The 144,179-nt window shown below is 43.3% G+C and overlaps 1 protein-coding gene across 3 annotated transcripts; it reads right to left on the bottom strand.

Moving 5' to 3' along the window:
• Nucleotides 1-29,431: 29,431 nt before the first annotated feature.
• Nucleotides 29,432-97,865, bottom strand: KCNK12 (potassium two pore domain channel subfamily K member 12). Of its 3 annotated transcripts, XM_048519412.1 has the most exons (4): nucleotides 97,651-97,865; nucleotides 95,800-97,034; nucleotides 51,395-51,789; nucleotides 29,432-31,281 (listed from the first exon to the last, which is right to left on the bottom strand). In XM_048519412.1, exons 2-4 carry the CDS (start codon nucleotides 96,140-96,142, stop codon nucleotides 31,117-31,119), a joined length of 903 nt encoding a protein of 300 aa, XP_048375369.1. In that variant the 5' UTR covers nucleotides 96,143-97,034; nucleotides 97,651-97,865; the 3' UTR covers nucleotides 29,432-31,116. The 3 variants fall into 3 exon arrangements, with proteins under 3 accessions (XP_048375369.1, XP_048375352.1, XP_048375361.1); XM_048519395.1 differs by lacking the exon at nucleotides 29,432-31,281 and having other exon boundaries at nucleotides 49,396-51,789; XM_048519404.1 differs by lacking the exons at nucleotides 29,432-31,281; nucleotides 97,651-97,865 and adding an exon at nucleotides 97,474-97,529 and having other exon boundaries at nucleotides 49,396-51,789.
• Between the last annotated feature and the right edge of the window lie 46,314 nt (nucleotides 97,866-144,179).

The following is a 144,179-nucleotide window of genomic DNA, read 5'->3' as shown; positions in this document are numbered from 1 at the left end:
AAATGACTGCAAAGGCTATCGTTGTTCTTCTGATTATCTCAGGGTGAAGACAGGTACAATTTTTAACTAAGTCACAGCAGGTTTTTTACAATGCAAATCCAGCTTTACAGCTGGGTTACAAGGGTTCCCTTCCCTCCAGCCAGTGATGAGGGGAGGGGGAACTATGCCCGGGGCATAAGCTGCCCTTGCGCTCCCTCCTACCCCTGCTCCACCCCGCCCCCGAAACACCCTGGCTCCGACACATGACGGCAATGGCAGCACCCGGGACAAGCCGCCCTGGATGTCCCCATTGCCAGTACGCATCTGCCCCCAGCTGAATGGTAAATTAGTCAGTTGCTTCCATTGTCAAAGAGACATGATGGCTTTCAGTCTTGGTCATTCTAAATGCATTAGAAGAAGCAGAGTTTGGCTTTATATCCTGCTTTTCTCTTCTGCAAGGAGTCTCAAAGTGACTTACAAATTCCTTCCCTTCCTCTCCCCACAACAGGCCCCTTGTGAGGTAGGTGTGACTGAGAAAGTTCTGAGAAAACCGTGACTAGCCCAAAGTCACCTAGCAGGTTTCACATATAGGAGTGGGGAAACAAATCCAGTTCACCAGATAAGAGTCCACTGCTCATGTGGAGGAGTGGGGAATCAAACTTGGCTCTCCAGGTTAGAGTCCATCCCTCTTAATCACTACATCATGCAGGCTATCCAGGCTTTTAAGAAAAGAGGCAAGTATATATTTAAGCATGCATGTGCAGATATATTTATTCTTCCCTTACCTCCATTTCCAAAATCAAAAACATTAAAAACCCTATTGCAAAACTGCTCTGGACATTGTAAGAGTGTATGAAACCTTGTTGATAGTAGCTTGGATCCCACCTAAAATTTCTAGAGATGGAGGGGATGGGAGACTTTTTTGTTATTGTTGTTGATTTCTGCTCCTGCATCAGACCTCTTACTCCATCCAAGAGTCCTGAGGTTGCCCCATTCCCCAGGAGCAGCATTTTACACAATATTCTGAGTTGCTGTAAAAAGGGCAGGGAGGAAGCAGGAAATGGATGGAAGACCCTCAATCCATTTAAATTTTACGCAGGATTTAAAGTAATGTTATAGCCACTCACCAGCTGCTGTCATTCTCTGCAGCCAACTCTTCCCCAGTTCAACATGAACAATTAAGAAAATCACACTTTACAGACATATGAGAACAGAACAAAATGTACATATCTTTTAGGGCAGCAATAGCACTATCAAGCCCATCTCTACCTCTCATCAATTTTCCATTGGGTATTCACTGATCAAGAATGAATGACATGAAGTGTTCTTTCTCCAGGATTTAATTTTTTTTCATCAGGCCCTGTTGGCTTATCATTCTAACAGAAACCACTTAGGGCTTTCAGTGGCTTTTCATCACAAGCTCGTTTGTCACCAAGAATGAGAACCCCAGGTCCAGGGACTCTAAGGTAAGTGTGAATCTCTTAGCTCTCATCCTAAGCTCAAGAGCTTGTTCTGTATTCTAACATCTGACAGGGCAAGTATAGAGAGACAAAGGAATTGCATTGCTCTTAATTCTTTTGGATCATTTGTTCTTGCTGGTGCTGTGCTAAAAGTATGTGGTAAATATTTTCTTTTTAATAAAACCTTTTTAACTTTATATGCTGGCAGCAGTTTTCTGTACCATATAGACCTCCACTGCCTCGGACACACTATTTTAAAAAGAAAGCACAACAGGCAGTAAATTGTTCCTGTGGTGCCCAGGAATGGGAAAGCCAGAGATACCCAGGCAAGTTTAGAAGGGAAGCTGGGGAGTCCTGACCCTCCTCAATGGTGAATTCCTACAATGGTCAGGTGGTGACAACAGTTACCTGAGAGTGTGACAGAAAGAGACAAACCCATCCAGGAAGAACTGGGAACCCCTGGACGATAGTAGGGATGGACTAAGGCCTGCAGGTCAGAGCAGCCCCATTCTACCACAGTGTTCATTCTTTGGGCAGGGGTGTGGAGATAGGAGTGGATGTGCGTTGTCAAGGCAACAGAGCAGTGCTCCTTCCACTCTGCAAGGGCAGTTTCATTGCTGGCTCAGGAAGACAGAGAACATATGATATACCCTGTCTTCCTGTGATGTCAAGGTGATTCATATCCTTCTGTCACATTGAAATACATCCAGACAGGAAACTGCAGAGGCAAAAGGGTGTAGCTTCTTATTTTGCTGTAGTGGGAGAACAGACACTGAAACAGCATGATGTTGAAACAGAGTGTGTGGATCCCTGGTTGCCTGGCTTATCATTGCAGGCTTATCTCCACCGCCTTCTTTGCACAAGGGTAATGTTGCCCTCAGCAATGACACTATTTAGCCACATCTGATTGACTACTTAGAGCTATGATATCGTTTCATTCCATGAATCCCGACTGGAGAAAATCATGCCATGAAAGAAAACATGGTGTCAGAGGAGCAGAACAGAAGGAGAAGCGAGTGGCCATTGATAGCTCCAATGCAAGCAAAAAAAGCATGTTTGCCTTTTAAGGAGCACTTCAAACCTACCAGGACCCTTCAGACCCTTCTTTTTGGTTCCCCTCCAATTTACATAGGCAGGGTAGAACTACCTGAAGCAGTTGCTGAGAATCTGCTGCACCACTGTTTCTATCTTTCTTGCTGTTCACCGCCCTGGGCCCTGTGGGGGAAGAGGACTAGTTATAAATTTAAATAAATAAATAAGTAAAATTGTGTTGGCCTGCTTTACCCCATCACGGGTTTTGCAGTTTCCTCTTCCTGCTGAGCTATAATAGTTTGTACATAGTCATCATTTTTAAAAATCGAAGTGTTGATGTGATTTCCAGTCAATACCTTGCTTTAAAAAAGCATTCAGCCGCCGCACCTGCTTCTCTTATTTCGTAATGTCTGTTTATACCTATTGGCTATCTATGCTACCAGTGTTGGCTTTCGTCTTTTCTGCTTGCCTGTTATCACTTTCCCGTGTTCCATGCTGTTGCTGGGTGCCCTGTTTGCAGAGCTTAATGTTCAGTCAAATAAAATAGCAGTAGCAGCTGCTGCTTGAAGCTATTGTATTGTATAATGCAGTGCACAGGATATATCCCTCTGAAGAACAAATCCACTCTGACTCTTTCATAGGTACACAATAAAGCCATCTGCTTTTATGGAAAGCAATGGGCACAAATTTCTAGCATGAAAAATTCATTCTGGCTTAAATCTTACATTAGTGTGCTTCACTGGAACCCAGACTTTGCCCCTCTTGGCTGCTGAAACACTCATTAAGTGAATCTCAGGGTGTGGCACTGGGGACCTGGAAGGAACAAGGTGCCTTTAAATGGTGCACGAGGAAGCCCAGCTGAAAACAGGACACCTGTGGCCTGGGTATGACTGAAGGTCACCAGTTGGGAAGAAGGTGGATGCTAGGGGCTGGAGGCACTAAGACTGGAGAGGACATACTCCTAGACTGGAGAGGCCAAAGGGATCAATGCACTCCAGGGCTCCTCCCAAGGTACCCAGGTGCAAGGCCAATGCTAGGAAAAAAATTAAGGATGGCAACATTGAGGAGGTGGGTGACAGAAGATGTGCAAGGAGCCCACAGCTGAGAACAAGACATGTGCATTGGTGCAGGACAAGTGGGGAACTGAAGGCTGCTAGGTCAAGAAAGTCCTGTAGCTGCCCTGAGAAACCCCTGTTGAGTATTAAGACACCACATACAGTTTGTTGCTGCAAACCTGCTCCATATTGACAGGGCCTGTCTGCAAGGGATGCAGGGTCATCCCCACCTGAGCTTGCTGAAGCCATCTATACTAGCTGAGCAAACTGGGCGAGGGAAACTGGATGAGACCCACAGAGAATGAAAGAGTTGAAAGCATCTAGTTAAGCACAGAAAGTTAAATGGATTAGAGCTGGCTCCTACTGAGGTGAAGATGATGGAGAAGGGGACAGGATGAAAGGTTAATGTGCATAAATGCAAACCTTTTTTTCTTGGGTTTGTAGACAAAGGAGAGAACAGAATAATTTACTACAGTCGAAGACCAGCAGATTGGGTTTGCAGACAGATTTGTCCTGCTGGTCATGGTTCCAGTCTCCAGATTTAAGTAACCACAGATATTCTTTGTCAATAAGTCCCTCCTTAACTTTCTACGAAGCCTTTCATACAAGCTTTCAGAATGACATTGCTGTTGCCTCACTGCTGAATAATACATCACACTGAACACTAAGCTCTTTGGAGAAGATGCATCTGTGAGTTTGTGCAACCGTGGTCATATTAAGTTAAGAAGATGTTGCTGTTGTTTCAGACAAAGCAAAATACACAGCCATATAAATGTCCTGGCATGCATAAAGGCACAGTAAGCCAAAAGGTTCTTTTATTAAAACATAAATTTCATTAGAATGACCTTATCTGAAACATTTTTGTGAACAGAATCTTATTCTGATGTAGGGCTGCTAGGCTCAGCCTGCCGACCAGCAGGAGGTCAAGAAGACAATTGGAGAGGGGGCATTGGTTACAGGGTGATGTCACTTGAGGGAAAAATGGAAGTGATGTCACTCTGTAGGAACAGCTGAAAACTCTATGGTTTTACCACAGAATGTCCAGCAATTCTCGAGCAGTGTGACATCACTTCCAGGGTTTTTCTAGTCTAGTCAAGTCAAGAACCTCTAATGGCATACATCCAAATAAAAGAGAACACACACACTAAAGTAAAAGGTAAAGTTTCCCCTTCAGTTGTGTTCGACCCTGGGGTACCACCACAAGCAGTGATTTCACAGGCAAGCCGTTTTTGTGGGGTAGTCTGCCATTGCTTTCCCCGGCTATTCTTTACCCCCTAGCTATGTGCTAGGTACTCATTTACCGACCAAGGAAAGGATGGATGGCTGAGTTGACCATGAACCAGCTGCCAGGATATCTACCCACAGGGGGCTCGAACTCCTGACCATGTGAGTGGCAGTGCAAGCACTTAACCACTATGCCACATGGCTCCTAACACACACACTACAGTAACCAAACATGAACTTACAGTGACCAGGCAAAAATAAATCAATCTAAAAGTGATATAATGCCATCAAACCAAAATCCATTACTCAGACTGGATCCTTGTGTCGGATTAGGCTTTTATGTGGTTAATTTGAAAAGGTGCAGTTCAGCCAGAGCAGGAGCACCAAGTGTTAACCAGAGCACCACCTGATTGGCTGGCTGAGAAGCAGTAGCCAGGAGCCACAGATAGGGTGTGCTCGCTGATATAACAGCAGGAAAAGTCTGTCAGAAAGAATAAATACCGAAAACAAGTTTAATGAGAAATGGAAATTATATTTCTCACATTGTACTGATATGTCTAAATAAAATGTTTTAGAGAAGAAGGACAACTAAAATGTATTAATATTCAAAAATATATCCAGTATACTATTATTTACAGATGTTTTTGTGAAGTAAGAAGGGCAACTGTTTAATTTGTAGTTAATATAATTAATGGGTAGCAGATATTTCATCTATTGTGACCTTTGAAAGAAGACTAATCCTTATATTACTTGAATAATATATTATATTACTTGAATAATGATAGATAAGAATGTCTTTATATAACTTAGAATATGATAAAAGTCAAGATAAGCTATAATTATATTCCGTTATATTCCGCACGCACGCACGCACGCACGCACGCACGCACACACACACACACACACACACACACACATACACAAGTAGAGCTGAAAAATTCCCATCAGGGAGGAGTGCTATGTCTGACTCTGTCCCATGGTTACAGTGTATCAGACCCAAGCTGGTTGGTACTTCTCTGACTTTTATGCCATTGCATGGGGATGTGTGGAGACTCGTTCCATCAAAGATACTGACACATACTTGTTGGAAAAGAAATCAAGAAGCCCCTGGCCAAATTTATTAACATATAACAAAACTTTGAAGCTGGGCGAGCATAACAGAGCACATCCTGGCCCCCAGGCAGCAAACCGCTGACCTGGTTATAGGGCAGCCCCAGCTGACCCCTTAGGCCCTTCGGACAGAACCCCTGTCTGGCACATCCCCCGAGGGAACCGGAACAGGAAGTTACTAGATGCCACATGGACGCAAACCCAATTTGTGACACCCCTCCCTGCCGGGCAGCGAGCTCTTGGCACGGCCCCAAGGCTTGTCTTCAAGAGCTCTATCGCCACCATGGACCTCATATGGAGGCCCCCATGGGAAGGTCCGGCATGCAAGCTACTGCCTTCCCAAAATAGGATGTGCTCTTATGCCCAAACCGCCCAGTGAACTGCGACAATATACAACACAATAAAGAACCCCAATAATCCTTCAAATTGGGAGTGGAGGGAGGGCCTTTGAAAGCAGCCGGCCTCGAAGAGGCTGGTCCCCGCCGACGCAGCCCTTTATAGGCTGCTCAAGGCCCCTGTCACGTGCCGGCACCCGGCCACGTGACAGCCTCAGTCGGCCGGCGGGGAAGGAGGCTTCCACTCGTTCCTCCCCCCTTGCAATGGCACCTCCAGGCTGAAGCCTGGGCGCGATTGCATGGGATGTGTGGAAACTCGTTCCATCAAAGATACTGACACATACTTGTTGGAAAAGAAATCGGCTGCAGCCCAAATTTATTAACATATAACAAAACTTTGAAGCTGGGCGAGCATAACAGAGCACATCCTGGCCCCCAGGCAGCAAACCGCTGACCTGGTTATAGGGCAGCCCCAACTGACCTATAGGCCCTCCGGACAGAACCCCTGTCCGGCACATCCCCCGAGGGAACCAGAACAGGAAGTTACTAGATGCCACATGGACGCAAACCCAATTTGTGACACCCCTCCCTGCCGGGCAGCGAGCTCTTGGCACGGCCCCAAGGCTTGTATTCAATAGCTCTATCGCCACCACGGACCTCATATGGAGGCCCCCATGGGAAGGTCCGGCATGCAAGCTACTGCCTTTCCAAAATAGGATGTGCTCTTATGCCCAAACCGCCACTGAGTTGTTAAACCAACAGCTCCCGCCCCAGCTTCAGCAGCCCAGAGTCACACAGCTCAGTGCGTGCCGCAAAGCCACTGCAACAGAGCACATCAGACGTCATTTTGCTCAGTGCGTGCCGTGAAGTCACTGCAACAGAGCAGCTCAGTTTCCCTCAGTGCATGCCGCAAAGCCACTGCAACAGAGCAGCTCAGTGCATGCCGTGAAGCCACTGCAACAGAGCATATCAGAGCATAACCGACATCATTTCACCAGATGTCCTGACGTCAATCTGATAAGTGTACTCTATCGGGCAAAGACAGCGCACCGAGCGCATAGGATATATCACTATGGGGAATAACATCCCCCCTATATCCTGTACAACCTGGGCTGCGGCCGACAAGCCTTAACCTTGGCTTTGTTTTCCCTGGTGGGAGCAACTACATCCCTCCAATTCCTCTGTTCCAATAAGCACGACTCGACAGCTTGGTCTGTGACGTCTTACGATGCAGCCAGCTCAGGTCAGGCTCAGGGGATCCCTCCAAGTCCTCCGTTCTAGTAGCGCGACCAAACAGCTTGGTTTTGGCATCGTTACAGCGCATGGCAACCTCAAGTCAGTCTCCATGAGGATCTGCAAGGCCAGGAATGCCATTCTCTCCCACTTGTAGCACAACTCCATCAGGGAAGCCAAATTGAAGGGCGGCATCCCGCCAACCAGGGGAGCAGGGACCACCTCATGGACCTCGCCGCGTAACAACCCGCCCAGGACACAATGCTGTGGCCCACCAGCCAAACTCAGTAACGATCGCCACGGAACTATAAAGAGAACAGAGTTACAACAAAAGGTGAGGCCAGATGTACACACGGAAAGCCAAAGACTGCCAGCAGCCTCCAGCCTGAGTGGTCTGTAGCCTGAGTCTAGTCTGCGTGGTGGGAACCCACTGTTCAGCAAGGAGACCCAGAAATCACAAGCAACACCGCAGAACAGCTGTGAATTGATATCTGAACACTGGTAATGCAGTCATGTGAGCCATCAGGTTGGCGCCAAATGCTGCCTGCATGGATGAATGCAAATGCAAAACAGGAAAGCGGGACTGCAACCCGCTACACACTTGTAGTGTGGCAAGTGAATAACAGATCTTCTTCCTGCTCTGCCCAACAAATTAAAATTTAATAAAGCAACAATTTAAATGTTTCCAAAGGCTTGGAGAAAGGTAATATACTCTTTGTTCTCACCCAGCATGTTAATGCCTCCCCATCAACCATGCACATGTCGACCCTTTGAAGGCTAAAGGGGGCTGATGCTTTGGTGAGCGGGCAACAAGTTCACTGCACTGGAAAAAAGCCATAACAGGCCAAAGCAGCATTCTTAGGGGCCCTTTTAATGGGCTGCCTATGGTCCTGTGGCCTAGGGGAATACCGCTGCCAACCGACCATGGCCCTTCGGACTTCGAGAGTGGGAATGGTCAGTGATTTCCAGGGGCTGACAAGTGTTGACAGAATTGAACCTCATCCCTGGCCCAGTTTTACGGCTATCGACTGAAAACTAGGGCCTTACCATAGCGCAGATACCTAGCGGATCAAGATGGAGTGCACTTTTGTGCTAGGCTCTACTGTACTAGGGCTGAAAGCATTCCACCATGCCCACTTATATGATAGGCATAACCATATTTTTTGGGCAGTGGAGCTGCAGATGCAGCTCTCCGAGCTGTGAACAACTAGCCTGACAATCAATGGGCGGGATGATGATTCCATTAGCTGTGGATCCCTGACCAGCGTTGGACCACATTGAGTGGCGGCGGCAGCGCATCCCGTCGCAAACCATGCTGCCCGAATCAGCTAGCTTGACGATGGAATCCCGCCGAGGTTCCACTGCCTCTGGATCGATGAGGCAAACCAACCAGCCTGAGCTGTGTCCACAGATCCACACTCCAGTTGGCTGGCTCAATGAGACTAGGTAAAGAAAATAGAGAGAATTGAGGCTGACCATTCACCTTGTCAACTAACGATACCCCTGGCTGACCACACAAATTTGCTCTGGGGCGACTGTCCTCTGCCACTGCCCCAGCAGCCCTTATGCTGGAGGAACCCAGTCGAAAAAAGGCCCCGGTGATAAAATTCCAAGCCATCACTAAGAGTAATAGCCTAGAACCAGGACCAAGATCGAACTTAAGTATAAGCAGGATCAATACTTATCCCAAAGTCTGCTTTAAGCAGCCCATGCTGTTGGAGTGAAGAGAGCTGCTGGAATCATATTCTGTATTCAAATTGATTAATTTGGCACTTTCTCATTTGAATAAGACGTGCGATGTAATAAAATAAAACAAAATCTACCATCTAAACAGGGGAGACCCATCCCCGGTGAAAGTGCCTGAAATAGCTGGCCACTGAGCTGAGCCACAGCTGCCTCATTGTCTGGCCATGAAGACCCTGCCGTTCGCGTCCACCTCTCTTCGCAGATGTGGTTTGCCCCTGCCAGCCATCATGTCAGCCTGGTACTCTTAAGCAGAGCCATAGTGTGTGACACGCCCAGGGCCACCAAGCAAGCTTCCCTGGTGCCAGTGGGGGTTTCCATGTGGCAATCCCAGGTCTTTGCCCCATACCTGAACCCCTGAACCATGCTGACTCCGTGTGGATAAATTCATCCCCTTGTCATGCTGGGCAGTGTGGAACCAACCGGCCAGATCACCAGATTGTTGTCACCAATCACATATCGGCAAATAAATGGCCTGTGGCACTTCATTATTTTTATTATTTTTATTTATTTATTTAATTATTTCATTTTTTATTTTTTATTTTATTTTTAAAGGCGCTACCTCCCCGCATGATGGAACAGGGCGAGGAAGACTGAACCCACTACATCCAGTGATCAAGTACTAAAGGGGGGGAGACCTGACGGAGTCCCCTACTGCCACAAGAAAGGCTCCTGGCCCAGCAAGATCAAGAGCCCTCCGGGGATGGGGCAGTATATCAAGCTGAAAATAAGTAAATAAATAAAATAAATCGCCCACCAATACACGGCTGATCTGGAAATGCCTCTGACTGGCCTTGGGGGCCAGGGAGCGGGAACAATCCATCTGGTGACGAATTAACTGTTGGCAATATCCGTGTTGATACCTGGAAAAAACCAGCCTTAAGAAATGCCAATTAGTTCACATGACAACACCACTCCTGGGCTAAGTGCCCAACCCTTACTAAAGTGGCTGGATTGTCTGACAACCGTCCATGCCAAGGTAGGCTCTGATGGTATTGTTTTGTGGTGCCATAGTGAACACTGATGGTCGAAAGCCGTATGGTCACCCATGGATTTTGCAAACTGGGCCTAAAGGCCCTTTAAAGTGCTACAGCCCTGCTGACCAATTTGGGTGCTCTTAACGGGAAAGCGCATCCATGACCGCTTGAATTCAATCCCATAAACAACTCTTGTCCTATACAGAAGGATGATGACTTCCGATGGATTTCTGCATAGTATAAATGTCTACATTGAACCATATATAATAGGCTTAATCAGCAAGGAATCTGCCCAACCAGAGTCAGCCCCAGTTAGTCTCCGAGCTCTGATAAGCCAGCTTCGGCGTAAAGAATGATCTATTTTAATAAATTTTGAATCCCCAATACCACATCAAAGGCACATGTTTGTGCTCACCACCATTTATAAAAAAACTGCTAAATACAGTCCCTTTATCAACTTCTTTGTGCTTGGCATAGTAGCAGTTTGCTCTTTGCATATATTCAAAGGAAGAGAACTTTCACATTACTGACTTCCTTCCCTCCAAGGGTTGGTGGTGATAGGGTTACCATCTCCAGGTTGGAAAATTCCTGTAAACTGAATTGGGGAAAGGGAGGAACAATTGGGTTCTAATGAACATAGCATCCACCCTCCAAAGCAGCTGCTTACTCTATAGATTAGAGATCAGCTGTAATTCCAGAAAAGCTTCAGGCCATAGCTTGAGACCGGCTTTTGGTAGGGAGAGTGGAGGCCTGATTTCCAGTATGAAAGCATTGTTTAAGCCTCCCCAGCGCAAGCAGAGCAGGAATAAAAACCCGGTTCTCATAATTATGGTGCACTTTTACACTACACCACGCTGGACCTCTCCATCTGTAATTTGAATCTGGGTCATCCAGAAAATTACAGTGCACCTGCTCTTAACCACTACACCATGCTGCATCTCTCTATCTGATATTTTGAATCCGGGTCATCCAGAAACTTACAGTGCACCTGCTCTTAACCACTACACCATGCTGGATCTCTCCCTCTGTTATTTTGAATCCGGGTCATCCAGAAAATTAAGTCTGCCTGAAGAGCCTTCTTTGAGAGTGGCTGCCGCCCCGACTCGGCCACCACCTTGCCTGACACCGGCTCTGGGACACAACCCTGCTTCCTAGAACGATCCCCGCTAACGGGGGGGGGGGGATCTCTGCCACGAGCATTTTTGAATTGCCGGAGCAAGGCCTCTCCGGCGTCGCACCGGACACTGGCAGGCCCTGCTGGAAACTTCCGGGGGGTAGTGGCAAGCAAATGCCTACATGAACACCCCCCATGAGCGCCCAACTGCCGGCTGGGACAATCCCCCGAGCAACAACCTCTTTCTCCGGGAGGCTTGGCCGGTAAGCCGCTGCACCCTTCACACGGGGAGGGGGGGAAAGGCCGCTGTAATGGGCCTTCAGACCCCAATTGCCGCTGAAGCCCAAAAGCCCTCCAATCAACCCGGCAGCAAAGAGCCGCCGCATCGAGCTCCCCGGGAGGCTCCTGGAGCAATACCCTTCAACAAGGGGGGGGGTGCGCCGAGGCACCATAGAGGCCGCTGCAACGGCCTTTGGCTCAATCGCCGCGGTAAACAAGAGCCCGCCAACCAACAGGGCCGCAAAGAGCCGTTGCATCGTGCGCCTCCCGGGAGGTTCCCGCTGCAAAAAACCCCTCACCAAAAAGGGGGGGGATGTAGATGCTGCCCAAGCCGGACGAACGCTCTTTCAAACGTCCTCCCCAGCCGCAATAACTGCAGCCGTTTCCCAGGGCTCTTGGCCAAGGCGAACGAACCTTCTCTAAACGAGGCCGCAAGGGAGAGCAAGGACTACAGTCTCTCCCTTTTGAAGCAGCCGGCCTCGAAAGAGCTGACAGTTCCCGAGGAGCCCTTGAGTGTCTCAGTGAAGGCCGAGTCACCCCGCTCTGGTCGAGGCCGGCAGGGAGAGCCGCGCCCAAAAGGTGTCTTCCCTTTTAAAGCAGCAGGATGCTCAGCTGTCAACGCTCTGTTTTGGGAATGGCCGAGCGATCGCACGTCCGTCCAGCCTAAGCAATATTAGGGCGGGAGAGGGAGGGAACCAAGAGTCCCAGCAAAGGCCCCGTCAGCCTGCTCTGTTCGAGGCCGCAAGGGAGAGCTCAATAAAGGCAGACTCCTTTGAAAGCAGCCAGCCTCGAAGAGGCCGGTCCCCGCCGACGCAGCCCTTTATAGGCTGCTCAAGGCCCCTGTCACGTGCCGGCACCCGGCCACGTGACAGCCTCAGTCGGCCGGCGGGGAAGGAGGCTTCCACTCGTTCCTCCCCCCTTGCAATGGCGCCTCCAGGCTGAAGCCTGGGGCGCGATTTCCAATAATGTTTAAACGAGGACATTCTGTTATACCACAACTACTTCCATGAAAAAAGCAATTGTGAAGAAACAGGTTAGTTTTTGGATTATTGTCCTGCATCTTTTAGAGGTTTGGTAATTTGGCCAATGATGCAGTTGGTTATGGATTTGCAGTGAATATAATAAGCTGCTTTTAGACTCCTTAAAAGGTGATGACAGTCCCCTGTGCAAGCACTGGGTCGTTATTGGCCCATGGGATAATGTCACATCCTAATGTTTACTAGGCAGACTAAGTTTATGGTGTGGTTTGCCATTGCCTTTCCCAGTTGCCTACACTTCCCCAGCAAGCTGGGTCCTTATTTTACTGACCTCAGAAGAATGGAAGGCTGAGTCAATTTTGAGCCAGCTACCAGAAACTGACTTCTGTTGGGATCAAACTGAGGTCATGAGCAGAGCTCTTGACTTCAGTACTGCACCTTACCACTCTGTGCCACAGGGCTCTTTGAGATTCCTTAAAGGTACAGAAAAAGTGGAGTATAAAAAAAGCTCTTCTTCGGTTGATTCCCCAAGGTCAACTAATCACATGATACATGAAATATCAAGGTTTCAGCAAGAACTCCTCACTGCTTAACTGCTGAACATGGATTCGTCCTGGTTCTGGCACTCCCTCTCCCCCTTATCATGTGTTTTTTAAGAACCTGCATGGAAATGCACCTTTTAAAAACAGACATGCTGAAGCTGGATCGGTGGGGAGGATCAGGGGTCAGAATCTAGGTTTATTTTCCCATCGTAGGGAGTGATGTGGAGCCCTCCAGCCAATCAGAGTGCAGTGGGCTTTTTTGGTTTTGTGCCAGTGGCGGCTGCATTGAAACGTGGCTGCATGGAACGTGATTTCTATGCCAACTGTAAACTAAAATTAGACTTTCGTGCCAGTGCAGCTGCATGGGTAAAGAGTGCTGAAAAAGTAAAAGCTGTGCATAAACGTAGCTTAGCACGAAAAACAGCTACCGTTCCCGCTCCAATACAATAGCCAATCAGAAGAAAGCTGCTCCCCACATACGCGGGGAAATTCTATCTATGCATGTGTGTGGTGACGTAGCTGTGCAAAAAAAAGTTTTTTAAAAATTCCCGCCTCAACACAGTTGAGCAACAGCCAATCAGGACGAGGAAGAACAGAGTCGCTGAACAGAACGCGCGATCAAGGGGAGTGTTGCATTGCGATCAAGGGGAGTGTTGCATTGCTTGAAACTGCAATGGACGTCAAGGTCTTCACTAGACACATGGTGCAGTGGGGAGGGAGAAACCGCAATGTAAAGGTGCTGTTCCTTTTGAAACCTGGTTGTCTCCGGCTTTAAGTTCTCAGTAGGGAAATCACCACCACCACCTCCTCCTCCTCCTCCTCCTCTTCCTCTTCCTCCTTCTTGTTGGCAGCTTGGGAATTGTAGTTCTGTGCATTGTGCAGAGAGAGGGAACATGGGGACTTGTAAATGAATTCTGAGTATCTTTATCAAAGTAAATTTTCCTGAACTCTCTCGAGGAGGCCATATAAGTTAAACTTATATGAGAATCAGTTTGTAATGTAGATGTGTTCTTCAGGTCAAACTAAATCTTATTACCATTGCTGTAATTTAGGCTGTCTAAAGTACCTCCAGGCTCTGAAGAGTCGCCTGAAAAACAAATAGAGTTGTAATTCAATAATACCCTTCAGAATTGTCCTGGCAATTAACTAAGTGCTCTGAATCCTTCTCCAGGCAAACTCCACAGTGAGTGAGGGGCATGAAAGTAAAGGGGAAGAGCAGAGGTCAGCAGGTTTCTGAAAACTCTGTTTCTTGATAAAGCTCCTTCTGAGAGCATCTGAGAGCCCCCGCTGTGTTTTTCTGGTACACTGAACCATATTTTATGGAAGGCTAATTTTATGGCAGGGTTAAAGAGCCACAGGTTTCATCTTTCCCCTGTGCTGAAAACAAAAGCATTTCTGCAGGGTTTTGCTCTAGATCTGAAGGAAGCCCCAACACTTGTTAGGTTGAACTTTGCTTTCAGGTGCTTCAAGGTGGGTCATCAACCCTCTCTAATACTCTGGGGTAAAGTGAGAGAACAAAAAATGGAAAAGAACTAGGGCTCATATTTTGGAAAATATTTTAGAATGGGATTCCCTGAAACACAGCTACATTGGCATCAGTTGGTCAACAGCAAACATATTCGTTATAAGAAGGGAATGGCAGGGACCAAGCAACCACGTTTACTCATGCATCCTCCAAATAAAGGCTCCACACAAGATTAATGTTTACTAGGGATGTTATTTATTAACTGTATCTGAACCTTATCAAACCCACCTTTCAGTGAAGGCACCCTATCTAATGGATTATATTTGGCAAATATTCCTTGCCAAAAGGAAGTCAGAGTTAAGGTGACCCCATCCTGGCTCCAAACATGAGGCAGTGTAAAACCACCTCTAGAGCAGGGAAGAAACTGCAGTCATAGCTTCCTCCTGGGTACCTGCCTTCCCTAACAAAGTTTTAGAAGGCAGAGCTTCAGACTTGTCTGGGGCATGGGTTGCTTCCCATGGGTTGCTTCCCATGGCTCACCCTGTCTCAGCCCTGCTTGCATCCTCTCCCTTTTGCAGTCTAATGAGTGGTCAAGCCCTTATTTCCTGGCCCACCTTTGGGAGGGACATCCCTAGCTTCTCCTCTCCCTCCAGCCAGGAGCCAGGGCCAATGGGTCTGGCCACCCTCTGCCCCACCCCCGGCCTCCTCTAAAGGAGCTTGCTTCCAGCCTTCAGAGGTCTCCATCTCATTCCTCTGGATCTGGCCTCCCTGTCTGGGCCTTGCGTGTATTTGGCTTGACATGTTTGCTGTCACCACACTCCCAGGATCCTTCAGGCTTGGCTGGGGCTTTGGAACATTGCTGGGCTGTTCTCTTGGGTGTTTGTGAGGGGGGAATGGAAAACAGTTTGTAAGCCCCTTTGAGTCTCCTATAGGAGAGAAAGAGGGAATATAAATCCAACTCCAACTCCTCCTCCTCCTCCTTCTTAACCCTAACCCTAACTTTATTTTATTTTAATTCATTTTTTGTTACAATTGTGGGAACAATTTATGACTGAATAAAATCAATAAAAATAATAAGTTAGGGTTAGGGTTAACGCAAGGGCAGGGGCTCAGGCTTGCCTTAGTGTTACGTTGAGTTCTAGGGTGCAATCCGAGAAAAGGGCTGTGGTCAGTTTTAGGTTTCGTGATTTTGTTACAAATCTGGGAACAATTTAGGACTGAATAAATTAAATAAAAATAAAAAGTTAGGGTTGAGGGTCAAGCAAGGGCAAGGTTAAGGCAAAACCCCATTGCCTTAGTGTTACGTTGAGTTGTAGGGCGCAGTCCGTGTAGGGCTATGGTCAGTTTCAGGTTTTGGGTTTTTATGATAATTCTGGGAACAATTGATGACTGAAATAGTTAAATAAAAATAATAAGTTAGGGTTAGGGTTCAGGCAAGTGCAGGGGCTCAGGCTTGCCTTAGTGTTACATTGAGTTCTAGGGCGCAGTCCGTGAATTGGGCCATGGTCAGTTTCAGGTTTCGGGGTTTTGCTTTAACCCTTGACCTTGCTTGAACCCCAACCCTAACTCTTTATTTTTATTCAATTTATTCAGTCTTAAATTGTTCCCAAATTCGTAACAAAAACCCAAAACCTAAAACTGATAATCGCGCTATTATTGGACTTGGGTGCTGTGTGGTTTCCGGGCTGTATGGCCGTGTGCTAGCAGCATTCTCTCCTGACGTTTCGCTTGCATCTGTGGCTGGCATCTTCAGAGGATCATTGGACTGTGTCCTAGAACTGCATCCTATTATTGGACTGCGTCCTAGAACTCAATGTAATATTAAGGCAACCCTTGCCTTAGCCCTAACCCTAACTTATTATTTTAATTTAATTTAATTTTTTTTACAATTTTGGGAACAATTTTTAATGGAATAAATTCAATAAAAATAATAAGTTATTCCCAAAATTGTTCCCAAAATTGTAACAAAATCTCGAAACCTAAAACTGACCATAGCCCTATTCTCTGACTGCGCCCTAGAACTCAATATAACATTAAGGCAAGCCTGAGCCCCTACTCTTGCCTTAGCCTTAGCCTTAGCCTTAGCCCTAACCCTAACTTATTATTTTTATTGAATTTATTTTTTGTTACAATTTTGGGAAAAAATTATGATGGAATAAATTTAATAAAAATAATAAGCTGTCGGAGAATAGGGTTATGGTGAGTTTCATGTTTTTGAGTTTTACCTTAACCTTTCTCCTTGCCTGAACCCTAATCTTAATTTTTTAAATTTAATTTCTTCAGTCATAAATTGTTCCCAAAGTTGTTATAAAAACCTAAAACCTGAAATTGACTATAGCCCTATACTTGGACTGCGCCCAAGAATTGAACATAACACTAAGGCAAGCATTAGCTTCTACCCTTGCCTTAACCCTAACCCTATCTTATTATTACCAAGCTAAAATATTGACACAACTTCTATACGGTGTCTATTTTGGGATTGCACAATCGAGTATGATACAGCTAGAAAGGCTACAGTCCAAATTTTTAAGAGCAATCCTTCAGCTTCCTCCAGGAGTCCCAAATACATTTATTAGGCTTGAAACAGGAGTAATGAGCCTGAAGGATAAGATAATAATAACAACGGCATATAAATGGATAAAGTTACACACTGATTCAAATGGTCTCTGGCCCTTTCTAGCAAAAGATCCTTATAAACCTAGGTGGGCTCAAGAGATGGAGAAGTGCCTTAATAAATGTGGCCTTCCATATAACATCCATATGATCAAAAATTGGGATCATTTTAAAAGTGAACTTACCCAAAGAATCAAAGATGTATCACGACAGTCTGATCTGGCAAGATATTCAGATTTTCCTCTATGCTATACACAGAAATATATCACTGCCCCTGCTCCTTATTTAACTTATCTGGATAACAAAGATCTAAGGAGAGCTTTTACTCTTGCAAGAAGTGCACATTTACCTTCTGCTGTCTTAGAAGGGAAATATCAAAAGATACCTTACGCCGCAAGGTTATGTTCTTGCTCTCTGAAGTCTGTAGAAACTATAGAGCATATGTTATTAAAGTGTCCCCTTTATGAGGAGGCAAGAAAAAAATGCCTGCCACATCTACTACACAAAATGACATATTGTTCTGATAAAGTTTGTTGTGAAAAACTATTACAAGATAAGAAGGAGAATATTACTAAATGGGTGGCAAAATTCTGTCTATTCATTATGAAAAAGAAAAAATGATCTGAATATGGTATCCCCCTTAGATATTTTTATTTTGTTTAGTATTTTTATGCTGTTTGGTGTGTTTACAAAGTATAATGATATATAGATGGATAGTGCTGGAATACGGGAGAGAGATCTGCATTCTTGTTTTGTTGTAGATATTTTGGAGTTTTGTAATGTATCTTGTCATTGACTGTAAATAAAGTCTTCTTCTTCTTCTTCTTCTTCTTCTTCTTCTTCTTCTTCTTCTTCTTCTATCTTATTATGTTTATTTAATATATTTTTGTTACAATTTTGGGAACAATTTATGACTGAATAAATGAAATAAAAATAATAAGTTAGGGTTAGGGTTCTGGCAGGTGCAGGGGCTCACACTTGCCATAGTGTTACGTTGAGTTCTAGGGCACAGACTGTGAATAGGGCTATGGTCAGTTTCAGGTTTTGGGGTTTTGCCTTATCCCTTGCCCTTGCCTGAACCCCAACCCTAACTTTTAATTTTTATTCAATTTATTCAGTCTTAAATTGTTCCCAAGATTGTAACAAAATCTCGAAACCTAAAACTGACCATAGCCCTATTCTCTGACTGCGCTCTAGAACTCAATGTAACATTAAGGCAAGCCTGAGCCCCTACCCTACCCTACCCTACCCTACCCTACCCTACCCTACCCTACCCTTGCCTCAGCCCTAACCCTAACTTATTATTTTATTGATTTTATTTTTTGTTACAATTTTGGGAAAAATTTATGATGGAATACCCTTGCTGAAGCCTCTGCCATTTCAATCTGGATAACAAAAGTCACAGTCCTGGAAAAGCCACACCTGTCCTCATCCTAACGAAGGGTATGTAAGCACTATTCAACCCCAACACAATCAGCTTCCCCATCTCCTTTTTCCCCTAGCTGATCTAATCATAACTTTTCCTGCCCCACTATGGGAGAACATTCAAGCCTTACTTTGAATTGGAATGCCCTGAATTGTAAATTAATCAACTCTGTTTGAAACTTAATCAAGAACTAGACTCTCCGCGCTTAATCAAGAACTGACTCATTCAAACCATTTCCACAGTATTGTTCTCTCCTGAGAATGGAACCTTGCTTTGTTCAGGAAGATTGCCTCTCTTAGCATCACCTGAGGATGAAAATTTCCTATATCTAGTCCTCCACCCTTTGGACCCTGAACTGCCTTTGATTTGGTTCCACTGTTCCCAATGTCATTCCTTTCTCTGCATCTAATGCTGGCATTGGACTCTGCTTCCTCCGACCTTCTTCTCAGAGACTGTTAAATATGACCCATCTTGCAATGATCTCTATTATTCCAACCTATCTTTTCACCTCTGTCTAAATCCTAGGCTCCTTCAAACTCTGTGTGTTTTGCCAACCTACGTATATACCTTTTATTATTTTTATTCTTTAATAAAATTGTCAAACTTCATTTAAACTCTGGTTTTCTGTGGATTTCTGAAGGGAAAGACCCCTGTATAAATTGGTGAGGATCCCAAAGCCCACCCCCTCACATTGCTAGGCCTGTTCCTGCTAATTCCCCTACCAAAAGAGAACAGATCCCAACAATTCAGATAACAGATATGGCTTGGGACCATCATAGCTGGACCATCATATTTCCATATGAACCTACCTGAGCACTTTTGGCATTTTCAGTGGCCCTTCTTTGGGTGCTCCCCAAAGGGTGAGATTGTGACAACCCAAGAAAGGGCCTTCTCAGTTGTAGCACAAAAACATTGGAACTCTATATTCAGGAAGCTTCCTCTGTTGTTGTCTTCAACCAGTGGATGAAGGCTTTTGTTTTGTTTGCTATTCCCTCATTTACTAGCCTTCCCTATTTGTGTATTTTTATGTGTTTTGAATATTTTCCACACAAACACACACACACACAATTTTAAAAGCTTTTTAGTGTTTGAAATGTTTAATGCTTGTTGCCTTGGGAACTGTGAATTGTGGGAAAAGCATAGATAATACATAAAACAGTAAATAAATCAAACAAAAGGTAGGAGAATTCATACTGGCTGGTGCATCTTTCTAATCAAAATCACAGAACTGCTTGTAATTCTGAGCCAATTTGGAGCAGGTGACATGTTTCATGAGATAAGAACATAAGAATAGTCCCACTAGATCAGACCAGTGGTCCATGTAGTCCAGCATCGTATCTCACACAGAGGTCAACTAGTTTCTCTGGAGGACCAACAACAGGACATTGAAGCCAAGATCTTCCCCAGAGTTGTTTACTAGCACTGGTTGTTGTGAAGTTTACTGCCTACCAATACCTTGTCTAATCCCATTTTAAAGCAATCTATGCCTGTGGTCATCACCAAGGGTATCCATGGGGGGTGGGAGAAGGCAGGGCATTTGAACACTCCATTCTAATCTTGGTATTTCTTTAATTTACATGTAAACACATGCACACACTCCCACTACACAGAAAGAAAGATAGAGTGATCTGTTGGTGAAAGAGGAATAGGTTCCAGCTTTAAGGCCAGGACAGTCTGCACTTTTCTTAAAAGCTGAGAGGGCCAGCAGGCAGCTTAATCCTGATTGAATGACATTGTGGTCTTCAGATTTAACAAGATATAGTCATTCTATATGTAGAATGAATAATGTAAACTGGGTTATACATATTTATATAAACATAGCCTTCAACCTTTTAGTTGTAGTATCTCTTGCTTACTTTAGGGCCTGAGTAAGACTGGGTAACCACAGGTTAGCCTGATCTCATCAGATCTCAGAATCTAAGCAGGACTGACCCTGGTTAGAATTTGGTGATGTTCCCCTACTGAACTATATATTGTTTTAGGGGCAGAGTAATTCTTTAAAAATTTCATTTTTTTCTTCTGCTTTTCAGTTGTGCCAAACAGAAATGACTGCTTCAGTTCAAGGATTATTCCAGTGTGCAGTTACATACATTCTATGACGTGTCAAAAAATGTATAGTATGGAATAGGGATTTGTGCATCAGGATATATGGTATTTAATAAAAGATTAGGTTGTTTATTTTTTTAAAAAAAAGTGAGAAAAAGGCATACAATGGAACATGAGGTACGTTGGCTAGCGCAGCCACTGCAAGGTGGCAGGTGTTGCTGTCCTTCATAGTAAATAACAATTGGAAGTGTCTCCATCTCCCCCTCTTCCCCTAGGATCCAAGTGTTAATGTCTTGAGGGCCAAACAGGGATGATTCTACTAACCAGCTTCGTAGGAAGTTTAGTTCAGCAAAAACATACTCATACTGATTTTATTTTGCATTCTGGTACAAAGTGGTACAGCAATACTCTTGAAAGAAGGAAATTTTTAGTAAAAAGATATACAAAGAACTAGCAGCAAAGCCCAATGAAAGGGAGATGCAATGGGCCCTAGCAAAGGGTGGAAGAGAAAGCATTGCCCCTGCAGTGGGCTTTACTGGGACTGTAGCACCCCCTCCCCTGCTCCCAGCACAACACTTGCCACCTACCTGGTTCTGTGGCTCTGGAGTGGTAGATTGGAGAGCTGTGGCTTGAGGTAGGAGAGACGGTAAAATAGGGGGAGGGTGCAGAGGAGTGGCTTGAGATGGGGGAAGATGGAACCAAGTTGCTTTGGGTGGTGGGAGGGTTGAAAGGTGAGACATGGGGTTGCAGATTGGGGGAGGGTGGAATGGAATGTCTTTGGGTGGGGGAGGTCAAAAAGGTGAGGGTTCTGGTGTGAAAGGGTGGCAAGATGATGCTTGCGGTGGGGGAGGATTGAAAGGTAAGGCTTGGGGTGAGGGAGGGTTGGAAGGTATGGCTTGGGGTCGGGGAGGGTGACGAGGTGAGGCTTGGAGTGGTGAGATGGTTTAAAGGTGAGGCTTGGAGGGGGCGGGTAGCAAGGTGAGGATTGGGGTGAGGGAGAGTTAGAAGGTGAAGCTTGCTGTGGAGGGAGTGTTGGAAGGTATGGCTTAGGGTGGGGGAGGGTGGAATTGGGATGGTTGGGGTGGAGGGAGGGAGGAGCTTTGCCAGGCCTGCAGAGCACCTGGCCTGGGTGATAGGGGTGTGGGGGAGATGGGAGGGATTTGTCGGCCCAGCCTGACTGGTGGGGATCTCTTGACGGGGGGGGGGGGGGGGGGGGGGGGGGAGGAGGGCTTCTGTGGCCCCTGGAGCAGTGGTGCCAAGGGCCTACTGCTCTGAGGAAGGAATGGAATGTTGGCCCCAATGGGGGGAAAGGAGTCATTTTGTGAGTCCTGCTCCCCCATTAGTGAGGGTTTGCCCTTGGGACATTCCATCCCTTAGCCTTTTATTATGGTTAAAATGGACTGGACCTTTAGTTAGTTAGTTAGTTAGTTAGTTAGTTAGTTAGTTAGTTAGTTAGTTAGTTAGTTAGTTAGTTAGTTAGATCCTTCCATGCTAAGTAGCATATTTGTCAGGGGGATGAGTAGCTGAGTAAACAAGATTCATTCTTGAAATCATGTAACTGCCAGATATAACCAGTGGCCCACCACCATTCAGAAGGTTTGCACCACTTTGGCAGAACCGGTTGTTAAAACGTTGCTTGTAAACAATCAGTTGTTAAATTATTTCAATTCCCACCACTGGAACCGGTTGTTAAATTATTAAAATCGTGCCACTGGATATAACCAATCAATGTCTCTTTTGATATATGTTACTACTGCCACCTGTGCATTCTTTCCTTGGCCTATGCTTTATGACTTTGCATGCTTTGTAGTAAACTAGGCATCCCTTGTATCTCTTGTCCCATGAGAAAAGAGTTACAACTGTTATCTTGCTGTGGGCAGAAGACCAGGTGGCTCCTTCGCTATCTGTTGCTGACCTTGGGACAGTCTCGGTTCCAGAGGCTGCCTCTGAGAAGTTGGGAGGGGGATTTGTTAGGGGATATATGGGTCTGTAAATGCCAGTTTCTTTAGAACTGGCTTAGCCAAATATCGTGCTTGAATACCTCATTAATAAATGCTGCTGATTTATACTTCAGAGTCCATTTGTTGGTTTAAGGTTCCAAGATCTAACAATATTGGGCAACAAGTGCTCTCCAGCAGTTCCAGTCTTGGGCGAGTGTTTCAGCCTCTTCACATGCAATATTCAGTGCCTTCATGTCTTGCTCGAATGTTCTCCTCCACGTGTTTTGGGGGCATCCTCGCTGTCATTTGGCATCAGGAGGTATCCACCTCATTGCCGTCTTTGGGATTTGACCATTCTGCATGTGAAGGATGTGGTCAGCCAGTTGAAGTTTTCTGTGTGCAACGATAGTATGGATTTTGCACATGCCGCTCCTTTGAAGCACCTCTTAGTGATGTGGAACTGAGCCAACCAGTTAAAATTAATCAGAATAACTACACCTCCCCCCCCCCCGGTGTCCTTACCTAAACAACAGTGGTATAGAGGTAAATTTAGAAGTACAGGTTCTTCCCCTGTTTTATGATGGCCACACCATCAATCAGTGCTATGTAAAATACTTTCCCCCCTCTATTCTGCTGAGAAGATAAAGCAATAAAGCATCAATACAAAGAAAGGGTTTCCCCCAACTGCCCAAACCTGAATAATCCCACTCACCTTACCTCCTGCTGGGTCCTGTCTCCACTGATTAAACCCAATCAGTTGGGAAAGAACCTGTTGATGGTGTCACCATCCTGGCTAAGGAAAATAATTGGTTCTGTGAACCACTTCCACTTCACCCCTGCTAAACAGTACACCCTACAAACACAGACCTTTTGTTTATCCAAGCCAGCAAGGAATTCTTTCTAAAGGCAAAGTGGCACAGTAGTTTCATGCAGACAAAATTGTCTCTTGAAGGTAGCAGTGGTTTCTTCCTGTTCAGCTCTTCAGCAGATCTTAGTCCTGGTGGAACAGTGCTCCAGTATGATAAGAACATGATTTCACTGCATGTAATTTGAAGTGAAGTGTTTCCTTACTTTCCCCATTTTACTGAAAATTGATTGTCTGCATTGTATCTGCTGACTGTCCATAGAGAACAACTAAAGACCTATTCCAAAGAGAGATACAGGAGAAGTGATCAACTGTTATGGCCAAGGTCCTCAAAGACACCACTCTTCTTTTTGTTCTAAGAATGATCTCCCTTTTATTACGTTTTCAATTAAAGTAAGATATTAACAAAGAATTCTGATTATCTTTTGATTTGCCTTGCTTCCAACAGCAAAAGCAGTTTCTATGTAAAAGCTATGAAATTCAATATTTAGAGCATGGCTTTAACTTCGGCCCTTTCCGCACAGCGGAAAGGGCGCCTCTCCACTGGCAGAAATTATACCGGTGCCGAGGAGGGAGGGCCAACCCTTCCCTTGCCGGGGAGTGTCGCGGCGGCCCCCACTTGAAAGTGTCAACTTTACAGAAGAGGCGGCTCCGCATGGAATCGCCTCTTATGCGTTCCCCCTCACCTTGTCCTCCTGCGTCGGTCTGGAGGGCTGCAGGGACCTGCCCATGCTGCCCTCCAACCTCCAGGGTCAGAGAGGGCAACATGGTGGTCTCAGCAGCCCTCCAGATTTGACGCTTCGGAGGGACAAGGTGAGATGGAGAGACAGGAAAGTTAAACCTTCAGGCGCTGGATGCGGTTATAACTTTCTTGATGGGAAGGCGGCGCTTTCCAAAAACCTCCCTCGGGAAGGGAGGTGGAAAGCGGCGCTTTCACGCCGCTCGGGGCTGCACAGGACAAACAGCTGCCCAGGGACGGCGTTTTTGCCATCCCTGGGCCGCTGTAAATGGCCCATGCGGAAAAGGCCTTCATTTAGAATCCTACAACCTCATCATTCACTGGAAAAATCAAAGCTGTATATCTTTAGTGACTTGCCCTGTTATTGTTACATGGAAAAATAAAAGCACTGTTTCAGGATAGTTCTGAAATGTGTAATCTCATACTATGCAGTAAATCACTCTCAGCAAGACCTCACTATTATTGCTTCTCTTCAGCACCATATTATGCCACCTGATGGGTAGGTTGTGTTGCCAGGAGCATAAAGACTACAGTTACTCAGGTCAATAACCCATAGGTATCATTAAAAGACTTTGGGCACTTTTGCACGTGCAGAATAATGTACTTTCAATCCACTTTCGCAACTGTTTGCAAGTGAATTTTGTTCTTTCACACAGTAAAATCCAGCTGCAAAGTGAATTGGAAGTAGATTGAAAGTGTATTATTCTTCATGTATGAAAATCTCTTTGTCTCATAAGAACATAAGAACAAGCCAGCTGGATCAGACCAAAGTCCATCTAGTCCAGCTCTCTGCTACTCGCAGTGGCCCACCAGGTGCCTTTGGGAGCTCACATGTAGGATGTGAAAGCAATGGCCTTCTGCGGCTGTTGCTCCCGAGCACCTGGACTGTTAAAGGCGACTTTGCAATCTCAGATCAAAGAGGATCAAGATTGGTAGCCATAATCGACTTCTCCTCCATAAATCTGTCCAAGCCCCTTTTAAAGCTATCCAGGTTAGTGGCCATCACCACCTCCAGTGGCAGCATATTCCAAACACCAATCACACGTTGCGTGAAGAAGTGTTTCCTTTTATTAGTTCTAATTCTTCCCCCCAGCATTTTCAATGTATGCCCCCTGGTTCTAGTATTGTGAGAGAAAAATTTCTCTCTGTCAACATTTTCTACCCCATGCATAATTTTGTAGACTTCAATCATATCCCCCCTCAGACATCTCCTCTCCAAACTAAAGAGTCCCAAACGCTGCAGCCTCTCCACATAGGGAAGGTGCTCCAGTCCCTCAATCATGCTTGTTGCGCCCTTCTCTGCACTTTTCTATCCTCCTCAATATCGCTTTTTTGAGATCGTGACCAGAGACTGGACACGGATACTCCAAGTCGCTTAGGGTAGCACCACTGCTTCTATACAAGGGCATGCTGACGAAATACTTTGCAGTTTTATTATCAATTTCTTTTCTAATGATCCCCAGCATAGAGTTTGCCTGTTTTACAGCTGCCATGCATTGAGTTGACATTCCCATGGAACTATCAACTAAGACGCCCAAATCCCTTTCCTGGTCTGTGACTGATAGCACTGACCCCTGTAGCGTGTATGTGAAGTTTGGATTTTTTGCCCCTATGTCAGGGGTAGGGAACCTTTAACACTCAAAGAGCCATTTGGACCCGTTTTCTATGGGAAAAGAAAACACTTGGAGCCACAAATAATTTTTGACATTTAAAATAAAGATAACACTGTATATATTGGGCTTTTTTACCTTTTACTCCACTCATTCTGAGAAGCGCATGGATGCGCCCGCCCTGCTGCCTGCAGGGTGTAGACGCCGGAGGATAGAGACCAGCTTGGACTCGGCCATTTTCGCCGAAGCCACCGGGAAAGCGCCCGCCCGGCATCCAACAGAGGCTGGCGAGAGGGGGGGGGAAGCCACGCAGCCAGCGTGCAGTCGGCAGCTCGGCTCATGGAGCCGCAGTGCAAGGGCAGAAGAGCCGCATGCGGCTCTCGAGCCGCAGGTTCCCTACCCCTGCCCTATGTGCATCCACTTTTTGTTTGCTACATTGAACTGCATTTGCCATTTCTTAGCCCACTCACCTAATTTATCAAGGTCCGCTTGGAGCTCTTCGCAATCCTTTGTGGTTCTCACCACCCCTACGCCAATTTGGTATCATCTGCAAACTTGGCCACCACGCTACCCACCCCTACTTCCAGGTCATTTATGAATAGGTTAAAGAGCACTGGTCCCAAATCGGATCCTTGGGGGACACCACTCCCAACATCTCTCCATTGTGAGAACTTCCCATTTACACCCACTCTTTGTTTCCTGTTTCTCAACCAGTTTTTATCCATAGGAGGATTTCCCCTCTTATTCCTTCATTGCTGAGTTTTCTCAATAGTCTCTGGTGAGGAACTTTGTCAAAAGCCTTTTGGAAATCCAAGTAGACAATGTCCACCGGTTCACCCCTGTCCACATGCCTGTTTACACCCTCAAAGAACTCTAGTAAGTTTGTAAGACAGGATTTGCCTCTGCAAAAGCCATGCTGACTCTTCCTCAGCAGGAACAAACAAAAAGCACAGATTTCCAGGTAGACAAAGTAGAAACCTGGCTGAGGCACAAAAAGTTACACTGGTTATGACTTCAGAAAGTAGTTAAGCATAAGCATAAGCATAAGCATTTTATTGTCATTGTGCACGCACAATGAAATTTACAGCAGCATTCCTCGATGCACACAATTTCAGACTCATACCCCATCCTCACTTTCCCCTTCCTCCACCCATCCCTACACAGCCCCAAACACATCAACACGAAGCCGCGGAGTTTAGCATAGCCACAGCTCTAGAGTAGAAGCTGCCTCTAAGCCTCTTTGTCCTAGTTTTGATAGACCTGTATTGTCTGCCGGATGGTAACAGTTCAAAAAGAGAGTGTGCTGGATGAGACGGATCTCTCAGAATATTTTGGGCTTTTTTTAGTCTTCAGGAATTAGAGAGTTCTTCCAAGGAGGGGAGAGGGCAGCCGATAATCCTCTGTGCAGTAGTGATCACCCTTTGGAGCGCCTTCCTATCTGCCACTGTGCAACTGGAGAACCATACACAGATGCAGTAGGTTAAGACACTCTCTATAGCACTTTGAAGTTAGACTTTTCTATAATGCTTTCAGGCACAAACAGACTTTTACTGACTAGCCACTAGGTTGGATCCTCTCTCTCTCACAAGTTTCCAGTGATACTACCCTGCCCTTTCCCCCAAGTTCAACTGAAGTGTACAAAGTCTGGTCATTGCCCAAGACAGGACTAATAATCAAGCACTCTCTTCTCTCCCAAAGATAGAATTTAACCGCTCTGCTACACTACCAGGCAGAGCTATCCTTCACTCTGGTCTTCTTCCAGCATGGACATAGGTAAGGGGGGGGGTTTCTCGGGTTTGAACCCCCCCATTCATGTCTGAAGCTCTGCCCCTCCGTTTGTGGGTTTTAAAAACATTTTAGTGCTTTTTTGGTTTTTGGCCTGCATGGGGCGCATTGTTTGGGCTAGCAGCACCAAACTTTCAGGGATTGTTTGGAGGACTCTCCTGATGATACTACCTGGGTTTGGTGAGGTTTGGTTCAGGGGGTCCAAAGTTATGGACTCCCAAAGGGGGATGCCCATCCTCCATTGACTTTCCAATGGGGGCTAATAGAAGATGGGGGGCTACACCTTTGAGGGTCCATAACTTTGGACTCCTAGACCTGAAAACTTCATAAACCTAGGTATTAATCATTAGGAGAGACTCCTAAAGACTCTCCCCTGAAAGTTTGGTGCTTCTTTCTCACTAAATGCACCCCTGACAGCAGGCACCCCCCAAATTTCTCCAGATTCTCCTTTTAAATCCACCCCCTTCGGCATGGATTTAAAGGGAGAATCTGAGGTCCTCAGTTGAGAAGAAGAAGATAAGTTTGGATTTATATCCCCCCTTTCTCTCCTGTAGGAGACTCAAAGGGGCTTACAATCTCCTTGCCCTTGCTCCCTCACAAAAAACACCCTGTGAGGTGGGTGGGGCTGAGAGAGCTCCGAAAAGCTGTGACTAGCCCAAGATCACCCAACTGGCGTGTGTGGGAGTGCACAGGCTAATCTGAATTCCCCAGATAAGCCTCCACAGCTCAAGTGGCAGAGCTGGGAATCAAACCTGATTCCTTCAGATTAGAATGGGCTAGCAGCACCAAACTTTCTTAACCACTATGCCACATTGAAAGTGATGCTGTTTCAGGGTGGGGGATAATCCACCCCAAAACAGCATCACTTTCAGTGTTGTTTAACTGGAGACCCCAGATTCTCCCTTTAAGGTGGATTTAAAAGGAGAATTTGGGCTCTCTAGTTTAAACACCATTGAAAGTGATGATGTTTGGGGGTGGATTCCAGCATCACAGCAGCCTTTCTGCCAGGAGGCATAAAACTCCGAGATTTTGCACCAGGCTCCATTTTCCCTCTATGCCTCTGCCCAGAGGGGAGGGGCAGGGCAGGGCAGGGGAGTCTGCCATCCCTGACCTTGGAGAGATGCTTTTATAAGCGTTAGGCCAGGGGCGTGGCTTGGGGAGGCGTGGCCATGCCCTAGGGGCGGGTGGGGATGTGGCCACACCCCTGAACCCCCCCCATTAAAAATCTGTACCAACATCCCTGTCTTCCAGAACCAGACATGAACTGTCCCTGCTCTCTCACTGAGGCAGAACTCAGCTCCCTCTTTCTTTTGTGTTCTTTCCAACATATCATCCTCCTTCTCAAAGGTGATTGAAGGCTGGAGCTGCACTCTTGTGGGCTTAACTGAGCGGCTGATTTTCCCTTCAGGGGGAAGACAGCTTCTTGTCTGTCACAACAGAACTTTTTGTGATGGATGGCAGGACAACCCTTGTGGTTTAAATAAGTGTATTAACAGGTAACAACAGGAAAAATTAACAGCTACTTTCTGGGTTTGAACTCTCCCAATTCCAGCTTTAACTGTTTTCTTGGTTCTTTAACTCCTCCCTTCAGTTCAAACTCTTAAAGGCACATCTCATCACAGAACTCAGAAGGACATGTGAACTACTTGAGTTTAATTGGATGCATGAAGTTTTTAGGATTTGAAAGGAGTCCTGGGAATTGCTGGGAACACTGAGACAGTACTTACTGCATAGGAGGTGAAGTGGAGAGACATCCCAGCTTGCTTGCTCAGAATCAGCAGCAGATTACAATTGCTCCTGAGTAACAATACTTTGTAGCCCAGAAATGCATGTTAAAAAAGGCAGGACACTGTCATTATTTTAAAGTTTATTAGTTAAAATATTTCCAGTTAGTTCAATATGCTTATCTAAATATCTAAAACAATAGTTGCCTCAATGTATTTCGTCTAACCATCAAACAAAAGAGCATGTTTCAATGGGTATTTGTTGCTGTGATGGTTTTCAAAAGTTCTTTCCAGTTAGTTTTTAGCACACATACAAACAAATGCAACCTTTCCTCAGAAAATATTGGCTTGCATTTCTCCTAAGTAGTATTTCCATTCCAGGGAAATCACATTTTCTTAGCTCTCAAAATTGTGATTTTGTTGTTGTTTCAAACAGAAAACGGTAAACTGTCTTTTTATTTGTGAAGCTTGCTAAACATTGTGAAACTTGTGATGTTAACAATAGAGAGCCCTCCCTCCATTCTCTGTTTCTGAAAATCCTAACTCTTTCAAACTCTGGCTTTCAAAGGCAGAAAATCTTATTGTGGAACTTAGGCTACTTTGTTCAGATTTTTTCTGCACCAAGTATATACAGTTGTAATTCTGTTATTGATGACAGAAATTACAAAAGGAACACAGGAACAATAACAGCAGTGACACATACACATTAAGTCAGTTATGTTTTTGTCTGTGCAAAAATCAATGAAAGCTGTTGATAGAAGAAAAATCTGTTGTTTGCCTTCCTTTATTAAGACTTCCTTTGTTAGGACTTAAATAATAAACAAAAAAGGAAAAACATGGTGTAATATAGACAAAAACAAGACCTCCTGCGATACGATTTGTTTTGTAGAAAAATATATGCACTGATGAAGGCTATTGAAACAGGACTGAACTGGCAGCCTGTTTGCTGTTGTGTTACTTGGAATTGTTTTGGAGGAGACTGCCAAGCTGCTGTGTTTGGAATAAAGCCACATGGGACTGCAGTACAAATGGTTTAAAGACTTTATTGATAACAACTCAGCAAAGAAAGATTTTTACGACCACAGTGCTATCATATGCGAACTTATTAGCAGCCTTTGTTACACAGGAGTTCTTGTTTTGTCTGTCTTCCTTAACTCAGATGACATTAGTTTTCTTAGGGTCCATTGCACAACACAACCACATTTTATTAAACCATTGTTTAAGTGGCATCCCCCACAAACCCATCCCTTCCAGTACATTGCAGAAATCAGTACAATTTGTTTTAGGCTCAAAATCAGCAGCAGTTTCCAATGTCTTCATGTTTCAGGAGAAAAAGTGTGTTTTTGGTGCCATTTTCTCATTTTAGCGTGTTGCAATTTTTTCCTGACTAACCACTGCAATTTTTTTCTGAATAACCTCAAGAGGGGGGGCACAGTCAGTGGGGGGAATATACTATATGTCCCAGTGACAAATCCATAAATTGCATAACCCAGTATATAAAATGAAACCTTAGATTGCTTATTTTTATATTGCAATTTTCTTTGATAGCAAAATAATTCTAACAACTAGTTTTAGCTGTCTATCAGTTCTTCATAAGTGAACTGTTCCACTTGCACTTGTACATTTTTTAAAAGTAATATTGACATTTGATTGATCCAGATAGCACTATTTGTTGGTCATAATTGTTTTTTTTTTCAAAAATGATGTACACGAATAATTAATCTAGCTAACATTATGTTATAGCCCATAGGACTGGTTGAAGAAAAAAGGGAGCCCCATTCTTGGCTTTTGTCCGGGGCCCCAAAATCACTATGACCATCCCTGTGAAAAAGGAACCAGAAGTTTACTTTGCCCACCAAGAAGAGACTGTGCTGGGGATCATGGGATCTGCATGGATAAAAGTCATGTGGGTTCTATAGCTGAGAGAGGTAACTTGAATGAGAAAGTTGGTTGGATCCAATTCAGTGTCTCTTGCTTCCACTGTCAAGTCTACCCTCCTTTCCACCTGCTGAGAGGCAAAAAAGGTATGATTTATTTTTAAACATTTATTCTGCCTTTTGCCTCAACAAAAGAGCACTTCTGAATCAGAGTGGTGTTTGGCACAATGGGTGGAGATGAGAATGGGGAAGTGTAATAATGGAGAACCAGGACGGGAGAAGACCCCTTGTCTGTTTTCATGCAACTTCAAACCTTTTAGCCACCCCCCACCCCCTGCCATGTGACTGGCAACCAGATGGCTGATGCTCCTAGGTCAATGACATAAAAAAGTGATCAGAGTGGAGAAGAGCCACAAGGCAAGGTTCCTCCATTTTGCATCTATCATTGTTGTGCATGCAAAGGCATGTTTATTGGCAATTGTTGTGCATGCAAAGGCATGTTCATTGGCAATTGTTGTGCATGCAAAGGCATGTTCATTGGCAATAAAGCATCCATAAAGTATATTGTTGAAGACTTTCATGACTGGAATCAACTGGCTGTTGTGGGTTATCTGGATTATGTGGTTGTGGTCTCCATGTGGAGATTGGGAGCTGGTTTGCCCTACTCCTAACTCCATGTTGAGTTGGGGAGGGGGCCAGCCAGGACCCCAATCTCCATATGGGGGTTGGGGGTGTTTGAGCTTGGCTGAGGCCAGGCTTGGATTGAGCTCTAAGCTGCAGGCTTCCAGGTCAGGTGGGGCTTGGGGGACAGAGCCAATAGTATAAAATCTGAGGCCAGGCTCAAACAGGCCTCCAACCTCCATGTGATGATTTGGGTGGGGTCACCTGGCTGACTCCATCCAATTTCCACATGGAAATCCACCTCACAGAGCGATGAGGCATATTTGCATGTGTCTGGAGTTGCATTTGTTGTTGCATTTGCAATCACAGTCACAACTACATTTACATTCACATTTGCAATTGCATTTGCAAAGTTTAGGAGCAAAAATTACTTTGTGAATATAAAAGAATCTTTTTGTTTCTGAGCTTAGCATAACAGCTGATAACAAGAGGAGATGCCTAGAGGTACTCATTGGCAATTCTTTGTTGTCACTAAAAAATCTAGTGAATGTGAATTAGCCCCTAAGGATCAAATGAGATTTTTAAAATGAATCTGATCTGTGTTTCCTAGATCCAGTTTGCTTTCCTGGCAACCACAGGCATAGAAACTGTGGGGAACTGCATTAGAAAGCACCACAGGAGCTAGATTTGGGACTGGAAGGAGTGGCCTTTGCCTCTCCTAAAACCTTTTCCTGAGCCTAAATGGCCTGTCCCATTTTGGAGCTGCAGAGTGGTTTTGGAAAAGCAGCTACCTGCAGCTAGCTGCTGCAGAGAAAGTGAGTGGGTCCAGAGAACCTAGTCCTAGCTGGTTAAAAATCCAATTGCGTTTTCTGGCCCTTTTAAGATTAGAGGCAGGGAGGTGTATTAATTATTTATAGATATATTTTTATATTCTTTTGTCTTCTACCTAAGCATTTATATTCTTCTTCTAACAATTAAAAAAATCATTCTGCATGCATCTTTATTGTTTAATTTTAAACCTTTCTATTCTGCTTTTTCATGCAAAGAGGGTACCCAAGGTGGCAAACATCAATACATTAAAACATTTCAACATTAAAATAAATTTTTAAATAAACTATATAAAATAGTTCAATAAAAACACACACACACAGAATACCAAAACCAGTTATTGGACGTATGCCAAGTAAAACAAAAGTCTTTACCCAACAACTGAGGCAAAGATGACTCTCTTTGAGGCAAAGATGACTCTCTGGGGAAAGAGTTCCGCAGTTTTGATCCCACAGCTGAGGAGGCCTTTCCTAAGATTGCTGCCCATCTTGCCTCAGATGAAGATGATTGGAATGGGTGGGCAGGTTCACACAGGGGAAGGCAGTCCTTAAGGTATGTTGGCTCCAAACCATATACGATTTTAATGGTCAACATCTGCACTTTGAATTGGGCCAGGAAGCAAACTGGGATCCAGTGTAGATGGAATTTAGATGCAGTTTGTAAACAGTTTTCAAGGGCAACTCCATGTAGACAGCATTGCAATAATCCAAACTTAGCACTACTAGAGTATGCATCGCAATGGTAAGAATTTTCCTGCTGAGGAAGGGCCACATCTAAGTAAGAATCACAGCAAGATAATATACATGGAGCATTCTGAATACTTTAAAAGCATGATATAAGGGCCAGTTATTAATAAAAGTGCTAATTATTATTAGTTTGTAAAGGCCAAACTGCATGTGGTGTTGAAGAACTCTTGTTGAGTCCCCAGTGTAGAGGTTAGTCTTAAAAAGCTGCTCTGGGGCGTCCCCACACGGATTGGGGCATGCATTCTGAGGAAAGTTGGATCATTACTCTTTGCCCTTGGGCTGTTTCCTTGATCAAAGTCAGCCTCTCTGGGCTGCTTTTAGCTAAAGTAGGATAGAAGGTAGGTACTCACACTGGGCTTGTCTTTTTTCCTTGTCAGGGCTTAAAGTAACCCAAGAACTCCAGTTTCAATAACAGGTTACATGTAGAACTGAAGAGTTAACCCCCCTCCCAATTTTACAACTTAGGGTTGCCAGCTCTGGGTTGGGAAATACCTGGAGATTTTGGGGTAGAGTCTAGGGAGGGAGGGGCTTGGAAAGAAGAGGTATCTCTGAAGAGTACAATGTCCCAGAGTCCACCCTCCAAAGCAGTGTCTAAAGACTTCTATAATAAAGCTAATATTTGAATCTCAAATGTTTTCCACAACCTTTTATTATAACTGCATCCAGTACTTTAAACTCAAATGTAAATTTCTTGAATATGATTCAAATAGGTCTCATAACAGTACAAAAGTAAACATCCTTAAATAATACACAAAGGTACAGATTCTCTGTGTCAAATACAACATATAAGGCTCTTCAAAAGAAACATTCAGATTCTCTGTTTCCAATAAAATTAAAGAGAAATAGCTCAACTAACAAACAAAAACAGTCTCACACTCTTTTGGGCTGATCAGACACTGGTATGGTTTGATCTTGTTTACTCTTCTTATTGGCCCGGGTAATACAAATGTCACTTTCCTGAGCCATTCCAATCGATACTTCATATGTAATTTTGCTCTTCGGGACAGCATTTAGGCAGCACTTCTCCTTTGCCCTGCTTGTGTCCTCAAAGGCTTGCATCCTCAAACCATACCTGTGTTTGATCAGTCCGTATTTGAAACAAAGAATCTGTACCATGTGTATTATTTAGGGCTGTTTGCTTATGTACTGTTATGAGACATATTTAAATTATATTCAAGTAATTTACTTCTGAGTTTAAAGCATTGGATTCAGTTATAAAAAAAAGTTGTTGAGGACATTTGTGATTTAAATATTAGCTTTGTTATAGTAGAACTTAGATACTCAAAGCCACTGGTGCAGAGTGGTTCTTTAATTAGCTTCAGATTTACCTACCCCTACTCATTATTAGGATGGTGGATTCATTACCTGGAGCTTAGCAACCCTGCTACAAGTGTAGTCTCTGACTGTTCCATTATGGCTGCTTTTTTTAGATGAAATTGTGGAACTTCAACATCATATCAAGTTTGAATATAAGTCACTATTGTGTTCTTTAATATGACTAGATTGCCTTTCCTTCTTTTAAAATAAAATGCTTGTGCTAAGTTCTGTCTTCAGTTTCAAGATACTATTCCCCACTGTTATGTGGCTTGGCACAGGCAAAGAAAAAACACAAAACAGGATTTTTAATAAAACAAAGTTTTATTATTCTATTATTCTTACACCCCTGCTGGTACTACACAGGGTATGAAGATGATGGCTTATTTTTTGCCCTCAGCTTATTTTTGCCCTCAGCATCTGGTATTCAGAGGCCAAATGGGGATCCTTTGGAAGAGGATCAGTTAGATCTTCTGGCTTCTTGTCCCCAACGAAAGGGTTATATTCAGTGGTGGGATTCAAATAATTTAACAACTGGTTGTTTACAAGCACCATTTTAACAACCGGTTCTGCCGAAGTGGTGCGAACCTGCTGAATCCCACTACTGGTTATATTCCCAACATCAGATATTTACATTGGTTGCTCTATCCTGCTTTTCCTTTGGAAAATTCAGACGCGTTTATATGGAAATCTCACTGATGTCTCATCCAAGTATAGTCACTGCCTCCAGGTGGGAGCTGGAATTATCCCAAAATTACAGTTAATCTTCAGACTACAGAGATCAGTTCCCCTGGAAAAAAATGCTGGTATGGACTTGATGATAATCTGGACATAGGGTTGCCCAGAGAGATTCCTTGAGAGATTCCTTGGGAGATTCCTTGAGATTTGTTGGTGGGAGGGAGCTCAACAGGGACGTGGTGCCATAGAATCCATCCTCCAAAGCTGCTACTTTCTCCAGGGGAACTGATTTTGGATAAATAACCAGCTAATCAATGATGAATGGAGCAGTTAAGACCAACAAAGATGGACGGGATTTAAAGTCACTTTCATTTTGGTTTTCCTTGTTTTACTTTTATCAATTTGGAGGCTTCATCACAAGGAAGAAGGGCTCAAATTAGTGTGCTTTTTCCTTGAAACAGGGACATGAAATTTTGTAGACATAATTTTATTCACCGGCAATCTGATGACTCTCCAACAGTCTTCTTCTTTTTTTAAAGTACCCTGTAAAAATGAATGCATAATAGAAAAATGTCTGGAGGGTGGCTCTGCGTGCTTTGGGTTTGTTATGTTTACACAGAATCAGCTGAAAAGTTAAATAAAGAGATAGAAAGATGTACCATTCAGTTGTTTGAATACATTATTTTTAACTAAGTAGTTGGCATTCACATACTGGGCAAAGGCAAAGCAGCATGAATTGGTAAAAAATGAGGATCATTGCTCTGAATGAACATCACTGAGTATCCCAAAGGGTATCTGTTCAACTTCTGCTTTTTAAATATATGGACATTTATTTTAATTTGGATTTAAATGCTCCTCCGCTTTAGTTATAATTGTTTAACACTGCAGCTGTTTTATACAGTATACACATCAGTTAAGATAATACTTCAGTGCCAGGACTTAGCCCTAGGTGGTTGTGGTGGTGGAAAGTGCTGACATGGTCATCCCATACGGTTTCCAAGGCAAGAGACAAACAGAGATGGTTTGCCATGGTCTGCTTCTGTGTAGCAACTCCGGACTTCCTTGGATGGTCTTCCATCCAAGTTCTATCCAGGGCCCACTCTGGGCTCATGCCCAGCATAATTATTGCGGGTAGTTAGGTTCCTTAGGTCCCTCTCAGAGGGGTCTTAAAATGTTAATGATTTGGCAATCAGCTATGAGGCATTTGTGAGCTAGTTCACGGTCAAAGTCTTGTTCTGCCATCAAGATCTTCCCTCCAATATTGATACGATGAGCAAACTGGAGACCCCTTTGGCCATTTTCAGGTCCCATCTTGGACCGTTTCAACTGACTCTCCTGGCCCAATGCTTGACAAAAATCTTGCTGCTGTGATGCCACCATTTGATTCTTAGACCTGTGCCCATCATGGCTGGTTAGGGTTAGTAGTGATAGAGTACAGGGCCCCTGGTGGACATTATTAGTCTATCTCTGAGCTCAGGTCTTTCCTGGGAGGCTGAAGGAGGAAGTGGTGAGACTGCTCTTGAAAAAACCCCCACTAATCCTTATGATCTGTCCAACTGCTGCTCAGTATTGAATCTTTTGTTCTTGAGTAAGAAAGTGGAGAGTGGTGGTGGAGCAGCTCCAGGTCTTTCTGGAGGATGCCTCAACCCTGGACCCATTTTAATCTGGTTTCTGCTCTGGCCATGGGATGGAGACATGACTTGCCACCCTCACAAACAATCTTCGTAGGCAACTAGATTGGAGCGGTTTGGTATTGCTGTTATTACTCAGACTGATAGCAGTATTTGACATGGTTGATCACAGTTTTTTGACCAGGTCTGGGTTGCATGGAATAGTCTTGCAGTGACTGATCACATTCCTCCAAGACCAGGGACAGAGGGTAGCGTTAGGGGAGAGGACTTTGGTGTGTGGAGTCCCTCAGGGACCAATCCTCTCTCCAGTGTTATTTAACCTCCTGACTAGACTACTGTAAATTTCTGTTTGCAGGGCAGCCCTTGAGATTGCTCCAGAAGCTTCAGCTGGTCCACAATACAGCAGTGAGTGTTCTTATGGGTATGTTGTTAAGCTATCATATCCAGCTGCACTGGCTCCCAGTTAAACACTTGATCAGGTTTAAGGTTTTTGAATTAATCTTTAAACCCATAAACAGTCTGGGACTGCCATACCTGTGGGATGAACATACTCCCCAAAGGGCATACACTTGACTGGGAGAACTTGCTGGTGTTCCCTGGCTATAGAAGCATCTAGCTGTCCTTAGCCAGGGCCAGAGCTTTCTTGGTTCTGCCCTGGTGGAATGCTCTGCCAACTGCAATCTAGGCCCTGAGGCGTTTGGCTCAATTCTTCAGGGTCTGCAAGATGGAGATCTGTACCAGGCTTGTATTTGTATATGGTTACATCTTTGCTGGTCTTTATTTATTTGCCTTTATTCTTATTTATCTTATTTGTCTTATTTCTTAAGTAACTAGATCTAATTTTTGGTTTTGATTCTCTCCTTTATGTTCCTCCTTACTTGCTTGATCACCCAGGAGGTATGATGAAATTGGAGTGCCAATTGGTATTTTAATTGTTGTGGTTTTAATTCTATATAAAACATTTGATTGTTTTAAATGACTTACGCTGATAGCTACAATGCGCCTGACCTGGGTGGGGAAAGGGTAGGATACAAACCTAATAATTTTTTTAAAAAAGTCTTGGCCCTGTAGAAGGGTGGAATAAGGGTGTGGTATGACGTTTCAAGAAAATGCAAGGAAAACTTGAGAATATACCTGTGCTAGCATCACTACCTGAAGAGCTCCAAAATAAGGAACACCTTGGGAGACCGTAAGAAAACTATGTACAATGTATATCAGCCTATTACCAGTACTTTATTAGAATATAGTCTGGTGTTACTTTTAGTAGTTAAGTAGTGTTGCATTGTATGAAATGCAGCGCCATTGCAATATAATAGTAAACATAGAGCAGTTTGGTTCTGGTGGGTTTTCCGGGCTGTGTGGCCATGGTCTGGCCGTGAAAGCCTTCGGCAATACACAGAACAGTTTCTTGAAATAAGGTACAGGCACCAATCTAGCCTGTGTAGTGGGCATGTGTTTTACTTTCTCAGGGGGACTGTGGACCAGCCTGGCTGGAGTTATGCCACTATACATCTCTATTTGCCTGGGAAGTAAGATTTCCTTCATGCATCCAAGGAGATGACTGCAAAAATTGTCCTCTCTAATTTTTTTTCTTATCCTGAAACAGACTAATACAGATATGTATTAGAAAGCCTAAGCAGGTCTACTTAGAAGTAAGTCTCATATTATTCAGTGGGGCCAGGAAGCAGGATTGTTGCCTGTGAGCGCTAGGATGCTGCCAGGAAGCAGCATGAACACTAGCATTGTGCAAAAATGTTTTGCTAAAATTTGGATTTGGGTCTCATGACCTGAAAATATTCACTAAACCCAGATATTCTCAAACCCTCATACTGGGAATATCTGAATCCCTCCAACATTCAGGTCTATTACACCCAAATCCCAATTTTACCGCCTCCCATTTCCCCCTCTCCATCTCCTTCCACTTACTTTGACTCCAGGCCTGCAGTGTCTGTCTCGGAGCCCTTTGTGGAGCTCAGGAGCCATGGCTGTGGTAGGTGCAGAGCTGCCTCAGAGCCCCACATGGAGGCTGGAGGCAGCAGCAGTCCAGATGAGTCCACTTTGCAACTCTGTGCCACCCTGCACCTCTGAGCGCCATGTAGAACCCAGAGGAAGCTGCAGGTGAATTTTGCACTGCCCTGGCAGGCTACCAGGTAAGTAAGGGAGAGGGGATGGGGAGTGGGGATTCCCTCTCCAGACGTTAAAAACAAAATTGGTGGGCCAAACTGGCCAAATCATGCTGAAAAATTCAGCATCACTCAGGATCGGCTTTTTGGGTCCCTTTAAAATTGCCACCATTTTTCAGAAGGACCCCCCCCCCCCCCCCGAAAAATACCGCTAAGGTATTTTTCAGGGGTTTTTTGGTTTGGCTTTACTGAAGCCACACCCCTAGTGATCACTAAGGTTTTTTTTGTCTGGGAGAAATGCCAGAGGCAAACAATGGGTGCAGACAGTTCTATTATTATCATAAGTTGCTTCTGGACCACAATATCCATGTGTTGCAAGAAAGGGAAGGGACAAAACCATCTGGTAGTGTCTCTTGAAACATTCATGAGTCAGTCTTCTGTACTCCCCCCCCCAATGCTTTCAGTGTGCTGTTTACTCGTTTAATTTTAAAGTGCAGCAGATTTATTTCTTCAATTGAATGTACAGTCATTTCCCTTCCCCTAAAATAAAAGAAAGAATAATTTTTAAGGCACTGGAAACCTGCTTTGGAGGCAAGATGAGTTTGTGACATCACTGGTCAACTGGTACAGTGCACAGCTGGCTCCTTTTACAGACATACAAAATAGGTTTCCTCTAAAGATAGTCCAGGTGAGAAGATTAGATATTTGATCAAACACAGTGATAGCATTGGGCCTGCCACTAAAATGGTATACATCTGCGCAGTTAACTAACTTCATGAGCACTATGTTAGGACTTGCATCTATCAGGCAGAGCTAATGGGAAACAAGCCTTTGCACAAACCATGGAATTGCACCCATGCAGAAGACATCTCAGGATGCCCTAGTAGCTTCAGTTGGGAATGCTACATGTGCCCTCGTGCAGCTGCATAGTGCAAAGCTGTGCATGAGTAAAATGTGGAGGTGTTGGGGAAGTTGGAGAGAGTAAGCAACAAAATAAAATCCAATCAGTGATGTAGGTAAAAATTTTGTATGGGGTGGGTTGGGGGCCCCCCAACCCTGGGGGCATGGCCACACCTCCCCAAGGCCTGCCCCCTCAGCTCCACCCCCGCCAGCCCCTGCCTGGAGACAGTGCTCTGCCAGCCCCTGCCTGGAGATGGAGGCTCTGCCCCGTCTGGCTCCGCCCCCTGCTGAGCCGGCAGCTGGCAGTCCCTTCTGCTCTCCTCTCCGGGGAGGCCACAAGAGACTGCCGTCTCTGGCCTCAGAGAGCTGCCATGCATGGCATGCATGCCATGGCAGCTCTCTGAGGCCAGAGACGGCAGTCTCTTGAGCCCCACCCCCCATCCTCACTACTCTTGAGCCTCACCCCCCATCCTCACTACTCTTGAGCCTCACCCCCCATCCTCACCCCCCATCCTCACAAAGCCCCTTGAGCCCCACCCCGCATCCTCACTACTTATAAAAGCAGCTCTCTGAGACCAGGGACTGCAGCCTCTTCTCCCCGGAGGGGAGAGCAGAAGGGACTGCTGGCTGGGAGCCCAGCCGGTTGGAGGGGGAGCTTTGGACATGTAATGGGGGAAGTTGAGCCCAGGAAACCCTCCCTTACCTACGTCCTTGAATCCAATTCTTCTTATGTCAAGGGGATCAGGAATCTATCTTTTACATCAGTAAAAAGCACTTTTGATTGAGGAATATATAGATTCTGAAATGATTTGAGCAATTTTTCTACAGAGAGTTGAACAGAACACACAACTTATGTCTAGCAGACTGTAAGTCTCCAATGGCAACAGCATAATTGTCTCTTAGGATCTCCTTTCAGTCATGAACATATAATAATAAAATGCCCACAGCTAACTTGTTTATCTTTCCTCCCACCAGTAGGAACTAGCAATGGCCCTTTCCGCATGGGCCAAAAACGACGGCCTGGGGGCGGTAAAAACGCCGCCTTCGATGCGCCGTTCGCCGATATGGCGAGCGACTTGCTGCACGTAGCGGAGCTTGGCGCCGCACCTGGCTGCCCTCCCCACTCCCCAGGGGCCGGTGTCAAAGGCCGCCTAAAAACAACAACCCTTTACTAAGGGTTGTTGTTGGGAAAGCGTCTTCAGCCCGGCGGTCGCCGACCTCGCAGAACCGCCATCGCCCGGGGAGCAATGCTGTCTCCCTGCCTCTTCCCCCTGCCCCGTCCCACTCACCTTGTCCCTGTCATAAAGCCATGCCTGTAGCCGGTACAAAGCCCCGCCCACACTGTCCTCCAACCCCTGGAGGCCTGGAGGGCAAGCGTGGGCGAGGGCTTCGACGACCAGCTTGAGGCGACGGCGAAGAACAAGGGTAATGGAGCAGAGCTAGAAGGCAAGTTCGTCGCCGAGCCGCCCTCGCCGCTTTGCCGAGCCTCTGCTGAGGCCGATCCGCGTCGATGCATGCGAGATGGCGCGCCAGCCTCCACGCTGGCGGAATTCTGTTGCATAAGCGCGGATGGGGCCAGGGAGGAAAACCCAGTCGCGAGGGAAGCAGCAGCCAATGAGGAGGGGCGAGAGAATCTGTCTATTAATGTATATATAAAGGGTGAAAATATTCTAACTGGTAACCTAGGTAGCAATGAGATATGCTAGACCACTCCACTAAGAAAGGGCTTTGCTCTGTGGCAAGATCCAGAGTTATCAAGAGTATCTTGTTCAAACAAGAATGACACTGACTGCCAGTTCACTTCACGGTTCCATTCAAAGTACTAGTTATTATTTTAAACTACTAAACAGCATGGGGACAATAAAGGAAGCCTGTTCCCATGTGAACCTGACAGCTTTGATAAAGATTTTGCTTCACGTGTCTGTACTTTCAGAAGTAACAGGGTGGCTAGAAGAGACAGAGTCTTTGTGTTGTGGAACCTTGGCTCAAGAATTCCCTCCTTACAACCACTTTCCCAGTGTTTGAACTGGGAACAGATATTTCTTTTATCTCAGGTCCCTTTTTCTGATTAGATTCTATTGGTACAGCAATCCCCAGTGTGGTACTCATAATTGTCCAGGCACCCACATTTGCCATGGCACCCACCAATATATCTCCTAATGCCTACTTCCCCAACGCATACTTTTTTGTGTTTCTTTCACCTTATTGAAGCAGGATGTTCTTCAGAAGAGTCTGGGAGACATTTGGGTCTTCAGGAAAATGCTTGGCTTAGAGCCTTCTAAACTTTTGTACCCCATGGCACACTTTCTTTGGTTATACCCATTTCCTGTTCTCAACATTCCCTAGGTGCTCACAGGTTCAATAAAATTGGAGACCCCTGTAAACTGGGTTTTTAGCAGATGTTTGCTGTTGTTAACCTTATAACTTTTTAATGTTGCCACTTACAGTCTTATCTTTTAAAAATTTTTTCCTGCAAGTCTTTTAAATAATTGAGCGATATGTGTTAGGGTATTTTTGTAGAAACAAGAAGCTGCTCTGAAGGCAAGTTGGATGGAAGAAATGTTTCCAACAAATAATTAAATAAACCAGGGTCCCCAGCTATTCGGGAAGCAATTTAGTACTTCGAGGCTATACAAAAAGAAAATGCAGTTTAATGCAATTAATTTTACTTCTTGATTCTATCGCTGCCTACTTGCACTTTTAATGTGCCCTGTTCTTTAAACTAAGTGCAAATTGTTCCGCAGGCACTGCGCTTTCCATGGCTGTCAAAGCAAAAACCATCACAATCAATAACGCCAGTAGGGCCACTTAATGGAGCTGACAAGGGATTGATTTGACATTTTCACTAGCAATTCAAAATCCACAGGACCAAACCATATCAAGGGAGGAAAGGTCCTTCCAAGTTAATCTTCAAGTCATTTTGGAAACGCTCATTATTTTATGAAAAGGCAGCATAAGAAGGCTAAGCAAGATGAATGGAAGCAAAATTAAAGGTGCATTGAGATCATGTCAACAGTGGCTCTCCTCCTATGTCCAGTTTGACCATTTAGACTGAGACTGCAAGTCTCCAGGGCCATTTTGGATGTGGGGGGTGGGGGACAGGAATCACACCAACAATGATTCAAAGGCTTGTTTCTGAATATATTTGAGATTCAATTGTGAAAAAGCAGAGCATTTCATGAGCATTTGTTGTGAGTTTTTTTTAAAGTATTTCATGGTAACTATAAAAATGTTACAAACAAACAATCACCTTTTTCATTCTCTTGAAGCAAAGGAGTTTCTCTCTTTGGCATGCATGCCTGGTACATAGGCCCATTGGTTTGTTTTGTAACTGCTTGTAAAAACAGCCATTCAGTATATGGAGCTACTGAGTTAACTAGAAAAACAGGCATTCTACCCTGAACCGTCATCACATGTGGTTTGAAATCTGGGTAAGGGTTTGTTTCTTAGTCTTACTTACAAGTAAATATGCATAGTTGGTTTCTTTGAAGCCAATGGGGCTGAAATTCTATTTTATTATTATTGTCGGCTAACTATTACATTTGTATCTCCCCATTTTGCCAAGGAACTTGAGACAGCATACAGGGGTTTGTCTATTTCATCCTTACAACAACCCCAGTGAGGTAGGCTAGGTTGACAGAGAGAGAGCAACTGGCCCAAATTCATGGCTGAGTGGATGAACATGCACGAAGCTGCTTTATACCAAATCGGTCCATCAGTCCATCAAGGGCATTATTGTCTAACCAGACTGGCAGCAGCTTTCCAAGTCAGAGGTCTTTCACACAGTGGTGGGATCCAAAAATTTTAATAACTGGTTCCAATGGTGGTGGGATTCAAACAGTGGCGCCGCCGGACAAACGCACCTCCAGTCCCTATTGGGCAGGGAGGTTGCTTTAGTAACCCCTTCTCGGCACTCAGAAAAAATTAGTAACCACTTCTAGAGAAGTGGTGAGAACTGGTTGGATCCCACCTCTGCTTTCACATCACCTAATGTCAAGTCTTTTTTAAACAGGAGTGCCAGGGATTAAAGCTGGAACTTTATGCATGCAAAGCTAATGCTCTTCCATTAGACACGACCCATCTTTAAAACATTACGCTTTTTTGAACATTATGAAGCTACCTTATACTGAGCCAGACCGTTGGTCCTCCACCTTAATATTGTCTTAGTATTGACAGTCACCAGCTCTCCACTGTTTCAGACAAAGGACTTTCACGTTACCTACTGGCAAGTGCTTTTTAGCTGAAATGACTAGAGACTAAACCTTCTGCATGCCAAACACTGAGCACAACCCTCCTTTTAAGTGCTCAAAATCACATCCTAATCTGACAGTTCACCTTGGCTCCATGTTGACTAAAGAATTAGAAAAAGCTCAGCCTACAATTTTACAATTTAACTCAAGGAAATGTATTTACTAATAGTTCAGGCCCTATTGGTAACAACTGAATGCTGGCTGATAACCACCTGATCATGACACCAAGATTAAATAAGGGCTGTCCTGTGAGAATGGGTCATCACTCACCAGAGGAAGTACTTTTGTATTTCACACAGGGCTGGTATGAAGGACAGGCATCACTGGGTAGTTCCCCATGAAGGCCTGCCATTGTGTGGCACAGAAATCGCAGCCTGATCTCTTTCTCTGAATGGTGGCAATGATGCCCTTTGGCCCATACCTTCTCTTGCCTTTGACATGTGCATCACCACTCCAGTGTCAGTGCCCATGTTGCTGCCTCAGAGAGCAATTAGATGTAGCAGCAGCCATTGGGTATATGGACAGGGTAGGAAGCTAAAAGTGGTAGCTATTTGTTCAACTAGGGAGATGAGCCAAAAGCAACATGAAGTAGGAGCTTCAGCTGCCATTCACTTGCCAGCCTTATCTTCTCTGTTTCTGTGAAGGCTGCAGCATTTGTGGAGCAATGTACTATATTCTGTCTCAGAAAAAGATGTTAGTGTGGTCAGTTGAGGTGCAGTGATCGAGAAAATTGTATGCTTCGGCATTAAAATATAGTTCTGAACAAATATGAGAATTATCATTCATGTTTACGTTCTGCCTTTGTCAAAAACATTAGTTTGTACATTATTAAACATGGTACTTTGATACAAGAGCATTTATGCAAAAATGTATGTTTACTTTCAAATGGATGGGGGGTGGGGACCAGGACAAGGTGGGCACTAGGACCCAGACAGACAGTGACATATCTACAGAAAATGGAGCCCAGGGCAAGAACTGATTTTGCGCCTCCCCCTCCCCCACACCCCACGAGCATCTGCAGAGGCAGCAGTGATTCTGGAAGGTTCCTTTAGATCCTGAGGCAATCTACATATACCGGTACTCAGGGAAATTACATTAAATTAGTGTTGCCAAACTCCAGGTGGAGCCCAAATCTGTTACCCTGGAAAAAATGACTGCTTTGGAGGCTGAACTCCATCACAATGTTTTCCTGCTCAGCTTCCTTCCATCTGCAACGCACACACTCACACTCCGCTTAATATTCAAATCTGCAGGAATTTCCCAACCCATTTTTCTCCCCAATAGGAACCAAAGTGACTTATGTGATGCTCCACTCCTCCATTTTACCTTCACAATAGCCCTGCAAGGTAGGTTAGGCTGAGAGTGACTGACCGAAGATCACCCAGTGAACTTCTATGGCACAAGTGTGTGTGTGTGAGGAAACTTTGGGCTTTAAAATGACTGACTGTGTTGTCATGTGGTCAATGGGTTGCCAGCTCCAAGTTGGGAAATTCGTGGAGATTTGGGGTTAGATCTTCAGGAAATCAGGGTTTGGGGAGGGACTTCAGAGTTCAGCCTCCAATACAGCCATTTTGTCCAGGGAAACTGATCTCTGTCCCCTGGAGATCAGTTGTAATTCTGGGAGTCTACCACCTGGAGAGGGGCAACCCTACAGAAGTCCTTGACATACAACGCTACATGTGTTGAAGTCAACATGTGTAGAGTAGAAATGGGTATGAGTTTGTTAGCTCTTCCCTTGTTGATGTACAGTTGCCGATTCATGAACATGAAGCCTTCCTGTATGTAGGCGTCCTATGTGTATGGAGACTGGGCTCAGTGCACTCATACCTCCTTCTCCTCTAGTGTCATGGACAGAGGGATGCAGTGTAGATTAATTCAATGGAGAGAAATCCAGTGAGACTTCTCAAAGGAAATCTGGCAATGGAGAGCCTGCTACCAATGGCTACGGAAACCCTGGCATAAATCTTCATACAACAAAGCCTCTCGACTGTATGTAGAATTGTAAAAATTCAAAATGCTACAAAATAGAAACATTCAGTCCCATGGTGTAACTGGAGGGGAAAAGGGATGGGAAAGAAAATTATGTGACCAGCAGGGAGACACAGGGAATATTGCCTTCTAATATTTCAAATTAATCAATTCCAGCAGCTTGGCAAGATCTTTGATAATTCAGTTTGGTTACTCGTAGGACACACAGTCTGGAAACAGTCTGGAGACCACAGAGACAAAAATGTATGAAGATCTTTTTTATATATATAAAAAACTGACACACAACTTCAGGCAGCTGTGCAGCTGTTTGTAGCAGTGGCTGGGAGGAATGTAGTGTTTAACCCTTTCCCCTTGGACTCCTTTCAGTTTACCATTCTAAACTGGATGTCCTCTGTTTTTGGCCCCTTTCTGAGTAAAGCAATATAGAGATTTGCCACATTTCAATCCATCTGTGAGCTGTCTTTAAAGTGCTCTGGCCAGCACAAACAATGTCTTCTTTGGTGCTGTGTTCTTTTCTGGCTACAGCAACTGGCATGCCAGTGGTGCTGCTACAGCACTATAATGCAAATCTTAGAATGTTAAGCAGAAAAAAGAACTTTGCAAAGAAAAAGGCAGGGAGAAAACAGTGGTCCTTTTGGATACTTCAAAAGGCACACTGGAGTGATTCAGAAGTGCAAGGAAGAACTGAAAACAGGAGAAAACCCTTTTCTTAAAAGGCAATGCCAACAGGATGCAAGTTGCTTTGTCTGAACAGGTAGGGGAAAAAAATCTATTAGCTGCTAGGAGCCAAACCAATTGACACAAAAAATATGTTAGCAACTCACTGTTCAACTGGATAAGGGCATTTTGAAAGAAACTTTCGTTTTTGCTTATCATTTCTTCCTCAGATGCCTTTCCATATATGGGGGAAAGATATGGGGAGCTTTTACCTTTCTGTGCACAGGTTGCAAAGGAGCTGGGATGGACCAGATTTGATTAGAGATATAGCTTGATGGGAAAGGATTAGGAATGTGGCAGTCTTAGCTGTGGAGCATCCAGGGCAGCTGCCCTTGGTCCAAGTGTGTGTGTGTGTGAGTGAATGCCCATGGTCCTGCCCGTCCCTTAATGGAGGCAAAGAAGAGGAAGAGCAGACAGGTTCCTGCTGCCACCACTTGTACTCACTCCTTCTGGCTCTTGGTTATCTGGCTTGGCAATGACCATGTCCTTTCACCTTCTCTAGGTTTGGGCATCAACCAGCTGAGCAGTAACCACAACTGCTCACTTGCCTTGCATGACGTGAGGGCTTTCCTTTGCTTAAGCCTGGATTGGCTTTGAGGGATAGACTCCTATGGGATGGTGGCCCAGGGCTCCAGAATCACTAAGATGGCCCCAGCACACACAGGTACTGCCACTGATATTCAAAACTCCCTGTCACCGCATTTTCATTTTTAAAAGGCTTCTGATAGTTCATCTCATTTGACCTGAGAGATGTGTCAGATTTTATGAACAATGGTTACTCTTTCATAACTGAGAATGATCTCAATGACTACTGCATCCCATAAAAATCACAGCTATCTTCCTTCTCCAAGTGCTGATTACAGTCAGCAGGACCCTGTCCTAATACCCACTATGATTTTCCCTCATTAAAGTTTGCTTCTAGCCACCTTATGTGGAGAGCGAAGTGCAAACTGATACTAAAATATGATCTTTCTTATCTGTCTACACAGTGGTTTCTACTCTGGCAGCACCTCAAGTAGAGTTGTGAATGTCGCTCACTATCTGATTCTTCTTTTACGTGGAGAGTCTAGGGATTGAACCTGGAACCTTCTGCTTGCAAGGCAGATGCTCTACGAGTGAGCCATGCGCCCTCCTCTCTGAAAAGGCCTCTGCCAGGGAGCCCATTAGAGTAGACCACAGTGGGGAAAGGTGGACTGATATAGTACAAAGCAACATCTTTAATCTTATGCCAATGAACAGTAACTCTTGAACAAATTAAGAAAACGTGGCATGTGTTTGTTTTCTTTGGACCTCTAAAGCATGAAATACACAAAACCTTGACAAGAGTTTTCAGCTGCCAGAAGGGATAGACAGACGATCAGTGTAAACTGAAGACCTCAATATATGTGTGATTTGTGGAGGTCAAGTGTGCATCTGATGCTCTCTAAAAGTATTGCGGAGACATTGCTTGAAATACAGGATGCACCAAATGTTTGCTAATTTCAATATTTGCTTTGATATGAGCATATCTGATGCAAAAAAACTAATTAGCACAAAAATAATAATCAACAATAATTGCCTTCTTTCTATGAGGTTCAGTGCCCTTTGGTTTCCCCGGGTGCTGCCACATCTTCTTCGTTCCAGTATTCATTTGTATTTTTACCCCTCCTTGAACTCACAGCTTTTAATCCGATTGGTGGAGGATGACTCATGTGATTCCATTTGTGCACCTTCATGAAATTCTTATGTCAGGTGTAGTCTTTTGAAGACTGGGGATGCTATGCAGAGAAAGGCAGTGGCAAACCACCCCTACTCATCTCTTGCCTTGAAAATCCCATGAGGTGGAAATTCATGGGGCTGCCATGAGTTGATTGTGATTCAACAGTGCAGTTCACTTCCTTATTGTGCAGTTCAAAGGTGTGTGTGTGGGGGGGGTGGGTGGGTGAAGTCACATTGGAAGTGACAGAAGGGTTATTCCAGTGCCAGTGCCATCAGTGCTGCATGAAGCGGCACAAATGCTGGCACAGAGGGACATAGCTTGGCAGCAGGGTGCTGCTGCACAGGAACCTAAATTGTCTATCTGATCTACAAAAGACTGTATTTTTATTGAACCATGAAGATATACATATTTTGGAAATGACGGCCAAGTTTCTTTGTTATGTTATTACAATTCACTCCAAAAGCTAGTAATTACCATTTTTTCTACATTTTTACTTATAAGTGTGTTATATTCCTTTAATTGTTAGTCCACTTTGGACCTGTTATGCCATTAAAGGCTATATGTATGTGTGTAATGTAATGTAATGTAATGTAATGTGGTATAAGGACAAATGAACTTAGGATCAAGGAGGACAAAGAAGAAAACAAATAATATTGGGAAGCAGCAGCAGTCAGAACAGTGAAAGAACTCTGAACCACACAGAAACAATCTTAAGATCATTGCTGAAAATGACACTTGATGACACTCACGAAAACGAGCAGGAAAACATAAGTACTTCTGGCTCAGCCCAACTCGAATGAGATATGCATGTCAGAGATTGTTGGTGCAGTCCGAAGGAAAGTTGCAACTTTCTAAATCCCTTAGAGTCTAACTCTGTTTAGGGTGACACTGTGGAAGGTCTAGTAAACTTGAATCAGAGGTACCTGAGTTCTAGTGCTACCTTTGCTGTGGAGTTATTTAGTGGCATTGGGCAAACTGCTCTCTCTAGGCTGCAATTCCCCATCTATGAAGCAGGAAGGATATCAATACCCTGCCTCGTACAAAACTAGAAAGCATTTTTGCAAAGCTGAAAATCTTATGTAACTGATAGTAGCATTATTATTTTATTGTGTTTTTTAAAAAAATGTTTTAACCAGTGCAGGCTGCCTAGAAACATGGGCATGAGGCAGGGTATAATTTTTTATGAATAAAGAAACAAATAAAATTATTGTTCTCATATTTGGGTGTTCATAGATTTTTTTTTCAGACTTGGATATGCCTTCTGGGAATGAAACAGAATAGTGTGAAAAGCAGCACTAAAGCTTCACCCAATATCTGAACGTATATTCATAACACCTAAAAGTAGAAAGAATCTTCAGTCATGATCCAAAGGCACATGCTGTTGCAATTTTGCTGAAGCTATGCAGGTGTGAGGTCTGAACAGTGCTTAGATGGGAAAATTCCTGGCAATCCCATGTATGCTGCCATAAAAGTTCCACGGAAGGAAGGTGGGACATAAATGTAATCAACAACATGGGAAGAAAAGAAAGCAAATTGAACATTTTGTATCAGTTCTTCATAGAAGTTAGTAGATCTAGAATATTTTGAGCCACTGTTGTGGCATTTTAATCCTTTAAAATTGGGGTGTCCAACTCTGACTCTCCAGATGAACATCTAGAGGGCCAGAGTTGGACATCCCTGCATTAAAATATCAAAACTATGGTGACCACACTCCTTCAGTTCAGACATAATGGGAAATCATGTTGAATTACAGTGAATTTGTGAAGCCTGGACACAGCTTGCAGGTACTCATTCAAATCCTGGTTTTCTTGCCAAATGCAAGTGTTACTGTGTTTTGCTCTTTCCCCCATCTCGCCTGCAGTGCCAGGAAACAAACCAAGATTAAACCAGGATCTGTGTTAGTTTGTCACCTGAAATCACAGGTGAGTCTTAACCTGATGAATAGACAAATTCTAAGCCACAGTTTCAGATTCTGGTATGATGTACTGTAATTAACCATAGTTTCTGGATTAGCCTGCACTGGATAATTACACTGTTGATGATGGTTAGTTTAATTAAACCATGGTTTGGCATGATGTCTGAACTGAGCCTCCATCATTACTCAATAATGTACCCCATTGTTATAAGTACTGATCATAATTCTCTATGTAAGGATAAAAAAGGGGAGAAATACTGACGCATTTGGGAAAACCTTTTTTAAAAAATTATTTTAAACAAATTGCATGGTTTTTTTCAATTTCAAAATTTCTACCTAGAATCGCTCGTCTCTGCCAGTCTGTTATTCATGATGGCTAGAGCACCAACACCTCCTGAAAAGCCATTTTGCCTAGTGTTTATACAGACATTCCTAGGGTAGCCATTGGCTGTCTCAGATAATTGCTTTTGCAGAAGCGCCAGAGAGACTCTGTTGGAGGCAGTGAGATCCCTCATGGAGATCATTTCCCCAGAGAGTCTTCTCCCGTCTGTGTCACTGTCATACTGTCCGTCGGTTTCCATAGAGATGTTGTGCCGGCGGAAGCGAGATCCTGGCGTGATGGCATTGCGCCGCCCAAGGCGAGCGGTTGGCTTATGGCAATCAGGGCAACATCTGCATCGAAATTTTCTTAGCATCCAGTTTAGAACCTGCTTGATTACAATCGAGATGACATTAAAAAGAGAGTATATGCAGCATACCCCCATTAATATAAACATGAAGTTCCCAAATCTGTATAATCCCTGATTTCGGTACACAGCATTTTGACTGCTCACCAGATCGCCAAATCCAATTGTACTGAAGGTGACAAAGCAGTAGTATAAAGAGTCAATATAATTCCACCCTTCCACGGCTGTGTACATGGCCGAGGCACAGCAAGCAATAGTAATGGCAAAGATTCCCAGAATCAACATCACATGATAGACCGATGGCTTCCACCCAATCAGGCTGTCTGCGTCAGAGATGGCTGAGCCCCTTCGGCAGGTTGGAGGTAGAAGACCGCTTCTCCGCAGCTGCCTCTCACGGCAAGCCTTCATGACTAAAGCCAGAAGCGAGATGATCCGTTCCAGGAAGAGATTGAAGAACAGTATAGTTCCAGCACACCCAAACAGACCATAAACAATAAGGAAGGCTTTCCCAGCTACTGTTGCTGGGGTGGACATCCCAAAACCTGGAGAGATAGAAAGAAAAAACCATTAGACTCAAACATAGCCTGAGAAATTTTAATGCCTGAACTAAAATATTCAAAAGCCATGCAGATAAGAGGAAAAATAAGAAATGCTGTTGTTCTTTAATTGTGCCTCAAAAGATTCTAGCCAAGATGGACTTCCTCACCCAACTTAACGATATCACTGGCCCTGGTTTTTACAACAAAAAAGTTGTTTTTGAAGCTATATCTTATTCCACACTCATATCTAGATCCCTCAGTTAAAGGAGTCCCAGGCAATTATGCGTACATATTAATTAACTGACTAAATCTGCATACATTTACATATGGATAAGCAATGATCCGTGAAGGGGGAAAACATCGTATTTGCTTTTAGGTGAAGCAAGAATACGTCATACAACAGACGCCACCACAGTCAAGGCATTCCTTCCTGTGTGTTAGAGAAGGAGGAATGCTTCCTTCAAGAAGGTGCCTACTGCCTGTGAACCTAAAAATATTCTTATTAAAAATATAATCCCGAAAAAGCATATTGCCCAGTTACTCAGGAGTGCTTTTTAATCAAGCAGTGTGATCAATCAGTTGCAGCCCTCCTTACATTACCTGCAAAGACTTTGGCCAACACCAGTCACTGGTGTTATGAAATCTTTTGTACCTCTTCAACTTGATTCTACACAGAGAGTCAAACAAGCAAAATTCCAACAGTGGTGGTGTATGGGATGTTCACAAACTGTCGCCTTTCTCATGTGCAGCCTGGTAGAAGTGTGTAAGCACTGCAGGTACAAACACATTCTGGGACCTACTGTGTTTCTGCAGTGGAGATAGCAAATGAGTGGGTTTATGAACTAAATAAAGTTGCTCACTCGTGATTTTAAAAATACCTTGATGCAGTGGCGGGTGGGAGCTAGAAGTGGGTTAGCAGACTGGTCCACGGAGCAGTATTTGGTTTGTAATTGATAGAGTGTGGGAATTTTTTAATGGTTTACAGGATGGAAAATGGAGGACTTTTATAGGTCAGAAGAAGGAACTTTCTAGATTTGGGCATACTAGAGAGTATAGTCAGGTTGATCAGAGGATGGAGTTAATAGATATTTTTAAAGCCCTGGCTTAAAATACCTGATTTAGTAACAAGTATCTATGTCAAAATTCCAAATAAACAGGCAGATTAATAAGTACTATAGGTGATGATTTGTGGGTCATGCTGAGTAGTAAGAGCTGGTATTTTTTAGAAAGTGAGGCTGAACACCTCCCCAAGAAACTCTTTAATCTTACCTTTTTCATAAGTGTTCACTGTCACTGTTTTGCTCATCTGCCTCAATTTTAGTGGCCATTTCCCCCTCTCTGATTAATTTTTCCTTGAGAGATACCAATCAACCATGGATCACTTGATATGATAACATCACAATGCCACATACCTAATCAAATGTGGTCATGTGTTTGTAACCCCTATGTTAAGAATGGGATGACCCAGAAAGGGGTGGAGTCTGAAGGGAACAGAAGGCTGCTGTACTCATGAGGTTGGAGGAAGCAAGGCTACCAGGCTAGGACCTGGATATATTATTATAAGCTTTTAACACCTTGTTTAAGGTAACTGCAATGTTGTTGGAACTAGTGGGAAGGGAGATGCTTAATTTGGCTATGTTGTAAATGTTAGAATTTATTGTTTCAGGGTGAAAGTTCTTTTGGGGACCTTCATTATCTTGAATCCAGTATACCAAGCTTCTGGAGTTTCATGAGCCAACCACTTGCAGGAAGAAATGGACTTGGCATTACAAGACTGTAAATAGAAGGACTTAATGAAACTTAACAGGACTTTGAAGTGTTACGTTAAATGTTAATGTTTGATGTTATATGGTAAGAAAAGTAAACCATTTTGTTTAAAATTTAATTGTTGCAAACTCCTTCCAAATTCTGCCTCTTAGAACCCATAAACTGAGGTTACATGTTGATGTCTCAAATGGCAAATGAAGACCATTAGAGATAGGGCAATGTTGGAATGAATTATTCTGGCCAATCAGGGGGTACCTTAAGCACTGAACTTTCCAAATTGCCATTGGAAAACCCTCCCTTTCCATTCTCTCCTGCTCAAGAAACAGAACTTCCTGGTTCAATAGCTATGTGCACAGCTCCTCTTCTGAGCTAGCTGGAAGAACTTAAATCTTTTGAGCATGAGAATGCATCATCACAGGGACACCAGAAACTTTTCATTTTAAGAGATATACTTGTATCAAAGAATCTGCCCATTTGGTTGTTGTGCGCTTTCCGGGCTGTGTGGCTGAGGTCTGGTAGATCTTGTTCCTAACGTTTCGCCTGCATCTGTGGCTGGCATTTTCAGAGGTGTATCACAGAGAGAAGTGTGCTACACACTGCATCCAGTGAGTAGGGAATGTTTGGTATATATTGTCCATGTTCCAGAGTGGGGAATCAATCAGTAAGTGTTTGGGTAGAACTTGCTATGCAAAGGTGTGGTTGACTGCATTGTATTGTGGGTGGGGTTTTCAGTTCATTTACATTCATATTCGCATTTGCATTCCCTGCAGTAGCAACAGTATTAGTGAATGCAAATTCTGTACTTGAGTGGAGTTCACTGTCCATGAACCCAGCATGCCCTTGGCCTTTGCTTCTGGTGTGAAGATGCCAGCCACAGATGCAGGCGAAACATTAGGAACAAGATCTACCAGACCATGGCCACACAGCCTGGAAAGCCCTCAATAACCAGTTAAGTCTGGCCGTGAAAGCCTTCGACAAATCTGCCCATCACTTCATATTTATATTCTGTGCCATCATTTGGAAGTCTATGGAATAATCAATCCAGCTTGGCAGTGCTCCTTTAAATTGAAAATGTTATTTGAAACCTTCCTCATACTTTACTCAGTGACAAACCAAGGGTTTCTTTCAAAATCTTATTTACTAGAGCATGGTTGCTGTGGGGAGGAATGGGAAATTTTAAATGGAACACTATTGATGGATGAATTAAAAATGCAACAAAACCCCATATTCAGGAGGCTGAAGTATGATAATATACTACCAGGGAGCCAGACAGCTGTAGAGATTTAGAGCTCTTGCAGGGGAAAAAATTACACCCTTGTTTGACCTCCACACCAATCAAATTCTTTTCAGTGTCATCTAAACAACTCAAGGACATTTCAAAAATAGGATGTTGCCAATTTAGCTTTCAGATCATTCACCAGTAAACACAGGGCAGGTTTTCAAAAGCAGTCCTTAACCCCAAAACTGGCCTACAATGAAAGAAAGGAAACAGATAACTGTGAACTCCGCAACTGCAGCTTAAAAGCTTACTGTAACACAGTTGAGGAAACCACAAGGTGAGCCACAGGAGTATTGCCTTGGAACACATAAGAAGGCAAAAGTCACTACCCTTCCCAAAGGCTTCTAATTTTGGAAAGTGTGTGTGTGGTGGGGGTGGGGTGGAAAGACTGCAAATTTCTGCATTGCCACATGAATATTGATATTTATTTAGTACATCATTGGTGCTCCTTTCCTCTAAGGCAGGGGTAGGGAACCTGCGGCTCTCCAGATGTTCAGGAACTACAATTCCCCTCAGCCTCTGTCAGCATGGCCAATTGGCCATGCTGGTAGGGGCTGATGGGAATTGTAGTTCCTGAACATCTGGAGAGCCGCAGGTTCCCTACCCCTGCTCTAAGGAATTCATTGTTTCTTGAACTCCATTTTATCCCCAAAGCAATCTTGTAAGGTAATGTTGAAGGCTTTCATGGCCGGATTCAACTGGCTTTGGTGGGTTTTCCGGGCTGTGTGGCCATGGTCTGGTGGATCTTGTTCCTAATGTTTCGCCTGCATCTGTGGCTGGCATCTTCAGAGGGGTATCACAGAGGGAAGTCTGTTACACACTGTGTCCAGTGAGAAGGGAATGTTTTAGTGGGGTATAAATTGTCATGTCCCCAGGTGGGGAACCAATCAGTAAGTGTTTAGGTGGAACTTGCTATACAAAGGTAGTATAGTATTGTATTGCAGGTGGGGTTTTTCAGTCCAGGGAGTGATTCACATTTGCATTCAGTTCAGGGAGGGATTCACATTTGCATTTCCTGCAGCAGCAGCAGTATTGGTGAATGCAAATCCTGTGTTTGGGTGGAGTCACTTGCCCATGAACTTAGCATGCCCTTAGGGTTTGCTTTTGGTGTTTTTAAGTACTGGTAGCCAAGCTTTGTTAATTCTCAGAGTCTCTTCTTTCCTGTTGAACAGCCCACCACAGGAAAAATATTTCTACTGTACATCAAGGGAATCACCGATCAAATAGGGAAACTGGTGAAAAAACATAACTTACAAACCATCTTCAAACCTACCAGGAAAATACAGCAGATGCTATGCTCAGAAAAGGACAAGAGAGACCCCCTCACTTCTGCAGGAGTCTATCGCATACCCTGCAGCTGTGGAAAGGTCTACATAGGAACCACAAAATGCAGCATCCAGACTCGTATTAAGGACCACAAAAGACACTGACATCCTGAAAAATCTGCAGTTGCAGAACATGTATTAAACAAAACTGGACATAACATTTTATTTGAAAACACTGAAATTCTGGTCAATTCAGTAGGTTACTATGTCAGAATGCACAGGGAGGCCATTGAAATTCACAAACACCAAGACAACTTCAACAGGAAAGAAGAGACTCTGAGAATAAACAAAGCTTGGCTACCAGTACTTAAAAATGTGCATGATAACATATTCATTTCCCATTAGGGATGGCAAATGTGTTTTTCCATTGCTTTTCCTTTATTATTCAATGGGGTTTTCTGTGCTGGCTTCTACTTCTCTTGAATTCCACTTTAACCAGGAAAGTTTCTAAAATGAATTCTGGAAATGGCACATGTACAGTTTGCAGGAGCTGTCCGCTCCTTCAGATTGTTTGTGCTCTTATTTAAGAGATGCATATATATTTGCCTATGTGAAGACTAACATCTGGGATGTTTCCCCACCATTGTCTCTACCAGTCCTGGCTTCCTAATGTTCCACCAACTCGCAAGAGAAACTGCAGTACTTGGCGAAACTTATTCTTTGTGTAAATAATGATCAATAAAAATGGAACTGTGTATCTCAGCAGTTGGATTCAATTAAAAATGTAATAGGTTTGAATTGTAAGATACTTTTGTATCTCATTCAGCTGAAGAGCATTAAAGAAGTGTAATCATGGTGTAGTAGTTAAAATGTTAAATGGGAGCTGGAGACACTGGAAATCAAATCCTGACCCTGCCATGAAACTAACTGGGAGACCTTCAGCCAGTCATTGTCTTTCAGACTTTCCTGTCACAGAGTCATGAGGATAAAATGGGAATGGGAGAACAATATACACCATCTTGATGGAAGTCCTGGATGGAACAGTTGGATAAAAATATAATAAATAGATGTGTGTTGACAACACATTGGAAAAAAACAGCTGTACACATGATTGTGTCCACATTTTTGGCCTGTAGTATTTTACCAGTATTCACAATTCTATTCATTAGTGAAACAGCACACAAAAAGAATACTGATACAAAGTTGTACAAATCACCTTAAGTATTTTTGCAGTGTTTTATTAATATGCACGAGTACACGTACACAACAGTAAAATACCACCTCAAAGGAAGCTTGATACAGTATTATAGATGAGACACAGCATGGTGTAGTGTTTAAAATGTGAGCTTGCTGGGTAACCATAGTCTCAGGTTACTCTATGTCCATTTGTAAGTAATAAAATGACAAATGGAGCAGAGGAGTAAAAACGAGTAACAAATGGAGGAGAGGAGAGGAGAGTAACAAATGGAGGAGAGAAGAATGATACATGTCTCTTAGAGAAATGTGGGATAGAAAAGAAATAAAATGAATAAATAAGTAAAAATAATCACATTGAGTTTTATTATTTTTTTCTTTGCTGTATTGTTGAAGGCTTTCACAGTTGGAATTTTGATTTAGCTGTATTTATTTCAAGCAGGTTGTTGGATTCATTACACTTATTTAAGAGACATTTTAGACCAACCTTAGATCTTGACAGAAGAACCATGTCGTCTGCATAAAGCAGAATTGGTAACTGGGTGTTCCCCAAACTGGGGCAGTGCGAGTTAATTTCCTTCAGAGTGGGTGCTAAGTCATTTAGGAACAAATTGAATAGAACTAGGGCCAGAACACATCCCTGTTTAACACCTTTTACAACTGGTATTTTAGGAGTGAGCAAACCAGTGGGCATACACTTAATTTGGCAGGTGGCAATCCTCTCCACTAGATTTGTCTAGCCCACACATTGCTTCAAAGAACAGGAATTCCAACTAACCCTCAGGGAACCAATTCCTCTCTATCTCTACCGCCACTCTCATAAGCTTCCCTGCTTAATATCTAAGAGGGGTTTCCTCAGAGACAAAAACAACCAACTAATCTTTGTGTTTATTTTGGGCTCTGTTTTTGTTAACATCAGGAATGTAGTACAGATTCTTCTTTTAATATGACCCTCCTATCCCTCAGAGTAGTTTAACCAACTAGAATGGAGCCCCAATTGGCACACATCCATTCACTTTGGCTCTCTGATCAGAACTCCCTCAAAATCTCCTCACACAGCCTTTAGAATTCTGCCTTTCATAGCCAGCCAATCACATGCAGTCCTGACTTAACTCCTTGTGGGCTGCAATCTTCTTGCGGAAAATAACGCTAAGTGTTGGTAATTATTACAGCTTCCCTGTGTAGCCTGATATTCTAGCTGCCAAATTCGTCAATAATTTCTGTGCTACAAATAAGATCCTATGTCTGACCTGGTGGCATGTCTCTGAAGATGCCAGCCATAGATGTGGGCAAAACATTAGGAGCAAAAACTATCAGATCATGGCCCCACAGCTCAGAGAGCCCACAACAGCCTATTTATTTGCTCTCTATGCACCAATATTATTTTCACACTATTAATGCACACATGTACATTATTAATGTGAGCAAGTGTGTGTGGGTGTCATAGACTATGTATGCTGTCATCAACAGGGATACCTCACACATATTATCTCCTTTTGCATTGCAAATACTGCAAGCAGACTCTGATGCTGCTAAGATCGCAAATCAAACAGGTCCTGGTAATTTGTTTCCCCTGAAACGTAAGAACTTAGAGGCACCCCTAGTATGAAACATCAAACAAGCACTTGTTCTACTGTTCAAACACAGCAGTAGGTTGGATCTAAAGAATCATTTTGCTATTTTTCAAACACTTGTGTTTATGCAGTGCTATAACTGGTAAGTTCTTCTATAAGTTATTCTCACACATCAAATGGAAGAACATATTTGAATTTTATTTAATTTTTCTCATGCTGTACGTCTCGAGTCCCCATTTTCCTGTTTATGGCATGGGACCTCCAGGAAATCACAGCTATTGCCTCTTTATGCTGATTTGGCAAGTGGGCAGAAACTTGCTGGCCAAACAGGAGGCACAACTGTCGACAATACAGGAGGCACAACTTCAACAATACAGGAGGCACAACTGTCGTCCCCACATGATGATGAAACTTCTGGCACAATACCATTGCTTCTGGGTCTCACTGAGGCTGATGTTCTAGCATTCAGCAATAATACTCAGTTTTTTGCTATATGCTAGTGTTGACCCTGGCACGATGTTGTCACTTCTGAGTCTCATCTGATGTTGCATCATCACACAGAGATGATAACTGCCCCTCCCCTCAGTAAGTTCCTCCATCTCCCACTGGTTGCCAGGCCATGTGTGTACTTCAAGATGTAAAACACCCTTCTCTGAGAAGAATAGCATACTGGAATTTGTGAGGTTAAGGTTCTTCTAAGTGATGGGTGGGAAGGAACAACTAAATGGACACTAATGGTGGGTGGGATTATTAGGCAGAAGAGCTTCAGGAACATAAGCAGAAAGGGGCTTTACAAATAGAGTCCTCTGGTTAGCAATGTTAATAAAGTACTGATAATTATAGAGAAAGATTCTTGCATAATTTACCAGCCAGAGACACCACAGAATTCAGCTCAAGATCTAGTATTTTACAAAAAACACAGGTTGTTTGGAATGCCTGTTACCTAAATTAGTCAGGTCTTTCCCCCTTTTGGTTTGGCAATTAGCTGTGTAGACAGACCTGCATTGCAAGAGAGAGACCTTGCACCTATGTGTACAGAGTACACTCCCCTTAGAAATCTGCACAGAATTCTCCAATAGTTGGACAGGAGGTTTAAGATTAAATAAACATTTGGGGGAAAGGGTGCTGGATGAACTAGCTGGTCTGCTGATAGAATCAGGGTGTTGGCATTTGTGATGTCAGAGACAGGTGTGATGTCAGAGACAGGTGTGCCTTTTCAAGGCTGCACTGTTTTACAGATGCAAGTGGCTGAGCCTTTGGGGAAGGCGTTGTTTACTGTTTTGCATATTTGATTTGAGAGGGGGAACACATGTGTCAGGCAAACTCTATTTACATCAAAGCCCTTGAATTAAGATTGGCATCCATCTTAGTTTGGGCTGTCTATATTGCCAGGAAATGACTGGCAGGGCATTAGAAATGCCCTCCCCCACATCTGACTATAGGATTGCATCCAAACATGTCCCCCACTAGCATACTGGTTCAGAGTTCATTCCCTCTCACCAGTAAGCCTGGTAACTGTAATAGTCTAAATGGGGATCGTGGTGGTGGGGCGGGCAACAGGAGTCTTTATTCTCAACATTCTTATCAGTCTCCAAATCAAGCTTGATGACATTGCCGATACTGTAAAGAACATAAGGTGACTCAAACAACTGAGCCAAGCTATGGAGGGCAACAGCCACCCACCTGGGCTTCTGTATGCTTTGATGATACATAAAAAATCTTTTGTTGAGGAAGACTATAATGTAAGGAATGTCTTTTAAAAAATGTAATCCCAGGACTGGGGTCCGGGCTTGCCATAGTCAGGCACTGGCTGAGATTGATTTAGGTAATTAGCAGAGGCGTAGCAAGGAGGGAAAGCGCCTGGTGCACTGGTGCATTCTCCATCCCTGCCCTGTCCTGGAACACCCCCGTCCCACGCCCACCACACCCCCACCACGCCCTCGTCACACCCCCACAGGGGCATGCCCTGGTGCATCACCCCCCTGTCCCCTTGGAGCTACACCTCTGGTAATTAGAGGGCCTACAGCTGATAGAATCCATAGCTCTTATTTGTCATCTTTCTCAATATTTCTGGTTGCTCACAAATCAACTCCCTCCCATTTTCTACCTGGTTCTTGCCCCAATTAGGTGCCAACCGACCGAAGGTGAAAAATCATCTGTCTGTTTAACAGATGCTTAATGGGATGTTTTGTAACAGGTGATGTTATTTACCTCAGTTCCAGAAAAGCTTCAGGTGTTCATTTCCACACACAAAGCATCTGTTATTTGGACAGGAAATTTATTTTCTAGGCCTGCTAACAGCCCTAGAAGTAGAAAAAGAAACAGAAGCCTGTTTGTTTGCCTCATACTCTGCCCTCTAGGGAGTGGTAGGGGATAGCCTAGGTTGGGGCCAGTGTCAGAGCAAGGAGGCAAGGCGAGACGAGCAAGTGAGTGTTCCCTCTGAAAAAGTGTGGGAAGCCTGCCAAATGAGCAGGAAGGATGGAAAGGAGAGGCAGCTGCCATCTCCTTTGCTCTGCTCCACAGGGAGAGGAAAAGTGAGCAGGCAGCAATAGCAATAAGGAGCTAGGCCTACTGTGGGAACGGAGACCCGCTGAGGGCATCTGTCTTTGCTGATGCATAGTACTTTAACCTGCTCCAAAACTGCAGTCTGTGGAAATGTAGTAAGATGCTCCAAACCTCATGTCAGAACTCCCCATGAGAGCTGTTAGGGCACTGAGGAGAAATATTCAAGCCTAGCTTCCTTGCTGGTTATGGGCTTGCCACTTCCAGTCAGAAGGTACCATTCCAGGTGTTTTTGAACTGGTCTTGAGACTTCCACAACTCCTTGACTAATTTTAGAAATGGAAACACACTGTGACAACCTAAGTACTTTATAAGCATGAAAAAACCAGACCCATTAGCAGACCCGTTGTTAGAACAATAGAATATAGTAGATTAACCTTAATTGCTACATAGCCTCCAGGAGCAAAAGAAATAATGAGAGAATTTGGAAGCTTAGAGTGAATGATTACGCCTAGGAAATAAGCTTGACGTTTCACAAGAAGAGTCTACAGTAGCTTCCTGAGGCTTAAGAGAAAATGTACAAACCTCCTATTGCACATCTGAAGTAGTCAAGTGGTTCCTCAAGAAAGATGAGAACTTTGTAATCTGTAGCTGGAGCCTGAGTCATGTACAAGTTCTGAATGCCCTTAAGGATGCAATTCTAAGCACACCCACACCCACAATTGCTCCACTATCCATGCTGTTTCCATTTTCTTCTCTTCTTCTGCCTCCTTGTTAAGCCGCTTGCTATTTCCTCATCCCCATATATCACTTTCTCCAACTCCACCCCATCCATCCCATCTATCTCCTAGTTACCACTTGGTGCCTTTCCCTCTGCATCTTCCCTCTATACCTGCATCTGCTTCCTCCCCTTCCATTTTCCCAGTGTCACTTGGTGCATTTCTTCCTCTTGTACCTGCTACTGCAATTTCTTTCTGTTTCTTATTCAGTCCTGTCCAGTCTGTTCCATCCCTGCTCCAGCCTTCATCTTGGTATGACTATCTGGCTCCTCCAGAGGCAGAGCGAGGGGAAACCGTGCCTGGGGCGCATGCATGCCCAGCGCCCTTGCTGCAGCATTGCCCACCATGTCACGTCCCCATCACACCCCTTTGATGGCCTGGCCATGCCTCCACAGCTGCTCCGCCTGGGGCAATGCCCCCCGCCACCTCCTCTTCTTTAGTGTTGGGCACCATTTTGGGCTGCTCCAGCAACCTCAAATGCTACCAGAACTCTTTAACTTTGGGTAGGAGTTTAAACCCCTCAACTTTGTTTTAAGTTTTTGTGTTCTGCTGTAACCCTGGATAGTGGAAAACTAACCACAGCCACACAGCCTGGAAAACGCACAACAGCCACAAGCTGATTTCTGCAAAAAATTCTCTTATATGCTCTAGTAACCAATGCAAATTTGCAATATGACCTCTAGTGCCTCTTCCTTTTTGGAATACAGCTTGAACATCAGGCATTTCACATTCCATCAGGGGCGTAATGAGGCAGCCCTGGGCAAACTGTAGCCCTGGGCAAAACCTGAGTTGGATGCCCACCAACCCCCCATGGGCGGCCACTCCACCACAACCAATTTTTTTTTGCACCAGGACATTGGTGCCTGCAGGGGGTGCATTTTTAGACATATCATCACCGAAATCTCAGCATATCATCAGGAGACTGTCCTTATGCTACCAACCAGGTTTGGTGAGGTTTGGTTCAAGGAGTCCAAAGTTATGGACTCCCAAAGGGGGTGCCTGAAATTTTGGTGCCGATACATCCAAAAATGCGCCCCCTGCAGGAACATCCTAGAAATTTGCCCAAGAATCTTTGTTCTGCATTGAGTTTTCTGCATTGCTGTCAATGGGGGTTGCAGGCTGGGGAGGCACATTTCTGAAGGCAAAGTCTCAAAACTTTTATGGTCTCATCAGGAGACTTCCCTAATGATACCCCCCAGGTTTGGTGCAGTTTGGTTCAGGGGGGCCAAAGTTATGGACCCTCAAAACTGTAGCCTCCATCTTCTATTAGCCCCCATTGGAAACAATGCAGGATGGGGCACCCCCTTTGGGAGTCCATAACTTTGAACTCCTTGAACCAAACCTCACCAAACTCAGGGGGTAGCATAAGGACAGTCTCCTGATGATACGCTGAAATTTTGGTGCCACTAGCCTAAAAACTGCCCCCCTGCAGCCCAAAAATGGAAAACCACTAAAATACCCCAAAACGAGCCCTGCATTTTGATGCCCCCCACAAAGTGATGCCCTGGGCAGCTGCCCACCTTGCCCAATGGGCATTATGCCCCTGCATTCCATGTATCGTAACTTCCTCTGTTGTAAGATTTTAAACATCTCTTTACTCTTCAGTGCATTATTCCCATCTTTATTTTATCTGATTAAGTTAATGTATTTTCATGTTGATCTGTCAACATGCCTAACCATGCTTTATCTTTGATTTCTTGTGTATTATGGAACAGATCTGTTCTTCCTTTTCTTGTTGTTTGATTTCTTTACATTGGTTATGATAATGGTTCCCTTTGTCTCTACGTACAAGTTGCTGGAGCTCTGCATTTAGACTTCCCATTCTGTCACCTTTCACTTTTTCTTCTTGTCTGTCTTTAACAATTTTAAGAGTTTTCTCATTCAGCAAGGCCTTTAATTTCTTTAGCTATGGCAGGGGTAGGGAACCTGCGGCTCAAGAGCCGCATGCGGCTCTTCTGCCTTTGCACTGCGGCTTCACGAGCCGAGCTGCCGGCCCCATCCTTGCATGCCCTGCAGGCAGCAGGGCAGGCGCACCAACTGTCCACGGCCGGCTGGGCTGCGCTGTGGGCTTCCCCTCTCGCCCGCCCCATTGGGGCTGGGCGGGCGCTTTCCCGGCGACCGGCGAGGTCGAGCCGCCAGCTTCATCGTTGTCCACCCTGCAGGCAGCAGGGCGGGCGCCCCAACTGCCTGCGGCCGGCTGGGCCACACTGCGGGCTTCCCCTCTCGCTCGCCCCGTTGGAGCGGGGTGGGCACTTTCCCGGCGGCCAGCAAGGCTGAGCCGCCGGCTTCATCCTTGCCCACCCTGCAGGCAGCAGGGCGGGTGGACCAATTGCCCGCAGCTGGCTGGGCCGCACCGCAGGCTTCCCCTCTTGCCTGCCCCGTTTGAGAGGGGCGGGTGCTTTCCTGGCTACCAGCAAGGCCGAGCCACCGGCTTCATCCTTGCCCGCCCTGCAGGCAGCAGGGCGGGCGCTTCCATGCGCTTCTCAGAATGAGCGGAGTAAAAGGTTAAAAAACCCAATATATACAGTGTTATCTTTATCCAAGCGTTTTCTTTTCCCGTGGAAAACGGGTCCAAATGGCTCTTTGAGTGTTAAAGGTTCCCTACCCCTGAGCTATGGGAATAGTCTTTGAGCACTCATCCTTAATATATCTAGTTTCAATCCATAGTTCTTCTGGTTTACATTCAATCAAACTTTAAAGACTCTGTTTTTTACATGAGCTATAAACTCTTCAGAATGTTGCTTAGATTATATTTCTGCACTATGAGGCCGGTTATACGCTGGCACCCTGTCCTGCAGCAAGGGAACCATTCCTGCAGGGCAGAGAGTTCCAGAGACTGACATTATCCAAGTTGTGGCATCGAAGATCCCAGAAGCCCCGCAGTTAGCAAGAGCAGGGAACCTCTGATGTTTCCCCAATGTTTCACAGTTTTGCTCCTTCCAGGTCATTCCCCCATCAAAAGGCAAGATCAAAGGTTGTCTTTTTTTGTTTTTACAAGCCCTTTAAATGTGATATCGATATTTCTTATATCGATGTTGTGCAGGCTGCTTTAGTTGTTTTTGTGGGGCAGGGGTTGTATTTTTAGGGAAATGCTGGCTGTGGCTCCCTGCAAGGAGTGTACAGTTGTTTGTTTCCTAAAACTAGCCAATTTATAAAGCGATACTGCAGATTCTAAAATTGCTCCATTTGAAATGGTGTCAGTATTAATATGGAATTACATTTCTAAAGCTTCCTGGTGGAATAGTTTACTTCCTGGGAATTGAGCTATTTCTCATCTTTTCTTAGCAGGAGAGAAGGAAGAGCAATGATGGGCTAATCAGGGACTAGTTTTATACAGTCCCATGGCAACTGGAAGATTAGTGTTCATGCAATTGGCAGCTGTTATGGAACTGTAGTAACACCCTCCTTAAGGTGCTACAGAGGTTTATGTGACGCAAAACCATGTGTCTCAAGTATTCCAGGCTATGATCTACCCTCTGCCAAAATTTACAGATTTTTGAAGTGCTATAAATCTAGGAGAAAAAGGACCATTATGAATCTAGATACTTCTTAAAAGTTTCATAGCTGTATATGTTATTTACAATTGAAATATTCTCGCAATGCAGCAGTGGAAGACTGCATCATGCTACAGGCAGGATCTCATGAAAAGAAATATTGGCCTTAAGTTGTGTAAACTCCTCCAACTATTAAATTACAACTGCCCCCAGTTAACAGATGGATCGTAGCAGTAAATATGCTGTTTGCCTTCAATTCCCATCTGCAGAATTTCACCCAATGTCTAGTTCCTACATTATAGAGAAACACTGTTCCCTTTCATGCCTTTTCTACAATAACACCAAAGTAAACATAATATCTCCATAACAACCATATATATCAACATTACCTCTTCAGAGATTGTCAGCAAATCATCTTTTTCATGTTTCTTAAAAAGTGTTCCTATTTCCCCATTGTTTTCTTTCCTACTGGTTCTAACCAAGTTTTCTATTGTATTTAAAATATTCTCTCTAAAAGACTGGCAAATTGAAAAGGTAGCACCATACCTATGTTTTCTAGATGTAGGCACTGGTTCTCAAAAGAAGCAAGGGTGGCTTGATCAAACTAAGGGAAACCAAACTCAAAGTATGCAGCATTTGACAAAAATAGCCTATGAACATCCCAGATGAAAACAATCAGTCAACAGCAAATTGGGAAAGCGAAGTTAATAGGACCTGAACAACTTGTGACCTGGAAAACTGAATGCAGTTTATCAGCAGCGCATGGTGGCTAGGGTTGCCAACTCTAGGTTGGAAGATACCTGGAGATTTTGAGGATGCAGCCTAGGGAGGGAGTGGTTTGTGGAGGGACAGGACCTCAGTGGGATATAATTCCATAGAGTCACCACTCCAAAGTAGTCATTTTCTCCAGGGAAACTGATCTTTGTCATCTAGTGATGAATTCTAATTCTGGGACATCTCCAGGCCCCTCCTGGAGGCTGGCAGTCCTAATGGTGGCCCAGTTTGGGGCCAGGACATAAGGCAGTAACACTGTAGCCAAATAGTTTTGGACCAAACATTAAGTGCATTTTACATGCCATTTTTTTTTCATGAAGCATTGTGAACTCTCAAAATAGCAGAAAATCATTTCCTCTCCCGCTCATTCTCTTTCCCTGTTCTCTCCAGTGCTCATATGGCCTGCGAGATGGGTATGAGGCAAGCAGTGTTTCAGGCTATGACTGCAATTAAGGATGCTATGATGTAAAAATTGCATCATGGTACCATTTTGTTACTCCAGGGATCTTGGTAACTGCCATATTGTAAATCTTACTGTTACATCCATGCCCAAGGGTGAAAAGTATAATTCTTAGCATTATAGGAACTACCAGTGATCCTGATTTAGGGAATGAAAAGAGGACCGGCAGGCCATGCAATGCTTCGTAAGTCCTAAGGTACACATTATAAGTATTTTATGGCTGAATTTTATGTTAAACTGCTATTAGCTTGTTAGACTTGAGGCCTAATTCATAACAACTTGAGAAATAGCTTTGCTGCTCAGTTAATCGTCTCAAGCATATTTTTGCCTTCTGTACCCAAATGAAAAATTAGGCCATGAAACGCCCATGCTTACATTTTTTAAAAAGTAGAAAGTGATGCTATAAAAGATCCTGAGTTTATTTGAGAATATAAGCATTGGCAGTAGCACTGATTTATCTAGAGACTCCCCCCAGCCCCCCAGCCCCCGCCATTAGCTCTGAATGAAAGTTTTGGAGAAAAAGAACAAGGAGAATACATAATGTTCCACTCATTGATGCTGGGAGAGCAACTCAAAGGGCTTTCAGGAAGAGAAGAGTCACACATTTAGGTATACAACTAAATTTCAAATAAAGATGTGAACAAAGCAGGGTACAAACTTGTGTTTCTGAATATATTTTCTCACACATACATGTATCAAACGTATTGCGAGCCAGAACTAGCTGCGGCTCCCTAGCAAGAAGTGGTCCATACTGCACAATGTGTGAAAGAACTCTATACAATAGAGTGGGTTTTTACTGTAGCCCATTCACAAAAGTGTAGTCACAGACTTTTGCTAAGGGATACTGTGACTGTGCCATGAAGATAAATACATCTCACTGTGACATAGATCTGAATATGCCAGCCATAGATGTGGGTGAAACATTAGGAGCAAAAACTACCAGACCATGGCCACACTGTCTGGAAAACCCACAACGGCAAGATACCATTTCAGATTTAGAACCAAAGAGAGTGTGACTCAACTAAATAGCTCACTCTTAGCTATACTCATGGTCAAATTGCAAGCCACTCCAATGCTGTAATGCTGCTTAGCACAGACTTTGGGACTGTTTTGTTTCCTGTTTCACAGTAACTGTGACAGTATTATCTACACAGGTCAAAGAAGTTTTTTTTAAAGCAAAGGGATATGTGACTTTGGCATACATACATGAGACCCATGTAAATATTTATAACTATAGTCAATCATAGTGTAGAAACCCATGGGTATTCCTGAAGAAAAATCCATCTTGTGTAACCCGAAACATAATGGATGAGCCAGGAAAAGCTGCTGTGACTTACTGATTTCCCCTTCTCCGGCAGAGTGTTTTGTGGCAGAATTCTTCATGTCGCTTCTGTTCATTTCAAGCAGCATTACAACATTTTTGCAGCACTATGATTCAGCAATATGCCTTCAGGCAGCAGCTGGATGCTACTTTCATGTGGGTCAAAAACAAGTTGGAATAAGGAAAAGTTTTGCCCTGGGTTTGCCAGATAAATCCTGTAGAATACATAATTCCTGAGCTCAGAGCTGTCCTTAGTAGTGTTTGCCTGCAAAATAATAGGCGGGAATATGTCAGGATCCACCCTATCTTAGTCTGATCATGTCATGTCTCCCAGGGGCTATTTATACTCAGTTGGTGTCACAAACCATTTCTTGAATGACTTTTTGTATTACTGTTTGATAAAGTTCTACTTTAAAACAGCTTACCATGAGAGACGAAAATCCCCACAGCTAAAGCCACAGAGCAGCCATCTCACAGGGGAAAGCAAAGACATTGTGAGATTTATAGGGGCCTTCATGAGGTAGTGAGGAATCAGAAAGAAAGATTTATGGGTGTGTTTATAGCTGGCAGAAGAATGAGAAGATTTATGAACACGTTTTCAAAAGGGGGTAAGACTGCCTGATAGATCACGGGAACTGAATTTCAACTTTTTTGTTGTCCTCCCTGCGGGGTTTTAGTAACACCTCACTCTCAATGTAGGTTTAATGCAATTAATTCATCTTCTTGGGAATTGATAACAATTGATTTACAAGTAGGCCTGGAGAAAAAAGGCCTTCATAGAAGCTTCATGTGCAGCAACGGGCAGCTGAAGCTCCTTGTTGCGTGTGACATTACCTGGTCAACAACATCCCCATAAGCCTCTCTTGAAGGGACAGCACATTTCCACCCCAGGCACTTGAGGAATCTCCTCTCTGGCCAAGCCATGGTGGCTCAGTGGTTAGAAGTGTTCACAGATATTCAAGCCAAGTGTGGCTTGAGGTTATTTGCTATTTTTGAGGAGAAAAGTGGTAGAATACTTCATTAAGTAGAGTTGGCCTAGGACGAGGTGACTCCCAGATTCAAATTCCCATTCAGTGACCTTGAACCAATCTTTTAGCACAACCTAACACTGCTGTTTTAAGGATAAAATAGAAGTTGCACATCCAGTAATCTTAGTCCAATCTCCTTCTTTGCTGTAATTAGGTCAGAAAGGGACACAAAGCTGCTTTATCTATCCAGGTGGGTATTTGCTTCTCAAGGTGGTCGCTGCTGTCCAGGATCTCTGGAAGAGCTCCTTCAAATCACCTGCTGCCTGATCTGCTTTAATTGAACCTAAAACCTTCTACATGCAAAGCCAGTACTCTGCCACTGAGCCACAGCTCTGCCGCAAACAGACAGTGAAAGGGAGAGGAAAGAGACAGTGCTGCCCTTCCCCAAACTGAGACCTTTTGTCATTTTTAAAATGCTGTGAAGATGTGATAATGGATCTAGCTTCTTGCCTGGTTTGACCCTTTTCTGAAAGGAACAGAAGCCCAAGAAAACGATCAAAGATCCAGGAAATCTCCACTAAACCTTCCCTAGTAGCAATTTAGGTGCAAAACAACCACTGAAGAGAGGCATCAGACAACAGGGATTTCCCCATGATTTTTTTGATGCTTTACTGAGTAGGAAACAGTATGAATTAATGACAATACAAATGACACTTCATAGAGCAGGCAGATGGATTCCTGCCTGTCCCACTGTGAAAACTGGGTTTCCTACAATTAGAATTTTATCATCCGCAGAAAATTTCATATCTTTAATCTCTCATCTCGACAGGATACGATAAAGCAAAATGTTTAGTTTCATATGGTTGGGGGAAAAATGGAGCACTTTAAAATGTCAAGAGTATTTTTTTAAATATCACATCAACATTTTTGCCATTGAACGATTAGAATGTCTTTCAAAAAAGAAAGGTTGTCTAGTCTGGGGGCTTGGTCATTTCCTACACAGCAACGGCTCCATTCCAGAGCAGCATTCAAGAAGATCAGGACAGCAAATCCTGTAACTTGGTCTCTTAGTCTGCAGTCTCCTTGACAATGCTCGGCAAGCTGCTGCTTAAAAACTTCTGCACATTTAAAAAGCAGTTTTTGAAACAGGTTAGAGTGGGTTGATGTTTGGGAAGAAAATGAAGTATATGCTGCGTACTTGAAAATGTTGTGTGCTGCGTGTAGTACTACTGAAAGGTGGGGGTGGGGTTCTTCTAGGTCTGTTTGTTAATTTGCCATTCAAAAGGGGGAAAAGCACAAGTGATTTGTGGTTCTTCTTCCCACAATTATGGCAGGAAATCTCCTGCTGGCAACCTCCTGTTCAACACCAGGAGGGAGAAAGAGAAAAATCACTAGCTTTGTGCACATTATGAGTTCCTGGAGCAATGTAACATTACTTCCAGTGCCTCCATGGCTCATTATGCATGGAATGCTTCCCTTGGGGTTGTTTGCTGCACAGTGAAGTTGTAGTGGGGTCTCCTCGTGTTTCTCTGTTTACATGTCAGAAGCCCCCCCCCCCCCCATGCCTGCTGCACAGCTTGCCTGCTAAACTCTCCTGGGTCTCAGTTCCTGGGTCTCTTAACTCCGCTCATCAACTCATTATTAAAGGTATACATCTCATCACACCAAGTAATTGCAAGCCCTTTAAACTGCTGTGGTATCAATATTTTCCCAGCTGGGGGAAACCCAGGGAAATAGGAACATTGGGGCAATGGGAAATCCAGCCTTTTGGTCTGTTTACTAAAGGGATCTGATGGATGGGCTTCAGCAAGTCACGCAGGGGTAGGGAACCTGCGGCTCTCCAGATGTTCAGGAACTACAATTCCCATCAGCCCCTACCAGCATGGCCAATTGGCCATGCTGACAGAGGCTGATGGGAATTGTAGTTCCTGAACATCTGGAGAGCCGCAGGTTCCCTACCCCTGATTCAAGTGCAATCAGGGAGATAGATATTTGAGGATTACATGCTAAGAGGCCCATTGGTAGACAGCGGAGCAGTCGCCATAAAGGGCAGTATTTTTAACTTTGGATGGGAAGGGGGATTTTCACTTCAGCAGGCAGAAGTGTTACAAGGTGAACCCTTCCTTTGTTCTGCATTCAAACACTTCACCTGGGTGCTGTGACTGGGGATGTGTTTGCTCCATGTAACTCAGGTAGATATTTGTTTTCCTTTTATTTCTTTAGATCTGTATGTGCTCGAGTTTGATTTTTAGCAATAAAGCAACTTTCATGTTTAAGAAAGCAGACTGTGCCTGAAGTCCCACCCACATGCTAAGTCCGCTCTTACATGTCACCCGTGGGGAGAGCTAAAGTAACTGGAAGCTCTGCTCTTTGTTTTTGCTCCGAAGCAGTCTTCCCCGTGTACCCCAAGATGCTGAATATGACAATGCCAAATGGGATTTCAGAAAGTAGGCATAGTCAGTGGTTGAAACTAGAGTTTTGATTAGCCAGGTGAGGTCAGTGTGGGGGAACCTGCCTAGTTCTGACCACATGACAGTGTCTGTCAGTGGAAAAATCAAATATTTTGATTATCACTGGCCAATTATGCACAAAGTTAAAGATACTACCCTTTGTGGCAACTGCTCTGCTGTCTACCAATGGGCCTCTTAGCATGTAATCCTCAAATCTCTCTCTCCCTGATTGCACTTGATGAAGCCCATCCAGATCCCTGGAGAAAATGGCTGCTTTGGAAGTTGATTCCAAAAATCAACATTAAACCCCCAAAATCTCCAAGTATTTCCCAACCCAGAGCTCGCAACGCTACACAGGGGCCAAATGGTGAGGGGTTTTTGTGCCACTGCTGAAAAAGCTTTGTCAATGTGAGATCACCCTGTGACCCTCAGAGCCTATAGGAGAGGATACAAATCCCAAATGGTCTTTGTGTGTTTTCTTGCCTTGCTATGCATCTGAGTGTGCATTCAGTTGTTAGGAACACTGTATCGATAGAATACCAGCTCTGGGATGCTCATTTGGATGCATGCCTGTATACAAACTGTGAACATTTTTGTGGGTCTGTTGCACTTCTACTTTGCTCAATGACTCACTCCAGTCCTGGTAAGGAAGGAACTCCAACAAAGATTCTCCACATATGCAACATCACACTCAGCTTTTACTGCCACTATCTGTAGGGATGGGGGAAGAAACTATGGTTTACGTCAGCAACAGCCCTGTGTGTGATATTGAAATGTTCCAGCATACGGCTCTGAAAGATGTTATTTGGAAAATCTGAAGGTCAGCCAATGAAATGTCTTTATGGAGTACAACCAAAGGCAGCGGCAGAATGTTGCTAGTGGATGCTAGGATCTTTGGATGTTTAGGAATGAGAAACAGCAAGTTCATGGAATGAATTAAAAACAAGCAAGCAAAAAATGGACCTTCCAGCATTCATAATTAAAAATTCAGCACAATTTAATAAAGGCAGTCAAGCCCTTTATGCCTCCCAGATGGATGCTTCTGATCAAGGTCTCAGTAAAGAATATCCTGCTCTCAGGAGCCTTCTTCGAGCTGCTTTGGACCCAAGAATTGGCAAGCAATATGAAGCAGGAGTTGGACTTTACCCTTGTTTAGGTAACAGAATAGTACCTTTCAGCAGGGCTGCTGACGGCCACCATCCCTGCCCTGCTGAAAATTCCATCTGAGCCCTACTGATGACCCTCATCCAAAACAAATATCATAACAAAACATATCATTTGTCTTTCAGTTACTGTGAATGGCATAATAACAGTTACTGGGGAATAAATCCTACTGAATTAAGCGAGACATCAGTCTCTCTCAAACATTACTAAACAGCAAAGAAACCCTTCATAAATATTTCTACTAACCCAAAAGAATAAAAAAGCAGACATAAAGGATGCTTAACAAGGAAAGAAAAATAGGAGAGATGTGAGAAGTCAGTTCAATCACCCAGGGAGAGGAGACAGGTAAACCCAGTCTTCCAATGATGTTGACTTTCTGCACCTGCACTAACTTTAGAAAGAGATTCTCCCGGATAATAAAACTGAACTAGTTCCAGATGTCACTCCTCATCCCATCCTCTTCTGCTGCTGCCTCCCTAAAGAGGGGGCGGGGAGAGAATCAGGAGAGCAGGAGCAGTTTGGAAAAATGAAATTATCCTGGGCATAATTTCCAGGGTGAACTAATCCATGATCCTGATCAGGTTGAAGGCACAGTGTCTTAGTAGATCAAATGGTACATAACTGACCACATCTTTTGGAAATAATCCTAAACAGGCATCCTTAGAAGTAATTCCCATCTTATTCAGTGGGACTTATTCCCAATTTTCTGATTTCCTTGCATATGAACTTTTGAAAATTAAACATATCACATTAATTAATTACAAGTATGGGTTTTAATAGGAATTGCAACTATTCTACCTTACTAACATTTCCCCATGTGTGTAGCAATATCTGCAGACAAAGAATTCACTTCATGCATCTGATGAAGTAGATTCTAACCATGAAGGATGGTGGATGGAACGACAATACATGTTATTTTTTTAAATGGCAGCACAAGATTCCTTTGTGGTTTTGTTGCAACATATTGACATGGCTAACTCTCTAGAATCTGTCTTTTCTAGTCACTCAGTTTGTGCAAAGGTCTCACTGTGATTTAGCCTAAGAGTTTGTTGTCTGCACAGGCTGAGTTCTGGAAGAAAAACACTTCTGGACATGCTGTTCCTTCAGCATTAAAAAAACCTGCAGACTCCTTTCTTTCCACCTACTTTAATAATTTAGTAGTATACTTAAAAATGCAGAAGTAGTGGGATCACTGAATAATATTTTAACCCCTCTGTAAAAACAAGGATAGGATAACAACATGCCCTATTATCTTTCATAAGAATAAGAGGCTTGTTGGATAACACCAGAGGTTTCTCCAGTCCAGGCTTCTGGGACTCCCACCAACGGGGAATAAAGGCAACAGTCACTACAAATAGTTGCCCTGCCCAAAAACCGGTATTCAAGAGTATACTGCCCCTGAACATAGAGTTTTTTGGTCATCATAGCTAATGACCACTTAGGGACTTTTCCATCTCTATGAATCTGTTTAATCCCCCTTTGAAGCCTTCTAAACCAGTGGATGTTACCTCCTTGTAGTTTATTCAGTGAATCAGTTATGCCACATATGATATAAACGGAAACTGAATTTCACTATTCCACATTTATAATCTCTAATACAGATTAATATGGATCATAAAGCATATAAAGTATATGTATTGGGGCGGGGGAGGAAATATTTTCACTACTTCAATAGATTCTTGACACAGATTTTCTGCCCTACTATGAAATGTGTTTTAACGTCCCAGCCTGGGTAGCGATCAGAAGGCATGTGGCTGGAAGGGTGGGGGGTGGGGATAAACAAGAATAATTAGATGGTGAGGGGAAATGAAGACATACCAGGTTGGTTGATGAGCTTGGGGAAAAACCCACGATAGGGAAATGTTTTCCCCAGCCTTGTAGTTAAAAGGTTTGCAAGCACTGAAAGCTCTCTTTAAAAAAATCAGTGCTAAGAAGTGCAGCAAATAGCACCAACTGGAAAGAGCATCCATTGGTTTGCTCAGCCTTGCCTGTGCTCCTAGTGGCTGCAGTGCAGAATTGCACTAAAAGTAAAATAAACAGAAATACTTTGGGCTGAATGAAGGATGATCCCAGCCTCATGCTGACTTGGGCCCTGGGAATTTCATTCTCCCAATTTCCCCCTGCCAGCATTCCTGTCTTTCAGAGGCAGAATTGCCAACTAACTGGAGAAAAAAAAATGTCCTGTACTCTAACAGACATTTGATGGAATGTTATTTACCAGGATATGTGATTTACTTCCATGTCACAAAAAGTTTCACTCATCCATTTCCACACATTAAATCTCTATAAAAATGCACATTTTTCTCCAGATTCACTAGGAGCACAGGCAAGGCTGAGCAAATCAATGGATGCTTTTTCCAGTTGGCAACCTTTTTTCTAGGGGCTGTAGTTCAGTGGTAAAGCATCTGCTCTGCATGCAAAAACCCTAGTTTCAATCCCTGGCCTCACCAGTTAAAGGGATCAAGCAGTAAGTGATATCAAAGACCTCTGCCTGAGACCCGATGAGCCTACTACTCTGAGTTGCCAGCACTGATCTTGGTAAGCCAATCATTTAATTCAGCATAAGGCAACTTCATAAGTGTTCACCATCAGGACAGCTGGATTCCAGCTTCTGGGTCCAGATAGCTAGGACCCAGATTGGCAAACTCACATTGAGGTGTGGATTTGGGTTTGTGTACAGGTGCCCTCAATCCTGGCCCACCATCGAGATATCGATGCTGAGAGATTGCTAGTACTTCTAAACATTGGGTATGTACAAGTCCTAGAACAGCATTTGTCCCTTCTACATACTGAGATATGCATGCCAATAGTCCTTCTAAACCACTATTCATGATTCAGGAACAATGCAACTGGGCAATCTAGCCAGGAAATACTTGTGACCTGCTGAATTCTGTTACTTTATAAAATTAGGATGTATGAGAACAGGGATACAACAAGAGGAATGCATTTGATTTCCATATTCCAATTCCACCCACCTGGTTGGATTTTACTGCTTGACTCTGACTGAGAAGATGTTCTGGCAAAAAGGTGAGACTCCTAATGAAGCCATAATTCCATTTTAGCATTTTGGCAATGACAGAAACCTTTCCCCATAATTCTTCCTGATAGTTTTATAGCCCTATAATTCATAACATCCCATCACTTGCTCAGTTATCAGCCAGAGGACCGGCAGGTGAGAGCAACCTTTGCTGAATCTTACAACACTGTTTGCTTTTGCATTGATTGGTGTGAGAGGCTTGCCTGTGGGAGACAGAGACTGATGGCAGCTCCTTGCTATATTACTTTCCTGATAGGGATGAGTCCTCTGAGCTGGACAGTCAACCCTCATCAATGGGAGGACTCAGGTGCCCGTCCTGTGCAACACAGGGTGTCTGTTCAATGCATAAACCCTCTTCAACTGGCAGATTTCAGCTGGGAAAAGGGAAACCAGATTGCTTACTTTTGAGCCAGACATTAAACTGTGCCTTTAAGCTAAAGATAAGTAGGTTTTCTCCGTTCCTGTCCTTTATTATTCTGGAATTTCACTCTGAATTGAATTTCACTGCCTCCAAATTTCAGTTAATTGTGGCCTTACTAAAATTAATTTCATAATTGGATCATGCACAGTGACAGCCTTTCAAACCCTTCAGCTCATTTTTGTCTTTCCCTCCTCTACATTATTAATGTGCACATGCGTATCGGTGCTGCTCCTTATTTGTGTATTATTGCAAATGTGTTTATGATTACATAAACATTCTTTTGGGTAGTGTTTATTACTCCTGTGGATTGTCCCAAGATTTCACATTAACACTTATGGCCCTATGGACTCTTTTTGACAACCACAGTTTTGAGCTTGGAAGACTCACATGAGTCTTGGCTATATTTAGGGTGCAGGATCTCTCTCTCTCTCTCTCTCTCTCTCTGGGGATTTCACATGAGATAGCCAATCTGCTGATTTTTAGATGTATCTACTTGCCTCCACCTGTGCTCAGTTTTTATATTTGGAACTATGCCACCATGATAAGCCAGTGCTTTCTCCTTCAGAGGGAATTGATCCAGGAAAGTGCTGCCCCTTCTCATTGCTCAGGAAAGTGGGGATTGTATACTAACCATGTAGAGCAGTGGTTCCCAACCTGGGTTATGCATACCCCCGGGGTTAAGCACCAGAGCATTGGGAGGTACATGAAAAAAAATTACATAATGGGTTTGCTAATATGGAGGTATAATTTTAGAGAAATGCATTACTGAAGGGTACACAAGTGAAAAAAGGTTGGGGACTGTTGATGTAGAGAGCTAAGATGCAAATTCTTTAGCTAATACACATTTCAGAAACTTGTGGGGTAGGAGAAAGCATTTGCAGGGGTGAGTAATTGGTCTTCATTAGATGTCTAACCCTTCCTACTTCTTTCTCCCCACCTTCTTACTTCCCAGGCACTGGGCTTATAGGCAAATAGGGGGCTGGTAAACCATCAAGATGGGGAGGGGGCATCAAGCACGAGGCAGTTACAGCACTGGGATTTGTAGCCTTATCGTTAAACTGTTGAATAGGAGAAGGGTGTCTGGCCTAGAATACAAAGACCCATTGATTGGAACATCTTCCTAGAATTAATAATTGGAAAGATGCTATCCAACTTTCATTACGTGCAAGGACAAACATGAAGATTCTTGCCCCGTTTGTATTGAATTAAGACATGATTGCTATAATTTCAGCGGGAGAGCCTTCTGTTGAAAAGCTCACAGCAAGGTGTGAGTCAAAGCATCACTGAAGTTTAATGCAGCTTATTCTAAGACCAGAGAGAGGTACCTGTTTACTGTTTGGATTATATGATCACTGTTTTCTGGATCTGCAACTGAAAAGCAGTGATGGGAAGCCTTTAAAAATGAGTAATAGCAGTTCCTGGCTAGGAAATGAACCCAGTGACTTGCACTTCCTACTGCATTCTAAAATTTCTCTGAATAAAAAGAATGTTCCAAGAATATTGTTGACTGAGATTCTGTTGTCCTTAGGCTGTCATCAGGCAGGGTTGCCACCTCCAGGGGATGGCTGGAGGTCTCCTGGGATTACAACTGATCCCCAGGCGACACAAATCAGTTCATCTGGAGAAAAGGGTCACTTTGAAAGGTGGGCTATATGGCTTCATAAGCCACTGCATCCCTCCCCTTGCCAAACTCCTCCCTTCTCAGGCTCCACCCCAAAAATCTTCAGGTATTTCCCAATCTGGAGCTGGGAATTCTGCAGATGCTTGAGACTGAGCTGTGGTTTGAAAGATGCAGTCTCCTGCAAACTTGCTCGAGAGTAGGCACCACTGGGCTAAGGGAGGAGCTTTAGTTCAGAGGTAGCATACAAATTTTATATTCATATGGTTCAAGTTCAGTCCCTGACTCCTTCAGTTAAGAGATACTGGAAAATGTCTCCTCACTCACCCCCACCCCCCAGAATGCTTGTGCTAGTCAAAGACGACAATTCTGGGCTAGATCTGACTAATAGTCTGACTATAACATTCATTGTGTTAATTCAGTGAGACTTTCTTCTGAGCAAACATGTTTATGATGAGATTGCTGATTGTGTTGGCAACATCCACTGAGCAACAACATATAGATAGCATCAGAGATACAGAAATCCACAAACTAGGTCCTCTTCCCTGGCCATGTTGGTAATGCTAAGCCCATTAGGAAAATCACCATATATGAAACTTCTATGTGCTCTGGAGATCTAATAGCAGTGCTGGTCTAGATCCCACTGAACTGCCTCGATGTGTCTTTTGATGCAGATGGGACTGTATATTTCCATCTAGAGCCATCTAGAGTTCTGATGGATTACCTAGATGAGCACCAACAGAAGCTAGACTAGGACCACATTCACCGTAGCAGCTGAATTTGTCCTCAGATGTAAACTGCTTCTTGTTTTGATTTAGCTTCAAAATTATCCATGACTAATAGCATCTGGCAGACTGGCCCTTTTGTCAAACAGCGCCAAGCTTCGCAGCCAGCAAGCCAAGAAACTAGTTTTGATAATTAGCAAACGGAATTGAATTTTTGGATTGGCGATTGCTCTTTAGTCTGGATCCAATTTCTACCAAAGCACATGATCAGGTCATCTGAGAGGGTGGCTTCTCTGTGCAATCTTTGAAGGTATTCAATGGTAATTGTGTGAGATGGGTGGTGCTGTTCTTTCGGTCAGAAAAAGAGCATAACATTGATTCCTCCTTACAAATTAATTATGAGAGACTTCCCAATAATGATTCTGTAGCACCAGCTTGGAAAATCAAGGTAGACTAGGCCAGGAATGGGGCAGCAGTATATGTTTTTTTAAAAAATAAATTACATGTTTAGCTCACTCTTTCTTTAAAGGGGCAGGCAGTGTACACAGACATCAGCCTGACATTCCTGAGTGGCATCCACTTTGGGGATGCAGAAATGTGCCCCGCCCCACACAGTAGCAGCAGCAGCAATTGGAATGGAAACAGGCAGGAACTATGCCCCCAGCCCGCATTCTTGAGTAACTTGCTGCTGCTGGTATCCCAACCCCTGTTCTTCCTTTTCCCACTGTTCCTGCAAAAAGAAATACAAACACAACAGGGATTTTATTGGGACATTCCACAACCCAACGTTGTGGGTTCCTTCCTTTCCCTTTCCCTACTGAACTGCACTGTAGTGCTACTGCACAACTCAGTGGGGAAAGAAGTCCTACAAATGTGAAGTTTAGCTCTGCCTGCTCCCAGTGATGGCCCCAGGGAATGTATGCTCCATCCTCAGCCATTTGCTTTGGAGAAAATTAGGTTGATATACTCTGTGGAGTAAAGGGAGCAAAACCAGGAGCCAAATGGGCCAGGCACAGATCCAAAGGTTATTAGTATGGCACAAGAAGAAGCCCCAAAGAAGCAGTTCCAATGCTTCATCCAGCAGCAGGGACAGATTACCTGAAGGATCACCTGTCCATCAAGGCCCTCCTCTAGGTGCCACACACCATCACAAGTTATACCAGTGTGGTGTAGAGGTTAATAGTGATGGACTCCAATCTGGAGAACCAGGTTTGTTTCCCCCACTCCTACACATGAAGCCTGCTGGGTGACCTTGGTCTAGTCACATTTCTCTCAGAACTCTCTCATCCCCACCTACCACACAGGGGGTCTGTTGTGGGGAGAGGAAGAAAGGGAGCTTATAAGTTTCTTTGACACATCTGTCTGGATAATGCTGGTTGTTATATTCGTTTTATGCCTAATAAAGGTTTTATGTATGTATGTATGTAAGTTTCTTTGAGACTCTTTAAAAATAGAGAAAAGTGAAGTATAAAAATTAACTCTTCCATACTGATGGCTACTGGAAAGAGGCTTTTCCTCTAATGACTTTTAAACTCTCCAGGCAAATCTACTTGGCATTCTCTAGGCAATCAGTGAAATCCTGAGCCTTTAGCGCTACTAAATATCAAATACAGGCTTATTAATATGGGAGACTGCAAGTTTTATTGTTTTTAAATTATTGCTTGAATTATAGCTGTAGCGTTATTAGAGGAAAAGTGGAAAAACTTAATGGGAAAATGTTTACATTTTCAAATTAAGTAATGAGTAAAACAAACATATGACTGCATATGTACTATTATTTTGCGGGATTTTTGAAATAATAAAAATTGTGAATTTGGGGGAACAGAAGTCAAATGTGGAAAAATCTCATATTTTTAAAAAATAATTTTCTAGCCTTAAAGGTTATGTTTGAAATTGTGTGGTTGATGTGTTGCAATTTCAGAAGCCAAAAAGTTGGCTGAGATAGATTTCTAGGGGCTAGGAGAAGGAGCTGGGTGCTGATTATGCAAATGTATGCAATTTGAATAATTCATAGAAGATACAGAATTCCATTTTTCCTGGATGCAGAATTTGGAGTTTCTGGAAATGGAATGTTAAGTTATTTTAGAGCTATGTAGTCATAGCCATGACTAAGGACTTACTAGATCAGTGATAGCGAGACCAAGTGCCCAAACTGCAACCCAAAACCCACTTACTTATCACAAAGTGCCAACACAGCAATTTAACCTGAATACTGAGGTTTTAGTTTAGAAAAAACGGTTGACTCCGCTCTGCACCTCTCTAGCATCTCTGCCTCCTCTGCCTCTGCCCCCACTTTGGGCAACAGCCACACAGAGCACAGGCACCAGGCCCGCCAGTCGAGTCCTCCCTGCTTGCCGCGGTGTGCGCACATCATGCCCAGTGGCCCAGACAGGCCTAGATGTGTGGGTGTGGGGGTGTGATTTTCTGCCCCCCCCACATGATGAACTCTGTGCGTGCATGCCCATTGAGAGGGCTCTGAGTGCCACCTTTGGCACGCGTGCCATAGGTTCGCCACCACTATACTATGATAGAGGAAGATTCATATGCCTCTATTTCATGTACCTTCCTGTTCACATAATTCATGAGGTGGGGCCAATAGCATTAAAAAAATCACTCTGTGGCCCAGTCCCTAAGACAGGCAGGAAGAAAAGTGCCTGTAGCAATAGGAACACAAAGGGGGGATGATTCAATAATTCTCCTCCTTAGGTGTTTTATTTTTGCTGCTGATCTTGCTATGCCTATTCATCTCAGAAGCTGCTAAGCCAGGGACAGGTCACACCTCTACTGAATAGATTTGATTGGATTCTGTATTCCCTGCATGGCTCTGTGACACACTTATAGCTCTTTCTCTCTCTCCTAGTATTTAACCTCTTATTTTCCTTTTGTAAAAATCAACAACACAGCCATCATTCTCTCCTCCCCCCCTGCCTCATGCCCTCTCCATACTGATATGGGTGGGCTCTAGTCCATGAAAGCGTATGCTACAATAGATGGGTTAATTTTTAAGGCACCATAAGGCATTTTGTTAGTTTTGATGTCAATGGACTAACAAACACCCCACCCCACCCCCCACCCCCCGCTGGAATCCCTAACTCCATGAAACAACATGGAGATAATAAAATTAACATTATTATGGTTTCAAAGTGATGTACAACAAAAGCCAATAAGGAGTGGAGGAATGATTCCCCATTCCACATGAGCATCAGAGTCTTATCTAGTGAACCAGATTTCTTTCCCCACTCCTGCATTCCTGCTGGGTGAGCTTGGGCTAATCACAGTTCTCTCAGAACTCACTCAGCCCCACCTACCTCACAAGGTGTCTATTGTGGAGAGAGGAAGGGAAAAGAGTTTGTAAGCCATTTTGAGAGAAATGAGGGGTATAAATCCAAACTCTTCTTCTTCAATTATCAAATCAATAAAGGAAACCCCTATGAAAACCAATCTATCAAAACCCCGAGAACCAACTGACCAATGACTAAGGCTCTTTGAAATAAAGTTGTCATACAGACTGTTCCAAAAGTGCTGCATAAGATGAATGCCAAACCTCAAAAGGCAATCAATTTCATAATGTACGGTTTTCCTTCAGAGACTATCCTGGAACAGGGTGCCACTGAACTCAGGCCCTTGCGTGAGGGCAGGGAACAGATATTTTGCAAATGTAATTCAATTTTAAGAATCAGAAGAACAGTCCAAAATGTTTACTTCAAGATTCTACCCCTCTCCATTATGTCCCACCCTGCATGAATTTTAGCACTGAAACACATCATTAATAGGGCAGATTCAAAGGCACGAAGGTAATTCTCCAAGTGAGAAAGTTGAGTGGTTGCTATTGCATCCAAAGTAGATTCAGCTTCTAGGTGCACTTGTTTGTGTTCCAGACTTTAATTTAAAAGGAGTATACCCCCCAAAAAGAAACTTCATATTTGCTCCATAAATTTATATACCACCTGGTTTTGCACCAAGATTAGTTTTACATATTTTAGGGGTGCCGATGATACGTTGCATTATAAAGCTACTGAATTCGCTATCATAAGACATGTTTAGCATAGTTGCTGTAGACATGGATTAGACAAACTTGGATTAGGCTATCAATGGCCACTATCCACCATTAATAATGGAACCCCCATGTACAAGGCAGAGTACCTTTCAATGCCAGATGCTGAGGAAAGCAATACCAACTTCATACCCTACATCTGGCTGGAAACAATGCTGGATTAGATGGACTGTTCTGCTGACCCAACCAGCCGGGTCTTATGATCAGCCACAATGAAAACAAAGGGAAACCTTTTGCACAGATCAAGTGCTGTCTCATCTTAACCCTTAATAATGTACCTTCATTCCTCTTCAAAAGGAATGATGAGGCACAGGAAAATCCAGTGCAGATACTTGTCCCAGGATGATACAGACCTACCCATTGCAAATAGAGCAGATATTTTAAGTGGGCAACTGGCCCACTTCACACCTGCAATTCTGACAACTTTAGCTCTCTTATAAATGGAAACAGTTTTTTTAATTGACACAAGGTCAAGAAGAAAAACATCATCAATACTAGATAATTGCAATAACTTCTTCCTCCCAAATGTCAAATGGTATGACTATATCACAGTTCTTAATCTTGGTTTACTATATTATTTTTCCCTCTTATCCAAGCTATCTCATTGATTTCTATGACACTAAATTCTGCAGTGGTTCTTCCATTGGGTTCTGCAGCCAAACATTCACTAATTGAGATCCAATCTGAACAAGAGAGGTGACTGAAAAAGATAACTATACTGGCAGACTTCAACTGTCCTCATATTGACTAGGTAAGCATCTGCTCAAATCATGCTATAGAAAGGAGGTTCCTAGACATCATAAATGGCTATGCACTGGAACAGATGGTCATAGAGCCAACAATAGGACTAGGTTCTGAGTGGGGCTCAGGACTTGGTGCAAGATTTATATGTAGATGTACTGATCAGAAACAGTGATCACAATACTGTTAAATTCAGCATCCACATCAATGGAAAGTAACCCCCTTAAAGTCCAAAACAGTAACATTTGATTTTAAAAGAGGAAACTTTACAAAAAATGCGGGGACCAGTTAAAAGGAAGCTGAAAGGAATTCTCAAAAGAGTCAAATCCTCAGAGGACACTTGGAATCTACCAGTATTTAAAACCACACTAATTGAAGCCTAGATAGAAAACATTTCCCAGGTTAGAAAAGGTACTACCAAGCCTAAAAGGATGCCTGTGTGGTTAATGACCAAATCAAGGAAACCATTCAAGGTAAAAAGGCTTATTTTTGAAAGTGGAAGTGATGAATGAAGTGAACAGAAGGGAGCACAGGATCTAGCAAAAGAAGTGCAGGTTTATAATTAGTCAAGCAAAAAGAAAATTTGAGGAATGGATTGCTTAACAATAAGCATTTCATTAAATATATTTGGCATAGGAAACTGGTCAGGTAGTTGGAACTTCAGATGACTAAGGATAAAAAGCACTGCTAAAGATGGGAAGGTGGCAGAGAAGCTAAATTAATTTTGTTTTGCTTCAGTGTTCACTGTGGAAAGTGCAGGGGCCAGAGCCACTATATTCAGAACAGTCTAAAGAACTGAGTCAAATTGAGGTGACCAAGAGGAAGTTCTAGACCTATTGGGGAAATTAAAAACCATTAAGTCTCTGGGTTCTGATAGCATACACATGATAATTCTTAGGGAACTCAAATGAGAAATTGTTGATTTACTAATCAACATCTGAAACTTGTTACTAAAACCAGTCACTGTACTAGAGGGCTGAAGTATAGCAAACATTACACCAATTTTTAAAAAGTGTTCCAGAGAGTAACCAAGAAATTACATATATTAGCCCAGTCAAATTAATAGAAACTGTAATCAAAGACTGAATTATTGGACACAGAGAGCAAAAAAGTTTACTGAGGAAGAATCAGCATGGCTTCTGCAATGGAAAGCATTGTGTAGCTAACCTTTTGAAGGTTTTTTTTTTAAAAAAAGAATTGAATAAACATATCGATAATAGTGACCTGGCTGCTGGCATTACATGCTTGGACTTCCAAAAATCTTTTGACATGGTACCTCCCCAAAAACTCCCGAGTAAGCTTGGCAGTCATGGGATAAGAGGATGGATCCTTTTATGGATTAAAAAAATTGGCTAAATGAAAGGAAGCAGAGAGTAGGAACAAAATAGACAGTTCTTATAATGGGGGTGGGTGGGAAGTAAGCAGTGGGGTCCCACAAGGATTGGTATTGGGGCTGGTACTATTTAATTTGCCCATAAATTATCTGGATTTGGAGGTAGACAATGTAATGGTCTCATTTTCTGATGAAAAATTATTCAGAATGATGAACACTATGACTCCACAAATGGAGTAAGTGGGCAACAATGTGGCAAACGAAGTTCAGTGTTGGTAAAAAGAAGATGAGACATACTGGAACACCCCCCCCCCCCTTAGCATATGCTAATAGAGTTTGAACTTGTTGAGAATGAGGAGAGAAATCTTCAGATTGAGTGGTTACATCAACAAAAATGTCAACCCAACCCAATGAAAAAGGCGAAGTCTATTCTAGAGATTATTAAGAAAGAGATTGAAAATACAACAGCCAATGTTATAATATTCCTGTATAGATCTGGTGAGGCCTAATTTGGATTACTGTGTCCAATTTTGGTGATCATATCTTCTAAAGGACATTGCAGAGCTGGAAAAAGTATAGGAACCTCCCATTCTCTAACTGATAAAATTCCAGTCTGTAACAGCGTGAAACAGGGTGCATATTGGGTTCCCTATTACTTAACTTGTATATAAACAATGTAGTTGGGAGCCTATCTGGTCCACAATTTTCTCCACCTAGTTTGGGATAACAAAAAAAATACCAGTTTTGTTCTATGTGGATGACATGATCCTAGGTTCCTTTAGTTATAGTTTTTAGGAAAAAGTTATAGTTTTTAGGAAAAGGGCAATGATATTTCTTTGGAGCATTCTTGGTAACCCAATTGAACAATACAGGTCTTTCAAATATCTCAAGGTGATTTTCGGAGAAACATTAAAATGGAATGTCGATTTGGCGGCAGTCAGAACTTTTGCACTAAGGATAGTAAGGTTGAGCTTTTACTGCTCAAAAGGAGGACATCTATGGATCCAGTTTTGAAATAACTTAAATGAAAAGTTGTCCCACACCTTTTTTAATAGAACTAAAATATGGGGATGGAATCTAGTCTTAAAGTAATCCAGAATCAATTTTTAAGGCTAGCCCTTTCCCAACTAAAGGGGTCCCCAGCTGTCCTGATGACAGCAGAAACATCAAAGGGGAGCCATGGAAGTGGAAGTAGAGCATGATTTTTTCATGGCTTTGGTCCTGGTGAGGCTAAAAGGAACATTGCAGGCATTACTGTGTACATGCAATAAAAGATTATGCAGACTAGGTTCCTGCGGTTTGGTGTTGCTGATAGGAACAATAATCAAATTGTTCCAGTTGGTAGTGGTCCTTCAGACAGGCTTTGGGCCTTGGCAGATGCTCCTCCATGTGGACCTTTAATGCCCACTTGTAAGGTATGTTGCACCCCGCCTCCATAACCTTTTAGCTGCTGACATCAGAGTGCCAGAATGTACAAATATGTCTTGTTTGAAAGCATCAATACATTATTCAGTGTTAAAAAACATTGCAATATTAACATAGCTACAGTCATCATTTTCTTTTGTTTCTCAGTGATTAGCTGTTTGACTGATAAAAAAATACTTCCAGCAGCTCCCATGTGCAGCAAACAGCTACTATTTTTTCCCCAGAATTGTCAAAACATGATCTTGCAACTTAGAGACATGATCTGGATTTGAGAATAATATTGTTAGCTGGAAAAAAAATCTGGCGGGATTCCCTAAGAATTGTTGTAAGCATGTGCTCTTTGGGTACTAAAACAACCTCGGTTTTTAGACAGTTTGATTTGTACAGTTTGATTGCTGAAAGCACTCGGTTCGTGGCCTGTGATGATGAGGGGGCTGAGACATGACACTGGAATTGACGTCACACCCCATCTGTCTGGATGGGGCAGAAGGAAATAATTTTACAACGAGCATTTGACCAGAGAATAAGTGTGACTTTTTTTTTGTGCCGCTGGCTATGAAGATACATTCATTTTGGGGGAAGGATGCTTTTGGGGAACTAGCACAATGTGTGCCTGACTGCTTACCTTCTGCTCAACTTAGATATATTCTGATGAACAGATTATAAGAAATCTAACTAGACATGACTGCAAACGAGAAGCGACAGAGACATCCGCAGTTCAGTTTCACTACTGTATTTCCCTCTTAAATGCTGAAAGCAGCTGTCAAGGATGCAGGAAGATCTGGATCAGGACTGTGGTGTGAAGGAGGAGATTCAGATTCCCCCACTTGTGCCCCCTTTGTGCCATGCTGCCTATCTCAATCACCCCCCTCTTCAAGCTGCTCTTTACTCTGCAGGGGAAAATAAACAATATTATGCAGCAGGGGCCCAAGAGGTGCCTGTATGTTTTCTCCCATGAGGCAGACGAGTGGTCTGACTAGGATCCAGGAGACCTAGTAGGTATGAATCTCTACTCTGCCATGAAAGTTTGGTGAGTGATCTTGGGTCAGTCATACTCTCTCTTACATTATAGGGTGGTTGTAGAAGATAAAATGGAGGAGAGGAGAACTGAGGTCTTTGGATCCTGCCACCCCTACTGGGAGACAGATGAGTTATAAATGACAATTTAAAAATTCTGTCCCATTTCGATTTAGATCTGTCCCCCCTCAAACTCCCCCCCCCCCATTTTGGATTTTAACCCTCCTACACAGGAGATATTGACCATGGACTCTCATGACACAAACTAGATGCTTGAAGATCAGTGATCTGGGGAGAGGCTGGGAAAAGTATTGAACTCTCCTCCCGCAAACTGATTCAAAATGGCACCTCCCACAATTGCTGTTTACAAAACACACAGACACAAAAGTTCTGGAGATCCTCTAACTGACTTGCTTGTGTGGATGAGCAGATTCTGGATCTTCCAGCAATCTGGCAAATGTGGTCTTCTGGCTTCAGTACTCTCTCCTCAAAGAGGACCTGATGCTATAGAAGGGCTACCTGAGCATCCTAGAATGTTTTTCCCCATTCCTTCTTTATTGGGAACATCTTCACCACAAAGGAAATTTAAAGCTTTTTTAGAAGATACAGATGGAGGAATATGATATGACAAGAGGTTTATGAAATTGTACATGATATGGGGACACTGAAAAATAAAGGACATTTACTTTCTCTCTTCTCAAAGAGGAGCAATCGAACCAATAAAATTTGGAATCATTTCATTTGGGATTGACAAAAGGAAGCCCTTTAGATTAGCTGAGCTTTCAAAAAGAATCAGATGAATTTATAGCCACAAGAGCTTTATAGAACCTCCATGTATGGAAGAAATATACCTCTGAATACCTGATACTAGAGACAAGGGAGAACCATCACCATTGTGTCAACTTTGTGAATGCTGAGAAACATTTTGCTGGAAACAAAACACTGAACTAGATGGAACCTTGGTCTGATTCAGCAAGCACTTTTCATATTTTTATTCATCTACTGGTCAGGGAAGGAGGGTAGCCTGAAGCAGTATTAAAAATGAAATGAAACTATATACAATAGGCACAGATCTATTTTCATAACTTCTGACTTTCTTTCTCAAGTGGTGCTATTTTCTAATATATCTCCCCTCACCGTCAAAACTGCTGTTCTGTTCAGATTGCGGCTAGAATGAAAAAAATAACCGAATGAAAATCATTTAACCATGATCCATGATGTACTGCGGGAACTCAGAATTTACTGGTGTGAAGTGCCTTTCCTGAGCTTTGCATTCTTTTTTTTTAAACCACAGGCAGCACTGAAATTTGAGGATATGTTTCAATTATGTTCATTTGGTTTCTTTGTGCATTTTAAATTGAATGTGGAACCAAGTAACACCCATTAAAAATTGTCTGCCAGCAAGAAAGCTTTAGTCAGACCCTTTCTTGTGTGTCGTAGGTATTATTAGCTATATGAGAGAATTATATGATATTATTCAGGTAAATTTTCCATGGTTCTCCCGGAGAGCTAACTGTCAGTGTCTGGAAGTGAATGATTATGAAGTTTTAAGTTATGTGTGTAATGGCATACAAAGTGTGTATGTGCTTGGAATACAAACACCTCGCAAAAGGAGAGTAACTTGCAGATCTTAGTCCTCTTTAGTACCTGGAAAGGGTCCTGTAGGCTGGTTTAGAAAACCATGTGTCCCACTGTGGGTGTGTCTGTATATAGGCAACCTCAGATCTAAACTCAAAAATAAAACTTTCATACAATTTCTTATCAACTCAGACATGGTATTTTTCATGGTTACTCATTTGACTCTAGATCAGCAATTACTGAAGGAGAGCCACTATGGCATAACAATTAGCATATTTGACTAAGCTGTGAGAGAACTGGATTCAAATCCCCATGGTACTGAGGGTGATCCTTGGTCCATCAAAATAACCTACCTCACAGGGCTGTTATGATAAAGTGGAGGAAGAGAGAACACTATTGCTAATTGCTTTGCATCCTCATTGGGGAGAAAAGCAGAATATACGTTTTTTCCAAAGGATGTGGATGAGCGAATTGTTGTGACTGATTTTGGCATGGTCAGCACTACTCTACCATTGAGGGCCCTCAGGCAAGGTGACCTATACAGCCCACCCCCTAACCTGGAAGTGGTAGAGCATGTAAACTGAAAAATGTCTTCACCCTTCCTCAAAGCTTTTTGGTTTCAGGAAGATAGCTGTTTTTGTCTGTAGTAGAAGAGCAAGATTCAAGTCCAGCAGCACTTTAAAGACCAACAAGATTTCCAGGATATATGCTTTCAAGAGTCAACATCCTTCTAAAAGCTTATACCCTGGAAATTTTGATCTTTAAGGTGCTACTGGACTCCAAAGCGAGTTATGGCTCAGGGGAAGAGCCTTTGTGTTGCATGCAGAAGATCCCATGCAGAGGCGTAGCAAGGGGGAAAAGCACCCGGTGCACTGGTGCATCCTCCACCCCTGCCCCACCCTGGCATGCCCCCGGAATGCCCTCACCACACCCCCATAGGGGCGTGCACCTGGTGCGTCGCCCCCCGTCCCCTTGGAGCTACGCCTCTGGTCCCATGTTCAGTCCACAATTACAGTTAAAAGGACCTCTGTCTGTGACCTTAGTGAGCGGTTGCCATTCTGAGAAACAGTACTGAGCAGACAATACTTGATGAACCAAGGGTTTGATTTCAAATAAGGCAGCTTCAAATGTTCGTTTTGGGTGCCCTGTGCACACTGAAGTGGTAACTGTGAGCCCTTTGCCAGTCTTGAGGCTGCAGCAAACACCCAGCCTTGCAAAAGCTCTGGATTCTGGTGAATTCTGATACACTATTCTTGCAAATGCTGTGGTATGTTGAAATTAAGGGCATGCTTTTGGAAAGCAGGTTGAGCTGAAAGACAGCAATGCTTCATTAGCTTCCCTCCTATGTTGCTGCACAATTTCATCTACCTTAGGCCCTTTTCCTCACATATGATGAATTATATTTCTTGCTATGTTCAACATATAGATGGATAAATATATAATGAAGAAAGCTGGATTGGATTTAGATGAAGGTGGAGTAAAAACTGGTGAAAGGAACATTTATGGTTCAGTCCTTTTGGCAGGGGAGTGAACAGGCTGATCGAGGTGGTGCGGGGCCATGCCAGTGCATTTGCCCCCTCCGTCAGTGTAAGAGGTACCCCTGCTGGCTGAGAGGACAAAGGTACTGGCGGTTGGGTGCCCTTCAGCTCCATGGTGGTGAAACTAGGAAGTGGCATCCACTGTGGAGGAACGCTAGTGTCCAATTGGACTCTGGCACAGAGGAGTGGGTGGACTGGGTCATTCTCAGGGGTGGAGTTAGCTTCCACCTAGGCTTTAAAGTTGGGAATACGGCAGCCCAGGCTCCAGACTTATGCCACCTGAAAGGGTGATTTAAGTCCATTTAGCCCTATGGAGGGCTTTCAGGCAGCAGGATTTTTTTTCTGGCTCCCTGCACCACTTGAAAGCCCTCTGGAGGCAGTGGGCTGGTGTGGTAGCAGTGACATCTTTGGCCATCTTGGGCTTTGGATTGGGCTGCCCCAGTTTGAGATATGCAGACAACACCACATTACTGTGGCAGAAAACAGTAAAGATTTGAAATTATTCCTGCTGAAGGAAAAAGCAGGATTACAGCTAAACATCAAGAAGATAAAAGTAACGACTGATGGGGAATTACACAACTTTAAGGCTCATTATGAAGATATTGAATTTGTTAAAGATTTTCTATACCTTAGCTAACTTATGCAACTAAGAAATCAGAAGGAGGTTGAGAAGGAGAAGGGCAGCCATAAAGGGGCTAGAAAATATTCTTAAGGGTAAGGATGTGTCACTAAGGACCGAGATCAAGTTAATTCAAACTACAGTATTCCCCATTTCTGTGTTTGGGTGTGAAAGTTGGACAATGAAGAAAGCTGACAGGAAGAGGGTAGATTCTTTTGAAATGTAATGTTGGAGGAGCGTTTTACAGATACCACTGACTGCCAAAAAGGTAAATGAGTTCTAGATCAGGGGTAGGGAACCTGCGGCTCTCCAGATGTTCAGGAACTACAATTCCCATCAGCCCCTACCAGCATGGCCAATTGGCCATGCTGACGGGAAAAACTGATAGAGAATTGTGAGACCCTAATTTATCTGGGCTGATTCCTGATTCTAAATATGGATTCTAGTATCTAGGCTTGCGTTCTGCAAAATGAAGCCTGAACTGTCTCTAGATGCTAAAATGACTAAACTAAAAATACTAAACTGAGGCTATGATTCTTTGGTCACATTATGAGAAGACAAGAGTCACTGGAAAAGGCATAATGCTTGGAAAGGTTGAAAGCGGCAGAAAAAGAGGAAGACCTAACATGAGATAGATTGACTCAATTAAGGAAGCCATGGCACTCAGATTGGAAAACATGAGCAAGGCTGTTAATGATCGAAAGCTTTGGAAGGCATTAATACATAGGGTTACCAACAGTCAGAAGTGACTTGATGGCACTTAACAAACACACATTTGTCCAAAGAACTCAGGGTGGTCTTCAAATGAAGATACCTCATGGCCTACATAGGAGGTTCTGCTGAAAATGAGTGACTGGCCCTAGATTATTCCGTGAGTTCTGTGCTTGAATAAAGATCCATCCTGAACTACCTTAGATTTATCCTAATGTTTGTCTGCTACACTGCATTGGCTTCCTTCTACTCTTTAGATCTCTCTGGCCCAGATCCAAAGTTCACATTACAGGAGGGAAAAAGGGGAAAAACCAAGAGTTTTCTTTATTTACACTATTGGTGAAGACCTGAGCCATTTGTAAAACTGCAAAGCAGTTTGCCTCTATGGCAGCTGGAAGTGTTACACCAAAATCAACAAAAAGCCTCTCCAGTTGTAGGGACAACTGTTTCATGTTTATGTATGTGCTTTTTGTGGACTCTAGCTTTTGCCTGGAATAGCCGCATCTGGTTCAAATGTTTCCCGAGAGCCACTTATTTAACTAAAGCACTCTGACCTCAGTAGAGATATATCTCTACTACTCAATAGCCTGGAGAAAAAACAACACCCTGTCCCACTAACAGAGGCTCAATGGGTTTTTATTTATCAGGGGGTATTATTAACCATTGCCACAACAATCTTTATTAAAGGAACAGGACATTTTTTCTCCAGGCCAGTCTTCTATTCTCTTACTCACTGTAAAAATAGAGGGTTTTTTTCCCGTTTCCCACCTTAGACATAGATTGAAAGCCTTTGGGGGCAGTGACAATGTTACTGTGGTTCAGTATGGTGCATAGCACAATTTCAACGTAGCAAGGTAATAGGAGCAAACATTTTGATGTGAGTCAGAATATTCTCTGGTTCTTTTAGTCCACATGAGTCTCCCAATCCCTGACAGTTCTCATAAGAAGCTACTGAGGAAGGATCCATCTCTGCCAGCACATTACACTGCAATTACACAGGATTCATCTCCATGTATTTAATTTGATAAATCTATCTTGGAATTCCAATGTTGCAATCCTGAACTCTGTGGAGTAAACTCTTCTGAGTAAACACATCAGGCTGCATGTCACTAAAAATCAAAGATAATTTATTTATTACTTGGGCTGATGTTGTTTAAAGATTTTTGTTAGTTAAAAATTGTATTAAGTAGCTTATCAAATAATCAATTAAATTTAAATAAACATGCATCTTACTACAACCTCAGCATAGGACCCTTTCTGAGAAATTGCAGGTAGAATGAGATAGCTTGCAATTTGATAAAGAAAAGAGACCAAACAGAAGGAATATCATCCCCCCCATTATAGACACGAAAACTATAGCAACCCCCCCTCCCCAAACAAACAAACATGCCTTACCCTCAGCCTTCTAGGTTAAACTTGCCCACAGTCTGATCCAAAACTTTAGAATGATGGTTGATCAAATCAATTAACATTTCCCGTCTTATATTTTAATATCTATTTGTTCATTTGTAACCAAGCCATTTCTGCAGGTTACTTAGTGAGATATCAGTGAAGATGAGAGATACGAAAGGTTTTGCACTTAATGCTGAGCAGAAGTTTAAGGGGATATTCAATGCCAACACACATCATTTGGCTTAGGATCTGCACGCATCTCTCAGTCTTCACTGATGTAATTAGATGTAATTAGATGTAATTAGAAGATATTTTTTTCAAATCTTTGGGTGTTGTACCAAGAATCAGAGAGAAATGTTTCCCAATCGCTTTAGTCCTGCTGGAAACAATAGATGCAGACTCTCATCCTGCCCTAAGTGCGTGTCGCTGTTACCGAAAGGTAACTACTGGGAAATAACAACAAATGTTGAATATTATCATCCTGACTTTCTTGTGAACCTCCCTGAGGCAGCTGGCTGGTTACCAGCAGACAGAATGCTCAGCTGGATAGATCATTGGTATGGCCCAGTGTGTCAATTCTTATGATTTTATGCTATGTTTCCCTGTCTAAGCAGTTCTACAACTCCTGTTGAGTTAAATGATCAGAAGTAAAGAGGTGCAGAGCAAGGCCTGATTCGTACACGTAGGAGCAATGAGGTGGCCGTGACCTGAGGTGGTAGATTTAGTGCCACTTCAGACTAGGGTGGCAGATTCCAGCTATGAATCTTCCCCCGTGTAAAAAACCAACCCCTCTCACAGTAAATGGAAAAACAGGATAGCAAGAAGAAAGTTTATACCCCTTTCTCTGGGCTTGATGTGCTCATTTGCTGTTTGTGGAGAGTGTTTAATGTAGGGGAACATTCCAAACTGCGATCCTCTGTGATTTTCGGCTTGCATTCTGAAATGGTGCCATTCATTCCTCCACTGCAACACTTTGCCACCGCATGGTGTACAGTTAGATGCCAATTTCTTGCAGGTTGAAATGCTACCTGATTCCCAGAGCAAATGGATATTTCAAAGCAGAGAGGGCTGAGGTGTTACAGAAAGATAGCTTCCATATGATTGCTCTTATGAGGACTAAGGAATGATAGTCCTATAGTGCCCTTAAAAAAACAAGCTGTACTTTGGGATACAGATAGGTATCAGCATAGAAACTGCTACTTTAAAATAGTATCAAATGTCTCCACAGCAAGGCTGAACCCCTATTCAAACATCAGCAACCCCCTCAGAACTGTGTGTTCTTCAGTGACAACATTCCAATTCTGCTAAATGTTTCTCACCAACTTCTCCCAGAGAGGAGTGATCATTAGACAGTAGCCACTAGCCATCAAAGAGTCATCCGTCAAATGACTTTTAGGACCTTATTAGTGATGCAAAAGCTTAAAGATGGTTATTTCTTCACCTGACCTGACAAGAGTTCCTGTTATACCAATCACATATTCCAGGATAAATGCTGAAGAAAAGCTGGACAAAGGTTAGACCCTAAATTAGATTTAATTTAAACCACTGAATGATACTGTGGAATGGCCCACACAATTTATGTGCCAATTTTATGTGCCGTTGGTTTTGGGAATCTTACTCTACAAAGAAACCTATTGTAACCAATTGATACCAGCCCTGCAAAGAAACAAGAAATCTGTCTGTATATCACTTTTTAAAGAATGGGCTATTGGTTAGTTCTTGCTTGGAAATAATAAATTCACATTCTGTTTCATGCTGGTGACAGTGTCAGATAAAATGTCATGTTGGTCAGAATAATCTCCCTACAGGTAGGATTTTGTGTGTGTGTAGAATTCCATCATGTAAGCCGTTTGCAACCTGAAATGGTATGGCTCTGACACAAGTTTAACACTTGAGAGAGAATTAGGCCATTGACAAGGAATATGTAACGAAGAGGAAACTTGAAGAAATTTTAGCATTTACCCTCCCCCCCCCATCTCCCTCGATCTAGAGCAGTTGCTTAGAATAGGGGAATAACAGCTCCCTCTCTGAGGCATCCTTACTTTCAAACCACTTTCCAAACTCTGGTTGCTATAGCAACTTAAGAAAGCTTTCTAAAAAGAAAAACAACATTCCACATTTCAGAACCTCATCCAACTTACTTCATCAAAACGTAGCAGCTGTTTATTTTTTGTCTGGATTTTGAAAGGGGGCTGTGCTTGAATGTTACTCATCCATTATTTTCTTCCCTCCTAGAAAAAAAGTGTCCTGCACCTACTGAATCATTTTGGCTCCTGGATCCTTCCCTTCCATGCATGCCTACTGTATTATTTTCACTAAGAGCACTTTCACATATGACACCCAAAAGGGCATGTGAGTAATTCATGTGACTGTTGTTTAAAAATGGAATGGAGTGGAATGCTCTGTATAGTTTTATATTCTTATAGACTGTCTTAAGCTCAAACTAAATTCTGTCTTTTATTTGTTAATTTACGTTAGTAATACTGATATCTTTGCCAGCTGAGTCAAGAAATAGAGCTGACAGACAGAAAGGTGAAAAACAGAAAAAAGCAAGAGAAAGAAAAAGGGAGTCACAGATGCCAAAAGAAAGAGGTGTGTACCATTTTTAAATAATGCTTACAACATTGCTCATTGAAGAACATCAGTGTGAAAAACATTCAACCCCATTTTGCTACTCCTGTTGGCTAGGAAAATACTTCACACACATGCTGTTATCTAGATGGATAGAAAGACTTGCTGAAGATCTTTACTGAGACTATGCACTAGTTAATAAAGTAGGTGGTATGAGGTAGGAAAGAAAGAGAAAGGCTTACCTATTGTTGACACTACTGTGCCCACAAAATAGAAAGCCCCTGTGAAGTCCCATCTTGGTCGAAGGGCATCTGCCCTGATGCCTGCTGCCATGGCTGCTTCATAACTTCGTAGGAAGGCCCTTAGCTCAGGGAGGCTAATGTTGAAGATTTGGCTGAAGTTCTGTAGGGTCCAGTTCCAACGATGCTGAGCTTCTGCTTCAGATGGACTCTCAATGGCTGAGAAAATAGTGGCTCCAACGGTCAGGTATGCTACAATAAGCACTGCTAAGAGGATGAACCTGCCATTGTCCTCGTTGAAGTGTGACATGCAGCAACAGCCCTTGGGTCTCCTGATAGACATCATCCAAATTTCAGCACCACAGAGGTGACGGACAGCAACCAACACCTCATTGGAGACACTGGCATGGAGCTACCGTCTAATTAAAGAGTCCAAAAGGAGAACTTGGTTCCAAGTTCATGGGAAAAGTTTCTTCTCTGAGTCATTGATCTTGGCTTGTCATACTTAATGGCAGTGCAGAATTTCACTAACCTGTATTCCATAGGGCTCTCCCACATCAGCCTAGAGACAAAGACTTCCTTAAATCTACTTTGAGAGTTTCTTGATCCTCCCAGCCCATCACTGAGTTTTGCAGCGTGTTGGTCATTTGGTTGTAAGACATGGCTGTACTCTCCAGTCCCAGATTGCTCTGTAGGGCCATATTTCTTGTATTCCAGTCTTTATCCAAATGGAAAGCAGATGAATCTTTGTTTATTTTGCCATCTACTACAGAGCAGAAAATGCATTCAGTCAATTATTTCTGTACTGCTGGGTTATGGTAGGCAAGGCCAACAGAATCTGCTGTGCTGTTTTCCTAGGATTTCCAGTGAATTCATTAATCTCTGTATAAATAGCTCTTGGTATTGCCTCCTTCTCCTTCAGTTGAATGCGGCTGGAAAGCAAAATTCCTCAGTTAAGCACAGCAAAATTACATCTTTTTCCTCCATTGGGTTGACTAGATTCTTTATGCAAGTTGCCTTCTTATGCACTAGATGTTCCTGGAAAGATACTTGAAGTAAGGGGTAGGACAACAGATGCCAGTTGCATTCAAAACAATCTTTGGAGGCTGTAGGAGTGCAGATGTGTGGAACAGTTACTGAGATACGGCCAACCAATAGTTGCATCACACCAATTCACCCAACCAGCCGCCGTGGTTCTCATTTGCTTTAGTTCTGCAGACATCTTGACTTAGAAAAGCCTAGATCAATGGAATACCAACAGAACTTCATTTAGGTCTTAGTAAACACCTCACATGTCTACATAAATCTATACACACAATGTGGACTTTTGCTCTAGGTTTGGCATACACAACAGAATGTCCTCAAGTTTCTGTATTGATTTTCTTTTTACTAGCATACAAGTCTCACCTTAACATGAACCATGCTTTGGTGTGGGGTGGGGGGTTGAAAGGAAAGACTAATCACCCTCCCCCCAAAAAACCATATAAGAACTGGACATGGACTTTTACAAGGAGAGAATTTAAAGTAGAAAACAGACTAGAACAAATCAGAAGGTCATCCAGTCCAACCCCTTTTTGAAACCAGCACCAGCACCACCCTGTAAACACAGTCCCTCCAGACTACACAAATCAGATTGTGCCAAAAGCAAAGAACGGAAGTGAACAAAATGTACTTTACCAATGAGTCCTTCCCCCACCATTCTTTTAGTTCAGGAACAGCTCTCCTTTCAGAATCTCTTTTTGCCCCCCCCCCCCCTTCAATTGGTTTGGCAATTCGCTACCCACTTTCCCACCCCCTAAATCCCAGCCTCTGACGAAAGACTTCCCCTCAATCTAACCGTGAGCAAACACACACCATGTTGTTTTTCAAAGTATATCGGACTCCCCGGAAGGCGCAGTTCTAAGTCTGAAACATCATTGAAGCAGTTTCCCGTAAGCCTTGAGGGTCTTTCTTTCATCTCCGGAGCGACTTGGCTGCCGGTGGATATGGTGGTGGCTACAGCTGATGAAGGAAGTGCGGCTGTTCAGCACCACGGATAGCGCACTGCAGCTCCGCGTGCGCCCGCGGCTCCTGCCTGTCCCCGCCTGTAGTTGAGCCGAGGGGGCTGCGGGGCTGTTCCGGCTCCAGTGCTAGGAGGGGATGGATTGAACGGTCCTGTCCTCCTCCTCGTTTATTTCGCGGCAGATCTGTTGATTGAAAAACCATGCAGAGCGCCCAATCCGAAGCAAAGGGGAAAAGGGTGGTTGTGCCCGCCCTGCCCAAGAACCGGGTGGCTCCCCCCCCCCACCCTGCTCTGTTGCTGTTTGTGCTAGAGAGGCGCCTTCCAATGCTATTGCTGCCCGGGGTTTACTGGGGGAAGGGGGGAGGGAGAGAAAGATGGTCCGCGGCAGAATTATTTCCAGAAGCAACAGTGAGAAGACTAGCCGCAAAACACTTCGTGCTGGAAAGGGACTGTGTTTTCAATCCTGCAAAACGGGAAGAAGACCCATCACTTTCTCTGCATATAAAGTCCAGGACAGTTTTAAATCGCCTGGCTGATCTGGAGTGTCTGTATCTTTTCTAATCAATAACTATGTTTCTCACAGACCTATTTTGATAGATGAGTTGGCTTGCAGATCAATAGATTTACTTGAGAGGAGGGGGGATGAATCCAATATAAATGCCAATGTTTTTCATTCCCCTCCCCCCAGAAATAAGAAGACCCACTTCCTCACACACACACCCCAATCAACCCACTTTCCAGAGCCATGGCTGCAGACAGACAGTAGTTATTTTTGGTAAGCTGGAAAAAGCATCATTTGGCTGCAGTGCATGCAAACTGTACTCTAGTAACAAAGTTTTGCAGGGTTTTTTTTGTAGTTTTAAAACACGTATAACAAATATGTTATACACCAAGGTCAGTGATGCTTTCCACCTCTCTAAAAAGCATTGTCTCTCTCCTGGTCATAAGATGTTTGACCTTTCCCCCTCCCCCCACTTTCCCAGGGAAACATTTAAATGGACAAATAAACTGCTATGTAATCTGCAAGGTCTTCTTATTCCAAGCAAACTAGCTTTAATCATCACCTGATCTGCAAAATAATTCAAACATGTACTTTGTTGCACAGGGTGTTTTGCATCATTGCTGCTACTGGGTCTTGTGTGCAGTACTGTGTGATGGGCAATGTGAAACTGGTATGCAATGTGCTGTGAGATGTTGTGGTATGCCTAATAGTGCCTTCCACAAACTGAAATAAAATAAAATGATAAAAAAATTCAAACTTTTTCCACAGTGTTGGCAGGCTGGAAGTATCCATTTAGTGGAGACCCAGCATGGTGTAGTGGTTAAGTACGGTGGACTCTAATCTGGAGAACCAGATTTGATTCCCCATGTTTCCACATGAGTGACAGACTCTTACCTGGTGAACTGGATTTGTTTCCCTGCTCCTACACATGATGCCTGCTGGGTGACCTTGGCTTAGTCACAGTTCTCTCACAACTCTCTGTCAGTCCCACCTTCCTCACAAGGTGTCGGTTGTGGGGAGATGAAGGGAAAGAATTTGTATGCTGCTTTGAGACTCCTTGCAGGACAGAAAAGAGGGGTATGAATCCAATCTCTTCTTCTTCCCCCCTGAAATATGGCAACCGTGCATCTGGATCCCGAGCTTGAATAAATACAGCAGTGAGAGTGAAGACGTTGAAAGGAAAAGAAGCAGGGAAAGGAAGGCTTCCGTGCTTCCTTGCCCACTCACTTCCTTTCCTCTTCAAACCATACCTCCCCCCTGACACTTTGCAGTTTTTTGGCAGAGGTCTGATTTCTCAAGGAGCTGGAGGCAGGGCAGCACACTTTGTAAATCAGAAGCTTCTGAAAGGGTGCTTATATGCTCAAACAGTTGAACAGCAGGAGGAAATGTGTCTTGTGCAGCTTCTCTTACCATTGTATCATAGGGATGGGAGAATCTGGACTGGTATTGTCGACCACAGCCACACAACCGGAAAGACCCACCACAACCAGTTGAATCTGGAGTTGTTCAGTTTCTTGTTTTCTGAAAATCTGTGACAGATATTGCTTAGTGTTTTAGAAGGTGAGGAGATTCTACAGCAAAGCACAGAAATGATGCCAATGCAGTGGATCCCATTTCTATTCTCCTACATCACTTAGTCAAGTTTGAACCTTTTCTCCAGACTAAGGAGCATTTCCTCCAAATCAAGTGACTATTCCGTTGGAAGAAAATCCACTTGCATTGGAGGAAGATTCCTTGGAAGGTGGTTGGGCTCCTTTTACACCAACAATAGTAAAACTGCTCAGCAGTGGAGTTGGGGGGGGGAATTAAAAGTCACAGATTGAAGACAGGAAGCATACTGACGTTTCTGGGACTTACTTGGCAAAGGAGACCCTCTTATGATTAAACAGAACATTGGAATGAAAGCTAAGCTTAAATAAAGAGAATGGCAAGGTAGCGCAGATGACTCTCTTTTTCCAGCAAAAAGAACCCCAGAGAGAACTCACAACTCACATGATCCTTCAGTCCCTGCTGCTGTTTTTCAGTGCATTAGGACAGCAGACGAGGGACTGCTGTGCATCAAAAGCTTGGCTTTGCCAGCTCTCGGAAAATTCATGGATCTAGGTAACTGCACTGCCTGGTCAATTGCTGGAACCAGATATGATGACTTGAAAAAAAGAACAACTCTGGAATAACCTCACATGACTTCACAGAGCATGAAATTATAAACATGTAAGTGTTGCACAGTACAGATTGGGAGGATCCCTGTATTTACAGGAGGGTTGAAATCAAAGTAATGCAATTTGGACAACCTGATTGTCATGCAACTGTTGAGCCAGGTGGTGGGGAAAATATACAGCTGGTGATGCAAAGATGGATGGGACAGGGCAAACCTTTGCTAACAAAGTAGTCACAGACACCGTTAGATCCTTCTAAGCCCAGTGACTTCAAGGGTATTAACTCTGCTTAGCATTGTACTGTAAGTCTTCTCTTCAGTCTTCTTTTGTCCAGCTCTAAGCAGTAGTTTGAGGTTCCAGCACTGTATAGCATATCTTCATTCTAGTCAGGACTGGCTCATGCCATTTGAAACCCTTTTCAAAACAATACTTAATTTGTATTTCAGTTTTGTCACTTTCCATGTGTGTACATGATCAAGAAAACAAACACAAAAATCAAAATCCCACATGTACCAAATAGCACAGGAATGTTGAACTATGATGGTGAATCAATATCCCTTCATGGCCGTGGAAAACTGATGCAAGCAACCAAGCACTTCTAAAAATACCTTTGTGTTTTTCATTTGAGAAAACCTATAATAAGAAGTTGGCTGAAAGGTATTTGAAGTGGCCTGGGTAAATATGGAGGCTGTTAAGCAAAATGAAAAAAAAAAGCAGTAAATCGATTTGGACATTCTAGGAGATGCTAGCCATGGCACTTGTCTACCAGCTAGGGGCATTGGGGGACCAGTTTGGGGATCTGCTGTAAGATGTGAACTCTACACAGCTTATCCTGCTTTTCAAGGTATTCATAGCCACATCTGTCTGTGTGCTGATTCCCCCGGGGGTTCTTCTCCTCACTTTTAATTCACTGCAAATGCAGGCAAGTCTAAGTGCTGGAGAGGCCACAGATAACTGATCTCAAAGGGAGTGACAGTATAAACAAGTTTTGGAAATGGGTAATTAAATGTTTTGGTGGTTTCTTCTGCCTCTTTTGCTAAATGAGGTGTAGCCCAAGATAATGTAGAATTAGCAGGGTCGTATTTTTTTACTAACCATGCAGCACGCAGTTCTTCTTGACTCTTTAATCAGTCATTATTTAAACATGTTTTAACTGGAGATCAAATATGAACACAACGGAAGCCCAGTTTTTTGTGTGTACTACATTGGCCTCTTTTTTTAAAAAAAAAATGAGGTCTGGGTTGGTGAAAGCAATTATTTTTCTAATAGAATCATTAATAGTGTTAGCTTGGTTGTTTGGAGCAACATCTATGCAAAAGAGAGTAAATGCACTCATCTGATATTTAACTGAGTCACCTGTCTGAAAGTGGCTCCTAGCTCAGAACAACACATGCATCTAAAGAAAAAAATTGCTCCGTGATCATGGTGCGTTTTCCAGGCTGTATGGCCGTGGTCTGGTAGATCTTGATCCTAACGTTTCGCCTGCATCTGTGGTAGACAAGGTGGTAGACAAGGAAGAAATTCTGGCAGCCATTGATAAACTAAATGCTACCAAATCCCCTGGCCCAGATTGCATTCATCCAAGAGTTCTTAAAGAGCTCAAGCATGAAATTGCTGATGTTCTCACATTAATATGCACCTTATCCCTGAAATCAGGGTCCATCCCTGAAGACTGGAAGATGGCCAATGTCACACCAATCTTTAAGAAAGGGTCTAGGGGGGACCCAGGAAATTACAGGCCAGTCAGTTTGACATCTGTTCCTGGTAAATTAGTAGAATCTATCATTAAAAATAAAATTATTAAACATGTAGAAAAGCAAGACCTGCTGAGGAAGAGTCAGCATGGCTTTTGCAGAGGCAAATCCTGTCTTACAAACTTACTAGAGTTCTTTGAGGGTGTAAACAGACATGTGGATAAGGGGGAACCAGTGGACACTGTCTACTTGGATTTCCAAAAGGCTTTTGACAAAGTTCCTCATCAGAGACTGTTGAGAAAACTCAGCAATGAAGGAATAAGAGGGGAAGTCCTCCTATGGATTAAAAACTGGTGGAGGAACAGGAAACAAAGGGTGGGTATAAATGGGAAGTTCTCACAATGGAGAGATGTAAGGAGTGGTGTCCCCCAAGGATCCGTATTGGGACCAGTGCTCTTTAACTTATTCATAAATGACCTGGAAGTAGGGGTGGGTAGTGTGGTGGCCAAGTTTGCAGATGATACCAAATTATGTAGGGTGGTGAGAACCACAAAGGATTGCGAAGAGCTCCGAGCGGACCTGGATAAATTAGGTGAGTGGGCTCAGAAATGGCAAATGCAGTTCAATGTAGCAAAATGTAAAGTGATGCACATAGGGGCAAAAAATCCAAACTTCACATACAGGGGTCAGTGCTATCAGTCACAGACCAGGAAAGGGATTTGGGCATCTTAGTTGATAGTTCCATGGGAATGTCAACTCAATGCATGGCAGCTGTGAAAAAGGCAAACTCTATGCTGGGGCTAATTAGGAAAGGAGTTGATAATAAAACTGCAAGGATTGTCATGCCCTTATATAAAGCAGTGGTGCGGCCGCACTTGGAGTACTGTGTTAAGTTCTGGTCGCCACATCTCAAAAAGGATATCGAAGAGATAGAAAAAGTGCAGAGAAGGACAACGAGGATGATTGAAGGATTGGAGCACCTTCCTTATGAGGAGAGGCTGCAGCGTTTGGGACTCTTTAGTTTGGAGAGGAGACGTCTGAGGGGGGATATGACTGAAGTCTATAAAATTATGCATGGGGTAGAAAATGTTGACAGAGAGAAATTTTTCTCTCTTTCTCACAATACTAGAACCAGGGGGCATTCATTGAAAATGCTGGGGGGAAGAATTAGGACTAATAAAAGGAAACACTTCTTCACGCAACGTGTGATTGGTGTTTGGAATATGCTGCGACAGGAGGTGGTGATGGCCACCAACCTGGATAGCTTTAAAAAGGGCTTGGACAGATTTATGGAGGAGAAGTCAATCTATGGCTACCAATCTTGATCCTCCTTGATCTCAGATTGCAAATGCCTTAGCAGACCAGGTGCTCAGGAGTAGCAGCAGCAGAAGGCCATTGCTTTCACATCCTGGATGTGAGCTCCCAAAGGCACCTGGTGGGCCACTGCGAGTAGCAGAATGCTGGACTAGATGGACTCTGGTCTGACCCAGCAGGCTAGTTCTTATGTTGTTATGTTCTTATGTGGTTGACATCTTCACAGGTGTATCACAGAGAGAAGTCTGTTACACACTGTGTCCAGATTGCTCCGTGACGGTCCTTGAACCCCAGGAGTGAAGTTTGTGATCCTTGCCTGATCTTTGCTGTGAATACAAGCCACTGTGTTGATAGACCGGCCCAAGAACAAAATGTTTTAGAACATACTAAGAAGTTATTTTTCCAGCAGTGAGACTTGTGGAAGACTATTGTAAATCTGAGGCATTAGTGACGAACCATAGTTGGTTTCCTGCAGATTAATTAACTAAAAACTACATTGCACAACTTTAAATGGTTGGTGGTAGGAAACAGCTCTGCGGTCTTGGTGTATCAAAGAACTAGATATTTTGCTACACAGAAAGAGGAAGAAATGATTTTTCACTCATGAGTTTCAACTAGCATTGTCAACTGGACTCTATTCTGGAGAACCAGGTTTGATTCCCCACTCCTCCACATGAGTGGTGGACTCTAAGCTGGTGAACTGGTTTTGTTTCCCTGCTCCTACACATGAAGCCTGCTGGGTGATCTTGCCCTAGTCACAGTTCTCTCAGAACTCTGTCAGCCCCACCTACCTCACAAGGTGTCAGTTGTGAGGAGGAGAAGGAAAAAGAGTTTGTAAGCTGCTTTCGAGACTCCTTACAGGAGAGAAAGGCATCGTATAAATCCAAAATCTTCTTCAATTGGGAAGGGATTGACCTCTGCCCAGAAAGTTTCTGTTGCCTATGAGCACACATTAAGCTACTAGTAAAAGGACAAGACATTTTTTCTCTCCAGGTTTGTTGGCACCCTTCTTTTTCTTGCCATCAATTACTGCTTTAATAGACATTAGATAGCCCCCTTCCTGCTTCTTCACCTTTAATCTCCTTTGTAACTGCTCCACAAGCAGAACATATGACATGACACTTTGCATTAGCCTCCCTTCACATCACAGGTTGAGTTTACCTGGACAGAACAAGGAAGAAGAGAGGGCTAAGAGATATAGAGTAGCATCCACAGATGAAAAAAAGAATAACTCTACTTTTTTCATTTCAATTGCTTTCAAACCACCTGTTACAATTACCAAGCGATTCATGCGGTTGACACGTTATTTTGAAAAATAACACAGTAATTAATAACCATTTCAATATCATCCCTCTAATTTTCTTGTAATGCAGCAACTAGCTACAGAGGCACTTGCTAAAAGCCTGCCAGAAGACACAAATCTTTCTCTTACCAGTACAATGAAGTGAATGCCACATTTTACTTAAAAATAATTTTCTAGTCCTCAGGATTGCAGAAGAAAACTTTGAATTTGTGTTATCCTTGGTGGAGGGCTGTAAGTACAATTCCACAGCCTCCTTCACTTCTCTGTCCTCCCCCACAGTCAGTGTGGAATGCAGAAATGTGCTGTGTGTGCAGGGTAATTTTAGTTTTTTAACAGTCTGACTGTTTTTCTAATTCTGCTCCTCTGTCTCCTTTAGATCAGAAGATCATTTAGGTGCCTGATTGGTGGTAGCAGCACACAGCTCAAAAGCCTAGCAAGCAGTTTCCTACACTAATGAAGAAAGTTGATGCTTCCTTGGCTAGCTACATAACCGACAGAGAGGGCTGCTACTCCATTTACAACTTGAACCAGGCACCACTTGGAAGCTGTCAGTTGAAAAAAAGGGTAAGCATGAAGGGAGAGCAAGCGACCAAGAAATTTGGAGGCTGACTTGTGCAGGTGACCAATTAACCACCACTCTTATTGTTATTCCTGCAGGATTTCTTTTATCTGCGATCAGCAAAGTTACTCTGGGATGGAGGATAAATTGGTCCATTACTGTTAGGTATGAACACTAAATGGAATTCCCATGTGCAGAAGAACCATGTCTCCGCATATCTGAACATCTACAGATCAGGGCGGTTGGCTTCCTGCTCAGATGAATCTAACTGGACCCTGACAGCAACAAAATTTTGAATTAGGTAGACATGTTGCAACAGACAAAGACATGTTGGATCAGACATGTTATTAGAAAGTTCAAGGGAGTTGTACAAATATTATTTTGTCACCTATAAGGAAGAATACAGTTTCTTCTCTCTGTTCAGATTGCATCTCTGTTCAAGAGAAATGGCCTTGGTCCTCACTCCAGCTGAGCCCTGTGTCCTGAACAGCCACCCAACAGGCAGAAAATAAGCAGACACAACTTAATGGAATAGGGACAAATTAAGAGAACTATTTTCGATGGTTAATTTCTGCATGTCCAAGGCACAGGAATGAGGCCAGTTAAAGAAAAGGTTTTTTTTTTAAAAAAGGAGTCAATTGGCACACTAAAGGCTAAGAAGATTTTAGTCTTCTATCACCCTCTATGGCTTACAGCCCACTGAGGATACACATCCAGTCCACAAAAGCTTGTTCTAGAATTAAAAAACCCTTTATTTAATAAAATAAAAACTCTTTCCGGCACTATCAGACATATATTTGTTTCTACTACAATCTACACATCTAGAATTTGTTTTTTCAGGTAGATGGCTGCATTTATTGTGGTACCTAAAGAATTACAGCTCTTGTACAAGGTAATAGCTGAAGTTGTCAACTATTTTACTAGTCCCTGCTCCTGTGTCTTTTAACAGAAGATTGATGTGCAGCAACAAGAGCTGATCATGCTAGTCTCCATTCAGCGTAGGGTTGCCAACAGGCCTGGGGCAAAATGTCCTATCCAGTGGTGGGATTCAAATAATTTAACAACTGGTTGTTTACAAGCACCATTTTAACAACCGGTTCTGCCGAAGTGGTGCAAACCTGCTGAATCCCACCACTGGTCCTATCCCTATAGATTTAATCTGTGGAACTGGGCTATTGAAGCATTTCATGGCAAGGAGGATGAGAGGGCATCTAGAAAACACTTTGACCTGGAAAGCATTACATTTAAGAAGGAACAGATCATCTTTCCCCAGACAAGAATATTTCTCCCCAAGCTTCTGTAGCACTGAAAAAAAATGTTTTATTCATGAAGCAACATATGCAAAGGAAGTGCTGCACCATTAAGTCTATGGAAATGTTTTAAGATAAGACATGTGGAACTCTGTTCAATGGTTTTGGTATTATTCCAAATGAATGATGAGATAAATGACAGTAAAATGATACAGGGGCAATTGACAACATTCACAAGAATTGTTTCCTTGTGAAATTATAGGAGATATATTGCATTTTTGTAATAGATACACACACTGGCCACAAGGCAGCAGACACGCCCCCAGAGAGACAAAACTAACCTTCTAAAGAGCCTCACTTTTTCAAAAGCAATCCTCTTTCCCTCACCCCTCTTGTAGATAGCTTGTCAAACATAGTTCTTTCGTTCCTTTTCCCATCTGGATCCTAAACTGTCTGTTTCCACACCAGCAGACAGTATGTGTGTTCCATTAGCTAAGAGCTTCCAGCCATCATGGCTCATTTAAAGAGACGCCTTCTAGCTACCCAAGCCCAAGAAAGAAATGTTTTCCTCTATTAGCTGTACAAAAGCCCGTGGCACAGCTGCAGTAGTACACAACCAAATGGCCGCCACATTTAATACATGAAAATGTGGAACGGCCTCCATCAGGTTGGAACCCTTCCAAATGAACTGTTTCTATAAGATGTACAATGGGAACATGAGGTGTGATTCAGCCCAAATTAAGCACATTTATATCCCATTAATTTCTGTATGACAGGGTAAAGAGCAGCAAGTCATGTGTGGTGCTGAATATGCTTGTTGCTGCTGTGTGCCTTGTAGCACTGATAAGACTTCTAATTAGCAGAATCTCATTTGACAAACAGACAAACCAACTACCTCAGAGGCTTTGCAAGGTATATGGAGGCAATGTGGATTCTTGAGAGTTATGCTCCTGGCACCATTTGGAAATCAAGGGGTTTATAAAATGGAAACTTAATTGCTGTGGCTGCAAAGCGTGCATGACCTGATCCTGCAAAGTAAAATGGATCCTTCCACATTTCAAACACAGGGCACGTCTTCTAAATTTAAGGACCCTATGGAAAGTGGGACCTTGAGAGATAATTATGGGTTTTAGGCAAAGCTTTTGCACCACCCAGGGCAAAAGTCAGAATGCCTCTTGAACAAGGAAACACTTTAGTTATAATCTAAAAACTGGTGTTTTAGAAGATAACAGTGGCTCCTGTGTCTTGAGCTGCCCACTTTCCAACTGCTCCGTCTGTCCTGTTAACATCAGCTTGATTTGCAGCAATCAACAGGTGATGTTGGATTTGTAATGGGACAGAACTTTTTCCTGGCCAAAATGAACTGATTAAATGAGTACATGAATGCCAAATAATCAGCACAAATGTCTAAACACAGGTGTATCACAGTGAGAAGTAACAGGACGCTGGACACAGTGTGTAACAGACTTCCCTCTGTGATACATGTCTGAAGATGCCAGCCACAGATGCAGGTGAAATGTTAGGAACAAGATCTACCAGACCACGGCCATACAGCCCGGAAAACCCACCACAACCAGTTGAATCCAGCCGTGAAAGCCTTCAACAAAGCATTTCTTGAATATAAGTAACCAGTTTTAAGACTGGACAAGTTCTAACAAAGACAAGCAAGCAGCAAACCAGAGTGACTTTTCCAATGCTCCAGCTTTGGAACTCCTTTCCCAGCGAAATTTGCCTGGCACCATCATTGGGAGGGGCACTCAGGGCCTTTTACTGCCCCAAGAACCCTCCTCCCATGTTGCCCCTTCAGGAGGGGGCTGCAGAATTTGAGGTGCTGCTGTAGCTGCCCTGGAGCTCAGCAAAGCAGCTGTGGCATTGGCATGGGGGATGCCCGCCTTCTCTGCACCCCAGCCAGGCAGCACAGTGCCACAGGCACAAGAAATACCACCAACATGGCATTCCAGGGTGCAGAGCCAGCCCAGACTCCCACTAAATCTGTCTTTATTGACACAAGGTGTCAACAGTAATTAACTTTTATCATGTGTCTGTATTTGAAGCACAGCTGAGTTTGCCCTGTTGCATTGGCTCTTAGGATTTATCCTTTTTGTCTTTTATTGTTATTCGTTAAAATTAACACTTGTACGCAGTCTTTTATTTAAAAAAGAAAGAAAGGCAGAATATAACTCAGCAGGCATTTATCTAAGTTCATCCCAAAGAGCTTTGAGTCCACAATTTTTTCCTTCACAGGATATACTGAAATTAATCTTAAAAATATTTGAGAACAGTGTATTATTTCCTACCTTCATTATTATCTACCTCATTATTAGTCCACTTTTCCCCCGAGGACCTTAGGGAAGTATGCATAGTTCTCCTCGCCTCCACTTTATCATTATAACAGCCCTGTGATGTAGGATAGACTAAAAGAAAATAACTGGCTCTGGATCGCCCAGTGAGCATCATGGCTGAGCAAGGATTTCAACCCTACTCTACATAGTCACTATCCAACAATGGAAGCCTAAACAAAGTCATACCATTCTAAAGTCACTGAAGTCTATCAGTTTAGAAGGAGGTCGCTCTGCTTAAGATTGCACTGCGACCCTCTAACTGCCATAGGACAATTTCCTCCTTTGATTTGTTCAGCCTTTATTTGATAATCCCAATAGGCAAACTCTGCAGGTCCAAAGGGGCCATAGAGATCTAAGTGCAATACTGCAACTTCTTCCTGTCTTTGGTCAGCATGAGTCCTTTCAGCTTATTAGCAATTAAATGGAGGGGGGGACTGGGTGGGGAGAATAGCAGAAACTATTTAATAAAAAGCTCCTGACACTCTGCAGCAGTCTAATTTTATACTAACAGTGAGGAGCAAATAGAAATTGCATTAGCAATTGGCATACAGCAACAAAAGAGCTAAATTAATATTTGATCTATCATTTTGTCTGCCATGTCTCAGCTACGGCTTATAGTAGGAAAGGAACATCTGCCTAGCAGGCACTCAGGTGTAAAAACTTCCAAGACGAGAGCCAGTCAGACTTATCTGCGCTCCTGTCCTCCAAAGCAACGCCTGCGCTCCTGTCCTCCAAAGTGCACTTCATTGTTGCTTATGTTTGTACGATCAAAGTCCCAGCACTCAGACACTCCACAAGATCAAAGAGTCAAGCAGGGAGTTGAGCTACATGGCTTCCACGATCTGAAACCCAACTCCAGATGTTGCTCTCCCTGTTCAACAAAACAGACTTTCGATATCATAACACAGAATTTCTTTCTTTTATAGCTCTCAGCAGTCCCACAGGAAGGAATACAGTAACAAGAAGCACACATTGTATTATTTGCCTTCCAAAGCATTTAGCCTGTTCAGCATCTCAAATGTGCTTGTTAATAAACAAGGGAACAATAGAGCACAGCATCACCAGGAGAGGTGCTGTAGCCATTCATAAATCAACATGTAGCACTTCACAGCACACCAAGACATCTCAGCTTTCTATTCTACTCAAACCTTCAATTGCCTCTTGAGTTTTGAGCACCATCTTTGAGCAAGGTGGCAATCACTCTGTTTGCATTTCTGCTTCTAAGTATGGCATGACACAAGACTGAAGTTGGCTCCCAGTTCCTGATTGGTATTTTATAGTTCCTTCTTTGTGAATCCAATCTCAAGTTTCGAGGGTGACGTAAAAGCTTTGGACCTCAAAATAAGGTTTGAACAACCACAGAACAGACACCCCCATATTCAGGAGACTCTGCCTGTTAACATGAATTCAATGGTTAAATTGAAAAGTTATGACACAGACTTATTTGTAGCTTAAAAAGATAGCTTGCTCGGTCAGTTTAACCTGATTAGAGAAAGAACTATTGGGTTTTGCAGTTGTAAAATAAAATGGACCCACTGAAGGAAGGACAGCTATTCCCCCCCCCCCCCACTCCCCATTCCATTTGAAAATAGTTTGGCCACAATACGCTTCCGGAAGGTTTGGCTCTCTCAGTCCACAAGGTCGATTCGGGGTTACTAGCCATCTTTAGTTGTAAGGGTTCACTGGAAGGTCTCAAGGGTCTGCTGAAAGATAACCTGAACAAGCCTCCATGAGTCCCCTGAGATATAATCTGATTCCCCAGGTACAGGTAGACACTCAGTGCCCCAGATACATGTGGAAGTGGTCTGACTCCCAGCTTTAAGGTTTAGCCATACTGGGAGATAAGCCAATGAAGTGCTTTGAACACTGGCGTAATGCCCATTGGGCAAGGTGGGCAGCTGCCCAGGGCATCACCTTGTGGGGGGCATCAAAATGCTGGGTTCGTTTTTGGGTATTTTAGTGGTTTTCCATTTTTGGCCTGCAGGGGGGCGCAGTTTTTAGGCTAGCGGCACCAAAATTTCAGTGTATCATCAGGAGACTGTCCTTATGCTACCCCCCAAGTTTGGTGAGGTTTGGTTCAGGGAGTCCAAAGTTATGGACTCCCAAAGGGGGTGCCCCTATCCCCCATTGTTTCCAATGGGAGCTAATAGGAGATGGTTTTGAGGGTCCATAACTTTGGCCCCCCTGAACCAAACTCCACCAAACTTGGGGGGTATCATTAGGGCAGTCTCCTGATGAGACCCTGAAAGTTTTGAGACTGTGCCCTCAGAAATGTGCCCCCCCCAGCCTGCAACCCCCATTGACAGCAATGCAGAAAACTCAATACAGAACAAAGATTCTTGGGCAAATTTCGGGATGTTCTTGCAGGGAGGGCATTCTTGGACGTATCAGCACCAAAATTTCAGGGTATCATCTGGAGACTGTCATGATGGCACCCCCAAGGTTTGGTGCAGTTTGGTTCAGGGGGTCCAAAGTTATGGACCTTCAAAAGGGCAGCCCCATCTCCTTAGCAAAGAATGTGGGATGGGGTACCCCATTTGAGGGTCCATAACTTTGGACCCCCTAAACCAAACTGCACCAAACTTGGGGGGGTCCCATCAGGACAGTTTCCAGATGATACCCTGACATTTTGGTGCTGATACATCCAAAAATGCCCCCCCCTTCAGGAACATCCTAGAAATTTGCCCAAGGATCTTTGTTCTGCATTGAGTTTTCTGTATTGCTGTCAATGGGGGTTGCAGGTTGGGGGGGGCACATTTCTGAAGGCACAGTCTCAAAACTTTCAGGGTCTCATCAGGAGACTGCCCTAATGATACCCCCCAGGTTTGATGCAGTTTGGTTCAGGGGGGGGGGCAAAGTTATGGACCCTCAAAACTGTAGCCCCCATCTCCTATTAGCTCCCATTGGAAACAATGGGGGATAGGGGCACCCCCTTTGGGAGTCCATAACTCACCAAACTTGGGGAGTAGCATAAGGACAGTCTCCTGATGATATGCTGAAATTTTGGTGCTGATATGTCTAAAAGTGCACCCCCTGCAGGCACCAATGTCCTGGTGCAAAAACAAAATTTGGTTGTGGTGGAGTGGCCACCCATGTGTGGGGGGGGCATCCAACTCAGGTTTTGCCCAGGGCTACAGTTTGCCCAGGGCTGCCTTGTTACGCCCCTGGCTTTGAACAGACATTCCGATAATCTGTCAAGATGTGACAGGCAGCTGGATTCCTTTGTCCTAGCGAAGATATCTAATACTCCCTTTTAGTTTCTCTGCAAAGTCTTAATGAGCACATGTACCTTGATTAATTTCCTATAAGCTTACAATGCTAAAGGCTTTGGCACAATAAATAATATGATGTTATATGACTCCTATGTACTCAGAAATGCTGGCCCAAACATAGTAAGGGGCTGGATGTTACAGAAACACCTGCAACAATACATTATAAAAAGTGCATGCAAGCTCCAATCGAGTGTCTCTGAACCCATACGTTTCGGACACCCAAATGGCCATTTGTATTCTGGTTTTTTTGGCTTTTATAAATAACTTTGCTGATCAAGAAACAGTAGTCTATTTTGCTTATTTTGAGAAGCTTATTTTGCTGGTTTTGAGAAGCTGTGGCTTACGGACAGGAGGTGACATGCCCTACAACAGAATGTGCCACATGCTCAAAAGTTCTTGTGCCACCTGCTCCAAAGTGGGGTGTCCCACGACAAATACACATGCAGAAGGGAGGGGCTGTGGCACAAAGGTGGAGCAACTGCTGGACATGCAGAAGGTCCCAGGTTTAGTCCTTGGCATTTAAAAGGGTCAGGTAGAAAATGATATGAAGGACATTGGAGAACCTCTGCCCATCTGAGTAGACTGTACTGACTCTGATGGACAGGCGGTCTGATTCAGTATAAGGCATCTTCTCAGAATTGTTAAATGGTTAATACATGGCATACGGGACTCCTTTTCAGACTGAAGCTCTGATCTGGAGGCAAGACTGATTTAACTCTTTTGCCTCTGCATAGTTTCACTAACTGAAACCAAGCCCCCATCTCCATGATTCTGTTAGCCTTAGAAAGAAAGAAAAACAAGAGCTGTTCTTTCCTTACCACTTTCTTCCCTTTACATGGCTAATAACAGGATGCCGGAAATGCCCATGGTTGATTCTGTGTCCACCCTCAGTCCAATTGTAGCTTTAAACCTCCAGGTTCCACTGCTACCATTTCAGAAAGAAAACAGAGATATTTCTTTAAGTGTACAGAAGAAGGATGAGTATTCACTGTTCTCTCCTGTCCTGTTCCTACCCCTAGAACACTTTTGAGATCTGCTACTTTACTTCTATAGCTGATAAATCTATAATGCATAGAAAGCACTTTAAAGATCTGGAGGCAACTAACAAAGTTTGATGCATAAATAATTTATCAAACAAGCTGCAGAAGCAAGATACAATTTCTGAAGTTCTGCTACTGCAAGAGAACCAACAGAATAGCTTCCTTTCTCCAGCCTTAGTTGCACTCCCTCATAAACAAACGTTTTGAAATATGAGCCCCAGTGTAATGTGGTAGAGTGAGGATCAGGGATGGAATGGGGAGATGAATCCTCACTCAGCCATGAAGCTCAGAAAACATCCTTGGGCCAGTAACCATCTCTCAGGGTACCTATGATAGCCACCCACGCACTTCATGCTGAGCTCCTTGGAAGAAAGATAAGGGAAATTTTATAATTGGGGCCCCCTTGAATAGTCAAAGGTGGGGAGAAGTCTCATTCAGGCATTGCCACCCCCTGTTCCCCGCAGCTACTTTACCAGGCTGGAAAGGGAAAAATGGCAGCAATGGTGGGGACTTTTTGGTATTGTGTGGATGGACAGGGTCACCTTTGGTGTATGGAAGTGACATAGCATGTCAGTACAGCACCAATGAGATTGTCCGTGCCCCAGTGTTTCTCTTGACAATATGCCAGCTACAATTACCAACCCTAGTCAAAGGACATGGGTAACTTAGACTAGACCTCTGTGAACTGGCCTGTTTTCTAGTTGTGTCCCAGACTTTGCTCTAGGGTAGAGAAAAGCATTCCTTTCTCTACCTCTCTCTTTTAGAAATACTGACTCAGGTTTTATATTCAGTTTAACGGAATGTATCCAGTCTGCACAATGACCAATACAGCTGGCATTTACTGACAGTGTGAATAAGTCTCTTAACATTAGATGGAAGAAGTACTGAAACTCTGACTGTGTGATTTGTTTAATAAAGTCCATACTATATAACAATAATTATACCATATATGTTCATCTTTAGTCACACTACCCATATCATATGAAGATCATAGAAATGGTCTACCATACAGAGTTGTTGTATGGATTACTGAGATGATGTCTGTGAAGTGCCCTTTTGAAGTGCTGCATTTTAGAACTTCAATGATCTAAAAAGAGATATAATGCATTAGCAGTCCTTTGAGATTTTATGTGAGTTTGATTTTAATGAATGATGCATATTAAAGATCGGGTACTTCAATGGAACAGTAAAAACTGAAAGTCCACAAAAGCACAGCAGAAATTTTAGATTAATCTGCATAGATAATGTATTAACATGTTATTTGAACTACACTGTCTTCATGATTATGCACAGTCCTAGACTTGGTGGGCTCTGTTTCCATAGAGATATTTTGCTGTTCTAGTGCTCTCTTGCTGCTGCTTTGGTTCAAGGAGTATCCACACGACACTGTCCTCTATTCATCCTTCTTCAGTATGTTCTTCCAGTTTGCTGTCATTCTTACCAAACCTGGCTTGATTAGATTTCTTTTTTTTTGCAAGATTGCAGTCAAAACACTTTTGAATATCCTCTGGATGGGTAGATGCATACTTTTGCTGATCATTCCCACAGTAATGCCATATTCTTTACCGTACTTCCCATGGCCATGTCCTTAGATGATGTTTGGGGGGGGGGGGGGGCTGTTTAAAAAATGGTAATGAATAAATCTCTATAGCATCATAACAATGTACTATCACAATGCACTAGTTCTCAACTTTAATGTAAAAATAAAAGTCCTTTTCATTGAGGAATCATAAGAAAAATTGTGCAACCAGTACCTTACCCCCTATAATTTTAAAAGAGGAAGGGCTAAAGGCTTACTTTTTTGGTAAAAAATGAAAAATGAAAAGTAATACATGGTGATTCACCAGTTACCTTTAAAAAAACAGAATCAAGCCCTCTGGTGGCAGGGAGGGAAATGGCAGCCACAACACGGAAAGTGGAGAGAAAAAATGCAGCCTCAAGAAGAGCTGCCTGAAGAACTGTCTCCATTTGGAAACAAGACTGCTTACCCACTGGGGAAAGTGATAGGCAACTTGGCTTCTTTTGTCCTTATGCCACATACAATGCGATTCAGACTGACCTCCAGTTTTGCCCGGGGCGGGGGGGAGGGGGAGGTTCCAGAACAGTTGTGTATAGATGTGAATGCAGATTAATATCATTTTGCAATTTTCGTTAAATTCCAGGGAAAGAACTGGCTGCTGCAGAAAGACAGCCTTGAGTATTTTTCAGTCTTCTAGCTACTGTCATGAAAAACATGCAAAATGTTCAGTTAATCAAAAGCTGCACACACTACTCTTTAGTCTCTTGAAGGGGTAGTTCTTTTAATGACCTCAGTTCTCCTTAGGAAGGGATGTGTTTAATTGGGAAAGCAACCCCCCTGCCCCCACATGCTGATGACATTACCTCTTTCTGACTTATGCTGCAGACAGCAGAGCTGTAACAGCAGGGGAGTAATGGCTCTCTGCCTGGATATAAATATTGGATCATCTAGAACTCCATTTTACAACTCAGTTCGATGAGAATGTCACTGTGCTAATAAATCCTGGTCCACCTAAGCCATTCGTCTAGACGTGCAAGCTCTTTAACTGTTTGCTTGTCTGCCTGTCTTTCTATGTCTGTTTCAATGAAGGTGGGACAGTGAGAATACTTGATCCGGAGCCTCTTCCACAATGGAAGAACAACCCTGTACAATCTGAACCTTTGAATTTGGTTGAAAGCAGGTCATGTTGGGGAAGCAGTGGGTGAAAAAAACTGATATGAACTTTGGGGGGCTGGAAGGATATTGCTGTAAACCTGACAGAGATGTTATTGCAAAATTTTATGCTTACCTTCACAGCCACAATGTTTACTTTTTAAAAACTAAGGTGATGCTTGGGATCAGTGGTGTATTTGCCTAGGGACGAGGGGTACCCTCTGTCCCCAGGCACCACTAATCTGTTCCCCCCACGTGACCAGGAAGATGGCAAGGCAGCAGGACTTGTCGTCATTGGGTGCCCTTGACCCTGCCCATGTCGTCATCTACATGGGTGGGGCCAAGGAAACCTGAGGACACCGTCTCCCAGCCTCGCCCTCTCTCCCAGCTCCTGGCTCCCAGCCAGCAGTCCCTTCTGCCCTCCCCTCTGGGGAGAGCAGAAGTGACTGCCATACCCTGTCCTCCAGCAGCTAATTTTATAAGCACTGAGGCCGGGGCCGGGGCCTGGGAGTGTGACAACTCCCCCAGGGGCGGATGGTGCCATGCCCCCCCAAACTTCCCCCACAGCCTTAGTGGAGGAAGGCAAGCCAAGCAGCAGACAGTGGAGCACCTCTTCACATGTAAACAGAGAAAAATGAGTAGACCCTACTATGGCCCCATTGTGCAGTGAAGAGCCCCAAGGAAAACACTCCATGCATAATGGGTAGCAGGCTTTCTTTGCCTATGGTGGACAGCAGCAGGCATTCTTTGCCAGCCAATGGGAAATTTTTACTTGCAGCAAGGTCAACAGTGACGAATCAAGATGGTCAGAGGTGAAATAGATTGAGTAGGTCAGAAAAGGAGAATGAGGCCTCTATTGACAGCTGGGACAGGGTACCTGGAGCATGGATGGCATTTGGACACCCCCCAATATACCCATCATCAGGGGGTAGACAACTAACGTTTACCCTAAAAGCATGGGAAAGCAGCAGAGCTTTCCTGGCCCACACTATCAACTAACAGCTCTTGGAAGTAGAATGCAACTGTAAGGTTGGAATCACAAAAGTCCATGAGCTGGATTTTCTCTATTGAAGTGTCTCAGTTGTAAAATGGGTTCCCCATGGTGATTCACTTGGTGCTTAGTTTGTCAATTTCAGGCACCAAGTGAACACTGATGTTGTTCTGCTCCACAAGTGATTCTGTTTTTGGTGCCCTGTACTTGCTAGGGCAGGGTGGGGGAGACATAAGCCAGATTCAACAGTTCAACAATAGGTTTATTACTTAAGAGAATTAAGACCCTAACTCCTCCCTTAGGTCTGTCTAAATCAGAGTACTTGCTTGTCTTGAGCAGGTTTGAAGCTGTAGACTATGTCTTCTCTTGGTTGCTTTCAAAAAAGTCCACTGTGTCTTGCTTCCTTTCAGTTCTTTCAGTCCTTGTCTGGTTCTAATTCCTGTTAACCTTAACTTGTGCTCTGTGGACCACCATATACGTCATGAATATTCTGGTCTCCAGCTACCCTTGGCACCTTGCTCTGACTGACTGGCTAGAACTAAAACAGGGGTTTGCTGGGTAAAATAGGAAGAGTGCCTATTGAGAAATGTCTTAAAGGGACAGGGGCTAACTGAAATTCCTCCCTTAGAAGACTTTACAATGAACTAAAACCATGCTAACTATGGGGAAACTGAAGCTTAACGGGGAAATAACAAAAGCCACTGTGGGGGCATGACATCATTAGAAAAATGAGCTTTGTGGGCGCATGACAGATGTGTTTCCAACCTTAGGCTGGAGGCAGGTCCTCTAGCCTGAAGAGACTTCATTCATCTTAAATGGCTTTTCTGTTGCAAGATATTTTCAGGGTGTCCTATTGCTTTTACAGTCTTATGCCCTTTTAGTGTTCCTTTTTATTCCTGATTCTATATTGCTTCAAAAATATTGCTATGCTGCTGCTGCTTTGATTGTTGAATGTGGTTTTCATTTTGTGTGTCTGATTTTTAATCTTGTGAACCACCTTGAGCAACTTTATTGGATGGGCGAACAATAAAGATTTTAAGTAAACTGGTTCTCCTTGGCTTCTCTGTCCTGGCTGTGCCTCTTTTCTCTGCCCAGAAAACCTTAGCTAAATTTGGCAACTCCAAATCTAGGGAGGCAACATATTGTTAATGTGTTTCAGAGATGTTACAGTGCAATCCAGAAGTGAGTTATTCCAGTCTAAGCCCATTCATTTCATTGGGTTTAGACTGGAGTAACTCTGCACAGGACTGCAGTGTTAGTATGATAAAGCCAAAATAACAAAAAAAAAAAAACCCCAAAAGTCTTGTGGCATCTTTAATACATTGATTATGGCACAAGCTTTTATGATTCAGAGTTTACAATAGCAGAGGTTTGGCATCTGGTTATCTTGATTAGCATGAATTTGCCCATCATTATGGTTTTCCTTTCAAGAGTTGCCTGATGGCTTATACATTCAACAAAAGACACATATTCCCTTTGATACTCTGGACAGCAAAAAAATGTTTTTGAAGTTTGAAACACAAACAGAAGCAGAGAGTGAGAAACAAATGTGTTTGACTGAAGGCAAAAAATCCTGGGGTACAATGGCTCCCTTTAGACATCTGATACAGGATCAGCAGTTGTGTATAAGAACCCATAACTCAGTGGCAGAGCACATGCTTTGCATGCAAAATCCCAGGTTAAGTTCCTGGACAGCTAAAGGAATATCCGATAACAAGACTTCTGCCCTAAGACCTTGTACAGCCAGTCATAGTAGACATTACTGAGACAGTAGACTAAAGTTCTGATTCTGTATATGGCAGTATTCAACCTTTTACCATCTACTTTAGGAGACTGTGTTTTCCCATAGGACTCTTCTTAAGTGCATGTAAGAAATAGATACAACAAAGGCACTATGATCCCTTCATAAGGGACCTTAAATACACTTTGATTTCCGAAGGCAAACAATTTTTTTAAAGTGGCTGATGTGGGATTTCTGGGCTGTCTGGCCGTGGTCTGGTAGTTTTAGCCCCTAACATTTTGCCTATAAAGATAGCTGGCATCTTCAGATACATGCCACAGTAAGATATGTTTTTCCATGGCACAGTGTGGAGTGTTTTGTGTAGTTTGGTATCTGTTTTGTCCACCTCTCAGATAGAAAGGGGATATGACATATTTGCATGTGTCTGGGTGGAGTTCATTTGCAGTTGCATTTGTATATGACCACCTCTGAAGTTGGAAGGGGATGAGGTACATAGATGCGGGCAAAATGGGTTCCCCAGCCAAACAGCTAAAACTACCAGACCACAGTCAAACAGCCAGAAAAACCCACAACAGCCAATTGATTCTGGCCATGAAAATCTTTGACAATACTGAGAGAGCTCCGAGAAGCTGTGACTAGCCCAAGGTCACCCAGTTGGCGTGTGTGGGAGTGTACAGGCTAATCTGAATTCTCCAGATAAGCCTCCACAGCTCAAGTGGCAGAGCAGGGAATCAAACCTGGTTCCTCCAGATTAGATACACGAGCTCTTAACTTCCTACGCAACTGCTGAAAGAGACCTATACCAAACTCCAGTACTTTCCTGTGCAAAGAAAATTACTGCCTACAGCATTTTCCCTGGGTTTCTCATCACCATTAAAAACAGTGTGCTTTTACTACTAGCCTTAGCTATCAAATGCCAATTAAAAAGAAGCTGGGAACCCATGCAGCTGGTGATATTTTACTGACGAGTACAGCTCTAACATCTTTCTCATTCAGAAGATACAGTGATTGGGATGCTGCTGTTTGTATGTAAAATAACCATTCTTGTTCTGTAACTGATTGCCTTTAGTTTCTTTCTGTCTTTCATGGGTTTAGAGAGAAAGGAGAGATGGCAAATTTACAGAAACAGACTTCACTACTTTGATATATGAACCTGGTATGTTCATAATAAAAGGTTAAGGAGAAGTTTAAAGGGGGACATGATAGCTGTGTTTAAATATTGGAAGAGATGTCATGTTGAAGATGGAGCAAGCTTGTTTTCTGCTGCACCAGAGATTAGGACAAGGACTAATGGATTCAGGGTACTGGAAAAGAGATTCCACCTAAACGTTAGGAAGAGCTTTCTGACAGTAAGGCTGTTTGACAGTGGAATACATTGCCTCAAAGGGTGGTGAAGTCTCCTTCTTTGGATAGCTGGATAGCCATCTGTCAGCAGTGTTCTGATTGTGTGTTCCTGCATGGCAGGGAGTTTGACTTGATGCCCTGGTGGATTCTTCCAACTCTATGATTCTATAATAACACTGGAAATAGCAGAAGTTTTGCTTTTTCTAAGATCCACAAAGTTCACAGACCAGTGACAGTGCTCATTCCTGGTTGAGTCCCTTCCCACATGCCTCCCAGGAGAGCTGACATAAAAATGAAAAATGAAAAAAAGAACACACACACACTTTCCATTCATGAATAATTCAAGAGCCACAAACTAAACTTCTAAAAACACAACACTGCGCTATTGACAACCAATAATCACATCTGTCACATGTACTTCTTTGTCAAAGGCACCACAAAAAGCTCAGGTACACTGCAAAGCAGGTTGTACTGAAACAATTCACACCTGCCCCTTCCCATACTGCACTTCAAGACTGCTGTGGCATTTGTGTGGAAACCTGGGACAATGAAATTATCTTTCCTGGTTAACCCTCACTTGAGCAGAAGAGTGGATGATAATTGGATAGGAGAGATCTGCAACATGATTGGCCCTTCCTGTGCTAATTCAATCTTCACACACACATATATGCAGTATCAGTTTGGGATCACACCACACAATAGCAGCATTCATGTCACCAAAAGCACATATGAGTGATGGCTGAAATGGACAGTAAGCATGTTGAGGGTGTTTTACAGAAATGGTGCAATGAAGTGGGCAAGAGAATGAGCCCTTGGGTTGCCAACTGAATGTGTCCTGTCCATTTGGCAGAGGTTTAAGGGGGTGTTATTTACCAGAAGATATTTTTAATTCCATGCTATGAAAAGCTTCAGCAGCCTGTTTTCACATGTTTAGTTTCTATTAAAGGGATGGGACATTATTCTCTAGGTCTGTTGGTATCCCTAGCTGAGCCTCCATATCCAATCTTACCTTTGCTATGAACTCACTAGATGGCTCTAAACAAATTAATCTCTTCCCCCTCAGTTCCTCCACTGCAGTTGCATAGAAATAGTGCAGTAGAGGACAATAAAGATCTATCACACGGAGTTGTTGTGGGGTTATAGATAAAATGTATTCAGAGTGTCTGGTGATGCAATGATTTAGCCTGTGACCATATCATACCCAGCCTCTTTATTTACTGGCATAGTGGTTCATAAGCAGGGTTGGGTATAATTTCCACTCACCCCTCTCTCCCCCAAAAGCAAAAAATAAGGAAAAATCTGAATTCTGTAAGTGGAATAAATTATACATATTTGCATAATTTACTGTCATAACTTATTCTCTGTTGTTCACCATTTTTGTATCCCATCATTCTTCTTTTACTACTCATGACAAGAAGCAAGGAGTTTTGCAAGGTCGAGATGCTCCTGCCTCACAGAGTGTCTGTTGTGGGGAGAGGAACGGAAAGAATTTTATGCTGCTTTGAGTGGGGTATAAATCCTGCTCTTCTTCTTCTTCTTCTTCTTCTTCTTCTTCTTCTACTTTGCCCTTTGAGATCTTGATCAAGGACACCTCTGGTTTCTACAAGGCATTGTCTATCTTTTTAAGGCCCATGCTTATAATCTAAAGGCCAAGAAACTTACTTCTTCCCCTTTAAATGCAAGCTGAGATTTTCAGGAAACTATGTTTTGAGGCCAGGACTACATTGTGTACTTTTTCTTCATTTGTGGGGAGACTCTCAACAGTACATACAACCATGACCATAGAGCGAGGCTGTTAAGGTAAAGAATAATTTCTACATTCCAGGGCAAAATACAAATCAGTGTGGGGAAAAAATCCCTGAAGGCTAGAGAAACAATAAAAAGCATTCCTGTGAACAAAAAAGAAACAAAGCAAAATTTATACTGGAAGGAGGCACGGGAGAGATTCACTGCGGCTTCCAGTTATGCAACAGCCACTCTGAAAGAGACAGGAATACACAACGGGCAATCAGCAAGGGGAGGTTTGCCACAGACTCTGTCCCTGCTGTCATCTTTGGTGAGAACACTGACAACGCCAGAGTGGATCGCGTTCCACTAATTAAATGATTAAAAGGCAGGGTGGAGGGGAGGGGAGGGGAGGGGAGGGAGGCAACTGCTTGTTGAGGACCCAAAAGGCTGATCTCATCTAGCAATACAGAGAGAGAATCCAAGGAGTTTTCATTTTGGTAACTGAGCATGTGACACAGACAAAACCTGAAAGTAACAGTAAAGTAACCCAAGCTTTTCTTTGCCTTAAAATGCAGATGGTGGAGCTGATTTGGATGGTGTCCTATCCCTTCCCCTCAATTCTGATTCCCTGGTAGATATTGCTTCCTGGACTTGCAATTAGTGAGCAGAAATGACAGGTGATTTCTGTTGTAAAACATTACCAGGGAGGGGGAAATGCTAAACTGCTCTCTACCTTTGCTGTATGCACATGGGTAAAGACCCCATATGGTTTTCAAGGCAGAGGTTCAGAGGTGGTTTGCCATTGCTTGCTGCTGTGTAATGATCCTGGACTTCCTCAGTGGTTTTCCATCCAAATACTTAAAAAGCCAACCTTGCTTAGCTTCTGAAAGGTGACAAGATTGAGCTAGTGTAACCTCTATCTGTGGGTTCTGTGGGGCAGAACTTGAAAGGATTTCCAAAGAACTAAATTTAAAACCAAATGGTTTACTTTCTTAACAAATAACACTTTTAACATTAACATTTAACATTAACAATTTACAGTCCTTTTAGGTTGCATTTCAAGTCCTTAAATTTTCAGTTTACTGATAATGCCAAGTCAAATTCTTCTTTGCTGTGGTTGGCTTATGAAGACTTCTGAGGCTTGGTGAAAGGGATTCAAGATGATGAAGGTCCCCAAAAGAACTCCCATCAACTACATACATAGCAAGCCCTGAAACAATACATTCTAACATTTACAATACAGCAAAAATAAACAACTCTCTTCCCACTAGTTGCAGTTACCTTAAACAAGGTGTTAAGAGCTTATAAAGAACTAGCGGGGCCCAGCCACGCGTTGCTGTGGCAACTGTCCTTCTCATCACAGTCCGCAACCCACACAGATGTCCATGCAGGTCCAATGATCCGCAGCATAGCCTTTTGGGGTGGTCAAATGGAATCCCTCTTTCCCTTTTCAATGCACATCGTTATATGGTGCTGTCTTGTTTTTTTAATATAAGGTAACCCTTTCCATTCCACAACAGAACTGTCCAGAGTGCGAATCCCACTGTCCATGAGGCTGGTTGACATGTACAGTCCTGGCTTGGGTAAGGCAGAACTGGGGCAAGGAGGCTATCCCAGTCAGGCAGCAGAGGCAGGGTGGTGAGGCGCTCAGATCGAGGTCAGCTCCCAGGGTTCGTAAAGGGCCATGTGCAAAAGAAGTGGAGCAGGTAATGTAGGTTCACCCCCACCCCGCAGATTTCCTTAGAAGAAAAAGGCAAACTCCAGCTCACTTTTAGTAAAAGAGAGCTGTGGTGAATATGGGTGAGGAAGTGGGTAAGTGGTGGTTGGATATGAGGGAGGGCAGAGTGAGGTGTGTGAGGATGAGAGTATGTGTGTTGTGTGGTAGTAGTGGGTGAGGCACAGAGAGTGAAAGTTACCTGCGTGTGTGGGGGGGGAACTCCACCTGACGTCTCACATGGCAAAGTGTGTATGTGTTTCACTTCCACTCGTATTACCTGACAGCATTACCTATTTACTGTTTTCACTGTTCATCTCTGCCCATCTGAGCGAACAGTCTAAGCCCTCAGGCCACAGACAGACAGGCTGCACGAACATTCTAAGGGGGACAGTTAAACAGGGGCAGCTTCATGGCCTGGTGCGCCAGGAAAAAGATGTTTTACCTGGCTCAGGTATGGACTTTCAGCGATTTGAAGGTCCCATTACCAGCCTGCAACAGGGAGGAAGGTCATGTGAAAATTTGGGGGTGATCCGTCCAGCCGTTTCGGCGTTAGGGAGTGACTAACAAAGTCACTGTTTGCTTTTTATATATATAGATTACATCAAGGTCCCATACTGGTAGCCTTGCTTCCTCCAACTTCACCAGTTTTTGCAGCCTTCTGCTGCTTTGAGTCTCCACCCCTTTCTGGGTCAACCCATTCTGAACATAGGGGTTACACTAGCCTGAGCCATTCAGATCAGGGAAGGTCCCCTGCTGTGGTCTGATCCATATGCTCTTGCATCCTGGAGCAATTTCTAGCACAGGAAATGGTAGAGGATAGGTTATGCACTGGCGTAATGCCCATTGGGCAAGGTGGGCAGTTGCCCAGGGCATCACCTTGTGGGGGGGGGGCATCAAAATGCTGGGTTCGTTTTTAGGTATTTTAGTGGTTTTCCATTTTTGGCCTGCGGGGGGCGCTGTTTTTAGGCTAGAGGCACCAAATTTTCAGCGTATCATCAAGAGACTGTCCTTATGCGACCCCCAAGTTTGGTGAGGTTTGGTTCAGGGAGCCCAAAGTTATGGACTCCCCAAAGGGGGTACCCCTATTGTTTCCAATGGGAGCTAATAGGAGATGGGGCTACAGTTTTGAGGGTCCGTAACTTTGGCCCCCCAGAACCAAACTCCACCAAACTTGGGGGGGATCATTAGGGCAGTCTCCTGATGAGACCCTGAAACTTTTGAGACTGTGCCTTCAAAAATGTGCCCCCCCAGCCTGCAACCCCCATTGACAGCAATGCAAAAAACTCAATGCAGAACAAAGATTCTTGGGCAAATTTCGGGATGTTCTTGCAGGGAGGGCATTCTTGGATGTATCAGCACCAAAATTTCCGGGTATCATCTGGAGACTGTCATGATGGCACCCCCAAGGTTTGGTGCAGTTTGGTTCAGTGGGTCCAAAGTTGTGGACCCTCAAAAGGGTAGCCCCATCTCCTTAGCAAAGAATGTGGAACATTCTTCCCTTCAGGAACATCCCAGAAATTTGCCCAAGAATCCTTGTTCTGCATTGAGTTTTCTGTATTGCTGTCCATGGGGGTTGCAGGCTGGGGGGGGGGCATTTCTGAAGGCACAGTCTCAAAACTTTCAGGGTCTCATCAGGAGACTGCCCTGATGATACCCCCCAGGTTTGGTGCAGTTTGGTTCAGGAGGGCCAAAGTTATGGACCCTCAAAACTGTAGCCCCCATCTCCTATTAGCTCCCATTGGAAACAATGGGGATGGAGCACCCCCTTTGGGAGTCCATAACTTTGGACTCCTTGAACCAAACCTCACCAAACTTGGGGAGTAGCATAAGGACAGTCTCCCGATGATATGCTGAAATTCTGGTGCTGATATGTCTAAAAGTGCGCCCCCTGCAGGCACCAATGTCCTGGTGCAAAAAAAAATTGGTCGTGGTGGAGTGGCCTCCCATGGGGGGGGGGGGGCATCCAACTCAGGTTTTGCTAGGGCTACAGTTTGCCCAGGGCTGCCTCATTACGCCCCTGAGGTTATGTCTCTTTCCCCATGAAGCAAGGTGCCAATCTGAATAACCCCCCTCCCACCTGCTGAGCATTGATACCTCAATCCATGTCTAGTTGACAAGATGCAAGAAGAGGTGGAGGAGCAGGACAATACAGTATGCTGTTAGGCACTTTCAGAAACAACATCTCTCTCCTTTTCTGTCCCTGCTTCTCAGTATCCGATGTGCAGTGGGGACACTTGAATATTTCCATTTCCCACATGTCTGTTTTCTAACTCTGTTCTTTGTCTGAATCTGTCTCATGAAAAACAATCTTGCCCATGAGACTGAACCTATTCGGATAACTGCTCACTATCCTAAAGACAGGAGGGGTTGCCAGTTTGTTTCTCACCATGTTTTGAACAACTGCATGGCAGGAAGAAAGGCACTGGGAGAAGTTTTTACCACTACCATCCATAGATGCCTGCTGGATTTCTCCAGATATTGCTGTGCAGCTATTAAAGGTACCAGAGATCTGCCAAAAAAATGCTGGCAACCTTGCTATTGGATTACACATCCTAGTCATACCAGTTTGCTGCAGTATTGGCATAAAATAGCATAACATGGTGAAGCAATACCTTGGAATCAAGAACACATTTTGGCTCCTTAGGTTGGCAGTGAATTTGTAACAGAGGTGCTGTTTGGAACTAAGCAATGGCTAAAATAACTTTCACTCTTCTTACTGAAATACAGGCAAAGGACTCTCTAACTGTTGCAAGAACGGCAGTGGAAGCTTTGCAAACAGCTCCCCTCTTACAAGAGATTTGTTTCAGCACTTCTCCCATTGGCATTTGTCTTGGTTTGAATGCAGGAGGAAGCAGTGGAAGAAGTAACTTTGGGTCGATTATGCACAATGTGTTTGCTGCCTGGTGAATGTCCCCAGCTATAGCACAATGTCCCCATCTTTTGCAGCACTTGGTCCCGGGAATTATTTTGCTCTTTTGTTTGGAGGGAGGATATTTTTGGAGCAGTAATATCAATATAAGTGCAGCTTAAGGGGCAAAGTTAGAAATCTTGACTACCGAGTGCAGTGAGATTTGTGCCTTTAAGAATAAGTGTCTTTAAGATCTGTGCCTTTAAGAATAAGTTGATGAACAGAGTTAAGAGAACCAGGCTGGGAGAGTTCTCTGCGGAAAAATTGTGCACCCAGGAGGGAGTGCCTCCTCAGCGTGTTAAGAGAGAAATGCAAGGAGAGCCCACTGCAAACCCACTGTGCAGAGTCCTGAGGTAAACCTTCCATGCATAATGGGCCACTCTGTTAAAATCTTTTATTCTGTTCACTATGATAAAGGAATAGTTAAAGAGCCCTTGGTACAAATATCAGCTTATGAAAAAAACAGATGAGAAGTATAATAAACAGGGTAGGTGCTTGGGATCAGCAGCTATGTTTAGACCCAAAGAAGAAGCCCCTGGGATTTAGATGAATGCCTCAGCAGGCAAAGTGTCCATCCTGTTCTTACCCATTTATACCCTACTACTCCAAAATCAGCATGCCCCTCCTTTTTCTGGCTTTCTTTTCAGCTGCTCTCTGCATTACTGATCCTATCTAAACAATTCCACCAACCTCTGTCGTAGGGGGAAGAACTTCCTTTCATTCACACAGTGTGTATTCCATATGGTGTGTTCTCCACATGTGTGTTCTTTGCATGTTAGCCACTGGTGAGCTACATGGAAGTTATCAAGGCAAGCTGCAGTGTCCGGTGGTCATTTTAGGTTGGGAAAAGAGGGAGGAGAAGGCAAGCTCCCCTGTAAACTGTGGACCTATCCAGATTGGCCCCATGCCTGCCTTGTGCTTAAGTTCCAAGCAAGGAATTCCCAGAGCAGTCTGTTGATGGGATCCATGCAGAAACATGGGGGGACAGAGGGACTTCATAACATTTTGTTAGAACCTAAGAGTTGGTGCTGGTAACAGCTGCACAACAGGCAGAAACTCAGTTGGGAAGGTTTTCCCTAATGAAAAACTTAATGTGTCCTTTTTCTGCCTGCTGGTAAAAATGTGGCATCCTACAGACAGGAAGGCCGAGCAGGGTGCACTCCAATATAATTGTTTATTTTTGACAGCTGGCATTCTGGGAAGTAGTTTGTGCTGTCATTGCAGACGGATTTGCGGAAAAACAGTTTCGGCAGGTCTGATGTTATACAAGGATGAATGACAGGTCACACGAAGCTACCAAATACTAAGTCAGATGATTGGAATATTGAGGTCTGTAGTCTAGGCTAATCAATACCAGTTCGTCAGGGACTCAAGCAGAGGGCAGAGAAAAAAATGTTATACAGGACAGAGGAAAAAGAAGGTGAGGTGAGGTGAGGTGAGACAGAGAAAGCATTGATATGCAGTGGCTATTATACAGCATTTGGTTTGGTGTTGGGAAAAATCATGCAATATAGCAATTTTGGAGAGGGAAGTTACTATCTGAATATGCTGTATAAAAGGGTTAGAAATGCAGTTGGAGCCATAAAGCTTTTATCAGGCTATGCAAGTGCAATTCTTTTTGTTTTTATTATTATGCTACCACTGGGCTGTTGCTGTGCCCTGTTTTGTTTTGGCAAATGGAATTATTATTCACATTGGAAGTGAGAGGCTTTATAAATCATCTGAGTGTCTCTCCCTGCCACATTACCTGATGTTCTTACATCCCAGTCCTAAGCAGGAAGTAAGTCATATTGAGTTCAAGGGCACTTATTTCCAAGCAAGCATGCTTTTGATTGCTTCCTGAAGAGGTCTGTGGTCAAATGTGAAATGAAAAGAAATTGTACACAGTGGCCTGTTCTCTCAACAGAAGCATACAGGATTCTAAGTGGTGATCACAGAAGTCTCTCTCTCCCTTTTTTGCTGTGTTTTTTTAACAACAGCAAAGAAATCTTTTTGTTATCAGCGATACAAATGTTCTCCTGCACTTTTTAGAAATGTGTGCATTTAAATTTAGAGTGAATACAAGAATATAATGATTGCCATCCTAGGTAAGAGAAAAGGTTCATCTTGTAGAATGTTCTGCTTCGGGCTGTGGCCAGCCAGTTCCCAGAAGCACAGAGGCAGGACCTGTGCTCAGCCTTGTAATTCATGGACTTATTATCCACACATTTGTCTGATATTTTTATTTCCTTATTAAAACATTTACACAGCCTTCCTTCCCTTCTGACTCAGAGGATTGAAATTCTAAATTGAAACCATCTGAAATAAAAGAAAACCCCATTATCCCATCTGCCCATAAAAATGTCTGCAGATCAAACCCTGTTAAAAGTTGTAGCAAATTAGGTGTCAAACTCACGGCCTCCAGATGTTATGGACTACAGTTCCCATCATCCCCTCCCAGCATCATGCTGGGAGGGGATGATGGGAACTGTAGTCCATAACATCTGGAGGGCCGTGAGTTTGACACCTATAAAATAGAGCATCAGCAGTGTTCTAAGGAAAGCTCCATCCTCATCTTATTAGGGAGCTCGTTCTGCAAAGCAGGAACTTTTGTTGAAAAGGAACTGGCTCTGCTAGAAGCCATGGGAGCAATCTTACATGGTGGGGAAACAGCCAGAAGGTGGCAGCTATAGGACCGTATAAGAAAAGCCTTTCACTAGTGACCATTCTCACATCTTGTGGCAGTAAGTTCCATAAGTTAAGAGATTCTATAGATATGTGCTATCTTTTCAATGTGATTATGTACGTAGTTAAGATGTCTAATAGGCCTTAATCAAGCCAACTTGGGGCTACATTGCCAAAATTTTGGCAAACTGGAAATTCTCCCTCCAGATAAAGTAGCTGCAGTCTTCCGCTAAGTGACCCCACCCCCTGCCCACTCTTAACAACCACTAGTCAAACCCCAGAGAAGCTTGGGCCACTCTTGATAACGTTTCAGTGTACCTGCATAATGCTGCACACTGTTAATAGATATTGCTGCACATGATAGATATTAGTATGTACATTGCTCTGCTCCAGCTAAGCTGGACTATGGGGGTCTGAACTAGAGCATGTTGTAATCAGCAGAGGTGGTGAGTTAGAGGCAGTTGGAAGCATTTACCTGGTGGCAGCAAGCAGATCTTGAGGTAACAAGTCAGATTCTTCAGGACCAGGGAGAGCATCCAGGAGCAAAAAAAGAGGAAAAAATTCAGTGTTGTTTCACGAGCAGCCCTGACTCCACTGGCGTAATGCCCATTGGGCAAGGTGGGCAGCTGCCCAGGGCATCACCTTGTGGGGGGCATCAAAATGCTGGGTTCGTTTTTGGGTATTTTAGTGGTTTTCCATTTTTGGCCTGCAGGGGGCGCAGTTTTTAGGCTAGCGGCACCAAAATTTCAGTGTATCATCAGGAGACTGTCCTTATGCTACCCCCCAAGTTTGGTGAGGTTTGGTTCAGGGAGTCCAAAGTTATGGACTCCCAAAGGGGGTGCCCCTATCCCCTATTGTTTCCAATGGGAGCTAATAGGAGATGGTTTTGAGGGTCCATAACTTTGGCCCCCCTGAACCAAACTGCATCAAACCTGGGGGGTATCATTAAGGCAGTCTCCTGATGAGACCCTGAAAGTTTTGAGACTGTGCCCTCAGAAATGTGCCCCCCCCCCCCAGCCTGCAACCCCCATTGACAGCAATGCAGAAAACTCAATACAGAACAAAGATTCTTGGGCAAATTTTGGGATGTTCTTGCAGGGAGGGCATTCTTGGACGTATCAGCACCAAAATTTCAGGGTATCATCTGGAGACTGTCATGATGGCACCCCCAAGGTTTGGTGCAGTTTGGTTCAGGGGGTCCAAAGTTATGGACCTTCAAAAGGGCAGCCCCATCTCTTTAGCAAAGAATGTGGGATGGGGTACCCCATTTGAGGGTCCATAACTTTGGACCCCCTAAACCAAACTGCACCAAACTTGGGGGGGTCCCATCAGGACAGTTTCCAGATGATACCCTGACATTTTGGTGCTGATACATCCAAAAATGCCCCCCCCTTCAGGAACATCCTAGAAATTTGCCCAAGGATCTTTGTTCTGCATTGAGTTTTCTGTATTGCTGTCAATGGGGGTTGCAGGTTGGGGGGGGGGCACATTTCTGAAGGCACAGTCTCAAAACTTTCAGGGTCTCATCAGGAGACTGCCCTGATGATACCCCCCAGGTTTGATGCAGTTTGGTTCAGGGGGGGCAAAGTTATGGACCCTCAAAACTGTAGCCCCCATCTCCTATTAGCTCCCATTGGAAACAATGGGGGATAGGGGCACCCCCTTTGGGAGTCCATAACTCACCAAACTTGGGGAGTAGCATAAGGACAGTCTCCTGATGATATGCTGAAATTTTGGTGCTGATATGTCTAAAAGTGCACCCCCTGCAGGCACCAATGTCCTGGTGCAAAAACAAAATTTGGTTGTGGTGGAGTGGCCGCCCATGTGGGGGGGGGGGCATCCAACTCAGGTTTTGCCCAGGGCTACAGTTTGCCCAGGGCTGCCTCGTTATGCCCCTGCCTGACTCCTAGCTTCTTTGTGAATTTAAATGGATTACATTCTTGTGGGGAATACTCAGGGGAAAAGTGCAAATTTTGCATGCAGAAGGTTCTGGATTCAATCCTTAGCATCTCTGGTTTGAAGGTGGAAAGTCTAGGAAGGCACGGCCAGCTGGAGTTGGTAATACTTATATAGATGGGCAAACAACTGGAGTTAATAGCCCTATTCATATTATTTTTTAATTTATATGACTTCTACCTTGCTTTTTCCCAACCAATGTCTCCCTCAAGGCAAACTCATGTGATAGTGAACATGCATAAATCCTGTTTGTATGTCTTACACCTGTAAGAAAGAACTAACATGCATTCACTTTATAAATGAAACCCAGACCAGTGCATGGATAAATACGCAGTTTCAATCACATGTTAATCTGTACATGCAATTAATATAACATGAGAATTACTCAAAAGTAGAAAAAAAGTTGTATACTATACTTTTACTGTATGTGCATTCACTGTAACTTCCGAACAGGGCTAATAAAAGAGTCAAATAAGATATAATACTGGGAGTGCTGTGAATGGGATCTCAAGCATTTTTCTTTTTGAAAGCAGACAGGTCCACCCCCACCCAAATCCCTGTTCAAGCTGGGACCAGGGCACATGGAGGAGGGGGACTTCAAATAGCCCCTCAGAGCTGCTATGGGCCTCTGGGTTGCCTACTAGAAGAAACAACTGGTAAACTTTAGGAGGTCCAATTTAGCTTTGGAGCTTTCAGTTGCTGATTCCAAACATAATCTAACAAACTGTTGGTGCAATTCTAAACAATGGATTTAGAAGGGTGTAACAGTTTATGATTGTGGTGCCATTTTCAGGAAGCTGACAGTCCTTATTTGGCTTCTTGATGCTTTTCTTTCTAAAGTCTGGTAACATAGCCAGAGTCAGTTATGTTTCCTGCTTAAATAAATATATCTGAGTTGCCACGCTGAACATAAAATGTCCTCTTGTTTTACAAGAGGGTGAGTAAAGGAAAATAAATCCTGCCCAATCCCTTTGGCAAACACGCCTCAGAATACCTAAGAGACCTTTTACTGACTGAGCTCGTAGCAACCTGGAGTCTTTTAAATTCTCTAAGCCAGGGCCGTGATGTGTGTTCTTTGGAGAAGGGTTACTGTTTGATTCACCTTCTGCAGGTTCACAGTACTCAGAGAGTAGCACAATTATCTGGGCTATAGAGTTGAAAATAAGTACAGAGAAATATTTCTCTTGAATTTTACTGCAAAATGTAAGACATGTATTTATTCTCCAAGTACATTTTCAGCATTCTGATATATAGAGGCTGTTGGATTTAGTTTTAGTACTAGTTCTGTTGGGGTGAAATGTAAGAAAAGTGAGAAAATTGGTCAGGCAGTCCAGTGTCAATCTTTTGTTGATTCCTAATTCATTGGGCATGGTGGTAGTGTCTTGGTAGGAAGAGTATAACATTATTGAATTTGCAAATGGATACATAACAGTTAAATGTTTTGGATGAGAAGCGCAATCCAGAGCTGAGGGTGAATGGGGATGGTGCAGCTTGAGCGTCACTCCACCAACTCCACAGAGCTTTCTCATGTCACAAGAAGCCCCCCCATTTTTAAAAAAGACCTCCAACTCCCCCATAACGGAGAATAGAGATACACTATGAAAATTGCGGTGCATCTCCACCAGATACTCTGCTTGTGCAGGGGCTGAGAGAAGTCTACAGGCTGACTAAGGTAAGCCCCCCCCCCCACAGTATGCTCCTGGAATGCCCCCAGAATGCTGGTGTAGCTGGGGTTGGCATACAAGCACTGGCACGAGGCCAGGCATTGCAGCTGGGTGCTGCAGGGTGCTGCAGAATACAGGCGCTGGCAGATTTCCCTCTTCACCAAGCAGGCCTTTTCTGTCAGAAATCCTGTCAGGAAACGAATATATATAAGCTGTCACCAAAATCTGAGGTACAAATTGAACTTAGAGAGGTTTTTGAAAGATAAAACAAAACTAGATTTTATTTTACAAGATTTTCTTCTTGGGTTGTTGATGCAGAGAGGTACTTGAGCATTTCTGGTTTCTTTAGGCAGATATTTCTTAGAGCTTACAGAGCAAATGCAGGTTCACTTAAATTACTGTTTCAGATACAAGATATAACTTCACTTAAATATAGTTTCACACACGCACAAGTTTCTCTGTGTAGGGTAAACCTTTTCAGGACGGTTCTGAACACTCTCCTAAAACTCCCACCCTTAACTCCAAAGGGAACTCACACTGGCTTGGGACAGATTAACCTCTGGGGTGTCACTAAACCCAGTCTTAACTCTGCCAGTTAAGCTGAACCTCATGGGCTCAAAGGCAACAGTATCTAGGCGTGGTCTTCTCATGAGACAACAGCCAAACCCTCTGGGTGATCTTAGGAGTGCCCCCCTGAAATAGGCTTGTTTTCACTCACACAAGGCCTTTTAGTCTCTGGTGAAAACAAGGCTCTCTGTTAACATTTTCTACCCCATGCATAATGTAATAGACTTCAATCATATCCTCCCTCAGGCTATCCAGGGCTATTGAGGTGAACTATAAATGAAATAAATAAAATAAAATAAATGAATTTAGTCACAGTGATAAGACATCATGTTCCAATAATCAGATTTGGCCCACCGCTTTGTGTCCACTTTCACAAACCCTGAGCTACAGTGACCTGGAATGTTATTGTTTCCTCTTCCATTGAAATCAACATCATCAGATTCCTCAAGTTAGAAGTTCTTTCCCCAAGAAATAAGAAAATAATGATGTTGCATTTTGGTTTTTTTTATTTTGGCAGGATGTCTCTTGTTTTAAGATAGCCTCTTTCCATTTGTGATGTGTAAGGACTTTTGTATTTAGTAGCTACCCTTCATTTTACAGGGAGCTTGAGAGGTGGACTTCCAAACCTTTCAACTTATTGTCATAATAAATTGTGATACATTTTATGAGTCCTTGGGGAAGCATGTCTGATCTACTGCCCTAATGAGTATTAAAAAATTAATCTCTGGGTGACTGGCATGCCAGGCTACAATTGCTGGTTGATCTCACTGGGATAATTTATAGATCTTGATGAATCATGCCAATGTATATTTTTAGACTCTTGACATAATTATCGTAGTAGTTCATCAACCAAGTTGTTGCATTTTTTATTATTGTACATACTGAGGAGCATTAAATCAGTAAAAGTCCTGCTGACATTTTCAGTACCTTGCATTTTAAGAATGCACATTCTTATAGCATGAAATCTAAGAGGCAAATATATCTTTAAAAGCCCAGGTGCTGACCTGGAGCAGCCCATCTGTAGAAAGTACTGGTGGTTGAATTTTCCCCCACATTCTTCTCCTCCAAAAATACCTTCCAATCCTTAGAAAGATGTTTCTTCTGGTTGTGAGTCCCATATGGACAAAACCAGGAAAGCTGGGGAGTTGTAATGAGGTAAATTGCAGACACGATAAGAGACAAACTGTCTGAACTGGACTGCAGTTTGAAAAATATCTTATGCGAACAATTTTTACTCCATATCCATATTCATCCTGGAAGTAGGGGAACCTTCGGGGTCTCATCCTGGAAGCTGGGAAACCTTTGGGATCTCAGCGGTAAGAAGGTAATTCCCTGCCTCCCTGCTGTATCTTGGCAACCTGAGAAAAATAAAATAAAATGGGAATTTAAACAGTCTTTTCTCCCTAGAACTATATGTACCCCCCCCTCAATTAAGGCAGTAAAGAAAGGGGAAGGCAGAATTACATTAATGTCTCCATGTTCAGACTGCGTTAACATCTTTTTACCTTTCCCTGCCATTTTGATGGCCCTCTTCCTTTTGGATGATATACTGTCATCTTATCCTGTGTGCCACTGAGGGCTGTTGGGGAAATTTGTCCTAGTGAGTGTCCACAATTTACCACCCCAGAGGAAGGACATGGCAGAAGCATAGGTAGAGGCATACATTCAAGAACCCCAAAAGCCAAAAGAGACTAATCCCTTGGCTTATTGGGCTGAGAAGGGGTCTATTTGGGGAGGTCTAGCTAAGGTGGTTGTCCTGCCCACCAACTAGTATACCCTGCCTAGAAATAAGGGCTGTTTCTGTGCACTTGCCAGATTTTTGAAACACTTTGCATTTGGCACAGACATGGGGAAATTGTTAGAGGGCAGAGAAAAATCCTGTAAGAGTTTTGCCTGTTCATTTATTTTTAAGGGGAAAATGACTATTCATATTTGCTTTAATGGAATTTCAGAATCTGGAAATTAACACAAGAAGAGCTTTCTCATTGGCCAGATGTAATTCTCTTCCCTCCTCGTTGTTAGAGGGGAAATACAAGAAAATCCCTTATGAAAAGAGGCTCTGCCCCTACCCTCTAGGCGAAATAGATACATTAGAACACATGTTATTTAGATGTCCCACTTTTTAAAAGCACCGAAAGGAAATCCTCAGCCCAGCCATGACAGGTCTAATAGGCCTAAACTACAAAGATGTACTGGCCTACATATTGACAGGTAGGGACCAGAAAATTACACGGGCCAGTTTTTGTTCTTTAATCTGCAAACACAATAAGAGACATCTACCGGCTGAATAGTTTAGGGAGGGAAAGACTGAATAAATTGCGATTCTTAGAAGATGTGGTCGGAGGCCGGAGTTTTCTAGTAATGTGACTATAGGTTTTAGCAAGACTGCCCAGGCACTTTACAAGTGTAGTTATATTAACTTTTTAATCTTTTGTCATAATCAAATGTATTTTACATACTACTTGCTTTTTCACGAGTTGACCTTTTAGTAAACAGTCACCGACTGTGTATAAGTGCACTTCTCAGCTTGTATTATTATGTGCTGGTCTTTGACTGCAATAAAGAATTTGAATTTGAATCTGGAAATTCCAAATTTTTAAAATTCGAATTCCAAATCTGAAGGTCTGAAATTCTGAATCCAACTTCCAAATTGGTGCTAGTGTACCAGGTAAGAACTAGAACAGTGGTTCTCAACCTTCCTAATGCCATGACCCTTTAATACAGTTCCTCATGTTGTGGTGACCCCCAACCATAAAATTGGTATATATAAAATATAAAAAGACCAATTTCCGAAGGTCTTAGGCGACCCCTGTGAAAGGGTCGTTCGACCCCCAAAGGAGTCCCGACCCCCAGGTTGAGAACCACTGAACTAGAACATTCTAACAATCTGCACTGCTCACTGCAGTCTCTGGGTTTATCTGGACAAACCGTTGTTTTATTGAGCTGAATCTATTAACAAAGGAATAGCTACCTTGGCATTAAGAAAAATATTCTTCAATCTTTTGAATTGCACACTTGCCTCTGAGTGTTCACAGTGTGCAAATTCAGCACTGCAAGGTTTAACATTTTCACACATAAACTTGGGGTGAAGAATCGGTTATCTGTGCCTGTGCTAGCAATCACCAGCTATCAAAGGTCAAAAAGCAAGCACTTTGACTAATTACACACAAGGCATGTGCTTGGCGATAAGGGCAAATGTAAGTTGCTGCAAGACGTCTTGTGTGGATGTATTTTCTCAAGCCTCACTTTCATTTTCTATTCTCCCCATGGCAAGAGAAACCACTTTTAGCACAAATTTAATTTTGGCTCACAGCCACAATGGGCAGAGTTGCCAGTGACCACAGCTTTGCCCCAGACTTCTTCCCTCTGTCCATAGTCACCGTGGTCTCACCCTCCCCCACCATTCCCTTGCGCTGCTTTGCATGCTTCCCCCTCTTCCTCTCTAAATGCTTGTATTAATACATCAACAGGAACAACACAAGCAGGGTCTCTTTCTGACTCCACCCCACCTCCCCCATTCTGCTTCTGCCCTCTCCAATGATTGGGAGGGCATTTAAAAAACTTTTAAAAAGACAAACTTCTGTTTTAAAAACAAGCTTCTCTTTGGCTTTTGCAAAGGAACAACACAAGCAGGGTCTCTTTTTCTCTCCACCCCACCTCCCCCACTCTGCTTCTGCCCTCTCAGGAGGGCTTTTTACAACTTTATTTGAAACAAGTCTGTATTGTAAAACAATTTTCCTGGTTGCAGCAGTGGCAGGGACAGAGAGAGAGTGGAGGGGAAGGGAGGGGGATCGAGCACATGGTTTTCTTCTTCAGCAGTGTGCGCTCCAGGTAATGGCTTTGCCTCTTTCTTTTGGGTAGGGGAGTTATATGGGGGAAAGGGCTACAATATCAATATACTAGCTATCCTGAATATATCGATATAAATGCAATTTAAAGGGCTTTAACAAAGTCCTTCATCTTGCAATTACAGGTATGATTAGATTTGTGCCTTTAAGAGGAGTTGATGGACGGAGTTAAGAGACCAGGAAAAGCTGCAGAGGCCCATTGAAACCAGCAACTGGGCAGGCAGAGAATGGCTCCTTGTGTGTGAACAGACAAATGTGAGGAGACGCCTCTGCAAGCCCACTGTGCACTGAGGTTAGCGTTCTATGCTTAATGGACCATTCAGTTAGCAAACTATACAGATGTCTTGAGAGAAGGACTATTTTGTATAGCCAAAGGTTGCTTACACAATAGTTCCATGTGGGTAGTCATACTGGTCTTTGGTAGGAGGGCAAAATTAGAGGCAATAACATCTTCAAGATCAAAAAGACTTCCAGATTATATGCTTTTGAGAGTTAAAGTATCTGACAGAGGTTGTTTTGACTCTTAAACATTTACACCATGGAAATCTTGTTGGTCTCTAAGGAGCTACTGGACTTGAATTTTGCTTTACACAGTCGTGACTCTAGCTTCGAATTCATCGAGAACACCACCTGTATTAATCTACACTGGCTGCGTTGCAAGGAAGGGGAGCTGCTCTTCTTGAGAGTGATATATTCTGAGCACCAAGGCAAATGAGACAGATGGAAACGCTTCACAGGCTGTCATCATGCAGCTACAGGCAGCAGTCATGGTGCTGTTCAACTTGTAAGTGCAAATCATGTTAGAATTCCTACTGTGTCTTTGGCAAATTGAACAAGGAAGGATGACATCATTCATCAGCTGCAAAGCTGTGTGATCTCATTCACAAAAGCAAAGAACGAAGTCACTTTAACTTGCCCTGTTAAAATTATGAAGGAAAGTGGAGAGCTTGGAAAGGGGAAAGGCAAAAAGAAGTTAATAAAATTATCGTTCATCAGGAATCATGTCCAGATGTTCTTTAACAATTCTTGCTTTCTCCAGAAGTCAAGTACTGGGAACAAGTTTCATTAATGCTAAGAAGTATATAAATGAATAGAGACATCTCATACATCTGGAACAATATGGTGTATGTAATCTTTTGAGTGATGCAGAATTCTTAGTCAGATCCAGGGCTACCAGTGCCAAGGCCTTGGTGGGGATAGGGGATTCCAACCCTCAGCTTCCACTGCCCCCTGATACTTGGAGTAGAAGTGGAAAGTTGTATTAGGTCTTATTTGCTCACTGCTACTGGGTATTGGCATCTTTTCTCAGAAGGGGGGGAATGTCTCTCAAATCCTTAGTGTAAATTGGTGCAACCTTATGTATGAGTCTCTGCACTTTTTTTAAAAAACAAAAAAGCAATGTCAGGATACAGAGGATAGGCCTTAAAAACAACACCACATGTTGACCTCCCGGTCCAAGCTAGGGAAAATGGAGCCAGGGACAAAACCTGAGCTTTCTGCCCCACCCCCACCTCCCCAATGGGTGGCTCTGGAGCTGCCCTCTCTGGCTCCCTCCATCTTTTATCTTGATGTGGATAGTGGGAGGGTGAAGAGGAAAGGCTTGGGGTGGAAGACAATGGAACAGAATGACTTGGGATGGTGGGAGGATTGAAGGGGGGGTTGGAGGGTGGAAAGGTGAGGGTTCTGCTGGGGCAGGGTGGCAAGCTGAAACCTGGGGCAGGGGCAAGGTTGTAAAGTAAGGCTTGGGGTGGGGGGGGGTTGGAAGGTGTGGTTAGAGGTGGGGGAGGATTTGGAAGAGATTATTAAGGTAGGGAGGATGGCAAGACGTAGCTTGGGGTAGAGGGTTGCAAGATGAGATTTGGGGTGGTGGGAGGGTTGGCAGGCATGGCTAGGATCTTTAGCCACCCCTTGGCACCCTTTCCACCCCTAGCCATCACTTCCCACCCTCCCCCAACCCACAGGGAAAGAATTGTATAAGATGTTGCTTTTTACTGACAGGTGTATATAGGGCTTAAGTTCTCTGATCATCAATGTTCATTTCTTTCCTAATTATTTTAGTCAGGTGGCCACTCCATACAAGGGAGATTTGCTGGAATCAGCATGGGCTGTTTCCCTGCCATACCTGTTCTCTGGATCCTACAGACTTGCCAGCTGGTTTATCTTTCAGAATTGCCAATTTTATGCAACTCAGTCACAAAAAGGGAGGTAAACTTGCTTCCAAGTCTTTGCACCTGCTATTTTTAAGCATATCAATATTTTATCACTGGGGGGAAAAATATCTAGTGGACAAAGAGCATATCTCAAAATAGACAATTTGTGCCTCTAGTGATGAGGAACAGTTTTGAGCATGCAGCGACAAATTAAATATTTAGACACCTGAAGCATCTACGGTGAGCTGAAAAGTCTTGCAAATTTTTCATGCTGCCTCCTGATGATGCACCAGAAGAGATCCCTATAAATCTGTAAAAAGCGACTTCGTTGACTTTTCCATTTCCATTATTCATACCTGGAAGCCTGACAAGAGTCTAGAAATGCATATTGTGAATACTGACATTTATGTTGTTGTTTACAATGGCTGCTGATATTCCACACTCCACTATGTAGTTGGCTTTGTGAGCACATGTATAAAAATGTGAATTCAGGAGCTTTTCAGTTCAGGTCTCATATCTGCTAGGCATTATGCTCATCTTCCATGCCTAGAGGAGCCCACTGCACCAAGGAGCAAGTAATGGATGCTGTATGGTCAGCATTCTGGAGGTTTCAGAGCAGAAAGGAAAGGCCCAGAAAGTCCTTGGGCGAAAGTGAAGGATGCTCCCCTTGCCCATTACATAGGCTCCTCATCTCAGCCTTCTTCTCAGCCCAAATGAAATGGTATGCAGCACAGTCCTAAGTCTACTCAGAAGTCCTTCTATATTCAAATAGGCTTACTCCCAAGCAAGTGTGCATAGAACTGCCTTGTAAGATTGTGATGCTGTGCACTCTTACTTGGGAGTAATTCCCTTTAAATACAGTGGGATTTATTTCAGAGTAAAAATGCACTGTCCTGTTACAATTTATAATCACACCTGTGTAGTAGGATTGCCCTGTAAAAAGTCACATAGACATTTAATAATCTCTTGGACTTTATTTAGGCCAGTTTACAGTTCATAGGCCTGAATGTAAATGGTGCCAGTTCTTGGGATTTCCTGGCTTGAAGTGCATATTTGTTCAGGCAATTGATCAAATGCTGCCTTTTATCTCAACAATCATCCAGACAGGTTTTTTTTTAACTTATTGACCTTTACCTCCTTTTTGTGGTACAGATTTATGCCACCAAAAAGTATGGCATCAGTTATTCCTGAAAATAGACTTCCCCAGGAGAGAAAATAATTTTCTTCTTCTACCCCAGAGCTGCACCACCAATTGCCTCTTTGGAGGTGGCACCTTCCTAGCCGCTGCTCTTCTGCCCTCTTCTTTGGATTTGGTTGCTACAGTACAATCTAGTATGCAGACTTGAAATGAATGGGCTTAGACTGGAGCAACTCTCCTTAGGGTTGCATTGTTAGCATCTTGCCAAACATAGTATAATTTTTTTCTCTGAGATATGTCCCAATCAGATCTCTGAATAAAGGTCTTAAAGGTATTCTATTTATAGTGATTACGAGACAAAAAATAAAGGAAAATGCGTTATCTCTAAAAATCCTTGCTTCTACTATCAGTCTTTTGACAGCTTCTTATATCCCCCCACGTGTGCTCTGTTCTCTCAAGACTTGGGCATGTCAGATCAGTACTGAAGGTCTGTTTTTTCTTCACTAATTGGCTGTTGAATCCCCTGTCTTTTTAATTCTTTGAGACACATCTCTCCTTTAGATAGAAGATCCATCCGTAACTCAAGAATAGACATAACAGGCAATGAAGAAGGCCACCTCACTAGCTAAGAAAAAAGAGGGTCACTAACCTCTAATTAGGGATGATATTTTTAACTAGAATTAATATGTCACCAGTAATAAAAATATTTGAACTAAAGAGATAATAGAAATAGTGTGTAATGTCATGAAAAACCTATGCACATTTATTGTGGGGCGTGGGGAGTATTCACCACTGAACATCATGGGACTTACTTTTCAGAGAACATACTTAGAGTTCTTCTGAAACACTCCTCTTCCCATTACAGAGAAGGGTGTAAAAGGATACAGAAGAATCACAGAAAAAGGACATCAAGACAGAGCCTGATTTTTAAGAAAAGCAGGTGTAGGATAGTGGGATTTTTGGGTAGGATAATAAACAGGGAAAATAAGGATGCTGAACTTTACAACTAACCTTCTTTAACATGGAAGAGTTCAAAAGTCATCTATACACATTTTTGTCTTTTACTTGGCTCACTAGTGGAAAGGAGGGGAAAAATCCACCACCCTTTTTGCAAATGCTCCACCAATTGCAAACCAAAACACACCAAAGAACAGGAGGGAGGGAGGATGGCACCCCCCCTCCAGTTAGGCTCCCAGCTCCCGCCTCCCACTTGCTTCTCTAAAAGTGAAAGTAAAATGTGGCAAAGAGGTGGCAGGATCTTGCTGCACTCTGTGTTTTCAAATGAGATAACCCTCTGTTTGCTTCTTCTTCCCAGAACACAAGGGCTGTAATCTAACACCTGAAGCAATTAAACTAGAGTCTGTGAGTCTTCAGGTTCTAACACTAAAGGCTGGAAAGTCAGGGTCTTAAGATTTGGACCTGGGAAATCTGCTGTTTTTCCTTTTCATTTAAAAATGTCTGTAACATGAACTTTAGGGTTGCCAACTTTGGGCTGATAAATTCCTGGAGATTTGGGAGTGAAGCTCTGGGGCGGTGCAGGTTTGGGGAAGAGTAGGAGCTCAGTAGGCATAATGCCAAACAGCTCACCCTCCAAAGCTGCCATTTAATGAAAGGAACTAATCTCTTGTAGTCTGGAGATCAGTTGTGATTCCAGATCTCCAGTTAGAGTTGCTAACTTCCAGACGATGTCAAAACAAACAACAAACCCCACTTTATACTATATAAGGCTCGCAGCATGTAGGTGTATACTTAAACACAGTTTCAAGAAAACCATACAGGAACAAAATAAAATGAATTCTCTGATGTGCTATATTCATAAACCTTGCAACTCAATAAACATCATCTCGGATGACAAAATACAATTTAAATAGCACTCAAAAGAAGAATTGAATTTATATGTAAATTGCATTTAAATCCAAGAAATAAGTTTGCGAGATGAGGTTCTATTATATATGTTATTTATGTAAAAAGGATAGACAATTGAATAGTTTATTTTCTGTTTTTTAATTGCTGGTTTAGATACCAATGGTAACAGTAGAATATTAAAGATAAAATCTGCAATGGGTTCTGGATGGGAAGTCAAGTAATAAAAACAACAACGAAATAGCAGCCTGACAAGCTAATAAAAGCCCCAGGAGACATAGAGATGAAAAATGGGGTGGGGTGGGGGGTGGGGGTAGAAAAAAGCAAGTCTGCAAATGATGGTTCCTGAGCTTCCCAGTTAAGCCCAAATATTTCTGGGATTTTTCAGGACTATTTTTTTCAGTATCCAAAGACAATCCTTGATATATTTGGTGTGCTACTGATATGGTATTTTCAGGTATATTTTTGGTTTGGTTTTACCCAAATTACATCCCTATTTTGTCTACCATATGGCAGGAAGGCTTTCTGCCCCTGGATCCATTGGTGCTTCAATATACCTGCTGCTGGAAGATCTGAACACTCCATATTACCTAGGAAAGCGTGGACAGCTCTTTCCAGATTGAGCTTGGCAGGTCTATTAAAATTGTAGCATCTTCCATAATTTCTTAGTCTTCCAACATGGCACAGGGGAAAGAACTAGGCAAGCTATAGAGTTCAGCACCAATGTGACAGCCAGGTTAACGTCTCACGTTTCCTTTGACCAGACTCAAGGTGAGGTCCATGATTGTCATTTTCCAACTTCCTATTGGGCCATCTTATCCTGCAGGGACATGTTTATTTTATTTTTATAATTTATTTATTTTACGTTTATACCGCACCATATGTCTACAACTCAAGCCGGCTTACAATAAAAACAGTTCCTGCACTTTCAATTCCTGCTGTTCCAGTTGTCAGCCTCTGAGCAACAGTTGCTATTTTTTATATATATATAAGATTGAAATTGGCACTGCTGCACCATCCTGCTACTTCTACCACTAGGCAATGATTCCTAGTGTCATGGCATGATACTTTATGCTAGAAATGAAACAGGAGGTGCCACAAAGATTCCTGTTTATTCATTTTATTGTGTCTCTGCTGCTAGCTGTGTTCACTGCTTTTAGCCTTGTGATTTGATGACTGGCTTGTATTGCTTAACTTTGTTTGAAAGCAACTTCAGGACTTTTTGCATGAGAGACCAGATTAAAAATGTCTACTTACGTAGAGAACCGCCCCCAGAAGTTAAGACTTACACCATCACCTCAGGTCTTTAAAAATGGATCAAATGTTTTAAACAAATGAAAACCACATTACAAGAGAGAAGGAAAAGGGAGGGTTCCCAACTTCCTCTGCACCAAATATAAACACAACACAATTAAAATTTTATCACTTGCTGTCTAGTTATTATAGACAGCCCCACCCCACCCCAAGCCTCTTATGAAGACCCCTAACTGCTGGGAGGTCCGGCGCGCAAGCTCAGCCTCCCCATAAGGATGCACTCCTCTGCCCAAACCACCAAGGCTGCGACAAATTAAGCAGCAAACCCTGCCCGAATAGGGAGGGAGGGTGGGTCAGTTTTATTTTTAAAAAATTATATCTCACTCTCCCAACCAAAGTCAAGCTCAGAGTAGTGTACAGCCATTTTAAAACAATTTTACAAATAAGTGGAATTCACCATACCTAACATTAAAACTCACTAAAAAGCACAAGATGGCAAACAAACAAATTTGAGCCTATGAAAACCATCCAGCCCAGCTCAGGTATCAACTCTCCTTAAAAACTTTCTAAGCTTTGGCTGAGCCAAGAGAGCCCAACGCTAAGTAACCATGCATTGATTGTTATAGGAATCTGGCTGATGATATTGGGACACATGAGTGGCCTCAACCAAAGGCCAGGCAGAACATCACCATCTTACAGGCTCTGCAGAACTGCTTAAGATCCCGGTGGGCAATGACGTAGGTAT

This window comes from Sphaerodactylus townsendi, linkage group LG01, assembly GCF_021028975.2.
Source record: "Sphaerodactylus townsendi isolate TG3544 linkage group LG01, MPM_Stown_v2.3, whole genome shotgun sequence".
Classification (NCBI taxonomy): Eukaryota; Metazoa; Chordata; class Lepidosauria; order Squamata; family Sphaerodactylidae; genus Sphaerodactylus; species Sphaerodactylus townsendi.
This window is presented reverse-complemented; position numbering and strand designations above follow the sequence as displayed.

Excerpts from the sequence above, each read along its gene's own strand:
- KCNK12 (XM_048519395.1), bottom strand. The coding sequence starts at position 96,142 with ATGATGTCTATCAGGAGACCCAAGGGCTGTTGCTGCATGTCACACTTC. Across the intron at positions 51,790-95,799 it reads CACAGTAGTGTCAACAATAG|GTTTTGGGATGTCCACCCCA; the intron begins GTAAGCCTTTCT and ends CTATCTCTCCAG.